This window comes from Pseudoliparis swirei, chromosome 7 (assembly GCF_029220125.1).
Source record: "Pseudoliparis swirei isolate HS2019 ecotype Mariana Trench chromosome 7, NWPU_hadal_v1, whole genome shotgun sequence".
Classification (NCBI taxonomy): domain Eukaryota; kingdom Metazoa; phylum Chordata; class Actinopteri; order Perciformes; family Liparidae; genus Pseudoliparis; species Pseudoliparis swirei.
In genome coordinates, this window is record NC_079394.1 from 18,674,161 (window position 1) to 18,814,915 (window position 140,755).

Sequence of the window (140,755 nt, forward strand, 5' to 3'; positions counted from 1 at the left end):
ACGTTATCCTGCTATGTGTTTGCATCATAGAACACTGTAAATACGAATATATATCACTGGCTTTTATTTTGACTTTTATTTTGACATTTGATTTTCCGTTTCTGGTTTCAAACGGAATACAAAAAAACACGTTATTTCCGTATTCCGTATTTTGAATGAAACGAAAAAACAAACCATCAAAACGTACACGGACCGACCTCACTGGTGTATCACACTATTTAGTATGCCAGAGTATACCCACTGCACACTGCACACTGCAGTACTTGGTAAGGCCGCCTGGGGGCAGTATGCACGAGCCGGTCCGGTGGATCAGCCAGTTTACTCTCCGGAGCAGAGGGGGGCGCTGGAGCCCCCGGAGGACGCACTGACGCGCTGTCTGCGAGCCGCCAGTAGAACAGCAGCAGCAGCTCGTCCGTTCTTATCGAAGGTTATAAAGCACCAGGAAACCATCATTTGCGCGTCCCGTCGCTCTGGGCTCCTTCACAACATGTCGGCATCTGGCTTCATCCTGGTGGTCCTCGCGGTGTCTCTGTGGCCCGGTAAGACGCACCTGACCAGTCCTTATGATGATGTCATCAAGGAGCAGGTTGTTATCGTGGGATTTATGACACCTTACTTCTTCTTTTTTTTAAAGGGTGTAATGTTAGCTTCATACTGGCCAGTGCTAAAGTACTGAAACGTGTTTCTGTTTTAAAGGAGACGCCCGCTTCATCATAGACCCGTTTACACTCGTCAAACAGAAACCGCTGGTAAGCCTTTTATTCTCTAAATTATAAGGCCAACATACCAAGACTAGATTAAATAAAAAAAGAATACACACACAGACACACGAGCAGAGACTGTTCACATTAAACTATGTAAGACCAATTATAATGTCTCGTTCAAAAGCATCTGTGTGTAAAATGTGTATTAATTAAGGCTGATGTTATTTCCACATACGCAGTCACTGGGCTTCAGCAACAAACATGTCTTTAAAAAGGGGGCAGTCTTTGACAATCGCTTTATGTTTAAACGAAATGATGTTGACGAGCATGTCCTAAAGCCCAAATACATCATCTAAAAAGTGTGGCTTCTCCTCTTCAGACTCTAGACATGTGTTCAGAGTGCAGCCAGGTCATCCAGCTGTCCGCCAACATGGTTTCCAGCAGAGACACCAAGGTGAGGATGTTGAGCTGACTCACTGCAGTCACTTTACTTTCACTTCCCTTCCCTGACCACTGGGTCTGGGGAACTGGTTAATGGTGCAACTGGCAGAAACGCCCATCAGCTGGGATCCCTGTTTACAAGTTCAACCTTCAAATGAAGGTTTATAATGAGGTCCTTGCCGAGTAGACGCTCGGTATTCATCGACACGACATAACTACTCTGCCTTTGCAGGAGACTGTATATGAGACCCTGCATGCTCTGTGCCAACGCCTCCCGAGAGAAACGGCCTCACAGTGTGATTCACAGCTGAAAGAGTATTTACCTAAAGTCCTGCAGCAGACACCCGGTCACCTGGTAAGCGTATCATCTTATCATGGACAAAGAATCAACATCAGCCTTCAATAATAACCTATAAAGCAAGATCATGTGCTTTCGTAGAAACCAGGAGAAACCTGTCTGGCTTTTGGACTTTGTGCTGCTCACGAGGAGCAACGGCCGAACGCTCGCCCCCACGCCACCAACACGGACGTGTCCGACTCTGCACTCGCCTCAGCAGCCACAACCCACGTGAGTGCGAGAGCAGAAGTTGGTGTTAAAATGAAAGTTGAATTAAAAGTGTTTTATTTTCATACTTTAAATGTGCCTCTTATCGGCGTGTTCTCTCTCTAGGGGCAGTTCAACCCTGCTTGCACCCTGTGTTTGTATATTATCAACAGACTGGAGACCCTGTTGCCCAAAAATATGACTGAGGTGACGCCTTTTTGAATATCCCTTTGTATTACATCAGGCAAATGTCCCTCGCCATACGTCACATCATGCACATGTCTCCTCTGCCCTGCAGGATGCTTTGATGGAGATCATGGAAGAGGTCTGTGATCTCGTACCACAGAGCTATAAGGACCAATGTGATGATTTTGTCGACAAATACGGAGTTCAGATAGTCGAATTCCTCTTGTCGTCTGTTGCGCCTCACGCAATCTGCAGTCTTTTGCACGTCTGTTTGTTCCAGGAGCAGCCGGTTCCAGGTCAGTCGCATGTTTAGAATGACATTCGGCCGGCGTTTGCTCATCCAGTCGGTTTGACGTGAAACCTCTGCTGATTCCCCAGAGCTGTTCCTCGTCTCGGATTGTGACTTTTGCCGCACGCTGGCTGTGCTGAGCCGCCTCCACCTGGGTCTCAACGCCACCCAATCTCAAACCTCCTCTTTCCTCCAGTCTGTGTGTGTCCATCACCCCAACGCCATCCCCAAGGTCTCCCACTCACTCTAGATATCAAACATCACTATAACTAAAGAATGCATGGCCAGTCCTTGTGTATTCCTTACATTAAATGACTGTCTTTTCAGGTATGTGATTTAGGCGGTTATGAGATAGACTAAGAAAAAAGATCTTTGTGACATCGCATAAAAGTAAGTCGCTCTCGTGCTTTTTTTCAGTGTGAGGCTTTCACCAAAATCTACGGCTCCCGACTGCAGAGGGTTTTGGGGAACCAGATGGACGCCCCACATGCTTGTGAAGTAAGAACAAACACTTACCATGAGCTCTCACTGGAGGGGCAAAGAGGAAACTGTTATATCCACAAGTCTTCACACAGGACTACAGATCCACAAGAGGATGTTTACTCAGTAACTGGTGGAGCAGTCATGGTCAGCCGGTCCACATACCTCCACCGGGGATGACATTAGCTCACTGACTGATGCACATTTGACCAATTTGTATTATTTGCAGTAGCGCAGTGACTTAAGAAATGTCCAGACTTTTGTTGATTGACGAACATCATGGACAACAGTACGATGGGCTCTGGTCCGTGCAACACTAATCAATTCAATTCAGTTTATTTGTATAGCCCATTTTCACAAATTACAAATTTGTCTGAGTGCTTTACAATCTGTACATATGTCTTTATGTACAGATTGTAAAGCACTCTGTGACAAATTTGTAATTTCCCTGTCCCAAAACCTCACATCGGATCAGGAAAAACTCCCAAACAACCCTTCATGGGGAAAAGAAAAGGGAAGAAACATTCAGGATCACTAATCAAACTCGCGAACACACATTCTTTTGGCCCGTCTATCCCGCAGAGAGCTGATCTGTGTGTGGCCGTGAAGAAGTTGGAGCCGCTGGGAAAGAATCGTTGTACTTGGGGGCCGAGCTACTGGTGCCAAAACATTCAGACTGCTCAGACGTGTGGCGTAAGTTCAAATCAAGAAGACAACATAAGTAATGCATGAAAAAGTATCTTGCTATTTGTAGCAGTGGCCAACCAAATCATCCCCGCAGGCTTCTCTCACATACAGGACGTGATCAACTGTTATGAGTCAACTGTATGCTTGTTTTTAAAACGTTATTCCATGATGAATAACTAAGTCACACTGTATTTATAGTAAGCATGTAATACAACTAGTTGTGTCTTAAGAGACGCCATACAAGCACACGTGGTCTCTTTCCACCAGCTGACTGCTTCAAACTGTTTAAAGTACTAATGTGATTTTGTGAATAATTCAATTAGTTTCACATCCTATTTCTGTTTTAATCTGCAGAACCAGGCCTTCTGTAAGAAGTTCGTGTGGAAGCACTGAACCAAACTGCCCGCCTGAGCGCAAATATAACTACTTTCTTTTTACAAATGTATTGCACTGATCCACTTTTTTTTTTGCTTGGGAAAATTCATGCCATATTTATGTGTTTGTTCAATAAGCTTAAGCATTGATCCTGAAATGATTCCATTTGTATAGTGTCACATACACCCAGGCTGGGATTCAGTCTGAAACTTAATAGTTTTGTGAGCAGCATTATTCTAAAGATTGCTAAATGTCAAATGTGGATATTAAAATAACGTTACCTAGGATGACAAGACATACTATTATTCTACTTGAATGCTACACTGTTAGACTATGATCCCTGGTGCTATTAGGCACATACAAATTACAAAACTGCTTCATTAAAATGTAATAGATAGACACGTGTCCTAGAGTTTGTTTATTTGGAAACACCCACATGGTAAAAACATAAAACAGTAAAAAAGGATCATGGGAGTCATTTACATTTATTTGCTTTCCGTGGGAGTAAGCGACCCATCCTGATACTATTTTACCAGTCACTCTATATTCTGCTGTTATCTTGAATCACTTAAATACCCAGTTTATTTCCAAAATGAGGCCTTCAGGAACACGCTGCCTCACTTACTCCCCTGTGTGGTCGTTTGTGTCGTCGCCGTTGGTCTCTTGTCTCTTCCAGATCTAAGAGGGAAAGAAAAAACACTTACTTTCAAAGATAACGTTCTGCTTTATGACTTAAAACTGCAATCTGGTATGAAGAAAGGATTCAACCGATACAGGTTTTTGAAAGCTACAGAGCAGTTATATATGAAAACACAAAACGTTTTCCTAATGAACATAATTATCAGCAAAAATCTCCACAAAAACACCAGATTAAATAGTCTCTTCCACAGCTCTAGGGAGTTAGGGTCCGTTTCTTCTTTTGATAATATTGAAGATATATTTACATGACTCTTATACATGTATATCATTACAAAAAGCCAGTTAAATTCATACATACAAAGAACCAACATTATTTGAAGATTTGATAGAAAATCTGTATGCATGGATGATTGCAAAAGATGATGCCTGTTGAAAAGAATAATATTATCTATTCATTATTGTTTTCATAATCACGACTATTACTGCCCAGGATTACAAGTTAAAGGCACCTCAAATAGTCCATGTGAGTGCCATCAGATGAGCGGGGATACATTTGCTATGTGGCTTCATGCAACGGAGACATTTAGAGCCACCGTCACATTGACGACATGCTCAGAATGAGTGGAGACTTGCCTGGATGTAGGCCTCCGACAGCGTGATCATCTGGGGGAGAATGTCAGTCACCTGCAGATCTTGCATCTCGTACCACTTCCCAGTTCCCTGATGAAGCACAACAAGCACAACAAAACAATCCCACGGTCAGATAGAATTTAATAATAATACATAACATTTCTATAGCGCTTTTCATAATTCTCAAAGACGCTTTACAACACATAAAAAAATTCCTAAAAGCTATGCATTAAAAATTACAATAAAAACAAACGATAAAAGCAAATAAGAACATTCAGAGCACACAATCACACATTAAAAGCAGTTTTGAACAGGTGGGTTTTGATTAGTGATTTAAACGAGAGTTCGGTGCAGTCAGATTATTTTGGGGAGAGAGTTCCAGAGGGAGGGGGCAGAAATGGAGAAGGCTCTGTCACAATTTGATACATTTTTAGTACAAATGCCACCAGAAATAGTTTCATAAATATCCAGCTGCAACCTACATGATGCAGAATGTGTATCCTGTACGCTCCTTCGGTGGGTTTCCCATCATGCACTACGTTGGCCACAAGGTCATACGTTGTGTTTTTCTCTGTAAGTTGAGCTTCTTCTGTCAAGTACTCACGGAGGTCGACATTCCTGTCGAAGCAAATACAAAGTGACAACATAAACCAGTGCATATTCATACTGGGGACCATATACACATGTCCTTGGCCTCTCACATGTTACATTAAACAACAAGAAAAACTAGCAACATGCACTTCATGGTTCTGTTAGGCGCTTTGATCGATGACATTTATTTTGTCTTACAGAATGTAAACAATGCTTACGTGATGGGGAAATTGACGATTGTGGGGTTCTTTTCCACAAAGAAGTTGTTCTTGGTGAATCTTTTGATGCAAAAGATGAGGTACGGAGGCAGTTTGGTCAGCTGGAACCTTTTGAGAAAATTCTCTTTGTAGGTTTTGTACTCCTGGATGTAAATGAGATGGGAGAGCAAGCACAGGTGATCAACACAAACAAACAGAAATGAGAGCAGAGGAAACTGATTTTATGTGGGGCCGATTGGCACACTGTAATTTGATTGTCTTTTTGCAAAACACTTGTAGTTCATTCTGGGTAGTTGTCAGCTGTTTTTTTTTAAGAAGATTGCAACTGTGGACACCATAATGGACGTGAATTATCTTCTACAGCACATGTGTGAAAGTGCATTTTGAAGAAATACTCAAATCAGAGTTGTTCTCCAAGAAAAAGCATAGCGTGTCAGAGAAATGTCTTCTTTTGATTCCTGTGTGTGTGCCGTGATGAGAAGATGGTACCTAGTTTTCAAGATCAAGCATCTTTCTGAGAGGATTATCAAACACGAAACCAAAACAACAACGTGGTATAAATTGGACTTGCTCGGAAGAACACGCTTAGCTCCCTGAACTCGACAGCGAAATGAGCAGTATAACAGCAAACTGCTACCTGAACAGGGATATACCAAGTCAGATTATCACCTGTGCTAAACTGTGTGTGAAACAATGCTTTACATTAATCTGTACTTTTCTGGTCCAACATCTGTTTTGTTCACCTCAAAACACCAACGCCTTCCATTGAGATTACTGCTTTGCAACATTGCTTTGAGTCATTTTTCCTCATTTCCATTATATATTGCACATTGTTTTTAAGAAGATCCGTACCTTCTCTGTGTTGCCATTGAACTTGCCCAGGATGCTGAAGAGAGGGACCTGGGGGATAATGAGCTGCTCCTTCTCATCCTTGTACAGTGGAGCTGTTGGGAGGTCAAGGGTTAGAAACAGGAAGGTGGACTCAGACATCTGCTCCTGGTACTCCACCGTCACAAGCAACGCCTGTTTCTCCTCTGGTGTCTGGAAAATGAAAAAATTATAATTTAAAACATGGATGCTTTCAAAGAACTTCAAATCTTGTTTTAGGGATTCAGCTGACAGTACACACAGTGAACATGTAACTGTCTGATAGCACAATTAGATTTATGGGCATGTGAAAATATTCTTTAGCCTTTTGCTGTGTATATTATTATCACATCCGCATTGTCAGGCTATTTATATTCCTCCTTATTTTTCTTATTATTTGGAATGCGTCAGTTTTTGAGCAAGTATTTAACATTGTTAAACTAAAAGCGTAGCCAAAATAATGTGCCAAAACGTTTGGATTTAACCTATATGTTGAGAAGAAACACCATTCAGAATGAAAAGAGTATCATTATTATATTAGAAAACTTGTCAAATAACTTAAGATTTAGCAAAATCATTCATATTCCAGATGTCAATACATTATTTCATAACACAAGCAGTAAACTTACTAAATCTGGGTGAGGAAGTTTCTTGGAGAAGATCCGCATGGAGCCTTGAAATGCTTTTGCAATGATTGCTTTGAGGGCAGAAAGACAAAAGTGGGCAGAGGATTACTCACATTGTTTTAACAATCAATAATATATTTAACGTTTGACATGCCAAGACTTGCAAAATAAAATTCATCTCGATAGAAATTAAAAAAATATATCACATTTGGTATAAAACTATCATTGTTTTTTCTTCATCTCAGAAACATTCACCATTAACATTCCAAAATATAAATCTAAACATCATCATTAGAGACTTAATTGAGTTTATCATGACCTAACGAACAGAGATGAGGCAATTTTGATTGTCTTCTGACTTACATTTTTTTTTCTTTGTGCCTCCAAGAGCACCGTGCAGAGCATTCAAGAACCACGTCATGAAGTCCACAGCATCTCCTGCAGAACATAAACAGTTGGATCAGCATCACAGTCTAGTTTCCAGAGAGTAGCATGTGTTAAAAGCCTGTCTGAGATCTGCAGTCCGAAGCATCGTACAGTACTGCGTTTTCAGTTTCTGGCAACTGAAGCATCACCTTGCTTGGTAATTTGGAAGTTCTTCTTGCTGCACAGCACGACAGCCTGCAGCATCTCATGTGGAGACACATGAGCTTTGAAGTTTCTTGGATTCCACAGTTTACGCATCAGCTCTCCAAACCTCTGCACCAAGAGGAACATGATGTCCCCCGGTGGCCTGCGGATTCCCCTGTAGTTTTCCTCCTCCAGGAAGTAGTTTCGCAATGGTGGTACATTGGAAAAGGCCTAGGTAGAAGGGGCAAACAGGAAATGGTTGGGGCTGATTAAAACCTTTTTGACAAAAACCAGAGACGGTCCACTGTGGCAGCTATTCATACCTGCAAGACCACATTGGCATAGTCATTGGATTTAATGTTGTTCAGCCCTACAATGCCTGGCAGGTAGGTTGTACCGTCGTAGGCTCGGTATAGTTTACCCTGCTTGTCCAGCCCTGAGATGTGCAGTTGTGTGAAAGTTGGTTTCAGCACATACTGTAAAGAAAAGAGAGGACATGTCAACAGATTAAAAACACAAAAGTACAGTATTTTTGACGCAGCACCTTTAATATTGACAATGTGACACCCTCTGTTGTTTCAAAAGATATATATGTTACGCTGTCAGAGCATGATGTCTCATGCAAAGAAGATATGAATATTGCATAACTTGACCGTGGTGTAATCGTTTAACCCTCCTGTCGCCTTCGGGTCAATTTGACCCGATTCAATATTTAACCCTCCTGTTACCTTTATATTTACTGACATATATTACCCTTGGGGTCAATATGACCCCAGCTATTAAAATCTCCAGAAAATTATTAGAATTAATATTGTTTTCCAAGTTTAAGTGTGAGGTACTTTATGTTTGTTTGTTGACTACCGAAAGAACACCGACATTAAACATTGAATCGGGTCAAATTGACCCGAAGGCAACAGTAGGGTTAGACCAGGATCAGCTCAGCCAATTAATATCCTGATAAAAAATCTCAACACCTGTAAATATACAGTTTTATAACAATATAAATATTATAGTTCTATCGAAAACCACAATAAGGGTGGGAATGTAAAGTGAGGATGCTGAGCATAAAAAAAACAAATTAAATAAGAAGTAGAATAACAAAAATGCTCGTCACACCATGACTTTACTTACTGTGATGTCTTCGAGTGAAGAGTCAATGATCGCATAGTTGTCGGGCAGGCAGTAAAACTTGAGCGTGTGCAGATTGAGGAACACGTGATGGGTGAACTGCACACTGTGAGTGTAGGCATGGGACTTCAAACCTCTTCCTACAAGGACGCACACATGTTTCAATCTCTCAAAGCACAACATCGGTTGATCCCTGGTGGAATGTCAGATCTGCCACCTACCTTGGAAGTATTTCCCACATATTAGGCAGGCATAGACGTTGATGTGGGAAAGCGAGATGGAGCAGAGTTTCTCAAAGTCAAAGTCCAGCACGCTCCTGGTGGATAAACAGACTGGGGATCAGCTGCAGAGCTCGAGTGGCGAACAGGGCGAACGAGCATTTAGCGCCGACATTAGCGATGCACGTTCAACTTCATCTTGCCTGTTGATGGTGTCGAGGTAAGGGCAGTGGCGGCTCCTTCTGTCTTCTAGCACCCGCCCTCGGCCGATGTCGCCTGCAGCTGCATCATCAAGTGAAGCAAAGCGAACAATCATTCAATCATTTCAACTCGAACTAGCTAAACAAGCTAGCTCGCATGGTGGTGGGTTTGAACCGTAAGAGTGATATCAGGACAGTTATGATGTTAGACAGTTCAATATGTACACGGTGCTGGTGCGTGTTGGCCTGTGTGACCGGACAGACCCGCGAATAACATCGGATTAACTTTTATGTGGCTCCTGGTAGCAGTAGCGGGCTACCAGCTAACCATACGCAGCACAGACGTTAACAGTAAATAAACATTACCTATGCCTTCGTCATCGTCATCCTCCACTTCAGCCTCCCTTTCTCGCTTCAGAGAAACCATCATAGTTCTTAGTTTACGAGCTTAATGTCAAAACAACGGAGAAAACACGAGTTTATTTGGAAGAAATGAATGGGTCGAGCACCGCGCGGGTCGAAACTCGCGGTGGACGAGCGAACTACCAAATGGGACAGGTAAAAGTAGCCCGGAGTTTGAGGCTAGACACATCGATCAAAGAGCTGCTAAATAGCGATAGAAACTTGACAACGTGCTGGTTATATTAAAGCATAACCTGATGTTTTTACATTTATCTTCTGTAAATGTTCCGTCTGGGTCTGTCCAAAACATGTTTCCTCAATGAAAACAAGGTGTATTCTTTAATCTGTTATTCATGTATAAACTCCGGGAGTGTTTTATTTGGACAACAACTTACCATTAGCTAGCATGTAACGTTAGCTTTTTGTTAGTGGTGTCTGTGGCTCTGCTTGTTGCAATCATAAGCTCACACATGCTGTCACCGCATTGAGCTGTTACTAAAAATGGATATTTTAGGAGAAGATGAATTGCAAGACCTGAAATGCAAACCCACCGGCCGCTTGGATATGAGCCACGGTTTCCTGCACCACATCCGGAGGAACCAAATTGCTAGGTGATTTCCTCAACTGCAGTTAGCCAGAGCTAGTCGCGTTAGCGGGCACACGAGCCAGGTCGTGTCATCCAGCCTCAATCTTCAGAGTTGCAACTCCTCAATGTTTGTCGAAGTCGATCTGCTAGTGAGGGAAAGGACGGCGGGGGCGCGGGTAACTGATTGGCATACGCTCGAAACACAAACACAAACACAAAGAAATGCCGCATCGGCCCATTGAGTTCTACTTGGTTTCATACACTGGAGGTAATATCACACAACTGTTAGTTGTGTATTACAAAAAGAGGATTACAAATCCAGTTTGTACTCTTGTTGAATCAGTGCTGTGTCATCAGAGGAAAGTTAGCATTCATATATCGAAGAACAGGCGAGTCGGCTGCACATGTTTCTCAGACCTTCTCTTCATGATTGATGCATCAATACAAAAAGTGCAAAGCACCTTTGACCTCACATGCTGGTATTTAACACTTTGCCTGATATTTGTTATCGCTACTGGTTGGTGATAGTACACAACTGATAGGGTAGTATGTAATGCATGACCTTAAATAATATTGTTTAAAGTGTCTTTCATTATTATTATTAGTCACATTACTATTAACGATATCATTACTGCTTTTATTATGATTATGCTTTCTTTATTATTATATATCCACTGTTGCTGTTATGATTAGTAGTTGTACATTTTTCCATCATTATTCTACCTTATTACTTTTCTTTTATGAATAATCGAAGTCATGCATTGAACTTTGTTATGTTGTTCATTCTGCAAACATTACATATTTTGCACTTCGGTCCATCCCGATAGAGGAAGCCTCCTGTGTATTTCTCCCTGAGCTTTCTTCCTTTTTTTCTCCCTGTTAAAAGTATTTTTGGGGAGGTTTTTTTGTTCCGATGTGAGGGTCCTGGGACTGGGGATGTTGTATATGTACAGATTGTAAAGCCCTTAAAGGCACATTTGTGATGTTGGGCTATGCTAAATACATGTAATTGAACTTTGCTGCTAACCATTCACACAGGATAGTTATATGCACAACAAAATGTAACGAGATTGGCCAAAGTTACTAAAGCAAATATATAAAAGAAAACATGAAACATAAAATGTATTTACTTTGATTATACTTTTTTGATGACAAAACAATAGAGTGAAGCAACTTCCTGTATGTACCCTTAAATATTGATATATTGAATAATGTGTTGTTTGTTTCAGGGAGACAGTATTGATACTTATAATCATTATGCAAACTGCAGTGAAGCAATAACATTCCTGTATTTCTGTTTCAGTCACCAGTTTAGAAGTTCAGAGATATGTTAAACTTTTTTCGAAAAGGCAGATGTTAGATTGTACATTTCAAAGCAATAACAACATCTTAATATCTTGGCTTCTCAAGAGATGACTATGATAAAGAGGTGAAGCAAGCCAAAGAGCTTCAGCGGCGGAGGGAAACCATAACCCCAAGACGACCCCGGCGGCCTGATATCCAAGTGTACCATCCTCGATGCGGACGTGAGTTTGATGCACTTTGTTATTATGCGTTTGCCAACAGTACATCCACGAAAGACATACGTATGCTTATTTTCCAGATGGATCAGAGTCAGGGGCCGGTGCTGAGGCTGAAGAGTCTAATGAGAGCGAGTCAAGCACAGAGACAGAGACCCATGGTACAGAACTCTTCTGGCTCGACTATCAGGCGGACTCGGGTACACTTACCTCCTTCCTGGTGCACAAGGTTAATGCAGATCCCTTTGACGGATATTTCTAGCTCTTCATCTAGTTTACGTTGGTCCGAATTACCTCATGCTCTCTCTCTGTTCCTACAGGAGGATAAGCCTGAGACGGTGGTGGGTCGTGTCGCAGAGAAGAACATCCTGGATTCGGCCATGAGGGCCGCTCTAAAGGCTCGAATTCAGAAGGAAATTGACAAAAGACGAGACAAGCGATGAGGGATAATCTCAAACAGTTGACTATGACTATAAAGGAGCAATAGACAGAGGAGCAATACTTCATCTGCAGTCCTGCACTTCGACATAGCGTTCACGCTGTGGACAATGTTGGGGACATAATGAGGACTCTGGAACTATGTACAGTGACTATCGGCAGAGATCCAACTTGATGACCCACAACTAATCTGGCTTTTGGATTGGGAGGAGGAGGAACGGCACTTATCGACGACAGTGTGGTTGGGAGGACTGCCAGGTTCACCTTGCATTGTTACCTCACACTCACATTCATAAGTTTAAGGACACGTTGTACTGCTTCAAGTTGACCGGACCTGGGAAATGACATTGTTGCTTTCTCAGTTCGATTCAAAAAAGCAGTATGTACTTTTCGACAGAGCACGGTTAACCTTCCTCCTCTGTTGAACATGTCCTGTGTTTTTGTGTTTACAAAGATCTAGCTTTTATAAATAAGATGAAATCCTTTTCTTTTTTTTAATGCTGTGAACGGAACGTCAGACTAACAGTGATTCTGTGTTTAGAAATGTTAGACGACAGTTGTGTTTCCAGTGTGGCTGTAGCCATGATAACGTGTTTGTGTGGCAACTGTGTTTCATTGTTTTTAGTATTCTAATTTATTTTGGATTTTTTAAATACTTTTATTTTTGATACTGAATATTTTTCACGGACATGATTCTTTACGTACAAAACAAATGACACATATATATAAAAGCCATTTATTACTGTCCAATTGTGTCTGGATGTGCACTTGTGGAATTGAACAGCCATAAAATGTGAATGCTTTTTCTTAGTGTCTTGATGTGTTGTAAAAACTCTGTGTGGGAGGAAAATACTTTCTATCCAGAAATATACATCTAGTATTGGGGATTCAACAAAATACTGTGTCAAATGCAGTTGACTGATAAAAGTGTTTCACATCCTCAGCAGGTGGCAGTATGAATCAGCATTTCACATCTGCAGGCCTATATTCTGTGTGTCTCAACTTTTGTCTTAATCATTCATCAAGTTATATAAATATATTTTTTTCAATAAGTAGTGACAGTGTATTCTAATTGTTAGGGAAAAAACACCCTCATGTTACTTTTCTACTAACAAGACATGAACAGTTATTGTCAATCATTCTGAAATGCCAGGTTTTTCTGTGTGCAAGGACAGTTGTGGTACTACTTGTTGAACCTTTTATTCAAAAAGGTAGAAAGAAACTGTAGAGCTGAATCTTGGAAATCTATTTAAGTACCAGCCATTATTTGATTGCATTTACAACCCTCCAAACTGGTGGACTAGTTTTTTGTAGTTCACCTGTTTGCACTGCTCGGACAAACCCAGCAAGTTAGAACCGGCCAGGGGTGTAGCCCCCCTCCAGTCAACTCACATTCTCTGAATATGGGAAATGGACAAGCCTGTCAACGTTGATGTAAAAGAGAGGGATGTCTAAGTAGGGATCACAGACACTAACAGACCGGCCCGGGTCACAGAAAGTATGCAGTAATTGGCAGATTCAGTGATGTTAATCTTATTTCAATCAGGTAAGACCTTGAATAGTGTTAATAAAGGATGTTTATTGTTTAACAAGTGATGCGCAATGGTGAAGTCTCAGAGTCTTTGGCGCTTGGACTCTACGGGGAGATTTGTAATTGAGGGCTGACTGCCCTGCTCAGCAACGAGATAGATCCCCCCCCGTGGAGTCCAGACCTGGTGGTGGCTGATGAGCGGATGGAATGATGAGTTGAAGCTGATGGATCCTTGAAGACTGGCTGGAGATGGGGTGGTGGAGGGCTGCATGACAGCAACCTGAATGAACTGAAGGTAGAGAGACGGTCATATTTGAGTGAGACAGCAGCGAGACGATTGGCTCGCCATGTCCTCATTTCCCCGCTTATTGGATAGAGTGGACCAGCTGATCTGCGCTGCTGGAGTCATGATTGACGACGGCGAGTAAGTAATGAGTGGGAAATGATTATCGGACTGAGGGATGAAAGGCTGGTGTGAGGGGTATGGTCTTCCTGTCTGAACTTACGCGAAGCTTCATAAGACAAAAAGCTGACAGAGTCAAACGGGTGAAGGCAGGCACAGCTCACCAAACAAATACATTCACCAACAAATAAAGTAAATGAAGCGGTATGCATACCTGCAAACTTGTCACCTTTCGATGAAATTCACCTTTGTGAACTCAAAATAGGTCATCCACGTGAATCGTGGAGATCCGAAGAGTTTTTGTTTTGGGGGGGGGGGCGGGTCACCTGGCCCGCTGCCGTTGAGATTGCAGTGAGACGCGGAGAAAAGTGTGAAGTGGTGCTCTTCGCAATAAAACATCTTTGATGGGACGTGTCGCGTCTCGGCCAATCAGCGTTCAGATGTCCACAGCGTTTGGGGGTTCAGGTTAGCTTGAATGTTAGCCCGCTACATCTACTCCTGTCACGCTGCACGGTGTAGCGATGCTAACAAAGTACCCGTACGTTAAACACGATGTGATTTAGCATATTTTTTGTATCGATACTTCATTCAGAGAGCGATCAGAGCGCACGCGCTGCTCCGTGTCGAGCTGTCTGCGCACACTGCGCTGCGCAGCTCACAGCGAGAGAAGTGGCGCAGCTTTAGAGACTTCGGCTTAAAAAATTAAAAGATGCCAGAAGTGAAATGTTTCAGTCTGTAAAGTTCTGTAACTCTCCAGCTGCTCATCCTGATGAACTGTGGATCATCTGGTCAGAGACTAACGGCCTCATAGTGTATAATCAATGCTATGATGGAACCATGTAGTTTCATTCATATCTGGCTGTATTAATACTAATATTACTGTCATTTGTTAAGTGTTGAAAAAGTTGGTAAAAAGTGAACCATACAGATGTTTTATTTATTACTATTATAGATAAATATACCAGTCTCGTAATTATGGTACCATATTGTTTGTATGGTGTATTGAATTCTGGTATCGGGTATCATGATATTTATGGCAGGTATGTAATATGTATAGAAGTTATAATATGAGTATCGTGACAAACAGGTAGAGACAGAACAGATTCATGGAGAAGTCCATGAGGACTGTTCAGGCAAAAAAAAGGAAGTTGGTTCATGAATGACTTTAACCATATTATATATAATGACAATGTATATTTGTTATTACTATCATTATAGGGCTGAGTCAGAGCGGAGGAACTTTTGTTCTTAAACTGTTTATTATCATTATTTAGATTTGTGGTCAGAACAATAAAATGACTGTAGTTGTGGTTCTAAAAGCTTTGAGGCTTCAAACAACGTGGATGTGGTGTGGTGACAACAAAACAAAAAAGTCACCTGCACCCCCCCCCCCCCCCCGTTGTCACCTTTTTCACCCCTCATGAGTTTGCAGGTATGGGTATGAATAGTGACTGACGAGACCAGTGCAGGAAAGAAATGTGGGAAAACAAAAAAAGAAAGAAGTCAAATCAAACATGACATGAGGCGTGCACTTCTAATCAAACAGGAGACAGACTAAACAAGACATCAAAAACCACGACAGCTTGTGTATGAACATACAACATATGACAAAAAAGAGTGTTAGAAATCACAACATTTATGTAAAAGAGTGTGATGTCGTGTCAGGGATCACAGACACTGACAGAACAGCCCCGGGTCACAGAAAGAAGAAACAAATAAGTCTTTAATAAGCGCAGCATTCCTCATTAAAATGTAGATATCATCAGTTGTGCACAAGATAAATGAATTTCTGTCTCATCTGACTGAAAAATGACACATTGTTTTAATGAATACGTACAAAATATCAAACTTCATCCTGTGGCCATATGGTGGACCAAGTCCACACAGTTTTGCAAAGCCCAGTCTAAGAGGAATGGCCCCTGCTCTGCTATTGGTGGAACAGAGACACCAATGTCTCTGTTCTAACCCTAACGCTAACCCTTAGGTTAACTCCACCTTTCTCCGGCTCACTTTTCATCTTTCAACCATCATGTGACTGAGGCTCTGAGCCAGGAGAGTATTCCCGTGTCGACAGATTATATCCAGTTTCACCAATCCTCTATTGGCTGAAAATGACCCAATCACAACTCACACCTCCATACCTTCCCTCTCAGTGCAAATACATATTAATAATGTTATAAAATCGCACATCTTGTCATAAACGCCCAGGAAACACGAGAATGTAATTTAACTATCCCTGAACCTTGACTGTGAAAGGCAGACTGACAATTCTTTATGGCAATATGTAAATATAACATAATATCTTATATCGACACACTTACATAAAGCATGTTTCCATTTAAACTAGCACCATGAATCATCTGTTTCTACTTTTATTTAAACAGTCTTATAGTTTGCATTAAAACTATTGTTCCACTTACAGCACATGTTTAAATACATATTTTTTACCCAATACCTAATCCAAACCCTTTCAGGGTCAAAGTCTCTGAGTGGATACTTGTACAGCTTACGTATTACTATGGCTTACGTCACCTTGTTAGCTATTATTCATTTACTAAATTACTGAACATGAATAGTTACGTGAAGCTCCGTTGTGAAACACAAAGTAGACCAAACCTGACGAACCACTCTGTAATTTGGAGTTCTGTTTGATTTGGAGGTTGAATCGTTACATTTACATTCTTTCTGTTTGTTTTCTAAAATGGCGACGCTCCAGGATCAGGGCCTAGTTTTCCTTCATCTACTTGGATTATCCCTTGATTTCTCTTTATTACTTTAGTGCAAATTAAACTAATGTAACAAAACACCCATTTTCTAAAGACGTTGATTTGGACCGTTTTTGTAATTTACTCAGCCAGGTGAAGTAATCTCCAAGAAGTTACACAACATTCGAGAGAGAAAAAATAGTCTGAGCATTAAATGACAAATTGAGTCTAATGCTACTTTAAAAACAATCAGATCCAATTTGGAAACGTCTCCAGAACGACAAAATTGCGTGACTGGAGCTGCAATGACAAAGGTTGATTCAAAGATATAGAAATACATTAAAGACAACAGAGTAGCAACATGTATGTACAATATAAAAACAACAACAGTGACAATGCATTGCGGGTGTTAGTGCAGAAGGTGGTGATAGTACAAGTAGTGCAGATGGATGTGTCTGATTAACTGTTCATCACAGTGATGGCCGGTGGACAGAAGCTGTTCTTGTGTCTGGTGGTTTGGGCGTCCAGTGCTCTGGAGCGCCGACCAGAGGGGAGATGGAACAGCTTGTGTCCAGGGTGTGAAGGTCTGCAGTGGTCTTTCCAGCCCGCTTCCTGACTCTGGAGGTGTACAAGTCCATGATGGAGGGGAGGCTGGAACCAATAGTTCTCTCTGCAGACCTGACTACCCGTTGTAGTCTGTTGTACAGTCTACTTCCTGAGCTGGTGCAACAAGTACAACCTCTGCTGGGCCTTTTTCCAGATGGCGTTAATGTTGGAGGCCCACTTCGGGTCCTGGGAGATTGTGGATCCCAGAAACCTGAAGGTCTCTACCGCAGTATGATGAGGGGGAGTAGTGTTGGGGGGGCTCCTCCTAAAGTCCACCGTCATCTCCAACGTTTTGGGCTTGTTCAGCTCCAGGTTGTTCTGACTCCACCAGAGGACCAGCTGTTCAACCTCCCGTTTGTACGCAGGCTCATCACCGTTCCTGATGAGGCCGAGGACTGTTATTTCATCTGCAAACTTCAGGAGTTTAACAGACGTTGACCCTAAAGCTAGACACTAACCCAAACACGAGACACAAGACACTAACCCTAACCCAGATGCTAGACACTAACCCTAACGCGAGACATTAACCCTAACCCAGACACGAGACACTAACCTTAACCCTGAGGTGCAGTCGTTGGTGCAGAGGGAGAAGAGCAGTGGGGAGAGCACACATCCCTGGGGGACGCCAGTGCTGAGAGTCCAAGTGCTGGATGTGATTTTTCCCAGCCTCACCTGCTGCGTCCTGTCAGGAAGTTAGTGATCCACTGAACAGAAGATTGTTTTAATCATACCGTGTAATTGTTCAACACAGCCAAATCACACAACATATACAGTGTTAAGAATATATCATATCATAAGTAGCCTATATAAGATGTAGAATGGTTACAGTGAATGTTTTATTGGATCTTTGACACTGTTTAAAAGAGTGTAGGCTATGAATGGTGTCAGTATGAATGAAAAAGCTATTGATATAATTAGGGTAAGTTAAAAGGAATTTCATAATCAGGCTATAGAAATAGTAAAATACAGTCAAATCAAATGTATAAACTCTTTATACCCAAAGTCAAAAACACTATTAATTGCTGTACATGTTCCCTCTGATAATGCCTGCTCAACCCATGGCAGTTGGTTTAAGTGCATCAACAATAACAAGGTGAGAAATATGGTTGTAGTAAAAAAAATTATAAAACCTTGAAGAGCGATGTGTGGCTTTGATTTCACTTTCCTGAAAATGTACATGAGAGCTACAGCAAACTTGCACAGATATAGCTGTAGCTGTCACCCAATCCTTACAAGAAACTTCACTGACCCCGACTAGCTGCTGCTCTGCTTCTGCCCTTTACACCGTGACCACTCTGCCCGGCTGCTTCCTGCCTGTTGGCTGTGAGACACATCCCTGTGGGCAGCAATGCTCGGTCTCACTGCCGCACTGTGTCTAGATGTGCGGGTCGTGCCATGTTTGGTCTCAGATGTAAGCAGAGCACAGGTGGTGTCCCCTCAGCTCTTTGTCGTGGGAAGAGTTCCTGCGGGGGAGAAACAGACATAAACTACAGTGCATTTCAGCGGCCCCCCTCAGTGCTGTGACTGGTGCACGAGTGAATGACCCTGCCCATTCAAGGCTGCGGAAGACTAACCCCCCGGGGGGCCACTCAGTTAAATATAGACCTTTGACTGAGCCAATGTGGTCATGAAAAGGCACAGCTGCAGTGGTCCAACTGCAGACAGGAGTTGAGGTCTGAATTTGACGGCGTTACTTGAGTATGAATACATAGCTTGATATACTGTGATGCCCTTTTTTTATTAGTAAGCTGGTCCAGCTTTCCGAGACAAGAAATACTTCTAGAAATTATTCATTAAGCCAGCTTGCATAGATGTATTTAGAGTTTAGAGAAATGTAACTGTCAAAAGCAGAATGCAGTAATTGGCATATTTAGTGATGTTAATCTTATAAGACAAAAAGCTTACAGAGTCAAACGGGTAGCGAGGTACAGCTCACTAAACCAATAAGTTCACCAACAAATAAAGTAAATGAGGCGGTTTGAATAGTGACTGGCGAGATGAATGGAGGAAAGAAATGTGGGGAAACAAAATAAAGAAAGAAGAAGAAGTCAAATCAAACATGACACCTGAGGAGTGAACTTCTAGTCAAACACGAGACAGACAAACAATAAATCCAAGACCACGACAGCTTATGTATGAAAATATAACATATTACAAAAAAGAGTGGTATAAATCACTTCCTTTCATAAGTATTTTCGGAGTTTGGCTTTCCTGAAGAAACGCAACTTTCTTGATTCTTGTTGTTCTGAGTTTGCACTCATTTACTTAATGCACTTATTGTAAGTCACTTTGGATAAAAGAGTCAGCTAAATGACATGTATTGTAATGTAATGTAATGTAATGTAAAAGCGATAAAAAGTAAGCATGTTTCATCCTAAGTCTTTGGTGTTGCCATGGGAGCTAAAAGTACCTGCAGGTGCAGGTCTCCACTTCACTAAACCAATGCTTATGGGACGGCCGCCACATGTGCAGACCCCAACTTTAGCCACTCAGCAATTTACAAAGCTGCAGGATTTATGAGGCGCAGTAACAAAGGTAGTTCTAGGGACAAAGTTCACTGGATTACCAGTTCAGCACTGAAAAGGCGGCAGAGATCCTGCGCTAGGAGAGGCTGGATGCTCAAATCTCTCCTCTTTTATGGAACCAGCTTCCAATTTCAGTCCGGGAGGCAGACACAGTCACCTCGTTTAAGAGTAGACTTAAGACCTTCCTCTTTGACAGAGCTTATGAGACGGCATAGATCCTATCTGCCTGATGGATCATTGAGGTCTGGGTCGTGGAATTCCTGCTCATGACTACGCCACTGTCCTGTTGAGACTCCGCCCACTGTTGAGACTCCCCTCCTCCCCACCGCCATCTGCCTGATGGATCGTGGAGGTCTCCATCGTGGAATATGCCTACTATGAACTATTCATACACTCTGTCATATTCATTGAATGTATTTTAACTCTAAATCTGTCCTTCTGTACACATTACATCTATTGCATCTGTCCATCCTGGAGAGGGATCCTCCTCTGTTGCTCTCCTGAAGGTTTCTTCCCTTTTTTCCCCTGAAGGGTTATTTGGGAGTTTTTCCTGGTCCGATGTGAGGTTTTGGGGCAGGGATGTCTATGTGTACAGATTGTAAAGCACTCCGAGACAAATTTGTAATTTGTGAAATTGGGCTATACAAATAAACTGAATTGAATTGAATTGAATTGAATGGGTTTCAGTCCGGATGAACACTTGTTGGAAACAAACAAATAGAAACATGTCAGGAAGTAAAAAGGTTTTACATCTGGGATCAATCCAGGAGAATTTGTTTAAATATAATGTATTTGTTGGTAAACCAGGAAAACAAACAGATCATAGACTATTCATCGGCATAATAGTTTAGGATTTTAGTCATTTTTACATTTTATTTTCATCTTTTAGAAGGACAGATGTTTAACTCAACACAACAAGGATAAAATAACTTGGCTAAGCCCGAGAGGCACTGACCCGGGAGCAAACACAGAACTGATAACATTCAGTCTGTGGTTTAATGGCCAAAAAACACAATTCAAACATCTATGGTGCGATATAAAGCTCAATGTCCACGTCAGGCCGATTATAGTTTTACAATTTAAGCATGGCCGGTTATGAGAAGGGTAGATGCAAGATGTCCAAACAACTCAGTCTTTAATACACAGAGTATGACATCGCTATCCCTGAAACATGAATAAAGATCTCACGAAAATAAAAACCATTGATGACAGACATTTGAAAGGAGTAGTTGTTTATTACAGAGCATAAGGAAACTACCCGGTCTAGACATGAAGCACAATACAGTATGAGCTTCTTGTACCTCTGGAATTTGAGCGCATGTTGGGAGGGAGAAAAGCAAATGGGGAGCAGAGGAAATAGAAAGAGGCACTCCTACACTTACGGTAGCCATGGGGTCACCTCATGTCATATTTATTCACCGTAAGATTTGTTTTATCTAAAGGTTGTGTATTATTACTAATTAATAAAAATTAGTTGGCCTTACAATATCTAATAAGGTAAATAGCATTAATAAATCACCAGCATCGTCCTGGAGTTGTTGGATGGGTGTTTCCAACAATCTAAATTTGGTTTTAGAATACATTTCATCTTCCTTGTATGAATTGCCTTGTGGACATCTTCTTTAAACTCTGCATGCTCAAACAAACATAGGTAGCTTCAAATCATGTTGGAACAAACTAAACCCATGTTAGCTTTTCTTCATATGTGTAAATATTCGTATATATGTTACTTGTTAAGAGGAAATAAAGATGAAACACAGCAAAAATAGAAGTTTCAGGTTCGCCTAGAAAACAAAGGTCTAACCCCGCCGACAGCAGATCACAATACGTGAACAGTCTCTCTGCAAAGTTTGACTCAGAAAAAATTAAGCAGAACAAAGTCAGAGAGTTTTAGTAAAGATAATTTAGGAGAAGTCTCCAAAATGGGCTTCTGTGCAATAAAAAAATTGTTCATGTACCAAACCATACATTTCACTTGTGTATTACTTATGACGTTCAATACATCTAAGTACAGCAGCCTTTGGCTTTAAATATATATATATATATATATATATATATATAAATATATGCATTTTTCTTCTTCTAATCAACAAAGGTAAGCGGCAATTGCTGTAAAGCGATTCATGTTGCTGAGTTCTTTGGCTCATATCTCTGTGATGCTTTGGTGCAGAAGGATTTTGTAAAGATGTTTAGAATATGTCTTAAATCTTCTTGCTTTTTGCTATCTGGCTTTCTCTGAGAGCACCGAGCTACGCGTTGCTCGTTCTGGAAACATGCAGAGTGGGCTGACTCCTGACAAAATGATGATTATATTTGAGCAATTCTTTTAGTTGATGTTTGAGTGATGTTGAAATGGCTTACTAATTATTGTAGCACAATTTCTGTTGTTTACTTTTATGTACAACATCAATATATCTGCTTATGTTTATTGTAATGTAATGTTTTACAGTTTAACCATAATGTTTAAATTTTACTTCAATAAACTTCAATTAGCAGTATTTTTGAATGATCTGCTGGCCTTTACGTGACTCATTGTGCCCACCAGAAGGCTAAATCGGGTGGTGGGGATATGTGGCAGCTGTCTCCAATTTGGCCTCGGCTGCTGGTGATTGGCAATCTGTCAGCCCACGGGTATAGCGGCGTGAGAGCTGCTACACACTCCTCACACAACACACTCAAACAAACACTCTTAAAGTACGTCCAAGTCACATTTATAAGTAACTAATGCTGTGCACAGGTTAGTGTAAAAACAAAATACGGATTGATGCTTTGCTTTTTTTATAAACTTGGAGAAGATCCTGAACTTTCCAAGCACGCATTCAACAGGAAAAACCTTGGACCCAAAGGCACCTGTCTGTGCTGTTAATCTCTAGAGCTCATATACCTGTCACACTAAAGGCAGCCTGGCCGTTAAAGCAGCTGCTCCGGGTACAAGAAGCCTACCCGACCTGCTTCCAACTATTCCCCTCAGGCGGCAACGGACCGGCTGCTGATTGAAAAACAGCATTCACAAGAACTCATTTTGAGACCCGTCAAGGTTTCCCTCAGAAAACGGCGTGCAGTGCACGTTGGCTTCACTCCACCTTTCAGACTTCAGAAAGAAAAGCTTCTCAAGACCTTGGTGGCTGCAAGGCATTATGGCTCTTATGAAAGTGTTTCATCTTAAATGGAACATTATCTGAAGGCTATGATTAGATGAGATTATGTGTTGACCCAATGACACTTAGTAATGTTGTAAAATAGTTTAGCAACAACTGAAAATTCCATTGTTAAAACACGTTGGTGAATAACAATAAAATGTTTGTGACACTTGAGATGACTTGTGGCTAATGAGGTGCTAAGCCCCTTCAGAGCACGTTGCCAATACATGCACTTATATTTATGTTTTTATTATTATCAATTGCCTCAGAGAAATATAAAACGTCATATTAAAAAAGGAGACTAAACCAAACAGCAGCAGCAGGGTGCTCGGTTAGAGTGGCAAACACAGAGCTGATAACATTCATTCTGTGGTTTAAAGCAAATCTCAAGGACTGCATTCTTTCATCTACGTAATATTTCAAAAATCAGGCACATCTTGTCTCAAAAAGATGCAGAAAAATTGGTTCACGCGTTCGTTACTTCTAGACTGGATTACTGCAACTCCTTATTATCAGGCTGCTCTAATAAGTCTCTTAGGTCCCTCCAGTTAATCCAGAATGCTGCAGCTCGTATTCTCACTAAAACTAAGAAAAGAGATCACATCACTCCTGCACTAGCTGCTCTGCACTGGCTACCCATAAAATCAAGAATCACTTTTAAAATTCTTCTCTTAACCTACAAAGCCTTGATTGGTGACGCTCCATCATATCTGAAGGAGCTTGTAGTACCATATTGCCCCACTAGAGAGCTGTGCTCAATAAATGCGGGACTACTTGTAGTTCCTGGAGTCTTAAAAAGTAGAATGGGAGGCAGAGCCTTTAGTTATCAAGCTCCTCTTTTATGGAACCAGCTTCCACCTTCAGTCCGGGAGGCAGACACAGTCACCTCATGTAGAGTAGACTGAAGACTTTCCTCTTTGACAGAGCTTATAGTTAGGGCTGAATCAGGTTCACCTGGTCCAGCCCCTTGAGATGCTGCTATAGGCTTATAGCTGCCGGGGGACGTTTTAGGATGCACTGAGCACCTCTCCTCTTCTCTCTCTCCTTATGGATGAATTTTCATCTGTCCATTGCACATTACTAACTCTGCTTTCTCCCCGGAGTCCTTTTGACTTCACGTATCATGGGGTCATCGGACCCTGAGACGGCATAGATCCTATCTGCCTGATGGATCATCGAGGTCTGGATCGTGGAATTCCTGCTACCGACGACGCCACTGTCCTGTTGAGACTCCGCCCACTCCTCTTTACCTCCATCTGCCTGATGGATCGTGGAGGTCTCCATCGTGGAATATGCCTACTATGAACTATTCATACACTGTCACATTCATTGAATGTATTTAAACTCTAAATCTGTCCTTCCGTACACATTACATCGATTGCATCTGTCCATCCTGGAGAGGGATCCTCCTCTGTGGCTCTCCTGAAGGTTTCTTCCCTTTTTTCCCCCTGAAGGGTTATTTGGGAGTTTTTCCTGATCCGATGAGGTTTTGGGGCAGGGATGTCTATGTGTACAGATTGTAAAGCACTCCGAGACAAATTTGTAATTTGTGAAATTGGGCTATACAAATAAACTGAATTTAATTAATGGCCAAAAAACCCAATTCAAATATTTATGGTGCGATATAAAGCTCAATGTCCACGTCAGGCCAATTACAGTTTTACAATGTAAGCATGGCCGGTTATGAGAAGGGTAGATGCAATGATGTCCAATCAACTCAGTCTTCAATATATGAACATTATGCCAGGTGTGAGACACACTGGATTCCAAAAGGCACACGTTGTTTCAACAGGACGTGCTAGTAGATCATGTGACACCTGCTCCGGTCTTCCTCAATAGGCATCAGTTGGAACAAAGAGGATGACATCGCTATCCCTGAAACATGAATAAAGATCTCACGAAAATAAAAACCATTGATGACAGACATTTGAAAGGAGTAGTTGTTTATTACAGAGCATAAGGAAACTACCCGGTCTAGACATGAAGCACAATACAGTATGAGCTTCTTGTACCTCTGGAATTTGAGCGCATGTTGGGAGGGAGAAAAGTAGAGGAAATAGAAAAGGCACTCCTACACTCACGGGAGCCATGGGGTCACCTAAGGGTGGTAAAAGTAACAAACCCAAAACTTGAACCCATCCCAAAGATGAGATGGCTGTGTAAACAAGGCTGGTTTCTCTGTACAACACCAACCAAATGTTGCCATTCCATCGAGGATGGGTAAGAGCTAAAGAATTGCACCAGACATTTTAATGGGATTTCAAAACCAACCCACTTAAAATTATGATTTGTAGTCCAAAAAGAAAATTAAAAAATGTTATAAAATAGTCAACAGTAGCCAGTGACATTTTGGAGTTGAGGCGGCGCAGAGTTTTTCTGTACAACACTCTGGAGCCTCAAGGCAAACACTGAAAAGTGATCAAGTCAAAAGGAATTCAAGATTCAATAGCCATGTTTGGGTTTTTTTAAGCTGCCATCTGAAACATTGGCGTCACGATATCCACCCAGTTTCAGAGAACAAATAAATAGTGTTGAGGTTGGACTTAAAGCCAATAAGACCCCATTAAGGACGACGACGGAGACCAGGTTTCTCTGTAGCTACACCTGCCATCAACATACTTAAGGAGTAAAAGGGCCGCTTGTCACTTCAAACCATAAAAAGCGAGTGAAACTACAATCACGAAACAGAACTCATTTTAAAATTGAATTTCAATTCATAATAGTCCATTATTTTCAAGTAGAACAAACACCTCTGCAGACCAGAGCAGTGACATAGCAGCTTCTGACTTTTCTGTATTACGTCAGAAAACAGCAACGGTCTGTAGCAGCATCTGAGAATTTATAATCCTTTTAGCACTTGAATAATTGGGATTTGGTTATTTTTGTGTGTGTGAAAACAGCAAAAACCCTTCAATTTGAATTGTGCCATTCTAGCATCCTCCACAAAGATGGAGGACTGGCTCAGGGAGTTATTGTACCAGATTGCCAGAAGGAGGAATGTGTAGACACTAAACTGTTTGGTGAAGTGCCAGACCAGAGAACCCCCCCCCCCCACCCCTTGACTATCAAATAATGCTTCACAGAGCAGTAGCACCAGTTAATTAAGAGGGCGTATAGCCTAATATGCCATCGGCGCGACACTGAATAAAAGACTTACGATATTGACGAGTGTGGAATGCCGAAAGGAAAACAGCTCAACGCCGCTATTCCGGGTCTATCACAGCCAGAATCAGGGGAACCTCAATAACTGGGACAACACAACGTTTTATGGTGCATGAGTTCATGGAAGCCATCTAATTCTTTAGACAGCAAGTTTTTTTCACCATGCCTGCTACGACCCACTATGATACCGCAAACAGCAGATAACAACAAGAGGAGAGGGAAGTGAGTGAGAAAGGGAGACATGTGTTAAAGGATAACATTACTGAGAAAGAAAGAAAGAGAGAGAGAGAGAGAGAGAGAGAGAGAGAGAGAGAGAGAGGGGGCATTTCACCCCCGTAACCTTGGAGGCTTCTCTGTAGTATACACCAACAGGCCTGGGGGGGAAAAGCTTAACACGTTTAGTATTTGAGTTTTTTGGGCACCTCCCATGGGAAGGAGTCTCGGCCAAAGTGGCCATAGGCTGCGGTCCTCTGATACAAGGGCTTCTTCAGATCCAGCTCCCTGGAATACATAATCAACATACTTAGCAGCAGTCACACCCAGCCACCTCCAATGCACACAATCATGCGCACACAAGCACAATGCGGTTGGAAGTGCTACCCAAAAAAATAAATATAAATAAGAGATTGTTAGACCAGTTGGTTAAGAGGGATTTGTGAAGCTTTGACACTTACCCTGGCAACCAAACTCATCCCTGAGCAGTGTGGTTACTGCAGCAGATATCCAACTATGAGCAATAGGGCTTCATTGTAGAACGTTATCCTACATGTCGCTCTCAATAAATGAGACTCTTGGTCCCTCTAACCCCCCGCACCCTGTGTAACCTCCTCTCATACACCATATAATTCAGTAGAAAGCAATAAGCTGATATCAAAGAAGTCTCAAGACGGTATGGTCGCTGCAGTGTCAATATAAGTCAACTATAAGTAAATCCTGGAAAGGGCCATTCATAAAAAGGCATCAGGACTGGAGATCTGCTGAGTCACTGAGAACAGGTGGCGTCAGAGTGTACACATTACCTGACAATGACTCCAGGACGGAGATCAAAGTTCTTCTTTACAATGTCAAGCAGCTCCCTCTCACTCCTGTGGGAGCTCCCGTAGTGGAAGATAGAAATGGAAAGGGGATGGGCAACTCCAATGGCATAGGCAACCTAAGACAACACACACGCACATGTATTATATCAAGAATAAAAACACGGAATACTTCAGGAAGGAACCTCTTGCAGCCCCTCACAAAAAACAGTCATAAAGAGCAAGTTCAGCCACTCACCTGGACCAACACTCTCCTGCAAAGTTGAGCCTTCACCAGAGACTTGGCCACCCAGCGTGCAGCGTAAGCAGCAGAGCGGTCCACCTTGGTGTAATCCTTCCCAGAGAAGGCACCACCGCCGTGGGCTCCCCAGCCTCCATAAGTGTCAACAATTATTTTACGCCCAGTCAGGCCAGCATCCCCCTTTGGTGAAGAGCAGAGGTCATACAGGTCAATAACCCGCAGGCTAAAAACGTTCTGAGGGCCACACCCTCCTGGCATTTACCTGTGGGCCTCCAATTACAAATCGCCCGCTGGGCTGCAGGTGATAAATTGTGTCATCGTCTAAATAGATGCACGGAACCACAGCTTTGATGATTTTCTCCTTCAAGGCGTCTCTCATCTCATCAAGGCAAATATCCTCATCATGCTGAACAGAGACAACGATTGTGTGCACACGCACTGGAAGCATGGCACCGTGGTCCTGGCGGTACTGGACCGTAACCTGCGGATAAGGTGAACACGTGAACAATAGTCACAACAAGAAAGTGTCATTGATTAGTTATTACTAGCAACTAGGGATGCACCGATCTGATCGGCGCCGATCCATATCGGCCGATATTCCCATTATCGGTTTTGATCGGCATTCTCAAAACGGCCGATTAAAACGGCCGATCAGATGACGTAACATCTGCGAGAATTATCAGACGTTTCAATCGCCGCGCACCGCAACGGAGACGATGCGCCCGGCGAGGGCCGCAGAGTGAGAGGTCCACGAGGGGATCCTCACCACCGAGCGGCGTCCCCGTCCCCCGAGTTGAATCTCTGGGTCAACTCAGCCGACTCTCACATGTCTGCCCCTATAGACTGATGTTCAGGGTAAACGCATTCGATCTGGAGCGCGCGAGGGTTTTGATAAAGTTAGCGGAAGGATTTAAGTGACATCTGGTTTTGAAAAGTTAGCGGAAAGAACCACGTGAAACAACATCCGTTTTTCAAAATAAGACTAACATATACAAGTAAACAATGAACCGATTTTGTATCTTTATAGATCGTTTCTGAGATTTAGCTTAAATTATGCTAACAGTAAAACATTTTTACTGTACCAAGGAAGAGTTTATAAAAATAAGTCAGACTTTTGTATGTTAAAAAAAGTCCTGTAAATAGATTTCCCCAAGAGTTCCAGGAAATGAATAATGCAGATGTGTTCCATACATATCTGAAATCCCCTACAATAGCAATCAAACAATTTTAATTTATCAATTAGGACATTTTTCAAAGTAAAAGTCCTAAATGTTTAAAGAAATCGGTAATTTCTTTAATGTTTGAGTTGCTTTATATATGTATTTCCTCATAGTCCTAGGCAATAATGCTACACAATAAATAGAATGCTTCAATCGACACCGTGATCGGTGATCGGTATTATCGGATCGGCAGATACTGATTTCAGTGATCGGTGATCGGCACCAAAAACCTGATCGGTGCATCTCTACTAGCAACCTCACCACTTTACCTGTGTCTTTGAGTCAGGTCGGAGCCATGGAAGAGTTCCATCGCGACGCAACTCGGCCATCTTCGCATTCAGTTTGTGGGCAAGGACAATTGTGAGGGGCATACACTCCTCAGTCTCATCAGTGGCATATCCAAACATCAAGCCCTGCAGCGCAACATAGTTACTTTTAAAAAAGAATGTCTCATTTAAGGATAATAAAAGACCAGCTATTTTAGTACAGAGCACACATGGCCAACCAAAATAGTGCTCGCCACTACTAACCTGGTCCCCGGCTCCAATGTCCTCCTCGTTACGGTCGATGTGAACCCCCTGAGCAATGTCGGGAGACTGCTGCTCCAAGGCCACCAGAACATTACAGGTCTTATAGTCGAAGCCTGTGCAGGAGACGAGACAGAATCAAGACCCCAGTATCGGATGCCAAACAACTACCAGACAAGTCAAGGAAAAGCACAACTTGGTAATTCTCCACCGTGCCACACCTTTGGAGGAGTCGTCATATCCAATTTGGCGGATGGTGTCTCGAACTACTTTCTGATAGTCCACTACGGCTTTCGATGTCACCTCACCGGCCAACAGAATCATCCCGGTCTTGGCAACAGTCTCTGCACGAGGCAAGAACAATGCAGGTGAACAAGTCAATATATTGACTTGAGAAAACATAAATAGCAAATAAAGAAACAATGGCGCATACCACATGCAACTTTGGCATCAGGATCCTGTTTGAGATGGGCATCCAGAACGGCATCGCTGATCTGGTCACAGATCTTGTCTGTAAACAAAGAACAATACGTGAACTAAACAGCGGCAACAATAACTGCAGCAAAACCGGCACCGATCCATCTCGTGCTCGGTGGGAGTGGCTCTGAGGCTCTGAGGCCAGCAGTCGCCATTTAGCATGCGCACATGTGGTGGAAGGCGCGCTCGTAACATCCTCCAGGGACCGGAACTTTGTCAAGCGGGAGTAAGAACTAAACAGCTAACGCTTACCGACCTCGTCAGCTCTCCGCGCAGCGTTAGAACCCCTCACTCGCGCGAAGGCGAACAGATAACGCGTTCTGAACAGCGCGAGACGTTAACGCCATATGGACGTGTGGCCACGCGTACCAACTAACACATGATATTGTAATAACAGAGTATTTAAGTGACGTTAACGGAGCACGCCGGTACCGGACGGTGCATGTGTGCCGCCCGTGGACCGGACATGCGACAGCGTCGTATTCAGCACCGATTAGCGCGCTAACATTAAAGCTAGCTAGCAGCGCGTGCACAGTGGCTCAGCTAACGTCACGCAGCGCAATAGGCCCTAACGGTACAATGCAATGATGTATATTTCAGTTTATTCTGATTAAAGAGTGTCCATCTAACGTCACGGCGAACACAGAATGATACTTTGAGCTCATTTCGACAAAGTAACTGTTGGGGTCTTACCGGGGTGTCCTTCCCCGACCGACTCTGAGGTGAACAAGAAGCAGTCCTCGTCATTGAGGGAGTTATGAAAACCATTCATCGGTCCGTTCATTGTCGCTAATGGCTGCTGCTGGTGTGTACGAGTGTTACGCCGTTGATTCCAAGCTAACGTGTGTGTCTTTTCTCCGAGCAGCGTCTCGTCGTGTTCGCGCCTCGCCAGAATAACAGTCTTATAAATCGGGACGTAGATCCTTTGAGCTAGAGCCACAAGGCGCAGAGCTCCACTATTTATGCTGTAAAGTCAGCCTCCGTGACGTCACGAGGAGGTGGACCATACCATTGAGCCTATCGAAGGGTTGTGTTCGTGGGGGTGTGTGTGTGTGTGTGTGTGTGTGTGTGTGTGTGTGTGTGTGTGTGCGTGTGTGTGTGTGTGGAGAGGGGGGGGGGATGATGTAATAATAGAGTTAGTTACACCCGGTGTTATAAACCCGAACAGCCTTGAATCACGAAGTTGATAGATTTGAAAACAGCTTGATTAGAATGATAAACTCCTCCACCATGCCCACACACACTCTTACTCTTCTTACATGTCCTCTATCTACAGTTTGATACATGCGACTGTGATGATTCGTGCATAGATATGCGGATGTTGACTGATTGATGCAGCTCAGTTTGACTTTCCTTCCCACTCCATGTCCTGTTGTCTTAACCCTTGTGTTGCCTTAGGGTCATTTTGACCCGAACCAATATTACACCCTCCCCCCGCTTTAGGATTAATTTGACCCCATTCAATGTTTAATGTCGGTGTTCTTTCGGTAGTCAACAAACAAACATAAAGTGCCTCACACTTAAACTTGGAAAACAATATTAATTCTAATAATTTTCTGGAGGTTTTAATTGCTGGTGTCAAATTGAACCCAAAGGGTAAAATATGTTAGTAAATATAAAGGTAACAGGAGGGTGAAACATTGAATCGGGTCAAAATGACCCAAAGGTGGGGGGAGGGTGTAATATTGATTCGGGTCAAAATGACCCTAAGGCAACACAAGGGGCAGGTGAAATTAGCTGTTTGGCTCAATGTGCAGGAACATTCAGTTTAAAAGCTGTACTGCGTATGCCTAATACAAGTATACATGTTAGATAGTGTTTGTCTTTTAAATGGGCATCCAGTGATTTATATTCTTCATGATGTGGAATATAAAACCATATATCAACAAATACATGTTTCCATGAACACATTATTAAAGTTTGCTATAAACCCACACTGGCAATTAATCTGATGAATTCATTTCACAGGAGCACATTGGAACATTTGCTCCTTCAACAGATTAACCTGGAAATAATTTCAACAAAATGAAAAATGGACAGAGGAAAGCGAATAGTGGCTTTGTATATTATATATAAACATAACTTAATTATATTTTACTCAAAAAGCTTCCATCTCCCTCTTAGCCTTCAGGCACTGTTGTTAAATAAAATCAAAAGCTCTGATGGTGAACATGTTGTACCTTTGTGGGCCACAGATGGGTTTAATTAATGTCACTAAAAGGACGGGTTTACCGTGGTTCAAGCTCCAAAGCAAGACCATTTTATTCACTTGAGAAGACGAGCATTACTTGTTTCAGTTCCTGTTTAGTCCAGAAAGGAGGTTGAAATTGGGATATTGTTGTTTCAGAGTTTGTGACAGACCGCTGCTCCACCAAGACAATGTATACGTACATCTTCTGCTTGTCGTTGTGAATATCCTGTATCTATGAATCATCCCAATTTCAAGATATCTTTGAACATGAATACATGGTTTGTCACAGAGGCGACGCGTTTGTATGAAGTTATGGAGCACACAGTGGCGCTACAATCAAGGCCGAGCAGAGAGACCTGAGGTTGTATCTGTCCGAGCTGCTCAATATGAGGGTCAATGTGACAGAGAGATAACATTTATACGTGGCTGTTATAGAAAGTGAGATAAAGCATAAAGGTGGCATCAATTTTCGACAGCACTGATAACGGTTACTCCGAACAAATACACAGTGTGTACGTATCACCAGAAGTTATAAATGGTCCAACATCAAAGTACAGGACAATCATACTGCTCTCGGTATGATACGCAGAAATGTGCATTTTATGGAAAATGAAACCCACAGTAAACCCTTTACACTTATGACATTACAGGGACATTACTATTGTCTGTTTTTACCCTTTGCCAGTTAATTTAATTCTACCGTGTTTATTGTCACTAAACCAAACAACCCAATCTCGGGCCAGTGTTGCATCAGCGGTAAAGTCATTTGTCACCATGAATTTGCAGGGTGGACACTTTCTTTTCAGAGGGCAAAAGCATGATGCAGGGTGTGTTGTTGTGTCCGTTTCCCACATTTTAATAGAAAGACTAAAATAGCAAGCAACATCGGTTGTATTCCAAATCAAAGAGCCAACGGGCTGTCCACAGATGAATAGTAGGAGACTGAAGGGCCACTTTAATGCTGGTAAACATTGAACGAACCTCGATTCGTTTACATAATTGAAGATAATGCATGTGCAGTACTGTAGTTGTACTGAATATATTTACATTCATCATGGAACTTGCACTTCTTCATGCAAAGGTTTTAGCAGAATTGCATTCATATATTTTTAGGCCATCGTCTTCATTTATCGCCACATTGTAAACTCAGTCACTGTTACTTTAGCTGCTCTCCTTTCACACCTTTCAGCAAGACAAAACATTTAGAACTCTTCAGTATGTCACATTTTCACTATTCTGACATATAAAAGTATAAGAAACAATAGATGGATGACCTGCAACTTCCTGATGTTAAACTCTGACAAAACTGAAGTTATTTTACTCGGCCTTGAACACCTCAGAGATCAATTATCTGGGGCCGGTATTTCAAAATGATCCACCAGGATTAATCCTCCTGGATTGTATTAAATCCTGATCAGATCCCAAAAACGGGTATTTCAAAGCAAATCTGATCCTGAAGATTCAGATTCGGATTTGGTAATACAATCCTGCCTTTTATCCGGATTAACCACTGCTGTTGAGTGTTTCAAAACTTTGGTGGGAAATCTGGATCAGTTTGATCCTAAAAATCAGAATTATCCTGATCCCACCTCAGAGGTGGATTTGAGGGAGATTACATGAAAAGGTTGGACCAGCCGAAGTGTAACTGCTCCCAAAGTTCATTGTTTGATACAGATATAGATAGACTGCTGTTTGATCAATGTTTATTTTCTTTGCACGAATTCCTTTCTTTTTCAGAAAACACAGTGAAAAATGTAAGTTAAAAAAATAATACAACGTATTCGTTAAAAATCAGTCAAATGTATTTATTAACATGCATTCAGCACACACACTTAATTTTCATAGCGAAAGCTTAAACGGTTATGGCATTTGGAGCAGCTCTGTGTTAACTGGCTGTCTTCTCTTTCCACAAACATCTATAAATAAAACGCATATTAAGGTTTTATCTCTTTTGTTGACAACTGTTTCCGAAAAATGCAACTTAATTTAGTTTATTTTGTATAGCCCATTATCACAAATTACACATTTGCCTCAGAGGGCTTTACAAACTGCACACATAGACATCCCTGTCCGAGGACCTCACATCGGAGATATGTACAAGTACAACACATTTTAAAATCTACACCCAATGCATTGCGAGTAAATGCATTAAAATGTGGACCGCGACATACAGACACTAGCCTCTTTACTAGCTTGTTAGCTCTTTAACACAGAAGTCAATGGAGCAGCGTTAGCTCGCGTTAGCGCGAACTCGGCTTTATTTGACTTCGCCGTGCTATTCTTTCAATTTTGTGCGGATTTACGTAATTTGTTAGCTCAATATAGTGATTGCCTTTCATCTCGTCTTAGGACGCATCAACACTGACGAATATTATGCTTAGATTTAGAGACAACAGTAGTGCCAGCTTCTCCTTTTTTCCGTAAAATGTTTGCTATGTTTCCTGTTTCCTGTCTGATCCAGGGGGCGGGGACGGATTTGGAAATCCCAATCTGCCGGTATCAGGATCACTCTGATCCAATCCCGCAAAGTGTTGAAATACCGGGATGGATCAGGTTGATCCGTGGCTGAGGAAAGGAGGATTTGGTTATCCGGATCATTCTGATCTGGATTACAAATTTTGAAATACCGGCCCAAGGTGATGTGGTTTCTGTAGATGGCATTGCCCTGGCATCCAACACCACCGTAAAGACTCAGTGTTATCTTTGATCAGGACTTGTCCTTTAACTCCCACGCGAAGAACAAATCAAGGACTGCATTTTTTCATCTACGTAACATTTAAAAGATCAGGCACATCTTGTCCCAAAAAGATGCAAAAAAATTGGTTCACGCGTTTGTTACTTCTAGACTGGATTACTGCAACTCATGATTATCAGGCTGCTCAAATAAATATTGTAGGTCCCTCCAGTTTATCCCAAATGCTGCAGCTCATGTTCTCACTAAAACTAAGAAAAGAGATCACATGACTCCTGCATTAGCTGCTCTGCACTGGCTCTCCATCAAATCAAGAATCACATTTAAAATTATTCTCTTAACCTACAAAGCCTTGATTGGTGACGCACCATCATATTTTAAGGAGCTTGTAGTACCATATTGCCCCACTAGAGAGCTGCGCTCACTAAATGCGGGGCTACTTGTGGATGCACCTCTCTCCTCTTCTCTCTCTACTTATGGGTGCATTTTCATCTCTCCATTGCACATTATTAACTCGACTTTCTCTCCGGAGTCTCTGTGACTTCACGTCTCATAGGGTCCATTGGACCTGGCTGGGTCTGATGCCATGGCCCTGCTGATGCCCCGCCCACTTCTCCTCTCTACCTCCATCTGCCTGATGGATCATCGAGGTCTGGATCGTGGTCCATGCCGACTACTAACTATTCATACACTCTATCATACTCATGGCATGTGTTGTAACTGTCATCTGTCCTTCTGTACACATGACATATACTGCATCTGTCCATCTGGGGAGAGGGATCCTCTTCTGTTGCTCTCCTGAAGAGGTTTCTTCCCTTTTTTCTCTATTTCTTGGGGAGTTTTTCCTGATCGATGTGAGGTTCTGGGACTGCGATGTCGTATGTGTAGAGATTGTAAAGCCCTCTGAGGCAAATTTGTAATGTTAGGCTATATAAAATAAACTGAATTGAATAGATTACACTGTAATTTAAAAAAATTCAGCCAATGACAAGACATATGAAGAGACTCATGAAACACACAGACAGCACCCTTCCAAAGGGAGGATATCTATTTTTTTCTTTGGACAGTGTTTTATTAGTTTTGGAGTTTGAGAACCAAGCAACCAAACCCTAGAAACCCTCCTCACCTCACAGATCAGATGGTTTCACAGAGAGAAACCTCATAAGCCAACAATTAATATCTCACAGTATTACTATATTTTTAAAATACATTTCATTCCCAATTATACAAGTACCTGTTGACTAAACATTCTACACTTCAGACAATTAAAGCGACATTTGATCTGGATTTACTAAAATGGAAACTGACTCTTCATAGTTCCTTATAGAACAATAAAATAATCATAAATATTCTGTAATATCCATTGAAATGATGCTCCCTCACTGGCCAGCAGAATTTAGGTTCATTCAACAATTAAATAAGAAAATAAATACATCATTTAAGTAAATTATCTTTGTTGGATTGATTGTCTCCTATTTTGTGTTTTCTATCAATATTTGTCATTTACATACATATTTCTTCTATTTTAGCCACATAATTACAAAACAAAAACATTCTGGAGACAGCATTTTTTTAAATTTACATTTCACAATAGATAGTCACTGGCCATGACAGCAGAGCTGAGCATACTAATCTAAATTAGTTAAAGTAGTACAAAGTCGTACAATCTTAATCTTTTTTAAACATATTACTCTCAACAAAGGTCCAATAGGTTTTTCATTTTGACAATACAATAAAATACAAGAATGCACTCTGAGATGTTTAACTACTTCATATTTATGCAAGGATAACTGTCCTGCATATTCTTCACATAACACCAACGGTGACATTTTTTATTCTGTTCTTACCAAATTTTTCTACCAATTTTCACATCCACTATTATAACAAAGAGGAGTCAAAAACAGCACTTTATGGCACAAAAATCACAGTACCGGAATGTACAGTAAGTCCAGCAGTAAACCATGACACACACACACACACACACACACACTGAGACTATAGTCAGGGTCAGCTAACCACGAGAATCTGAGGAAGGATCTGAGCAAAAAAAAGAATGTAAAAAGAAAGAAAAAGTCCAATCTATAAAAATACTAATAAAGCATTAGATCGGACCATTTCATGTATTTGAAGTATCAGATTGTCATGTTGATATTTCTCGACAGTGGGGCTTTGTATCATACGATGCAAAGCCCCATAGCAGCTCTACATAGTAGAGCTCCTGCTCACATTTGTCAAAGATATCAAGATTGATTATCAGAGTTTTACTCGTTTGTGTTGAAATCATCAAACACTCAATTTGATTTGAATTCAATACTTATTGAAAATGGAGTAAAGACAAATAAGATGTTCTTATTTTCTGGGTAAATTATTCCAAAAGGTAATTTAATTGCTGGGTTGAGCAAGAGTTAGATAAGGCTCATTAAATCACAGCGAGGTATGCGTGTTCAAGCAATAAACTGTGTATGTTTCCTGGTTCCGATATTGTTGTGGTTGTCACCAAGGAGAGTTAGTGGCCAGCAATGAATCAACTAGCTACGCGGTGCTCGCTAACAGCTAGCCTTCCACAACCACCACTGCACTGATTTGGCCATTTATTGAAAGGCCTTTACACTCACTTTCACTTTCTAGGCGGGCATGTGATGCTGCTGCCGCCACGGGTGGAGGCCGAGCCCCCTGAACCCGTCTCCACCCACTTTGCTTCTGCTCGCTTTTTCCATGCACCCTGGAAGGTCTTTATTCCCATTGGTGGGTCATTTTAAATGCTCCCCACGTGTTATGCACCATGTTGCTGCGTAATGCTTTGTGTGTGAACGCAGCATAAAGCGTTTCCAAAGCAAGTCAAATTTCATGTCGCTCTCCATTTGAAGAAGCTAATTAAATAAGTCATTGTTGACAGAGCGGTTGATGCTGACGTAGAATGTGTTGGAATAAATTGCTTTTTCCCCCCTACTATCTTTCTATGGTCATCTTGGCAGAGCAATACATGTTTCACAACTAAATGATTGGTGTGAAGTATGTCGTACTAGTAAAAGTGTTTCCTGTTGTTGGTTTGTGGCCTGCTCACATGACTGCTACAACAGTCCAGAGTATCAAATCATTGTCGGAATATGGGCAAGATGGTTTCTATAGAGTATTAAGTCACCACTCTTTTACTCTACATAGCATCCTTGAGTATTTCCAAATGCAAGGTGTAAGCTCCCTGTACTGTCCACACCTGAGAGCCGACAAAGGTAGAAGAAACAGAGTGAAAGGTTTACAAATAAAAATATACAACGTGCACAGCTCAATAGGACAACTCGAGGCAAAGTAAGCCTTCTGGAAGAACCAGATGGCGGTTTCCTGAAAAGGATGGCATCAGAAACTGTATATTTTCATCATAGAGAACATACAGTACAATGGATGTATTTGATAAAAGACACACCAGTTGGCTCTGTGACCTGTGGCAGCAGCAGGGCGAGGTGTTGCATCACATCCCTGAACCCGCCGTTTCTTTTTCTTTCTCCTCAGGAGCCGACACCTGGCCGCTGCTGTCCTCGGCTGGACGTCCTGTGGACTCGCTCTCCGCTGTTGTCGTGTTGACGTTGAGCACGTTCCCTTTGGCCTGCACAGGGCTGCCAGAGCGGCTGGAGGTGTGGCTGCGGTGGCTGCGGTGCTTGGCTTTGCATGGACTGGGACTGCGGGACCCCGTCTTCATGAGGACAGCAGTGCCGTCATCCTCTGAGCTGAAGTCAGAGCTGTCAGAAGAACTGGCCTCAAGCCCTGAAGTGGGAAGCTGGATCTGAAGACAGATAAAAAAGACAATAAGAGACCAAAGCTGTCATGTCCCCCTCTTAAAGCAAATGCATCTGATTGTTTTAGCCTCAGCAGAAGAGCGCCAGAGTGCCATGATTACCTGAAATGGCTCCGTTACACCCACAATGGCGCTCATGTTGTTGCTATAGTAACCCAAGATAAAGTCCCCTGAGCCTTTGGGCAATTCCTCCTCGGTAAAGGTTACCTGGAAAACAGTTCGTCAGACATCTATTAAATGTGAAAGTAAACCAACTCTGAGGAGAATTCAGCACGCAGCCAGATTACCTGATGGTCTTGTCGAGTAAATTCAGCTTCCTCCTGCTTGGCCCACACGTACCCCACGTAGTCCTTATGATGCTTGAAACCCACCTTGGGGGGCAAATTGGTAACGCACACAAATATTTATGAGAAACGTTAGTCATGATTTGCTGATGTGGATTCTTCAGCCTCGACACGGCCTGTGGCCAGTAGAGGAACGACGTTTACCTTATACAGCCCAATCCAGTCCCAGGAGCTGCGTGGGTAGTTGGGCACCAGTCGGAATTTTGCGATGGCATCAGCAACGCTGTTCCACTCGTCCTCCACCGTGATTGTGACCAGGGGAACGTCCAACTTGTACGGGAACTAAAAAAAAACTTTTCCATCAACATTTGTACAGTGGAATACTGTAAAGTCTCCAAGATAAACCAAAATGATTAAAAGAGGGTTGACTATCAAATATGTTTCACAGATTTTAAATTTGTACAACAGTTTAAACAACATTAATCATTGTCGTTTGACTAAAAGGTGCTGAAAATAGAATCGTTTTTGGTTTTATTTTAGTATTATATTGGCATCAGTATTGAATTAAAATAGTGCCAGCCTTAAGTCACCTTTACAACATCTCACCTGCAGGGTAAAGATGGAGGAGACTGGTTTGTGGTCACTGACGGTGTACTCCATGTGACTCCGGTAGTAGTGCTGTGCCACTTTGGTCCCGCTGCTCAGCCCCGACATGGAGCCACGCTTCCCAGCACTGAGCGCAGTGGCCCTCAGGCGCCACAGGATCCGGTCGGTCCAAGCTGGTTTACGCTTCTTCCCACTAGGTGGATGGAAATAGAGAAATAGAGCGAGACAAAACAAAAAAACTTTATAATGAGTGCATGGAGAAAGAAAGAGGCCCTTCCATGCTTGTGCTAGTGAGGGCCTTTCAGAAGATGAGTGAGGCTCTTTGATATCTGGTCAGTGGCCTAAAAGGTCAAAACGGCAACCCTGGCGCCACCTACCTTGTGTCATATGTATCTGTTCCCACATCAAACTTGTAGGTGGGAGGAAATTTCAGCGGCCCTTCATGGAAACCCTCCAGCACGGTCTCACTGTCTTTGACCTTATTGAGCTGCAGCAATGAAGAAGAAAGCGTGTTTCTCTATTGCCCTCTAGTGGCACCACATACACAGTGCACAGTCCACCAGACAACATTTCACATTGTACTTCCTGACTTAACCTAATTTCACCTTGTAAAATGTCCTCAGAAGAATTCAGATCTACATTTTATTCTGTGGAAAATGTTGCTACGGGGAAAGTTGCTTTTCAGAAGGACCCATGCAGGAGTTACATGTCACAGAACACTTCATTAGAGAGCCTTTATGTTTTACCTGATCCTTTTCCCACAGCATTGGAAACTTGTTGTTATCGATGGCTGATTTCACCACTTGCATATCCAGGTCATCAATGCGGAAATTGAGATCCCCAAACCAGAACACCACACTGTTGAGAAGTTAGTTCATGAATTCACACAAGTGCAAGTATATATGCACTTTCTTTCAATGCTGATTGTGACACCAATACCATCATAAAACATGAATATGTGGAAAACAAGTCTGGGAACAGGTAAAGCTTGTGCCGTCTTACTCATGGTCAAGGACCCCAGTGGCAGTCTGGCCCTCAAACTGCTGCTGCTGCAGGATGCTCTCGAAGTCCTCCATGCGCTGACCAGAGTTCTCCATGTGAGCCGGCAGGTGGCAGTTGAGGAAGCAGATGGTGTGGCCGAACACCGACATGCGGGCGCTCACACCCCCTTTGTTCCCCTGGGACACCGACAAGCACATGAGAGGTCAAACAATATTCAAGAGAAGGAAAACAACGCACTACTGAAGAAAACTTTTGGCTTCATTTTCTCATCATTTAATTTCTCAAAATTAAAATTACAACAGTCAGTGATGGAGAGGCGTCTAAAGTCACTGAGTGGTCTGTGAGTGTTTTCACTGTATTGAGTGGTGTGTGTGTGTGTGTGTGTGTGTCTGGACCACAGGCACACGTGATGTTTACTCATTAATGACCAGTGAAGTGCACATTGCGGTCTGTGGACTTCCTCCCCATGTTCTCCCAACTGTTCTGACCTGCTAAAACACACAATAGATGTCTCAGTGGAAAATGTTTTCACATCAAACTGAGGGCTCAATCATTTTTCAGTGAACAGGATCTTAGGTCTGTCTAAACTAAATGAATTACCCTGGGTTTTTTTAACCGGTCTTTATTCTCATGAAACTGGTTAGAACAGCATTTTAATATCAAGTCACAAGACAAAAGCAAACCACCTGCATTGTTTAGAAGTGAGTCAACTCTCTAGTGGACAGTGAGTGTCTCTCAGATCTGCATCAGGGATGCAAACCTAAACCTAGTCACTCCCACGGAGATGTCGTGCCATGTGCAGCTACGTTCCTCGTGTGAAATGTCCGTGATGCAGTGCGGATCACAGAATGCTGTCAGTAGCCGTCTCACCCAGTAACCCCCCAGGCCGGTGCGGGTGGTCTCGGTCTGGACTCCGCAGAGGAAGGGCAGATGGAAGTACTTGGCAAAGACCAGCAGCAGCAAGCCCTGCATCCTCTGGGAGGCCACCTGAGGGACAGACGGGGGAGGGGAAGCAGAGCAGACGACAGGTACAGACGGACAGGTAGAACACGATGAGAGAACATGAAGAGACATCAGGAGTTGGCTTCGTCCTGGAACACCGATACAGTCCAGGGTAACAGTACAGAAACCTTTCAAACGTGCACTAAAATTTCAATAAGCAAATAGTCTGAGCTGCATCCGGCTTTGCCGCGTGTCCATTTATGGTGCTGTGCTTCTCTTTCTCTCCCCCTCCTCTCTCTTCCCTCTTGCATTTGCATTTCGCCCCGCAGGAGCCGGTGGTCCAGCTCCCTCTCTACTTCATCTGAAGCGCTGCACACTAAGGAGGCAACGAACCACTTTGTGGAGGGAACGTGACGTTGGTGGTCAGACCTTTCCTTTCTCTAAACCCCTCCGCCTTCCTCTTAACCCTTGTGTTGCCTTAGGGTCATTTTGACCCGAATCAATATTACACCCTCCCCCCGCCTTAGGATTAATTTGACCCCATTCAATGTTTAATGTCGGTGTTCTTTCGGTAGTCAACAAACAAACATAAAGTGCCTCACACTTAAACTTGGAAAACAATATTAATTCTAATAATTTTCTGGAGGTTTTAATTGCTGGCGTCAAATTTAACCCAAAGGGTAAAATATGTTAGTAAATATAAAGGTAACAGGAGGGTGAAACATTGAATCGGGTCAAAATGACCCAAAGGCAACACAAGGGTTAAGAGCACTTGCTTCTCGTTCTGCTACATGCAGATTTTGACATTCATGCCACTGGTTCAGAAAAACAAGTGCACATATTTGTGTACTGTACAAGAAGGGCAGAAATATGATGCATGTGTAATGCAACAAGATAAGCTATCTGCATGCCTTGTCAAGCCCCTCGCCAGACATGGATGTGTATCTCTCCCTCTTCCCAGTGATCCACACATCCCAACCCCCAACTGCAGGCTGAAGAAGCATGATCACACCCTGCCTTCAATGCCCTGTGGGCAGCAGCGGAGGCACACCTCTGCACGTGACTCAAGACCCGCTCGCTTGTAGACTAACCGGTTATGTTAACTACGTTGTTGCGTAACGAATTCTGCTGAACCGTAAAGTGGACCCACTTTATGTGTGGTACGTGTGTGGACACGGGCAATGAGTAGGCGTATCTGTGGGAAAAGTCTGAATGAGGACACCTTTGCCTGAATGCATCGTGGGTGAAAACATTTCTTATCAACACCAGTGAACATTAGGAAGGCTCCTGAAGGCCCCCGTGCTACATTTAGAACAGAGAGAGAGAGAAAGAAAGAAAGAGAGAGAGAGAGAGAAAGAGATCTTCCTCAACTGTTCAATCCACAATCTGCACATTAGACATCAATTGCTGGCTTTTTGAAGATAATGAAAGTTTGATCTATTTTTTGATATATTTGCTGAGCAAATTAGTATTTAAATGACATGGTGAATGTAGGTCCTTGTTATTCCAGTGCCTACAAATTAAAGAAAATGTGATCCAACCTAAACATTAACCATACATGCAATACATCTATTTGCTACAATATCATCCAATATGTCTGCGTTCACAAAGTCGCGCTGCTACATATTCATGAGAAATGCCAGGTTGCAATGAGAGATAAGGGCCAGAACAAAATGTCTTTTCCAATTTAGGCATCTAATTGTAGCTTACTCACACATACATTATGGTGACAATAACGTTGTGGGGAATAGCCAGAAAAAGATGTCTAGCTGGCTGTGTTTCTGCAGTTACAGCTCGAGCCTGACGATGCGTCTTGGTGAGCCGACTATCTCGGAGCAGAAAGGACCGATGGGGTATCTCGTTACAGCGCGTCTGTCCACCCTGTCGTGACTAGACAGATTCCTACTGACACCACCACCACCCTCTACCTCACCTACAAACTAACGCATGCCCTGAACCCCTTCGCAGCATTCATATTCACATGAAGTACACAGAAAGGTCACACGGAAATGATTTTAACGAGGCTCAAGCTAACGTAGCAGACCGTGATACCGCCGGGGGACGGCATCAGTCTCACTGTCAGAGGCCCGTCAACACTCACAACAACGTGGTCCCAAAATAAAACAGCATCCTGGGAGACTTTTGTACAGCTCAACAGCTGATTCACACTCTCTGGCTCACCATGCCAACAGAGGCAAGCAGCATTTCAGATGCATCCAGACAAACACTCAGCTGCGGTATGTGCCAACATACCAAAATAAACATTGTGATGGTCTCTACTTCCTCGCTTTCCCATCTTATCTATGGAACATATATTGGGGAGTATTTTCCACATTCTATTTAATATGACATTTCTGCATTTCTTAGTGTGCCACCTTCCCACAGTGGGTGTAGGCATTTCGAAATGGTAACAAAAAGAAAAAGGGGCGGGTACACAGAAAGACAGCTGACATGAAACGCCTGCTATAAATCATCAGCCCATCCGTTGCTCAGGGAACAAAATGAGCTGAAGCAGCAGCAGCGAAACGGAGCTCTCATCAGCGAGTACGTGCCGCGTGTGAATCTAAGCTGTTTGAGAGTACCTCCATGTGTTGAGAATAAAAGCCTCACTGACCAGCACATAACCAAAGGGGCTGAGTCTCTCCATGCAGACCTCGCTCCACTGGTCTGTGAAGAGGGCATCTTTCAGCCTTTTGTTAATCATAGAGTTCACCTCCTGCAGCCTGGAAGACAAATGACGGATAACAACAAACAGGGGTCAAAAGCCGACAGAGAGGCAAGAGGAGCGGATGAGCGGGAGCGTTGATAATGTAATGGTGGATGGAAAGGAAGTCAAAAGGGATGAAGTGGTTCAGAACTGAGCCCGACTGCTCATTAATAAAAAAGTGTCAACGTGCAGAAATGGACACTTCAGCTCTCATGTGGAGGACACTGGGAGCTCCACAACACACTCACCCGATAATGTACATGTCAGTGTTTCCATCGCCCACGTTCAGCCCCAGCAAGGACGTGATGTCATCAGGCGGCGTGGCCGACCCCACGTTCCAAGTGATGACGTGCAGCCTGTTGGAAACGGGTGTTCGTTTATAAACTCTCATCACCGACAGACCTCAAGCTAGAGACCCGGAGTGAGACAGCGGAACCCGTTAACAACTAGAACAACCACACAGCTGTATGCCTCCGTCAACCAGTCAGCTTGCACTTTACATCCATGTTTGTACAAAAGGCCATCACTGTGCATTGATGTATGGCCAAAAACATGTTCTTTGTGAGCTTAGCCCACCCAAATATAAGTAAAAACAACTTACATTTTAAAACTGAGTACAAAGACAGGGTTGATTTCCATTAAATAAATTAACACAAATTATTAGTTACCAGGCAGTCCTGGTGCCAACTAAAGGTTGTGTAAGACATTGTTTATACACCTCCAATGTTGTTAATTCATGCAATGTGATTTGAAATATTGGGCAGCCAGGAAGCTCAATGGTTAATAATGTCACCTAAAAACAAGAAGTCCTGGCTTTAAATCCACAGATTCTACCAAGCCAACTCATGAAAGCAAGATCAATAAGAACATCTAAATCCCTGCATAAATGTTTATGAGGGTGTTAATGCAGTGTGTTGGCTCTCTGACCGGCCTGTCCAGGGTCCATCTAGCCTCTCATCCAGTTTGTAAACTGGGAGCGGATCCATCCACTACAAGCCTGACGAGGCCAAGCAGTTTAGAAAATAGATCGACTGAAATTCTCTACATCCCAATTCTCCTTCTGTGTATGTTACATGTCTTTAAGAATGGAATGTGTGTAATGTTATTGTATATTTGCAGGAAAGCTATTTACCTTTCCTCAAATTAAACATGTGAGTGATTATGGAGCTTTTTTCTTATTACTAGTCAATGGTAGGGCCACAGGATATCGGACATTGAGGGGCAACGTCACGGCTCCTCCTGAGTACCAAAGACAATTCCAAAAATGTTCTCAAAAAAGCTGCGGTCTCACGATGCGGCAGTGTTATCATTAAACTTCCAGGAGACCCTTCACACAGCCCAGCAGGCTGGAGCGGCTATAACTGCATAATTGTAATGTAGATTTGAAAATGTTCTTGTTCATAAACATTTCATGACATTGAATAATTCATTAATTATCATCTGTAGCTTTGTTTTCTGTGTTACGACACTTCTGTGAAGTCATTATGCAACATAATCCATTCCAGAAATCCAGTTCACTATGTGATTCACTACCTGAAAAGAAATGAGAGCATCCAGTGGGAATGAAGGACAACAACCTTGCCCAGGCCATTGAGGGAATAAATATGTCACTCTTTTGAGGCTATAGACATGTTATGAAATTTAGAAATACACTGAACGCATCCCATCTATCCTGAAAAATAGGATATGAATATTATTAAAAGAAAATTACTTTAATTAGACTATGCTTTGGTTCCTGAATTTGTAACAACAAAATAAATAATAAATGAATTTGAGGTAGTAAAGGTTTACCGACACAGAAATAAAAAAACGGTGTTCAATAATTATGGTTGCAGTAATCAGCCTTGAAGTCTCAAATGTCAGTGCATTTAAATACATTCTGTGAGTGCCATTTTTCTCAACTGTCTTAGATCAAAAGCCGATGTTGAGACATGCAGAGACATGAACGTCAGGAGAGACACAGAGGAGGGAACTTGCCTGAAGTCCTCCACAGCCTGGGCCTGGGTGTCAGCTGGCCCGGCGACAGAGACAGCTCTCTGTGTCTGAGGGTTCAGGTGAGGAGCCACAGGCCGGCTGGCAGGCGGGTGGGGGACTGACGCCGCCCGGATCGGGTGGTGGCCCGGCCCTTTAGGACCGACCTCAGCGCCGGGCCCAGTGCACTCTCCTGAGGGTTTGAATGTTGCATGGCGAGAGGGTTTGAGGCAACTTGCCACAGTGCCATCAGGAGTGCACTCCTCCTGGTTCGCCACTGGAGTGGGCTCAGCTTTGGGCTCAGCTTTGGGCTCAGCTTTGGGCTCAGCTTTGGGCTCAGCGACGTCTACAGAGCCCTCTACCCGGGCACTTATCTGTGGCCGTCGGGGCCTGGCAGAAGCTGCCGGCTGCTTGGCAGTGGAAACGGTGTCTAGAGCCGCTGTATCCGACGCTGCAGCCGGAGTTATTGTTCGAGCTTCGGCTGCCGCCTCTGGCTTGTCTTCTTGTGTCTGGCGTTGGGTCGCAGTATCTTGGTCCATTTCTTAAGATTTGAGACAAAGAAAACAATGGGAATGTTTCCACCTGTAAGATGCACATTATAATACCATTATAGGGACTCATCCAGAACATCAATGTACAACCAACCCTGAAGAAACATTTTTTGTTTAGCATCGGAATCATTTTGAGGGATTTATCTAAAAGGAACAAGAAAAAAGTCTCTGTGACCTTAAAATGATGATGTAATGTAATTCTGAAAGTGAATTATAAAAAGGAACTAAAAAAGGTACAGAGAGAACGTCTACCATTGAAACACTGGACAGCACGACATGTGGCCTAGATGACAAGTAAACCCCTCTGACGAGTGCAGGACTGTCATGAGACCCTGGAGACCCAGCAGGGTTCCCACCAAACGGACTTTTCAACTATCTCATGGCCTCAAAAACGAATACAGCCGCATGAACTAATTGAAGAAGACATCTGGAAGACCAAAGTACATACCACTAGAAAGGATTAGGAAGAGACACAAAGAGACATATTCACCTACTGTCCTAACCTCTTCGAGTTTTAGGTTGGGAGATTTGGAGAAAAGCAAGCCTGGACACAGTTTATCATCCTCTCTACGTGTGCCTAAGCCCCCTGCCAGTCCTTCAGCAGCCAGGGAGGTGCTCAGTCAGTTCATATCAGCTCAGAGCACCGCCCACACACTAACAAGAGGAACAAGAGGAACCCAGAAAACTAAAAAGCGGCATGGAATAAACAATAGGGAGCGGGAGCTGCAGAGAGATCAGACAAACAGAGAGAAATAAAAGGAGGAATGTAAACCCATTTATTCAAGTAACAATGTATACAATTATTGCAAAAATAAATGGCTGCATTGCTTTTCTCTGAATTGAATTTTCATTGAATTCAAGCTTCTGTACACCCAGTCCTACGAAAGCTTTCAAATGTCTGATTTAAATACAAACACGAGATGCACTTTAGATCAGAGGAAACTGCTTCAATTAATTAATGACAAAATTATAAAAAAACGGTGTATTATCATGATATCCAAAATGGCTGAAGACACAAGAGGGTCACTGAAATAATAATAATCTATGTGAAATACATTTTGTTTTAATTTATGAAAAATCTAAAGGAAAAAAGAAATTAGGGAGACTGTAGTCCATACCTTTCCATTTCATCATCATCATAGATGAAGTTGAAAATAAAAGCAAGCAAGGGTTGCTCAGATGTGGATGAGGACATGTCCTAGTGGACATGTCTGATCCTTAGAAGAGCTGATTTGGGCTCAAAACCGTGGCAGCCCGACCCAGATCCCTCCGTCCGTGATAATAGAAGTGAAACACGTGAGGAGGGACCATAACATGTCTCTTCTGAGGGTGAGAGGACATCTAATCTTTCATTACAGCCAAATCGGTGAGAGAGAGAGTGAGAGTGTGCTCACCTGTGTGCGCGGATGTGTCGGCGCGTATCACGGCAGAGCGATGCGCGTTATGGGAGCGGCGGCGCTGGGCTTAGCCCAGAAGAGTGAAGCAGCGAAATGTGTAGACATATAAACACTCTCAGACAGCAGCTTGCTGTTACGTGCGCCTGCTGCCAGTCTTTTTTTGGTTGAAAACATTCGGGGCTAATGAAAAAACATTCGGGGCTTTAGCCCCGGGTTTTTTAGCCTAGGGACGCCACTGCCTCTGGTCCATGTATGGCATTCAGTGGGGGGAGTATGGAGGGTGGGGGCGGGGGGGGGGGGCAGGGCACACGTGGGAGTGGGTGGGTGCAAAACGAGCCGAGGGAGGCGAGAGGCAGAGCGAGACACGGTACACCCCATTCAGTGACGACCGTGTCTCTTTGCAGAACGTCTCCAATTTGATCCTCTCACACTTCCTTCTAGCGCCATCTATTTTTCCAAGCTTTAACACCCCCCCCCCCTTCTCTTATCTTCCCCTTTCTCTAATCCTTTCTCCCTCCCCATCTTCTCCCTCTGTTGTTCTACCTTACCCTTCACGGCGTGGCCTTTGAATCGCTCATCCCACCTATTTGTTTTTCCCCATCCTATAGTTTTCCGGTCATATCAAGCTAAGCGCCGACACTATTCCTGACCTGAAATACTTTCATTCATGTTCTCTTCGACGCCCCCTGTGCTCCGAGGTGACACTTGTGCTCCTCCAGCGATATTCTCTGTTCTCAGTAGCCACGGGACGCCATAACAATGATGTTGATCATAATCAGTGGTAAAATGCTCAGGAACACGGAAAAAATAACTGGAGGCTGAGAACATGTTGAAAATATGTACGTGTAAAAAAACAGCTGGGAATGGGGCGGTCCTAAACTGTGACATGTAAAAACTGATTAATGTGGAAACGGTCCATTCAGAGACACAACAGAAATTACAATGTTTTTAAATGTTCTTCCAAATATCTGGCTTTCCCGGGAACATTGACGACAAACGCCACTTCTTATTCCACTCACGTCCACCGAGGAGTGAGTGGAATAATCTGATAGTAACAAATGTGTCATGGTGTTTACATGCGCCCTCTTGAGGGGGTGAAAGCTGAGAGAACCAGAAAGGATGCAGTGTAACACAAACAGCGTGCTCTAGCCAGACTTCTCGATAGGAATATTTAACAACACAGATAGTTTGGGATGACCACGTCTGTTGCAGGCTCAGACGTCATACGTCATGCCTTTCAATTAAGAGGTTAATGTAAAGAGAGTCATCAAGATCCTTATTCTCTTGAATATGCTCTGCATGGCTGCACTATTGTGATTCCAACCATAAGTGTGTGTTGGTATTACAGCCAGGCAGAGTGTTGGTGTTCATGGCCTCCAGGGCCATACGCCCCTGTGACAGGGACACGAATAATGACCCGGATAGAAATGACTCGGCAGCTGCTGCCACAGCTGTAAATGGCTCCTCTGGGTCCTAGTGCCTCCAGGTATCACACCCCTGTATCCAGGGGGATTCATCTTCCTGATCAGGACACAGCCAAGGCTGTAGCATGTCACAGTGACTCTGCTTTCAGTCTAACATTGAACACATGTGCAAGAGAGTTTAATGTCTGCAAAGCAAATGTATATCATAAATTGCCAATTCAGATGTCGTCAATTATCAATAATAGAAACTGGCCGAATGGAAACATTCACTTAGGCTTCATTCTGCTTAAAAGGCCTTCTGTAGAAGAACATAATCACCATGTTTTATCTGATGCAAAAGCAGCATCTGGTTCACCAAATAATTGCCATGCATACATTGCACAATGTGAAGTAATTGGGGTAAAGATTTCCATTCAGTCCGACATAATCTGTCTGAAGGAATCTGGCTATGCAATCAAATGCACCGACAAAAATGTATTAGGGATGATACAAATATATCCACAGAGCTTGGACTGGCATGTGAAAAAGGCCACGGCTATGTGTAATAACTCATGCATGTGCATGAAATCAGTCAGTTCATTGCCTGCATGTTCCTTCCTGTCCAGTTACTAGTTGTCAAATAACAATAAAGAAATATGTGTACCAGCTTCACAAAGCCGTGGTAGCTGTTCCTGTAACTACCGAGAAAACGTGATAGGTAAGTTTTAACCAATAAATCTGGACTCAAATCTAATTGAGTGTCTTGGAATTAAATGTGGCTCCAGATTCAGATCAATCTCATTACATTACACTGTTGCATGCAACTGCAATCTGAATACCACCAAGCACCGACATAAGTAGAAACATAATGAAAGACTTTTAAAATGAGAGGCATCGGAAACAGCTGCTGACATAAATGTGTAAATATTCCTGACAACCAAGAGAACGTTTTTCGACGGGATGTCATTTGATATAATCTGTTATGTAAACACAACTCAAGTTCTGCATTCTCAGGGAAGCAGACGCTGGTATTTGGCCAATGGTTGGTAGCTATACATATTTACATAATGACACAGACTGGTGTCTCCTCTGAAAGAGTAGCATTCATATAACGTATCTGGCCTCGTTTCACTGCTGCTTCAAGGACAATTTGTTTCTGTCTGAAAAAAAGGATGACGGTCATTTTAATTAAGTGTTTTCCATCAAATACTATCGCAGACACACGGGTTGCTTGTGTGCATGAATTTGTGTGTACATTTACCAAACAAGAGGCAGGAAAATATCAAAGTCTGTGTGTACACTAATGTCTGACTGCCTGATTATGATTCATTAGGATGATCCTAGCATTAAAAATGTGAGATTTGTGATTGGTATATTCATAATTATAATTAAGGGTTTCAATTGCAAACAAAGGCTGTAACATGGATCAATATATTCCTTAGACACATCCACAATATATAGATCTGCTGTCAGGGGTATATTTACAGGTGACGTCAGGATGAAACAATAGTAAACAACAACATTTCCTTTGGGTGTTTCTGCTGTCATCCCCACTGGTGATGAAGAGGAGCACGTCGCGCGCGCGCGCACACACACACACACACACACACACACACACACACACACACACACACACACACACACACACACACACACACACACACACACACACACACACACACACACACACACACACACACACACACACACACACACACACACACACACACACACACAATGCTTGAGCTGATTAATCATCACCTGTGCCTGCCTGGGTTCGGTTGAGGAGGTGGGTGTTCCAGCTGATGGATGTGGAGTAAACCGTCTCTACAGATGTAGCGGTCGGCCCGTCTCGGCACAGCCTCGGTGGGGGTCGTGAGTTTACAGGAATCACGAGACGAAGTGAACCATTAACCAAAAACCGGCTGAACGTCCCCTTCCAGTGGCCCCCCAGATCAAACCATCGGCATCCCAGCGCATGTGGGCTTGAAGCGATGCGGGCTACATCTCAGAAAACGCAAATGCCCCTCGTGCGTTTAAAGACACGGGCTACCACGGCACGCGCAGAGTCCTGTCCCTTCCCCGCGCCCTTCAAATTAAAGAAATCTTCCGGGACCGCACGAGAGAGCGCGCGCGCTTCCGCAAACGAGCAGCTCCTGCCTGCCAACGGTGCTCGGTTGATGATTACCGCGAGCGTCCGGCTGTGAGGCTCACAGAGCTGAAGCAGGTGGAGGGGGGTATGGCGGCAATTACGCGAACATGACTTCCACTGAGCCGAGCGGGGGTTCTTCTCTCCGTGACACGCTCGTGCACCGACTCCACACTAGTTTACGTAACCCCGGCAGGCCGTCAGCCGCACGTATGGGCGCATGGCAAATTGATTTCGTTGTAACTGTACGGTGTGGATATGCATTGCCGTTCTATGTCGTGAAAGTCTACGATGAAGCCCGCTACTGTCGCCTAGTGGTTGGTATGGAGAAGTGCGGATTCATGCAGAGCAGTAGCTTCTAATTAATTAAATAGAAGCACTTGCTTCTTGGCTTTATCTTTAAAGTGTCCCTTTGTAGTGGCACATTATAACCCCCCCCAGCTGAGAGTATTTTTTATTGGTGGACCTAATATTTGATGCAGCGCCCCCTCCCCTCCTTTAGATCTGAGAGCCAGACCATAATGTTGGGTAAAGGATAAATAGAGATAAGGTATAAGATGTATTTTATTCATCCCCAGGGGGACCATTTTTGAAGCAGCAAAATTTCTACATATAAACGATAAAATAAAATCGCAGGGCAGGATATATTACTTTTAAGAATTTAAATAATAAAGGAAATGAAAATGTAAAATAGAATAATAAGCAGTGGGCTGCTTCACTCCTTAATAACTGCAATTTCCCCAATATGGGACTAATAAAGGAATATCTAATCTAAACTAAGATTTGGTTAAATACAGAGAAGATATCCCCATTGTGCAATTAACAAAAGTGTACATTACTATTAGTATTATTATGATCAAAGGAGCTTCAATGCTTCCTTAATTAACATTTAGCATAAGAAACACTCGATCTTTCTTCACAAAAGGAAAGGAAATAATTCTGCCCGACAATTCTTTGCAACTGTGCATGCTCAAGTGACTTAACCACAGCAACAATGTTGATGAACTGTAGGAGCTATTTTGTTTATTAGTATTTAGTTAGTTTATTCACAAGTAATATTGTTTAATTATTCTAGATGGTTGATTATTTAGGTTATAGTTTGTTGTCTGTTAGGATAGCTTTTTCTTCTGATGTTTTTTAGTTTAGTTACCTTCGCATTTGAGAATGTGGAAGGTTATGTTTTGATCGCTGTGTATTTATTTATTTGTATGTGTGTGTGTGTGTTATTCACATAACTCAAAAAGTATTAAACCGAATCGCATGAAATTTGGTGGGATGATTGGTTATTATCCGGGGACCATTTGACTAGATTATGGGATCGATCGGGTCAAAGGTCAATGTCAAGGTCATGCAAAGGTCAACATCTTCTTTTGACCATAGCGCGGCCAATTTTTATCCAATTGGCATGCAACTAATGCCAAAATGTTCACATGACATCAAGCTCCCCACACTCTCATGCCAAGTACCAAAAAAGTGGCTGCGGCGAAGGTATGCGCTCTACCGAGTGCCCGTTCTAGTTTAATTATGTTGTTGTTGTTTGTTGTTTTTCTAGATATACAGTCTTTTTGTTGTTTATGTCTTTGTTAATTGGGTAATGCTGTGGGCACCTGTGGTTATATGAAACAAAATCCTGCACAATGTATTCTTTTGGCTGCTTAATTTATTTATTTATTGGACAAATGGCCACTACAGAACTGACCAAAACGTGTGTTTGATTTTCAGTTTTCGTCGTTAAAGTCTATCTGTTGAGCTCCTTTCCGGTTTGGTTATGACGGACCATAACTTTGTAAAGTATCCAGTTTGACTTGGATGCTCAGGAGGTGGTATTTAGTTTGTTTATGTCGAGGTGGGTATCATACATAGACTGTATATGGTGGTTCAACTGAGCATATTCAAACTATGGGCACGTGCTGGGTAAACCGACGTAGGAACCAGGAACTTTAGAATTGTATGTAGAGACGCTGACGGAAGACATTTGTAGACGCACACACTTCCGTAAACTAGAGCCGCTTTCTACTCGCCGTGTGTATTTCTGTTCGCTGTGTTGTCTCGGTGATGGATCGCAGCAGATCACATGATGGAGTTGGAAGAGAGAAAACACACGAGAAGAAGAAGAAACGAAGGCGATCATCCTCTTCATCTTCTTCATCGTCGTCTTCCTCATCCAGCAGCAGGAGTCGAAGCAGATCGTCAAAGAAAACATCGCACAAAAGTCAAGGTTGGGAACTTGGGACCATAAAGAAAGTAGGACGCTTTGACGTAATCTTTTAGAACTTGTTGAACTTCCTTTTTTCTGTTTCCCTCAGATGTGAAAACACAAAGAAAGAAGCGAAGAAGAAGCTCCTCTTCTTCATCGTCCACCTCTTCTTCCTCGTCGTCTTCTTCGTCAAGTGACGAAAAGACAAAGAAGAAGAAGAAAAGTAAAGCCAAGAAGAAGAAGAGTAAAGCCAAGAAAAAGAAAGCGAAGCTGAAGAAACTGAAGAAAATGGAGAAAGAGAAGCTGATGGAGAAGAAGAAAGCAGAGGTGGTGGTGTTGCTGCCCAGCCCTCCTGTGGAGATGCCTCCATCTTACCTGTGGCAGAGAGACGAGGAGGCCGTGGAGCTCGGACCTGGTGGGACATAATGACGTCACACTGTGTTTATCTGGTTGAGATAACAGAGACGACCAGCGGCTCGTTTAACCCTTTGAGTTTCAGACTGATGCTCGGAGCAGTTGTGACATTTGAATTTGTTTCCTTAGGTTTTAAGACATTGTGACGAGTAGTTTAAAATGTTCTGTCAATTTATAGTCCAAAAGATTCTGGTCAACATCTCAGACGGCTGATAAATGGATGTATTTATCGTAATATGACCTAATACACGTCACACTGAGGGTATAATATTGGGTTTCCTCTGCAGTGATGACCGATGAGCAGAAGGCCCGACTCTCCACCAAGAGGCCCATCACCAAAGAGGAGTACGAGGCCAGGCAGAGTGTGATCCGCAGGGTGGTGGACCCAGAAACCGGACTCACCAGGTGAGCCGGCGAGCAAACGGAAACAACTGTTCTTGTAATAAATTCTACAGCTGAAGATTTTTCTTCTTCTTCCAGATTGGTGAGAGGAGAAGGAGAGATCATCGAGGAGATGGTCAGCCGAGAAAAACACAAAGAAAGCAGCAAGGTATAATAAGAGTTTAGATTCCAGCTTTGTGAAATAAACACAGACGTCCTTATCTCTAACGGTGAACTTCCATTCATCCCGTAGAAATCCACGAAGCGAGACGGGAAGGACTTCAAGAAGAAACTGGGAGTGAACCGGTAGAACATGCTGGGATCTACTTTAGGAGCCTCAATAATGTTGCATCATAATCTCAGTTTCCTGTGATTTCACTGCACAGTAGTGATTTAACATGTATTCTGAATGTACAGTTTATTCCTGGTTAAGTATCTCAGACTATGCTGGAATTGGTGATGTCCCAACTAGTGATCACTTGCCATGATAAATGTATTTCTATTGTTTTTTTAAGTATTTCAGTGAGTATATAAAGGCTCATCCTGAACAGGTGACCTGTACCTGCTGACTGATCACTGACATGTTGTTTTTATTTGAAATAAACTGGTGGTGTTGTTCGTTACCAAGCTGGTCTAAGCGTCGACTCTTTTGGCTTCTTACTCTGCCGCCACTTCACTTCAGTTTGTCAACCCCAGTGAATTATTCTGTCTTTTAATAATCCATGCTCTCTCTTTTAATATAGAGATGATCACATTTTTTTTCATGACAATTTTCCGATTTGCGTGTGGAAAAAAAGGCCAAAACAACTTTGTTGTTCTTTATATGTTCTTTATACACTACATATAAACACAAGGGAATGAATTAGGGCTGTGAAACGATTACAATTTTTAATCAGGTTAATCACAGGTTTCTGTGGATTAATCATGATTAATCCCATATATACATTCAGGGTTTTTCCTGGGTCAAAATGGGTCTTCGGTGCTCCCAAATTTTTTTGGGGCGCGTTGCGCGCGCACCATCTGTTCGTTAAGTGAGTGATCAGCAGCTGGCCGCTCGGTCCATTCGCGCACCTCACAGTTGCGTATTGATCAGACAAGAAGACACGCTTATCAACTCCAGTGTCTCCCCTACTATTATAACAGGTGGAAATCTCCACCCGTCACCCTGTAATTTTCGTCTAATATATATATATAATTAGTGTATTGTAGCGACCCTGTGAAGTAGCTGTCAATCAGTGTGGCACCGTGCGTGCTGGTCGAGGTGGCGGGCCTGTGATTGGCGGAGTAGAGGGGAGGCGGGGTTCACCTGTTGGAAAAAGGGAAGTTAAGGTTGGTTGACGGAAACTGTGGTTGTTGACGTTGGAGCTGCTGAGCTGAGAGAAGCACGCTGTCGGTGGATGCTCAATAAAGAAGGAGTCATAACGTCGTCCCGTCTCCGTGTCATCAGTCCATAACGTCCGAGACGTTACAGTATTTTTGTAGACACTTACTTACAAAATGCAATAAGATAGTGCTGTACGTTACTGCTGTACTATATTTAATATTGTTTTGCTACTACTGCGTTTCACTTCGTAATCCATTACACTTATATACCATGATATTGTAACGTCTCGGACGTTATGGCACTGATGACACGGAGACGGGACGGTGCCACACTGTGATTGACAGCCACTTCACAGGGTCGCTACAATATGTATAATGTACCCGCCTTTCTTTAATAATAATTTTTTTTATTTTTATATATCTATCTATATATAGATATATATATATATATAATTTATTGTTTTACCATGTCATACTGTTATACCGCCATGAAATTCATCTGCTGGCAACTACATTCATCTGCTGGCAACTACTGGCAAGTGCCACTGAGTGCCAGCGTCGTTAGGGGGATCTCGCCCCTACTGCACTAGTGCGCACGCCGGCATCCGAGCTCTGCGGCGCGCGAGACGGAGATCGGAGTCGTGTTAACGCGACACGTAGAGACAGAATGACATGCTGCTGGAGAGATGACCAACAACAGACGGATTGGAAGCTCATTCTGCGCATGCGTTAAAAAAACAAAACTAGTTAAACCTGTAATTGAATTAACTGAGTTAACGCGTTATTTTTCACAGCACTAGAATGAATACAAAGAAGTTATCCAAAACCTACAAGATACACACGCGTGTGTGTGTAATATATATATACAGGACTGTCTCAGAAAATTAGAATATTGTGATGAAGTTCTTTATTTTCTGTAATGCAATTAAAAAAACAAAAATGTCATGCATTCTGGATTCATTACAAATCAACTGAAATATTGCAAGCCTTTTATTCTTTTAATATTGCTGATTATGGCTTACAGCTTAAGAAAACTCAAATATCCTATCTCTAAATATTAGAATATCATGAAAAAGTATACTAGTAGGGTATTAAACAAATCACTTGAATTGTCTAATTAACTCGAAACACCTGCAAGGGTTTCCTGAGCCTTGACAAACACTCAGCTGTTATAAATCTTATTTTTTACTTGGTCTGAGGAAATATTAAAATTTTATGAGCTAGGATTTTAGAGTTTTCTTAAGCTGTAAGCCATAATCAGCAATATTAAAAGAATAAAAGGCTTGCAATATTTCAGTTGATTTGTAATGAATCCAGAATGCATGACATTTTTGTTTTTTTAATTGCATTACAGAAAATAAAGAACTTTATCACAATATTCTAATTTTCTGAGACAGTCCTGTATGTATGTATCAGTGGCGGGCCGTGCATTTTCTACCTAGGCCTTCAATGCCGTCTTACTACAGCTGAACAACCTAATGTAAGATTAGTTCACCATGTATTTATGTATGTACATGTGTATATTTGAGCCACCAACGTGTGTGGCTGCGTGCGCGGCAACATTTTGGTCACCCCCGACAAAATCTCACTCCAAGGTTTTTTGAAAAGTTGGCAGCTCTGTGTTTAGGCCAGCAGAGAAGGCCTTGCTGGCCCTGACGGCCCACCACTGGTATGTATACAGGCACGTGTCATGCTATCCTTGTGCCACATTGTTTGATGTGGTATGTTTCTCTTTGTTTTGTCTGTTCCAGTTTTACCAAGATCGATCTTGTATGAGCATTGCAGAGGGTGAAACGAGTAAATGAGGAGGGGAAGAGTAGACTAACCAAGAGTGAGGTCATGCCCGGAAATATCAGACTGAGGCTTTATACGTTTTTACAGAGGTTTAATATTTCCCAGCATTTTCCCGCATTTCCCAAGCGGTCGAGGTTAGTAAAGTTCCTTATTATATGGCATTTTTCGCTCCTATTATTTTGTAAAGAAAAACAAATTGTAATGTTAATAGAAAAAATGTCATTGAGTTCAGCTCTCATGTCTTCTCACAACACAATGTGTTTCAGGTGTTGCTATAGCAACCAATTACTTAACTTCAAGTTACAGTGATCAATAGAAAAATCATTTTGCCGATGGGTGCCCTTTTTTTTGGTTTGAGCACCTGCCCACAAAATGTCGTCCTATAATACACACTATTATTGAAACTGTTGAAGATTGAGTTGTTGCATTACACAGAAATGTTGACATTGGAATTCAGTGTTCAACCGCTGTTTATGTATCTGACATGATATAGATTTAAATCTGATCATGTATGCCTGAGCAATGTTCATCAATGGCATCATTAACACACACACACACACACACACACACACACACACACACACACACACACACACACACACACACACACACACACACACACACACACACACACACACACACACACACACACACTCAGGCCCTCTTCGTTTCAGGGCAAACTAATATGTGGAATTGATCTGCTCCCATACAACGCACACACAGCATATTTTATTTTTCCAATTGCAAAGGGTTCGGCTAATGCACGGATGAAGCTTGCAGGGTTCAGTACCTCCCGTAAGGTTAAGAACCACTGCTCTAGACTGTCTCATACTCTCATTAATCAATTTGCCATATTCACCCCGACATGTAGAGGCTATTTATTATAACACTTCAATAGTTATCATCATTGCGAATTCTTTTTAGGTGCTTCCTTATATTTGCGAGGATCCCATATACTGCAGATCAAACTAATGGGACTAACTGTATCTTGGTGGGGATCTCGCAGATAACCAATGAGCGCCCTCTCCCTCCCTCTCTCTCTCTCTCTCTCCGCTCTCTCTCTCTCCTCTCTCTGCTCTCTCTCTCCCCCTCCTCTCTCTCTCTCTCTCTCTCTCTCTCTCGACGTGGCAAGAGGTCTGGACGTGACATAGCAGTGCACACCGTCTCTCCTCCTCCTCCTCCTCCTCCTCCTCCTCCTCCTCCTCCTCCTCCTCCTCCTCCTCCTCGCGTTCCCGACCTGACCCAGCAGCAACCATGTGGCTGGTGGTGCTGGCCAGCCTTCTTCACTGCGCCTCGGGTTCCGACGTGGATCTGAAGAAACTGGACGGGCTGGCGAAAGCGAGAGTGGAGGTACAGTAACCCGGCGGCTCCACGCGAGGGGAGGGTCGTGTTTACTACAGTGGCCGAGGCTGGGAGTTCGTCTTCGATTTGGTGAAATGTGTGAATAGATGCGTTACGGTCCTGAAATGCCCGTGACGAGCGCATGCGTGAGTGATTCTTCCGGGAGGATATGACCCGCGCAGCCGTGTGAGGCTACAGCTCCATTACGCGCAGGCTGGAGACACATGTATTCATTTAATCACGATTCTTCATGTGGTAGCAGTGACGTAGGGTCGCTGTAAGCGAGCCTAGAGTGGACTGAGGGCGTGTACGCTGGAGGTCCGATTCCTGCACAAAAGTTTGTGAAACTCGACACCTCTAATTGTGGGAAAGCATGCACCGCTCCCCCAGGGGGGGTCATCAAATCCGCAGCCTGCCAGCATCCCCAAAGAAAAAAACATGTTGTTATCCGTTGCTATTGTTGGGTTAGTTACACACACCTGCTGCTCTGATACCTGCAGAGCAGATTCTATTTACCAAAATGGGTGATGAAGCCATCTAAATCTGGGCCCTCGAAGCTACGCTGCAATGCTACCAGAACCTCAGAGAGGCTTTCACAAGGAAACTAACTCCAACATTTCTTCCACCTCCAAAAGGAACATATGCATTCAGATACATTTCAGTGAAGTCAGGTGATGTCCCAGGTCCAAAGTATTGGGAGCTGCTTGTCACCGTGTCCTGTATCTGATGTTCTGTCTCCTTCCAGACGTGTGGTGGATGACAGCTGAACAGGCTCAGGGAGGTAAGTTACCTGTCATGTGATCAACACGTAAGACAACACACAGACTGAGGCCTCGTCCCTGCTTTAGAGAGACACATTGTGTGCATCACATATTGAGTTTCACCTAATCTGACCACGGATCTGTCACCGAAACCATCTCTGAGTGAAAAACATGAATCCCCACCTCTGTCCCCAGGTCAAGGCCTTTGTGGTCCAGGACATTCCTCTTTAGTATCCTTTGACTCAAGTTCACTGCCGTCACTCGTTCGTATGTCTGTTTGTGAATTGAACACTGTGATAACTTCAGGACGCCAGCCTTGACTCCCTCAGCCACAACCTGGTGATGAAGCACATGCCTGGGGCCGACCCTGAGCTTGTCCTCCTGAACCACTATTATGAAGAGCTGGATGTAAGTCTTTGTTCTGCGACATATTTATATTTGCACTGTACTTATTTGACAATCTATTAAAGTCTCTATATGTACACTTTAAATGTGATTATAGCATCTATAATACAATATGTGACAATTATAAACGTTTTACAGAGGTTTAATATTTCCCAGCATTTTCCCGCATTTCCCAAGCGGTCGAGGTTAGTAAAGTTCCTTATTATATGGCATTTTTCGCCTCCTATTATTTTGTAAAGAAAAACAAATTGTAATTAATAGAAAAATGTCATTGAGTTCAGCTCTCATGTCTTCTCACAACACAATGTGTTTCAGTTGCTATAGCAACCAATTACTTAACTTCAAGTTACAGTGATCAATAGAAAATCATTTTGCCGATGGGTGCCCTTTTTGGTTTGAGCACCTGCCCACAAAATGTCGTCCTATAATACACACTATTATTGAAACTGTTGAAGATTGAGTTGTTGCATTACACAGAAATGTTGACATTGAATTCAGTGTTCAACCGCTGTTTATGTATCTGACATGATATAGATTTAAATCTGATCATGTATGCCTGAGCAATGTTCATCAATGGCATCGTACACACACACACACACACACACACACACACACACACACACACACACACACACACACACACACACACACACACACACACACACACACACACACACACACTCAGGCCCTCTTCGTTTCAGGGCAAACTAATATGTGGAATTGATCTGCTCCCATACAACGCACACACAGCATATTTTATTTTTCCAATTGCAAAGGGTTCGGCTAATGCACGGATGAAGCTTGCAGGGTTCAGTACCTCCCGTAAGGTTAAGAACCACTGCTCTAGACTGTCTCATACTCTCATTAATCAATTTGCCATATTCACCCCGACATGTAGAGGCTATTTATTATAACACTTCAATAGTTATCATCATTGCGAATTCTTTTTAGGTGCTTCCTTATATTTGCGAGGATCCCATATACTGCAGATCAAACTAATGGGACTAACTGTATCTTGGTGGGGATCTCGCAGATAACCAATGAGCGCCCTCTCCCTCCCTCTCTCTCTCTCTCCCTCTCTCTCCCCCTCTCTCTCTCTCTCCCTCTCTCTGTGTGTCTCCCTCTCTCTCTCTCCCTCCCTCCTCTCTCTCTCTCTCTCTCTCTCTCTCGACGTGGCAAGAGGTCTGGACGTGACATAGCAGTGCACACCGTCTCTCCTCCTCCTCCTCCTCCTCCTCCTCCTCCTCCTCCTCCTCCTCCTCCTCCTCCTCCTCCTCCTCGCGTTCCCGACCTGACCCAGCAGCAACCATGTGGCTGGTGGTGCTGGCCAGCCTTCTTCACTGCGCCTCGGGTTCCGACGTGGATCTGAAGAAACTGGACGGGCTGGCGAAAGCGAGAGTGGAGGTACAGTAACCCGGCGGCTCCACGCGAGGGGAGGGTCGTGTTTACTACAGTGGCCGAGGCTGGGAGTTCGTCTTCGATTTGGTGAAATGTGTGAATAGATGCGTTACGGTCCTGAAATGCCCGTGACGAGCGCATGCGTGAGTGATTCTTCCGGGAGGATATGACCCGCGCAGCCGTGTGAGGCTACAGCTCCATTACGCGCAGGCTGGAGACACATGTATTCATTTAATCACGATTCTTCATGGTAGCAGTGACGTAGGGTCGCTGTAAGCGAGCCTAGAGTGGACTGAGGGCGTGTACGCTGGAGGTCCGATTCCTGCACAAAAGTTTGTGAAACTCGACACCTCTAATTGTGGGAAAGCATGCACCGCTCCCCCAGGGGGGGTCATCAAATCCGCAGCCTGCCAGCATCCCCAAAGAAAAAAACATGTTGTTATCCGTTGCTATTGTTGGGTTAGTTACACACACCTGCTGCTCTGATACCTGCAGAGCAGATTCTATTTACCAAAATGGGTGATGAAGCCATCTAAATCTGGGCCCTCGAAGCTACGCTGCAATGCTACCAGAACCTCAGAGAGGCTTTCACAAGGAAACTAACTCCAACATTTCTTCCACCTCCAAAAGGAACATATGCATTCAGATACATTTCAGTGAAGTCAGGTGATGTCCCAGGTCCAAAGTATTGGGAGCTGCTTGTCACCGTGTCCTGTATCTGATGTTCTGTCTCCTTCCAGACGTGTGGTGGATGACAGCTGAACAGGCTCAGGGAGGTAAGTTACCTGTCATGTGATCAACACGTAAGACAACACACAGACTGAGGCCTCGTCCCTGCTTTAGAGAGACACATTGTGTGCATCACATATTGAGTTTCACCTAATCTGACCACGGATCTGTCACCGAAACCATCTCTGAGTGAAAAACATGAATCCCCACCTCTGTCCCCAGGTCAAGGCCTTTGTGGTCCAGGACATTCCTCTTTAGTATCCTTTGACTCAAGTTCACTGCCGTCACTCGTTCGTATGTCTGTTTGTGAATTGAACACTGTGATAACTTCAGGACGCCAGCCTTGACTCCCTCAGCCACAACCTGGTGATGAAGCACATGCCTGGGGCCGACCCTGAGCTTGTCCTCCTGAACCACTATTATGAAGAGCTGGATGTAAGTCTTTGTTCTGCGACATATTTATATTTGCACTGTACTTATTTGACAATCTATTAAAGTCTCTATATGTACACTTTAAATGTGATTATAGCATCTATAATACAATATGTGACAATTATGTCAATCTGTTTGTTTCAGCCCATTCATTCCCCTCAGAATTGTGTGTGTGTGTGGGGGGGGGGTCTTTCTGCACCAATTGTTGTAGTACATTCTAAATTCCTACACAGGAGCATTAAGCACATTTTAAACTGATATTATTCCCCATAAATGTTGCACTTGTGAAATTAAGACAAAGGTATACTTTATAGCCACGTTGTTGGTTTATTTTTGGACACTTGGGGGTAGAATTGACACCAGCCGTAAACCCACAACTGACCTCACCTCTTAAAGCTGTTGCGTGTCGGTACCTGCTGTCCAGTAACAGGTCACTGACGGAAAAGTACATGCGTGTCTTCGCTCCACAGCGGATCGACCTGTCTGACATGAGTCGCTCTGAGATCAACGCGCTGCTCGGCGAGCTCGGCTTCTACAAGAAGACTGAACCCGAGGACGAGGTGCCGGAGGAGTTTCGCTTCTCTCCGGCCAAAGACAGCCCGTTTAAAGACGAGCCGCCCCACAAGTCCTCCGTTGCCCCGGACAACGGCTCCTCAGAGCCCAACGCGGGAGACGAGCACACTGACCTTTAACCCGTCGGAGTGGAAAGAAAGAATCTCACAGCACCACTAAGCCCGATAGCTGCACCACGACCAGCGGGTTCATGTAGATGTAGAAATGCTTGTCATAAAAATAACAATAAGACCAACATATCTGTGGGCCTTTGGGCAAGGCACTAGCACAGCATCGTCAAAAAGCCTTTACAAAGGACCAGTCTTTTGTACATATTGTTCTTGCCGTTTATTCTTAATTTAGCAGCGATAAAAACCCAACGAGCTGCTATGCGAGTGCTTTTCTACTCTCTACACAAAGACTGGAAGTGTGTATGTTTTATTTAGTTTGTTGGTCCCTCATTTGTCAAATGTCTTCAGAATCTTTGCCTCACTTGAGTTCCCCTTGCGTGTGTGATTGGTTCCTACCTACTGTGAACCCCAATGACGCTTCAGGCTGAAAACTGTCCGTCTGGCCTGAGGCTGATGCTCCATGTTCTGGTGGGTTTAACTGACGCACACAAGAGGATTGAAGTGGAGGAAAATAATAAAATATTTAAAAGAATAAAATCTAATCTCCTGTCTTTGCTGCGTTCAATGTCGTCTGTTCCCTTTAAAGTGGAGATACAGATTTGTAGGTTCCGTATCGTATGAATGAAAGCATGTTCAACAGTCGGACAATTAAAAACAACCAAAACAAACATTCATTTCTCCAATTGGTTTATTTTCAATTCACATTTAACTGTGTGGCACAGAAACATGACATTATAATGTGTTTGCACTCTTATTTACACCACTCACTGCTCTGTGGAAGGTATTGCTTTTTTTTCAATTGGCAGTGTTGGAATAATACTAAAATAATTTCTCTAACTCTACTTAAAAAGAGCTTTCAGAAATAACTTTCATCAAGCTTATTCAGCTCTAAAAATCATCAGAATTTCAACATCTTCTCAGAGGAATCTTACATTTTACAAGAGGAATAGAAATCTTAATTAAAAAATATTTCATTAGCTTCATGTTGTAAAATATACAATTGGCGTTTATGTTGACTCATGATTCCTCACGTCTAAATAGAGAGCCGGCGTTCATCAACTTGTCCAAAGCGTGACCAAAATTAGTTTCACACGACAAGGTGCCATCTTGAGCTGATCGACACACTTTAAACAAAACCTTTAAAAGCACAATATACACACCAACAAAATAAAAAATGATATTTCCAAAAAGAATCTACTCTCATAAATAAAGAGCCCTCTAACAGAGCGGTGTGTGAGTGGGTTTGGCGAGGCATGTCAGCGAGGCGGCAGCACTGATGGACACTTCTCTTTTGTACATATGCCGTCAGTCAGGCTGTCCGACGTCAGGCTCCCCTCCTCGTTTCCTCTCTGCCCGAGTGAAGAATCTTCCCTGTTAGGATAGTGTGGCGGTGCAGTGGTGCCGTGACACAGGGGGCAGAAACATGCTCTCAGTAGCACAGAGTTCAGAAAGGTGAGATTATTCACAACAACTGAACAATGAAGAAAGAACATCTCGATGATAATGTATTAAATAGTGATATGAAAATTGTTTACATCAACATGAGAATAGTAATAACTTAGCTCAAATCATTCAAGCAGCCAAAATGTTGTAAAAGTTCCAAAGTACCGAAATGAAGACCAAACCCAGCGTCACGTGGTTGTTCCTCTTCTGTGGAGGTACCAACGAGGACGGCTAATTGCAAAGGTCGAGCGAGGGAGATGCAGGTATAAATAAGTGTAAAAAGGGAAATACTATAAAAGATATTTCTCTTTTCTGTCTTGAAGGTTTTTTAGTACACAAGTGTAGCGACACGGCGACCACATGTTAAATACGACCTTGTACAAAACTAGACACAAAAACAAGATGTGACAAAAAGGTAGTCTTAGAAAAACTTTGGCGCTTTCGTGCTGGAAGTGGACTTAGCGTTAATGAAATATCGAATACACATCACCACTGTCAACAAAGATAATAAGCAAAATGACACACACACGCACACACACACACACACAATCCCCATCTTGTCCATCAGAGATGAGCGACTCTGTGACGCAGCCGGTCACAGTGGACGTGGTCGTCAGGTAAGGATGGAGCTTGGGGGGGGGGTCAGGGCCTGTGAAGGGGAGGGGTTTGGGGATGGCGCCGCGTCTGGGCTGCACACTCACTGAGCACAGGTCGGAGGACAGAGGTCACACGGCCGACCCATGGACATCTCGTATCTGCGCAGGTGGTTGACCAGAGACTGCACGTAGGTGAAGACGCATTTGGAGTCGGGTTTCTTCCCCATGATCATCATGTCCTCCACTTCCAGTAAAGGCATGCAGTTGGCGTAGGTCCTGAGGAACAGCATACAAGAGACGGCATGTGTGAGCCAGAGGATGGACAGAGAGGAGGACGTTAATGATTACTCATATCAAGGCTCGGGTGCTTTCTCAAGATCATTAACCAAACTCACACTTCAGCACCGACACACTCAGGCCATTCTTTATTCTTTGCTATCCTCTTTTGTCTCTGTTTTCTTTCACACACTGTGGAGAAATCCCTTCATAAGCTCTTTATAAATAAACTTTAGTAATGCAGGTTGTTTCCATCGACCCTCGGAGGAACAAAGCGCTCCCCTGTGAGCAATGCAGGGATCGGCCACAGGGCGGCAGCCTATCTACACGCAGCGTGACCTCGCTGAGCCGCCACACACAAACAGAGGAGCAACAGCAGGAAGGTAAATCTCTTGGATGAGAAAATAAATGTCAACACCATAAATTTGGTTTAGTTATTTAAGGAACTGTAGACACGGGATCATCCTGCTCTTTACGATCACCAAAGACATTTAAAGGCTTTACAAGCACAAACACTAATAAATTAACGCTTGATAAAACATCAGCGGGCAACCCGGCCTTCCCGGCCTTCCCGTTCTCAACTTCCCTGTTTGAAACATGGAGATACAGCCGTTCCTTTTAAAGTGTGGCGCTGCAGATGGTCCTGGCTCTCTGCCTGGGCCATAGTCTGACTGTGCAGAAATGCACACATGGACACACACAAACACACACACCATGTTTGGTACTTTGGACCTCGGTAGCTTCATTAACACGAAGGATCAAATATCCAAAGTGGCCAATAAAGGAGTTTTCTGAACCATCATGTTGGATGTAAATCCTAACAGCTGCTTACATCTCACACACACACACACACACACACCTCCCAGAGCCAAAGTGCGGTTCCTTCATAGGTGTGCCCCCTCTCTCACCATGGGTTCAGTTTTAGTCGGGGTGCGACTCTAGGAGGAGTGTTTGGTCTTAACCAGGCCCTTCGTCACCAGACCCCTGTAGAACTCCTGCAGGTATGTATACACACACTTCCAATCCGGCTCGCGCATCTTCACCATGTCGTCCACATCCAACAGCTGGGGACAGTCCACTAGTTTCCTGTACCCGGACCCAGCAGGTGGGGGGGGGGGAAGGGAAGGCAGACCCAAAAAGACAGAAACAAAAAAGAAGAGAGAGAGAGAGAACAGGACAGAGGACAAAGTGTGGGAAAGAGAGGACGGAGGGTGGAAAAAAAACAGATAAAGCCGTGAGCAGCCAAACCAAAAAGATTCAGGGTGAAAAGACAGAGGGAGAGAACAATAACATTACATTCTGTGTGTTCACAAATATATCCATGAGTTGACATGCTTCATGAACGTCATGATACGTACAGTATGTGGCACACACACACACACACACACAAGACAAAACAAAAAGTCAAATGAGCGCACGGTGATGCTCATTTAGCCTTTTTGTTTGTTGTGGGTTTTTTCGGTGCAACTTTTGACCATTTCAATACAACAGAGTCCAGAAACATAAAACACAATGAAAAACACAAAGATTCTGCAAACAACAACACAAACGACACAACCTAATGGTGAATCTAAAAACACACCGGTGCACAGGAGTGTGTGTGACAGTGTGTGTGTGTGTTGGGATTCCAGATAACAGCAAACTGCTGGAGGTGCCCGGGGGAGTGAGAGGAGTGCAACACAGAGGTGAACAGACGGGGCTGTGGGTGGCTGACAGCCCAGTGTTGAGAGCATCAATAACATCAGCATCAGCATGGACATGATCCTACTGGGAGCATGTGAGCACACACACATACATACATGTGGGTGAGGGGGCGGGGGGGCATCACAAGTGAGAACGGTGTAACACAAGAGAGAGGGAGGGAGATTAGAAGTAAAAGAGAGCTCTCCGATTGTTTAACCTGGCGTCTGTTTGGGGACGCTTTGCTCATGGGCCTCTGGCTCAGAGCAGATGGAGGGTGTCACAGCGGTTACTCATCGCAGAGGACAAACGGAGAGTGGAGGTTTAGAGGTGGAGGAATGAAAGTGGAAGCCTCGAGGTGGTTCGCTACACCTGGGAGAGACGGGGGACGTTAGCACCGGGACATCAGGAGAGCAGCTGCCAGGTGTTGTCGGCACAGAGCAACACGGAACACAAACTAGAGGTGGACGTTGACAGAGAAACGAGAGGATGTGAAGTATCGGTTTGATGCACCGAATGGGACGCGTGTTGCTTCGATTGTTCGACGTCTACGTCTCTGAGCTCCAGAGGGACGGTCAGCCTGAAGGAGCTTCTTCTGTTGATTTCTCTAACAAGCGTCACACAAACAACAACGTTTCACTGCAGTCGATGTGGCTTCTCCAACAGAGTCGGTTGCCGCTCTCACGTTGCAGCCGAAACGTACCGACAAGAAGCGCCCCGGTGCGGTGAGTGGACTTGTTACTGGGACCAGCGGGTTGTTCCGTGCGTACTCACTCTGCATTGCTGAAGGCCACCTCAAAGTTCTGCCTGCGGTTGCCGGGGCTCAGGGAGTCGTAGTCAAAGGATTCAGGGAAGAAATTGTGCACCAGGGCACAAAACGCCATGCCGTTACTCCAGCTGGACGAGAAATTCTGAATATCCACGTGCTGCGGGAGAAGACACACAGAGTAGCCACGGAAGCATCGACAGAGACGTCATGGAAACGTTATCGTCTCGTACCTCAACGGGTTCGAACACCAGCGATGAGCACCAAACGCGGGGCTGCTCGGCTCACCTCGTACGAGCGGGTCTTGGCGCGGCACCAGTCCAGCAGCATCTGCTTGATGGAGCTGGCGTTGGGCACCCCGAAGCTGGTGGAACGCTGGACCTTGGTTACCGCCTGATTTCCAGGGCTGAAAGAAAAATCCGGCTGGTCTTAATATTTACTTCCTTCAACCGGCTCCTTTTCTGTCTTTGGTCGCAATGCCTCCCCGTTCATCCTTACCCGCCTCCCTCCTTCTCCAGCTTCTCAATCATGGCTTTGCGGGCCTGCAGGGACGAGGTCTTCGGCATCGTCTGAGCCCTCATCAGCTCCTTGCGCCTCTCCGCCTGCCTTCGCTCCATGGCGGCCAAAGCGCCGCCGCCGCCGCCGGACGATGTGTCGTCCTCGCGGTCAAACACGCTGAGGCCGGGACACGCACAGCGAGTTAATGTGGGAACGTGCGGTCGTATTATACTGAGTGTATTAACTCCACTCGCGTCTGGGGACCCACCTGCCCACTTTCTTGCTCGTGTTGGAGGAGGACGATGACGTGGAAGAGCTGTAGCTGTACGATTTGGACTGGACAGTCCCTCCTGAGAAATCATTAAAAAAAACACGCAGACATAAGAATGACATTCCTGAAATGACTAATAACGATACAGCATTGTAAGATCTCCAGAGAGCAAAACAACGAAGTCGTGACTCACTGTCGGTTTTCTGCACATAACTGGCCTCGACGACGGTGCTGCGTGTTGATTTGCTCCCATCGTCTGAAACCACAAACACACTTTACATCCCAAACATATTGCACATATCCATGCCATGACTTTCAGTTTACTTTCCCCTCACTGTTATTTACTTTTACCTCCCAAGATGCATTATTTGCCTCGCAAAGGAAAATAAGAATCACTTCTTTGTTGACTTGAGAGGGTGGAAAGTTTCAGACTCAAAAGTAAGTTTCAAAGTAAGGTTCTGAAATGCACAGGAAATATAAGGAGAAAAGACCAAAGTACCAGAGGAAGCGAAGCGGTCCGTCTTGGTGACTTGGCTGAGGCTGGAGCCGTCCGCCGACTTCTCCACCTTCCGCATCACCACCTCTCCCGCTCCGACCCCAGCGTGGCCTTTCTGCGCTCGCTCGTCTCTCTGCTGCCGGAGCTCCTGCAGACGGGTCTCGCGCTCCTTTTCTCTCTGGTCTGGGTTGGCGGAGAACACAGGGGAGAAGAGAGAGGAGACGGAGAGGTGGAGAGATGATGTCAGTGGAAAGAAAGGAGGAGGAGGACAAAAGGTCCTGAACACACTGACAGCACCTCATGTGGCTGCCAGGAAGACGGATTAAAAAACAGCGCTTCCAAATTTGAGGTGATCTTTCCACAGCGCCGTAAAAATTCCCCTGAACAGACAAACACCCACAGGTGGGAGGCGGTAGCCGAGCCAAAGCTGTCAGGGAATATGCACCGCATGACCATCACAGAACAAAGAGAGCAAACGCAACCTGATGGGCTCCTGTGGCCGGCGGCGCCAGGCACAACAATGTCCAGAGTATTGGTTCCACCTGCAGTGCTTCAGCTTCTACACAAGGTGTTGGCTCTGCCTTCTGTAGAAGCAATGCCACTAATCAAGAAACGGTTCGCCGTCAGCTCGCTGCGGCAGGACGCCTGGTGACAACCGCGTGGCGAGTGCTCACTGCAAACAGAGAATACTCTAAATGTGGGCGACGTTTCAGCAACAACGATGCGGCACACTGACGTGAGCGAGAAACCACGATTCATGCACGTTAATAAAACGTCATCATCATCATCATCATCCACCTCAAACATCAGAGACCAGCTGCTGGCTGACTGGATGGTGCACACAGAGAGACACACGCAGGCAAGATCAATGCACACGGCACACCAACCCGCCTACCTATTTCCTCCTGAGTACATCCCAGCATCGTCTCTGAGTGCAGAATGGATAGAAATCATACAGAAATTGTAGGTAAATAAAAAATAAATCAGGCTTTTTTTATAATGAGGCAAACGTTGATTTGAAAGAACGCAGCGGTCATGACAGAATAATTAGAGCAGGAACCTTCATGTGGTTGAAGCAACAGATCACATTGCTCTGTTATTACCTCTCTTTCTCTTACGAAGGTCTCTCATGGCGGCACGGATCATCTTCCTCTCCTCAAAGTCTTTTGATTCATCGAGCTGTGAAACAAAGCAAGAAAACACAAACGTAAACAATGAGGTCATTGCTCACACACACACACACACACACACACACACACACACACACACACACACACACACACACACACACACACACACACACACACACACACACACACACACACACACACACACACACACACACACACACACACACACACACACACACACACACACACACACACACACACACACACAGGGGTGCTAAGTACCATTTTGTCGAGGAGCTCTTCGTCCTCGATAGCGGCCAGCTGTTCGGCGGTCAGTTTTCCGGAGCGCTCGTCAGGTTTGGCCTGAGCGGCGGCCGGGATGCGACACGCCACCTGCGCAGACGGTCCGACTGAAAACAGCGACTTGGAGGCCACTGAGGACTCCGTCTCAATCTGCACAGGACACATAACGCAGATGAGCAACAGCACAGACAGACAGACACAATGATGGTTACATGAACCTATTGTCCACAGAAGTATTTCTGTGACCTTATTTGGATATGCGTTACGGCCTCCGAGAGCTCCCGCAGAAAGAACGCCCGAACCTGGAGCTCAGGCTTTTAATTACGTTGTACACTTGTAAAACCAAGATGAAACCAGGATGAAGCTGCCAACGTTAAACACACCGCAGCATGATCGGCCTGGGAGTGTAAAGTAGGCTCCTTCTAATAATCTCTTGTAACAAGACCACCACATCCTCATTTCTTCCATCCCCGCCGCACCAGAGAGAGTGACAGTCAGCGCAGGAGAGCGAGCGCAGCCCTGCCAAGTGAACGTAGCTCATGGAGTGTGACCGACACACATAGTGTCCAGAAGATACCGAGCTGCTGCGCAGCAAAGAGTTTATGAGACAGGTACAGGCTGGAGGATTCAAACAATGCATCAGCAGATATAAACTCTGAAGAAATGGTATGTACACTGCAGAAGGAGAGAGGGAGCACCAAGAGAACAGTCATAACATGACAGGTTCTTGACGTAAACCTGGAGTATCGACCAGAAGTCCGACAGAAAGCCCCTCTTACATTTCCCTCCCATGAGGCTTCAATGAGTCCAGGTCCAGATATAGCTCCGACAGCTGGCCCCGTCCCCCCTGCCCTCCTCCCTGGGGGGCACCAGCTCTCACCAGAGAGGGACAATGCCCAGTGCAGCCACAGCGCTGTGGGATCACGGGTGGACACTGTTCTTTTAGGACCTTTCTGGACATGGAACAGACTGGACTGAGAGGCCCGTTGACCGCCCAGGAATTTTCTGCGACACGAGACATCCCAAACAAGGGTTCTGTTTCAGGCAATGAGGGCATGTGAGTGGGGTGAGAAGAGTTCCGATAACCTTAGTACTCTAGTTTAATTCAGCTCCAGGATACTTTCAGCGTCTGAGTCACGCTGACATATAAATGATCTTTTTGTTTTTCCATAATAAAATGGCTAAACTCTTTCAGGATAAAACGACTCTTTTCCCACTGCAGCCCACGGCTCCTTAATAACTACAGACGGGTCAAATGCGGAGAAGAATTTCCCCACGGGCATCAATAAAATTGTGAATTTCTGGCCCGTAAACTCACTCGTGGCCGACTGATCCACACATATCGTCAACATTGGAACTAAAGACATTCTCATTCTTCACGCGGCTCATCTGAAGTAAAAAGGTTCGCATGCTGGGAACCATTTACGGAGCGCAGTACCGTGCCGTTGGTGCAAGACATGTGAGCCATCATAGCCGGGGCGGAGAGGGAGCGGTGGGCTGCAGCGGTGGGGTGGTGGGGGACAGCTGAAGGCTCGGCATTGGGAGCAGATACGGAGTCGGAGTCCGGGGGGCACGACAAAGACTCCTGTCGCTCGTTTGACGGCGTGTCCAGAAGAGGACCAGCTGGAGTGTCCTGAGGCGCTGATGGAGAACCTTGGGGACTGTCGGGTGAAGTCCTGGCTGGAGGATCACTGCATGACGCGGTCTGGTTTGCACATGGAGTTGTAGGTGCGCTTTCTTGGCAAGGCAGTAAGGGATGCGGTCGCCCCGTGACCAGGCACAGGGCCTCCACTTGCCTCATCAGCCTTTCCTGCTGAATCCTCAGCCTCAGGTTCTCCTCCTGCAGCCTGGCGACAGCCTCGGCCAGAGGAGCCACCTGGACTCCGGCCTCCTCCAGACGGGCATCCACTCGCTTCCCGAAGGCCTGCAGGTCACAATGGATCTCCCCCACTGCACGTCGTAACGTTAATTCAAATCTCTTCTTGCAAAACGGCTCCTCTTCATCCTCTTCATCCTCGTGAGCGAGCAGATCCGCGATCACCTCCTGCAGGCCAGACTCGGCACAAACACCATCTGGACTGCCCAGCGCCTCTGGAGGCCGTGAGGCTGGGAGGAAGTCCAGGTTCACTCCAGGCATGGCCAGCTGCACTTAGTGTCACGAGTCAAAGTCCTCTTAGCTTAAATCTTCTTGTGGACACAACGTATGTTTGGGTGTAAAACCAGAGACTTCACACGGTTGTGGGCACAGGTGTGAGGGTAGAAGGCATCCAGTCGGTCCCTCTGGCTACAGAGACCTTTCAAAACAATGCACGTTGTTTATAGCCCGAGCAAATCTCCCCTCTTCACCGACCAACACCCTGACAGCCAATGAGCATGAAAGGAATCCCGTTTCCCAGGCAGCGGAAGCCCCACCCCTTAATGTCAGGTGCCGTGGACATGTCTACTGATCTCCAGCCAGTGAGTCCTGGGGCACTGGGGGAGGCGAGAGGCGGAACGCTCCCCCCTCCCTCTCAACGCCTCTCTTATTTAGAGCCGTTGTCCTTCACACCTCGATAGTCAGGTGAAGAGGCTGCAGGAGGGCTCTTGGCCCGGGTCGAGTGGAGTCACACGTTGGTGCTTCCCTCCTTATAAAATGTGTCGTGACTAATCAGTTGCTTGCCTGTGATCCGAGGCAGACCTCTAGTGGGAATAACAGTCCATGAAAGACGACGTCTCGTGCAGAGCCGTGACACCGCAGACCGGTTCTCCGCGCCTCCGGGCAGGGAGGATGCTGGGAAGGACATTATCGCCCTTCCAAGATTTGGAATCAGTCGTAATGACAGAGCACCAGGGTCCCAGCTGCTGCTCATGTGGATGCTTTAAGTGCTTCAGTGATAAATTAAGAGCTTCCCAAGAGCGCTGAAACAAGTCTGTGTGTTTACATTGTTTATAGTGGAAGATGCTAAAGTACATCTTTGAAATGCCTCCAGGTGATTTATTGGTATACTGCTGATCATGCAGAGAAATCCACTGGGACTGTAGCGCTGCAGGCAGTCTGATGAAACATGCAATACACCTGTAATTATTGAGAACATGCCAATGTCATCAGCATGAAACGGATTTTAAAATGTGCCACGTGGAGAAGAATCTGTCAAAAGAGCAGCAGCGGTCTCTCCTGGGATTTAGAGGTAAGCAAAACAGTTCCCAGGAAGAATCGTGTTTCGAGGGTGAGTGAAGAGAAATGTGGGAAAACGGGTCAAAATCCAAGGAGGACATGGCTCTAGTCTCACGGTGCATCGAAGCGCCAACACGCAAAGCAGAGGAGAAAGACAACGGAGCATGATCGTGTTCACGACTTGGAATATATACATACATGCATGTATATAGATCTGCGTTTATGATTGTTATGACAGAAACTGATGTCGTAGAAATGTATCATCTTCTCACTGTTAAGTTGCGACTGGCTATTGTGAACCCTGTTGACAAAGATAATTTAGTGCAGCTTCCAACAGAGCTAAGGAACTAAGCAATGCGGATATTTAAATGTTATAAAAATGAACCAACATAGTACTGACAGAAAGAAAAAGAAACATCTCAGCTGGCTATAAAACATCATACACATTCCAGACACGGAATTCTCTCACAACTCCCCAGTTTCAGCCGAGATCTGCGACGAAGGCGTAACATCTGTGACGCGTGTGAAGTGGTCGTGCATCCATGCGTCAGAGATCAGCAGCACGATGACAATGGGGTTCATCTCCCTCCGACAGTGAGACAATCCTTCATTGATCTTGGACCGGTGCGTCCGTGATCCCGCAGCAGCACCTGACCAGTGTGACTGGCCCGTCATCGGCCCGGTAATAAAGCAAAGGCGTTATTTATATTTGCTTTCAAGGCCGGGCGCGGTGGTCGGGACAGCTGCGTTAACGTCAAGCTGCTGTCTGAAGTAAACTCATCACTGCATCTGGACTTTTCTATTAACTTTATGCTTTAATAAATACCACGGAGCAGCTCTGTCCCTTTTACTCACACTCGTCCTTCACTGTTTTACAGCGTTTCCACAGCTCAAATGTTTCTCTCCACTAACTCTCAGATGGATTGAAATTTAAAAAAGGCAAGAACTTTATGTTTTATTGGAATTTAAAAAGAGCATACCACTAAAGAAATAGGAGAGGTTGTGAGTGCTGAAGATGGACCACAGAGGAAAAGCCCAGACCACCCAAACGGATCAGACAAGAACCACTGCGGTCAATAAACAACAACCAGCAACACTAAACGGGAACAACTTGTAAAAGTCACGTTGCTCTGCCTTGATATATGCAAACTCTTCTTCGAATGAACATATACACAAATTGAATGAAACGGATACTTTGATGTGAACTCTGCCCTCACACAACCTTCCTCTCAACCAGGGAGAGTCAGAGAACAGCTGGTCTCTGGATCGATCCCCCGAGCAGCCTTCTCCCTGGTCGATGCTGACCTGATGATGTTTCTACAATCTCGTGAGCTGAGTCGCTCCGTGTCTGGGAGAGCAGGTGAAAGCAGGTGAAATATCAGCTAAATGTAGACAAGAGAGAAAGACTTCCTCATCGTCCTTCCCGTGGTTCATCATGATGAGGATGAGGATGATACATTTGTTTGAATTACCATGTATGCAAATGTTAGTGGTGCTAGCATGCCATCAGCAGGATAGTAACAATAAAAGATTAAACTAATGATTGGTGATCGTCTATAATCGATTCCGTGCTGGTGGGTTGCTTCTGGAAACAATGAGAGGTCCCGGGAGATATTAAATAAACTATTTGAAATGAAAAAAAAGGAAATTCTTCAATTGCATACAATCCTTTTCGCATCATTTTAAATAAATCATGTTGAGTAAGCACACATGCACAGACATTACCTGCATGGCGTTAGCTTGAGGTTGCATCAGACGAGTATAAACCTCGTCTCCCGCAGAATCCTTGGCCCGTTAACGCTAAATCTCCTCTCTACAAGGAAGACGGTGCTGTGCCGTCTCAGTGTGTGCCTGCCCCTGTGTTTGTGCGTCTCAACAAGGGTCTAACTGATGGCGATGGTCTCATTCTAACACCTTAAATTCACCCTGCAGCCCTGTGGAGCGTCCTCCCAACCCTAATGACCCAGCCCCTTGATCCCATAACCATGTTACAGCTGCGCTCGACACAGGGGGTGGGACACACAGCCATGAAAGAGTCAACAGGACATCACTTCTCCTCAAGCCCTCAATCCCCTGAACTCCATTCATGAGCACGCTTCCCTTCTCGGAGGAGCGATTGGTGAGACTCTGACCCCTCGCAGCCTATTAAGTTGAATCTTTAGCTTTTGGCCCCAGAAGAAAAGACGCGCTGCAGAACTTGTGTCAACATGTGTTTCGATGCAACTGGTCAGCAATCAGTGTGCATGAAGACAGACAGGTGTGATTTAGGAAACATTTCCCAGATGGATCTCAGCGGGCACGGCCAGGCCGAGAGAAAAACAAGGAATGCCCGGAGCACCTCCCTCTCCCTCTCTCTCTCTCTCCTTCACATACCCTACAAGGACAGATGTGACTGGCTACCCACTCTGTGTTTGATAAACATGGTTCTTCCCTCTCCTCCCTCCTTTTCTCACACTCTGTCCGTCTTTCACTGTCCCGGCTCACTTGCTTTTCAGGCCTTAATGGGTGATTGCTGTGACATGGACGCCGCAAGAACACGGTGGAATTCAACCGAGTCAGTTGGGAATGAAATAGTAGACGAAAACAAAGCGTTAATCTTTAATTGGAAAGAAATTGTGAATGTGGCCTTGATGTTGTCTGACCGGTTCCGTCTCCACAGAGCCTCAACGTTGTGATCTTTTCCCAGAAAAGGATTTGCAAAGGCGGACTGTACCTTAAAAGAAGATCCGGAGGAGAGGCTGGATGAGGGGATCTTGAATGGTGTCGCTCTGAGGCCAAGAGTCAACTCTGAAACAGACAATGAAGACTCAAATTAACTTGGGTTTTAGGTACTAAACCTCTTCATGCGAGTAGATATATAGTTGATAGCTATAGGTTGAGCAGGAACGGCCGCAGAGAAAGGTCCCGGTGCCCATATGCATGTGTAGGGTGGAGATGTGTGCTTGGTCTCCTGTGTTGGTGGTATCCATTCATCAGTTACATAAGCTGCCATGGTGTCATAAACAATACCGTCACGTCTCATGAGAGACAAGCGAGGAAACGTAGCTGACGCCACTTTTAATATAAACAACCCTCTATACTTGATACAGAGACAGAGACAGAGACAGAGAGAGAGAGAGAGAGAGAGACAGGTAGAGAAACCAGAGGCACAATCACAGCCTGTATTTGGAGACGGGCAGGTTTCCTAAAAAAGAAGCCAAAAACCATTAAAGCAAACCGAGCTGAAAAACCAAACTGTGTGACCCTCTTGAAGGAGCGAAGTCGGGCTGCCAGAATGTGTTGGTTGTAAGAGGTGTAATTGCACAGGTCCAGCTTGAGTCTTAAATAAACTGTTTGGGTTGGAGGTCCCGGTTGCTGCGAAGAACTGAAACTCAAGCCGTCTGGTTTGGACAGAGCGACCTCGCGGCTGTGGCAGCTCTGCTTCTGAAACGGGCTGAGATTCAAGCTATTGCCTTTCTGTTTCATGCAATTAATGAATCCCCGCTGTTACCGTCTGCACTGTCCGTGTACCGAGTGCTCAGTACGTGTACAGGAACAATGCGTTTTTACGAGACGGTCCAGCTGCTTAATATACAGGACATATTCTCTATAATCGACAATGTAGAAACTCATCCGTCTCAGCATGCCTTGTCGAACTCTTGCCGTCGTTCCGCAACACTTAGAAATGCTACACACTAATTCAAAAGTAGATTTTCAGCGTGACGTGAGGATTCACTCATTTAGATAAGCAGACACGGTTTAAAAACAGATACGTTTATGCATTATTTTCTTTTGATCCATTTCCGGGGAGCGACCATGTTTCGATCGGCTGCACAGTGACGTTCACAGATCTTCGTCTGCCATCGGCCACCGTGAGGAGAGCATGAGGAGCTGAACATGAACTGCACCATCCCTGGTTGGCTTCAGCCTCGGGACATACATTTCATTTATTTTCCCGTCTCTCTTCCAACACCTTTTCCTAGATAGCTGACAGAGAGACAGCAAACAAAAGGCGATGACGTACGACAACGGTCTCCAGCCTCATTCAGACGGAGGATCTCGCGGCGTCTATAATTGATGGTTAACTGATGACTTCGGAGTTAGTCGTGAAGTTAAGTGTAATTTTAGATTAGCGGACAGACACGATCTACAGCATGGGGGGGGGGGGGACAGAACACTGTGCTTACTCCATTGTATCGTAACAGTATTACTATTCAGCCTGAGACAGACAAGTGTTGTTTCCTTTGTCTGAACGTGCTTCTGTTGCCCGCTGACCTCACCCCTACACACTGCAGCAACTTGCTCTTTAACAATTACCCTTCAGTACAATCACGCCGTTTCATATTCAGCACGAACATCTATGCCCACTCTTCCACGCGTTCTGCTTGTCTTCATCCCACTGGTGACCGATTCCTCGGTGCCAGTCACCTCCCACACCGACTGGGATTCCACTGTGTTCTCAGGGTGGATTTTAGGAAAGACGAAGAGCTGCTAAATTAAGATTCATGCTGCCTGAAACGCAGCGGGCTGCAGATCTGTAAGCTCTACCAACTCCATAGAAAGCATTACAAAAAGGGAAATACAATAACATTTCCCCTATAAACCATTACGCCGTGAAACCAACATAGATGGGGTTCCAATCCTGAATTTACACTTTTTGTGTTGGCAGTGACTGAGCGAGAGTTAAGATGCTCCTACCTGCTCTCTGTCCCAGAGCATTCGTGGTGATGCGTGGGGCCATGTTGGTGATGGGCACGATGTTGCTCCTAGAGGAGGACGGAGAGGAGGGGGTGGTGCGCCCATCCTTGATCTCGATGGTGAGGAAGGTCTTCATGTCCGGGTCTGCCTCTCCCTGGGTGACCTGCTGTCCAGCTGCTCTCCCTGGGGTCCTGTCTTCCTTTGGGTTGCTGGAGGCATGCACATCTTCTTCAGCTGGATGCCTCGTCCCACCCATGGAGTTCTCCCATTGGTTCACTGAAGACAGAGCCTTGTTGGCCACACCCCTTGGCTGAGGTATGGCCTGACTCTGAGACGCAGCCGAGGTGTGAGATGAGGAGTCCACACGTGGCCCAGCTGGCCTGTCTCCAGATGTGCCGAGGGATGCTGCTGTATGTGTAAACAGCTCGGTGGCTCTGGAGGGATTCGTCTGGCCGCTGCTGCTGGAGGTCGTCCCGTTCCTCAGAGGAGCCTTCTTCAAAGCCGGGACATTTGGGCTCTGGCTGGGCTCTGCAAACTTGCGCATTCGATCACGTACAGAGTTGGTGCGGTTGAAATGTTCCACAACATTTTTCTTCTCAGGCGCTGTAAAGACATAACGCAGGAGGGGAGGTACATTCATAGAAAAGGATTAAATTAGACACAGAGCCTCGACCTCTTCCACCATTCCGGGTGAATTTAACACACTCTCATCATCTCCTCCTCAAAAGCCCTCCATAAATCCCATTCCGCTTCTCCTGCTCTCTCAAGGTTTCGTTCCAGTCTCTTTATTTTGCTCGACTTCACCTCCCCCGTTTCAGTTTCTATTTTTTGGATGTTACTTCCACTCATGGATATTTTTCTCATTCTCTGATCCTTAATGCTCACAGACAATGTGAAAAAAAGCTCAGGATTTGGCACAGACTCTCCAATGGAAAAAACATTCATGATTAAAGGAGACGATATTAACTGAGGTCATCCTCACAAAGAAAGATATGTTGCTCAGGTTGTAAACCACCGTTTATAGTCCGGTGGACAAAGCAAAGAGCACTGTCTGGTATAAAGAGAGAGAGAATAAGTATCTTATAACATGCCCTCTTCCCAGCACTCTCTTGTGAGTGGCTCTAAGCCGTAACACTAATGGTTGTCATTGTCTCCATACTGGAGTCCTACAAGCTATGAACCATCTGCTGTGATGTTATTACACAATATAAAATGCAATGTCCAGAAACTAAACCAAATACATTTGGGCATATAGTGATAAGAGCACATGCGTATTGCTGTAAATCATCATCATGAAAGTCATTTTCAATTCATTCACAAGTTTAAAACATTCATTTAGTCTATAACAATTAAACAGTTAGAGCCAATATTTAGAAAATATGTCTTTCTGATCAACAGTACTGACACCAACATTATTAAATAAACAATGATTCAAAAGAGAATGATGTAGTAAAGCCTCACATTTCAGAAGCTAGAAATGATGAATGTTTGGATTACTTTCTGATAAATATCTCAAAGATTATCAAAATTGACATGTGGATTGATGTTCTATTGCTTGTCACAGTTCAGGATGACGAGTAGGAGATCTAAGAGGACTCTTTTATTACCACAATCTGTTGCTTTGCCATGGATGAGGTGCAGATTGCCGTTTGTCATCTAAAAAGGGAAAACAACAAAGAAGCATGACATAACAACCAGGAGAGGAGATTAAGGGTTTACATGCACTGTGCTACTGCGATACTGAGTGGCTCCATGTTTAACAGGACAGCGACGCACATTCATGAGGGACGAGTCTCGAGGTGGCTGTGAGGAAAACCACACACCCACACAGACCTACACAAACCTAAATACAGAATCAACCGGTGGTGTTTTCATTATGTAACATTTGTGTTTGGAGTGAAGCAGTTGGCCTCTGTTCTTTTTTTGGCAGCGGGGCCATGATGGGCCCCAGAGTGTTTACATTACTCTCAGGAGATTGAGCATCAGCGTATATTGCAGCGAACAATAAAAGAAGTCCGGGGCCAGCCTCGGGTGAACACATTGAGAGGAGCGACACAATGGCGTCAGGGTGACCCGTGTGCATTTATGTGCGCTCTGCTCTGTGGGCTGAGGAGAGACAGAACCTCCGCTCCGTAACGCTGCCTGTTGCTCTCTGACAGCAGGTGAGGATGACCCGCGGCTGAGGCGAAGCAGAGACACTCAGGTGTTTGTTTATGTCGCCAAGTAACGAAAGCTAAACAGCACAGCTCAGCCTGCTGTGTTTATGGATGCCGATGGGACCTGGATGTCACTGAAGAATGGGGTGTCGGGGTTTCTCGTCGGGGATGATGAAAGAGAAAGAAAGGGGAGAGCTTGGCCGGCTTGTGCACGTGGCTTCGTGGCTCAACACCTCACTCTAGTGGTGCAGTTACGACACAGTTACAATGACCCTTACCAGAGACACGTCTCAGTTCCGACTGAAGGGATGAACCCCACTCTGACAAGATGTAGAGGATCCCCTCGTGTGGCGTTTTGACAACAGTGGTGGAGAAAGCCGTCTTACAGATGTGTTCAGCGTCTCTTTGTCCAACTGAAGTAAGTGTAGCCTCCATGTCACGGGCACACATGTATGCTGTTTAATTTAAATTTCAGTTGGACTTTAAAGGTGTTTTGTTTGGTTGAGACACCGTCGCTGTGAAATCGTGATCATTTTCAGGTTCATCAAACCAGTCAAATGACCCCTCCTTCCCTGTAGCTGCATTTTCTGCTCCCTTTAAATCAGTTATATGTATATATATATATATATATTTCAGGACTCAACGACAACAGCCATTCACGGTGCAAAGACTTTGCCCTCTACCTGTTGTTTCTGCAAGTCGTCTTTTCCCTTGGCGCTGCCGTTCAGGAGGCCATATGCAGGACCTCTCCTGGATAACACAGCCCCATCAGGCTGCTCCTGGTCAATGATGTGGTCCTGGTTGGACTGACCGTTGGTGGCTGGACCTGATCTTCTGCTGTCAGTTTCCGAATCTGTGCTGGAAGTCGAACCACTTGTGGCTACCTCCACCTCCTCCACTGGACCCCTTTCCTCAGAGGACATACTTACACTCTGGTCAGATGTGCCCGAGTCAGTCCGTTTCCGTGGCAAAAGACCAATGCTGTCTGAAGCCCCAGAGCCCAAACGGGGTCTAGCCCCGGAGTCTGAGACATCTGAGCCCAGTCTCTGTCTGACGCTTTGCTCTGATGCCCCAGAGTCTAGGCGACCACGCTGCAAGGGACTCTGGCTCCTGTCTGAAGCTCCAGAGTCCAGCCGAGCTCTGTAGGCCGAGCCCAGACTCTTCTCTGAGGCCACAGAATCCAGATTGGACCTAGAAAGCACAGATGTCCCACTGCGGTCTGAAGCCCAGGAGTCGGACCTTTGGCGATGAGACGGATCCATGTCAGGCTCTGTGGTCACAGCCTCTCTCTGAGGCTGGATCAGCAGAGGTCCAGGGCTATCGTCCTTCACCATGTCATCAAGAACCAACACCATGCCTGAGTTGGAACCTGCAACAAAAAAAAAAAAAAGAGAAATATAAGGGATGAATGCCTTTCTGTGTCGTGGCTTTCCTGATTTTGGAACATCCTGATTCTCATATTACTTTTATTCATTCTCAGATCGGTCGTAAACCAGAGTGAAGAGGGTGTTACTGTATGTGAGAAAAGGACGGAGTAGGTGGTGAAGTTTGAGATTAAAGTGATAGAAATGAAATACTTCTGCGGGCATGGGGGCCCCCTATGAGAGGCCCGGCTAGGAAACATCACTTGGGATCAGAAGAGGCACGTGGAGACAGGCGGCCTCGGTGTGTTGGTGCGCGATGTTTTTTGTTGTTTTCGTTTTAAATACTGTTTTCTGCTGTGATTCCCAGAGCTCTTTCACCAGAGAAGAGCTCATGAACATCAGGGGAACAACTCCAGCGGATTTATTTCCAACGTTTTTAACTTCTGTGGAGTTACTGGACATTTTTGTAAAAGGTGTGCTCACCTTCGCCCACGCGGTGAAACGCCGGCGGAGAGGGAAACGCTCAGGGCGCTTGTACGGCTACGGAAACGGGGATCTCGTACAGCGCTGCCGGGCATATTTCTCTCCAACGTCCGCTCACTGTGCAACAAACTGGACGAACTCCAGCTGCTGGTGGGGAGAGACAGAGACTTCTCCTCATCCTCCGCCCTGTGTTTCACGGAATCATGGCTTAGTGGATCGATACCAGATTCTGCGCTCCAGCTCGCTGGCTTCCAGCTGTTCCGAGCGGACCGGGTCACAGAGCTCTCCGGAAAAGCAAAGGGTGGAGGAATCTGCTTTTACCTCAACAACGGCTGGTGCAACGACGTAACGGTGATCCTACAGCACTGTTCGCGGACCTGGAATCTTTATCATTCACTGCAAACCCTTCTACTCCCCACGTGAGTTCGCTTCATTCATCCTGGCGGAGTTTACATGCCGCAGGGAAACGTGCACGAGGCACAGCGGACCCTCGCCGAACAGATACGGTGTGTGGAGCGGACCTTCCCGGACTCTTTAGTTATTGTACTCGGGGATTTTAACAAAGGAAACCTCAGCCACGAACTCCCTAAATATAGACAGTTAATAAAATGCCCTACTAGAGAGAAGAGCATTCTGGACCACTGCTACACAACAATCAGCAGGGCCTATCACGCCGTCCCTCGAGCTGCACTGGGAAACTCTGACCACGTCATGGTTCATCTGATTCCCTCATACAGGCAGAGACTAAAGCTCTGCAAACCTGTGGTGAGGAAGTTCAAGAAGTGGACCAGTGAGGCTCTGGAGGATCTACGGGCGTGCTTGGACTGTACTGACTGGGATGTCTTCAGGACTGCTACCAACAGCCTGGATGAGTACACAGAGGCTGTAACTTCCTACATCAGCTTCTGTGAGGACAGCTGTATTCCATCCAGCTCCAGGGTGAGTTATAACAACGACAAACCCTGGTTCACAGCGGAGCTCAGGAAGCTAAGACTGCAGAAGGACCAGGCATTCAGGAGTGGGGACAAGGACCTGTACACAGAGTCCAAATACAGGTTTAGCAAGGCGGTGAGAGATGCTAAACGTCTGTACTCTGAGAAACTGCAACAGCAGCTCTCAGCAAACGACTCTGCTTCTGTCTGGAGAGGGCTCAGGCAGATCACCAACTACAAGCCCAAATCACCCCACTCCATGAACAATGTGCTTCTGGCAGGCGAGGTAAATGAGTTCTACTGCCGCTTTGAAAGACAATGGAGCAGTCCTGAGACCATCCCCCACAGCCCCATCAACAAGCCACAGACCATCAGCCCACCCTCCCCAGCCCATCAGGGGCTCACACCTCTGGAGCACCCTCCATCAACTCAGCGACGCCTCGTCATCCTGGAGAGACGTCAATAGGCTGTTCAAAAAGCAGAACCCCGCAGCAGCGGGCCCGGACTCCGTCTCCCCTCCACCCTGAAGCACTGTGCTGACCAGCTGTCTCCGTGTTCACCGACATCTTCAACACCTCCCTGGAGACATGCCACGTTCCAGCCTGCTTCAAGGCCTCCACCATCATCCCGTCCCCAAAAACCCAAGATCACAGGACTCAATGACTACAGGCCCATCGCCTGACCTCTGTGGTCATGAAGTCCTTTGAACGCTTGGTCCTGTCACACCTCAAGACCATCACCGACCCACTCCTGGACCCCTGCAGTTCGCCACAGAGCCAACAGGTCTGTAGACGATGCAGTCAACATGGCCCTTCACTACATCCTCCAGCATCTGGACTCCCAGGAACCTACGCCAGGATCCTGTTTGTGGACTTCAGCTCTGCTTTCAATACAATCATCCCGTCCCTGCTGCAGGACAAGCTCTCCCAGCTGCACATGCCCGACTCCACCTGCAGGTGGATCACAGACTTCCTGACCGACAGGAAGCAGCACGTGAGGCTGGGGAAACACGTCTCAGGCTCCCGGACCACCAGGTTCCCCCCAAGGCTGTGTTCTCTCCCTCTGCTGTTCTCCCTGTACACCAACAGCTGCACCTCCAGTCACCAGTCCGTCAAGCTCCTAAAGTTCGGATGACACCACCCTCATTGGGCTCATCTCTGGTGGGGCGAGACCGCCTACAGGTGGGAGACTGACCACCTGGTGACCTGGTGCAGCCAGAACAACCTGGAGCTCAACGCTCTAAAGACAGTGGAGATGGTTGTGGATTTCAGGAGGAATGCAGCCCCACCCGCCCTCTCATCCTGTGTGACTCCCGACGCTGTGGAGTCCTACCGCTTCCTGGGCTCCATCATCACCCAGGACCTCAAGTGGGAGCTGAACATCGGCTCCATCACCAAGAAGGCCCAGCAGAGGATGTTCTTCCTGAGGCAGCTGAGGAAATTCAACCTGCCAGGGAGAATGATGGTACAATTCTACACGGCCATCGTTGAGTCCATCATCTGCTCCTCCATCACCGTCTGGCACCCTGCAGCCACAGCCAAAGACAAGCGCAGGCTGCAGAGCATCATCCGCTCGGCCGAGAGGGTTATCGGTTGCAATCTGCCTTCCTCCAGGTCCTGTTCACTTCCAGGTCACTGAAGCGGGCCAGAAAGATTGTCGCTGACCCTCCCACCCTGGACACTCCTGTTCGAGTCCCTCCCTCGGGAGGAGGCTGCGTCCATCAGGACAAAGACCACCCGCCACACCAAAGTTTTTCCGTCGGCAGTCGGGCTCATCAATGGAACCCGGACTGACTGACTGTCACCCCCAGGACTACCACCTCTTCTTCCTCCTTCTTCCCGCTCCTTCCTCTTCCTCCTCCTCCCTCCTCCTTCTTCTTCCCTCCTCCACACACGTCACTTTAACATGCACTTTAACTAAAACACACCACTTGAAGCACACACCCAAACACTTCACATTATTTGTTGTCTTTCTGTCGTGTTGATTGTTGTTTGTTTGTCATGTCCAAATGTTGCACCTTCCACCAAAAAAAAATTCCTCGTTTGTTTGTGAAAACATTCCTGGCAATAAAACTGTTTCTGATTCTGATTCTGAGGGGATGGAGGCATTTCCTCCAGATTGGCCTCAGTTCCTGAGCAAGATTTTTGAGATAGTCTTGGTGGATGTGCGTAAAAGAAAAGGAGGGGTTACAACTCAAGAGAGGGAGCATGTGGCTTAACCATAGGCAGTAAGCAAGTACAAGGAGTCAAAGAGGAAGTACCACAGATAAGGAAAACAGAGAAAACCAACAGTGTGTTAGAATCCCACATCCCATGTACACACCGAGGCTTGAACACATGTTGTGTGACCTGTGTTTGTCCCGACTCTGCAACCAAATTGGGTTCAGCAAGTAAGCATGCCTGTCATTTGCAAACCAAATCAAAGAGTCGAAACCAGCAGCTGCGGTAATCTCTTTCCACTCACCGACAAGACGGGGTCGAGGCTTCATTTAAATCTTTATTGCGTAACACATCCCCCAAAAAAAGATCCTCCCTCAATTGTGCACAAACAATCTATAGCTGAAGAACAAGTTGCTGATTAAACGGACCAGATGATTATGTAATAAGGTCTGCATAGAAGACGTGATTATGAGACACAATTGGGAAAATAAACGGCTGCCATTCTCAAATATGACCCTCTGAATGGTCGACTAAACCTCAGTGTGTTTATCTAATGATAATTACTGTTCTACTGAAGTGAAAGCCAAAGCTCACTGCTTCTTCTACAAACTCTCACGTTACTGGTCCATGTTTTTGCCATCGCGAAGCTGCCATGTTCATTGTGTAGTGATTTCTGGGGAAATCCCGCCGCTGATACTGCTGCTGCTGGGTAATGAGAGGCTCGCGTTTGGCTCTCAAATAGCTACAAAAGCAGCCCGTGCTGGAGCACTCAGCTCGTCGATACATAGAGCACAAAGGACCAACTACGGCTTTCCTTTGTCCTTCCTGTTTGTCATTTGTGAACGAGTCAACAGTAACACAGGTTATTTGACTCCGACTCGCCTGCCGATGACCTGGGTTGAACCTCATCCCACCTCTGCTTTGACGCAACATGTAGAAAAGGTTTCTTTAGTAAATATACCGTGACTACATTAAATAATTGACTCAGATTCTATTTGACCAACATATTTTGAGGTCATATGCCAGTAATACCCAACTCCTTTAGGCTTGTGACCCTTTTCAGTGAAGCAACGCCTACTCTTGACCATTTATTACAAGTTGCAAACGTCTGCATACGAGCTGTGAGCAGTTCAAGGACCGTTATGTTTGCGGATCACACTGCTTCATTTGATTCACTTGTTACAGCCTCAAAGTAAAATTCTCCAGGTTTTTCAATGAAAAATTAAAATCTTTGAGAAATTGCAAGTGTAGTCTTCTTTTTTCTATTCCTTTGACCACCTTGGTGGCTCCTGACTGGGAACGTCGGGATACTCTTCTGTGGTTTAGCAGCGACTGGTGAGGTGCCACAGTTGCAGATCAAGTTCTTGTATGAAAACACATGCACACTAGTGGCTGGTGTTGCCACATATTCAGAACTTCAAGTTCTTCACAGCCTTTTTGTGTTAAACTTAAAGTCGACACACAACACATTCCACTGAGCTTCTCTGCCAACATTTAATTTCCTTAATCAGTCTTACAAGTTTCAGTCTGCACTCGAATGCAGTACGGCTGGACACATGGGAATTGAGAAAAGGTGTGTAAATAGAAGCTTTTTTTCTGAGAGGTAGAGGCATTTGTGCTGCGTTCAAAGACCAAAAAGAACCCACCACTGACTTTCCAAGCTAATCTTTTATTTTCCGCCACATTCCCACTGCTGAAAAGACAACCGCCTCTTCAAGAACCACCGTCCCACCCTGGCTACACCGTCCTTTCCCGACCATAAACGTCAGTGTCTTTGTTGATGGGTGTCCACGCCTTCCTCCTTTGCTTCTCGATGGTGGTCTTTATTTTGTTCACCCTAACTTCACCCTGGTTTAAATTGAGAGGTAGGGATAAATCGTGAACAGTAGGGAGTTTCTCCGCCAAGTGAACTCGGCCATAGTTCTGTTCTGGTATCAGCTTTATTTAGCAGAGGTGTGGCTGTTGGGCTTCCCTCTGTTGCTTCCCATAACCTCACCACCACCACTTGGACTATGAGAGGGACACTGGGAGCTAAGTTCAGGCCACACAGAACGACATTATTATAGCTATCCGCCAAAGAGCCAAGTTTAGGTTAGCCAGGCCTCAAAAACACTTTCATCTCCAGCAAATGATGATCAGTGTCCAATTTGGTTTTCTGTATGAAGGGCATTGTCCAACTAATAGTTAGTCCTGATGCATTTATACTGGGTAAGCTCTGGGTAGGTTTATAACAACATTTATGACTTGTATGACCAGTAATGCCTTTTCATCGTTTTACAAGTCATTCATCGTCAGCTCTGTGCCTGCAAAGTTTCAAGGGTTCAAGTGAACGGAGCACTTTCATCCCCTCCTGAAGGCTTGCATTCATACTACTTTATTAATGCTTGGACTAACAGAGTGGTTAATGAAACTGAGACTTCACACTTAAGAGCCATTGTCATGAAGCCTCTGGCTGGGAGTGACTCTAAAAGGTTAATAAAGTCAGATGAAGGAGCCTGAACTAATATGACCTCCTGACCGCCACCTCAGGAGAAAGGCTCCTTCAGTCGGCTATTTTAACAGGCAGTGAAGAGGAAATTGCATCAAGGCGGATGTGTGCAGCCACGTAAACGCTACAGAGGTGGTCAGAGTTGGCTTCCAGTTATAAGTTCTTACTTAAACTTGACCTTTGGTTCAAAGTTTACAGCACATAAAACATGTTTTGCTCCACGATTTCACAACGTGTGGCATGGCTAAACGGGACCCAGCTGTGTATCGGCGTGCAGACGACACGCAGTGTGTTCCTGAGCGAGTGTTCCTCACCTATTCTCTGCGCCTCTCTGCTTTGTTGCGTCTGCTGGCCGCACGACTCCCGGATCGGAGACCTGATACGCTCACCGTGACTCTCCCGCTCTGTATCCTGTAAAAGAAAAGAAAAAACACATGCTATGAGCATTTCAATAAAGCTCCAGACGTGCGCGCTCTTTCATGTCGTCAGGCTTTTATTGGGGAGAAACCGCCAACCCATTCCTCTGATCAAAACCAGTGTAAACATCATCGCTAGGATCATCTGTTTTGAGGTCAGCTGGTGAGCACAGCAGTATTTGGTTGGAGGTTGAGGTTAAATGCGACAGCCACGAAGAGCAACATGCTTAGCCAGCTGGAAAAGTAAAGATCCGTTTTGTTTTCCATTGTATACGTCTGAGAGAGAGAGACGCCCCGAGAGCCTAAAGAGCCAACATATACAGCCAATGTATATTTCTGCTTTACAGCCCGACTCGACAAGCTCTCATTCCTTCAAGATGACCTGCAACCGGACTGCAGCACAACATCAACTCTTTCACAACGCGCTGGCCCCAACCTCCACTGGTAGAGGAAAGTCACAGCAGGGGGGAGAAGCAGGAGTATTTTGGCATATGGAGAAGAAACCAGGGGTGTGGACGGAACGGGGGGGCGTTGGGCCTCTAGTGCCTGACTTTGAACTACTCCACAGGAGAATCAGCTGCACAAATAACACACACACACACACACACACACACACACACACACACACACACACACACACACACACACACACACACACACACACACACACACACACACACACACACACACACACACACACACACACACACACACACACACACACACACACACACACACTTTTAAAAAGGGGGGCTCTTGCCTGCGGTGCTTCAGGTGGTATGCGTCATTCTGTAGCTCATTTGAAATGATGCAATATATTACGGCACATCTCCTTAAAGGTGTTGGACAAGCGGCATCTGGTTTAGGAACGGTCTTACAACAGCTTGGGTGGATCCTAAAAAAACATGCAGGATGTGACCGTACATACTGAAAATATAATTTCAGATTTACAGCCTACAATTACTTCAAAAAGCTTCTGAAAACACACTCGCAAGCTCTCAAGCAAAGCAAAGGAAGGCCACACAATCGCTAGCCAGAATCAGTTGTCCATGTGTAATCCGGGTTATTCTGCACGAGAGAAAAAAAACCTGTTAATCAATGCAGTGTGTGATCACAGAGAGACCGAACACAAAGAGTCTCAAACACAAGCGAGAGGCAGAGGTGAGAAAGGACTCCAGGCGTCGACCGTGACCTTCCTCACCAGGAGAAGATTACAGGGCGGAGCGGCCTTCGCCGAAGAGGTCATGCAATGAGACGCAGCACAGATGCAATTTGTGAAGTTATGTAGACTAAATTGTTCAGGAGAGCATTTGAGAGAGAAAAGGCCAGAACATTTAAAGACTACATGTGACATCACAGCAGTGTAAACCTCCGTCATTTTTTTTCCCACGCCGTCCACTTTTTCCATATGGAGCAAAACAAAAAAAGGCTGCACAAATTCTGGGCCAATAAATGTTGCTCACAGACGGAGAATTTAGAGGAAAGCTTATTTAATGAGTCCTTACAGTGTCTGATGAGTTTGAAAGACAAAAAAAAACACAAGACGTGGAGGCACTCCAGCGTAATAATGCCAGAGGTCACTCACAAAGGGCACTCTCCTTCTGAGTGGAGTCACAGGGGCAGAGACTGGTTTTTGAGCCATAAACACAATTAGAGGACACGTCTGTCCTCACCAGCCCCTCCTCTTCCTCTCCTGCTTCTACCAGCAGTCAGACAGACAGCCATCATTTCACAGCTCCTACTAAACCACAGGGAACATATTTCTCACAGACAGTGAGGCAGAGGGGAAAAAAAGAAGGGAGGACGATAAAGTGGAACTGGAGACGCAGACCTGCTGCCAGCCACCGTGCTGTCGTCAGCGGCTTTCCTCCAACAGCGAAGACCTGACGGAGCGGAACCAACAACATGCCTCTCCGAACCGCTCATCCCATGTGGCCTCGGGAGCCTGCTTGCTCTGGACAATATTTGCGAAAGCTCAAAGTCGTAAACACACAATCAACTGGCCCCTACTGTGAACCCCTGAGCCGCACAGAAGAGAAGAACAACGGGGCCGAGCTGAGGCGCACGCCTCGGTCACCGACTCGGAGCCAGAAGATCAGCTACAGGTTACCGGGCTGCGGTTCAATGCTCCACTTCCACATGGAAGTTAAATCCATCAGCACACGGGCGAGGGTCGGCCTTCAGAGGGTCTTCCACGGCTCCACATGGACGACAGGAGAAGCCCGGCGGCTCTTTTCCATGACCGCAGCCTGAGGAGCCACACACTCGGCTTCCCTCCAGCTACTGAAATACAGGAGCTGGAGGGAAGTAGCAATCATCTCAGTGACACACACACACACACACACACACACACATCTCAGTAGCACACACACACACACATCTCAGTAGCACACACACACACACATGCACACAAACCTGAGAAACACACACATCTCACACACACATCTCAAAAACACACACATCTCGCACACACACACACATCTCAGTAGCACACACACACGCACACACACCTCAGAAACACACACATCTCACACACACACATCTCAAAAACACACACATCTCACGTACACACACACACACACACTGCAGTGAAGGGAAACCACACACAAAAACCTGTGCCCTCAGCCTCATTCCTTCCTGCACATCATCACAATCACATGCCAATCCAAACTTACTTTTTAATCTTTTCAAAATGGATTTACTTTTTCCTCTGAAGCACAACTCATCTCCAAAGTCTGCCAACCCCTCTCTAATGCAAACATTATAGGCCCGCTTTAAGACCGTTACAAACTACTGTTTCCTCAGGTATTCTCTTGCAACATGTTTATGATGAGATCAGAAAGCAAACACAACTCTGTCTGGAGCTGCGGCCCCGCCCCCCCGACGGCCGACCTGAGCTCCCAACACACCTCGGCAGCATGCAAAGCTGAAGATATCCAACAGGATCAACTGACTAAAACACATTTAAATTGTTTATACACTACCGTTCAAAAGTTTGGGGTCACCCAGACAATTTTGTGTCTTCCATGAAAACTCACACATTTATTTATCAAATGAATTGAACATTTCATTGAACATATAGTCAAGACATTGACAAGGTTAGAAATAATGATTAATATTTGAAGTATTAATTTTGTTCTCCAAACTTCAAGCTCAAAGGAAGGCCAGTTGTATAGCTATTTCACCAGCATAACTGTTTTCAGCTGTGCTAACATAATTGCACAAGGGTTTTCTAATCAGACATTATTCTTCGAAGGCGATTAGCAAACACAACGTACCATTAGAACACTGGAGTGATAGTTGATGGAAATGGGCCTCTATACACCTATGGAGATATTTCATTAGAAACCAGACACTTCCACCTAGAATAGTCATTTACCACATTAACAATGTATAATGTGTATTTTTGATTAATTTAATGTTATCTTTATTGAAAAAACAGTGCTTTTCTTTGAAAAATAAAGACATTTCTAAGTGACCCCAAACTTTTGAACGGTAGTGTATATATATATATATATATATTCAAGATTTGTCGTGAAACTTAAATTTGTATCAAGTTATGTTGCTGTGTTAATTTAACAATCCTGTCAATGACCCAGTGTCATCTCATTTTTAAATCAGAGTTAAAGTTTCAACTTCCGTGAACAAAAACAATCTAACTCAGGAATTAAGCATGACACAAACCTGAAAGGTAAACAGAGGCAAGTACGTCCCATTCTTCAGTCACACAGAAACAAGCACAGATTGAAGAGGAAATAAAGTTTGAATGGGATTTAGAGCATAAAAAAAGATAAAGAGCCAGAGAGGAGCATCGGATCTGTGACAGCGGGAAAATAATCTGAAAGACTTGTACCTTCTCTTCCCCGACCGCCTGCCTCTCCCTCTCAGCAGTAAACCTCTTTGAGTCAGGACGTGCGCTATTCTGTCGCTCAACTCACTCAGCCACATCGTGTACACACACACCACCACCACCAACACTACCACACACACACACATAAGACTAACAAGCCACTCCCATGACTTCCTCTCCCTCCCATTCTGTCGCCAAAGGGATCTGACCCCCCCCCCCCACACACACACACACATCTCAGTCACACCGACACACACACACTAAAGTGTTACTTGGTTGACCCACACATTCACTTTTTAAAAGTTGTGACCAATAATTCTTCCGACTGTTGCAATAGGAGAGGAGATAGTTTACCTCATTTAAATGATTCAATATTTTGCAGTGTTTCATTCTGGACATTTTTTTAGGGGCTACATTTATATATATATATATATATTATTATACACGTTAGGTTGTTTTTATAAGCTGTTGCAGTGTGGTTTCTCATAAAAAGGAAACGTGTCCTTGCGTGGCATTAAAACACATGATCATATAATACAGTCATTACCTTCTAGTGGTACATTGATCCACTAATTAGGCATAAACACCATATATTTTCCCTCACAAGATGCTGTTACTCTGAGCTGGTGTTTGTTTCAAGCTGCTGGCAGTGTACACGTATTTTGCATATTGTGTGTGTGTGTTTGGCTGCGGCCTATCTATGACGTCCAGCTGCCGCGGGACAATCGCACGCAGCTCAAAGAGATCCGCTGCTATGATGTGAGTGGAAGGAGCCCTGCTGCTGCTGGTTCATGTTGTTTTTGGCCACATCCCCATTCCAGCGTACACTGGGCTGCTGAGGCACAGCTGGTGGGCCGCCTGTCTGTCCGGAACCAGCCCCGCCCTCTCTCTTCGTCATCCAGCCCAACCCACACACCCCCCTCGATCCATTAGACCAACTAGAGCTCACAACTACGCGGCCATACAGCTCCGCTATCTTACAGGAAGTGAGGTAAAAAGACCAGAATGTTAGAGCATCCTGTGACGCCAGCATGCTGCCATTCACACACACACACACACACACACACACACACACACACACACACTTATTGATTGCATCAGGTGTTCGTCCACCAATCAAAACGCTTGAGTTACAGCAACAAATAACTTTCCTCTGCAGAAATCCTCCCCTGGAAACGGAGCATTCATCAAAGAACTGTGATCAAACACAGCGGATGAGATAACATCTGGCTCCTCGCAGACTCGAGCGGTTAAGCCTCATGTCTTCTCGTCATGTTGGCTTCAGCAACCATCACCTTGATAACATTGATGACAAAGATAACTGTTGAGTTCAACTCTGAGGAAACAATCCCTTATCGTCCACTAGAGGGCTGAGAGAGACGTCTGAGTTTTAGAAAGTAATTCAGAAACATGACATGTTGGGCCTCAAATGTAATAAAACCATTACACGATTGGATTACTTTTTGTCTCCCTCACTCGAAAATTTGAATTTCAGTATGTTATCGTCTAACAGAGTTAAACGCTGTGAAGATAGATGTGTGCCAGATGACAGAGTCTGGGAAACGGTCCATGTCAAAAACGATCCAGTGCCGTCTCTAAACACCAGGCTCAACGTAAATTCTGTCTTTCTCCTCATACTTAGCAAAATCTGACTGAGGATGTAAAAAACAAAAGCACATTCTTTGCTCCATGGCAGCCAAAGCATTTGTTTCTGTGTTTGTGTGTGTGTGTGCGCCTGTGTACGTGTGTGTGTGCGTGCAGCCACATTCATGACAGTGTGTGACTCCAGCCACAATTCCTGTTGTTTGTTGCGTTTGCTGCATTCTTCATTGTGGCAGCAGAGAACCCTCAGCGGTCGCCGTTGTCATGCAAACAAGCTCAGCGACCACAAATGAGTCTGAGCTCGGTTCATTTTTGCAAATGGAAGCTGACAGGAGTGAGTATTTGATTAGAGACAGCTACCCATCAGCTGTTATGTTCAGACTCTTATCAGGATCAGAAACATGGCTCCATTAACTCTTCTGGACTCACCTCAGTTCCCATGCTGCTTTGGGGCTCCACACTCTCGGGCTCAAGGCAGCAACCCGGAGCTTTACCTCGCTCCACAGTCCCTAAAAACACAGTACAATCAAGAGAATAAAGTAGATGACTCATTGTCCCATCTGATGTCAACTCTAAGCATTTCCAAAAAAGTAGGAGAAGAGAAAACACAGATCAGTCACAAGCGGAGGTGTGCTGACACGGCCTCGTCGTGTTTTAGGGACAAGGGCCTCGCGGAACCCAGACAGCGCTAAGGAATGACAGGAATCCACCATCTGATCGAGCATCATAGGTAGATCGGCCACAGTAACTATGGCGACCACAGACGGCCCGCTATCTCTCGCACTGTACTCATGCATTTACATTCCAGAAGCAGACTACGACATCACGAGTACCCCTTAAGGACTGATAGATGTGCGTTTCTGACTACCAGCACACGATTGTGGACCTTTAAATTCTTTCCAGCACCTTCTTCAGTCTCGTCAGTGAACACAGCAACCACATGCATCCCCCGGAAATGTGTGGCTACAATCACACAGCTTGTTTCATCGACTCAGGGACAAGACTAGAGCTGCAACTAACAATTATTTTAATGAACGATTAATTTGTTGATAATTTTTTCCATAAATCGGATTAAAAAAAGGAAAGGATTATTTTTAACTTCAAACCCTTAATTCAAAAAAAGAACTGACAACGCTTTACTCGCCCGACTATTTGTGGTTTATTCGCGTCGTTTGCTTTGGGGAGGGGGCGTGGCTTATCTCTGTTGCTTTGCTCAGTGCAAACGGTTATCTTTTCCGCCATCCACCACGGAAGAATTAACCACTATTTCTGCTTTATAGTTGTTGAGGACATCCCATAAACGTCGGAACATCTAACGCCCTCCTGTTTGGGTTCATAACATCACCCGTAGGCTCACACAGCTCGCTGAAGTTCACCGACTACGTCTGAATAACTGCCGCTTCCAGCGCTACTAGAGCAGCAGCAGCCAGTTAATGATGACGAGCGGAGCGTCTCAACAGTGATTGGCTTTCACAACGCAGCATTATGGTCTTTGCTCTACCTACGCTGTTTTTTGTTGTTGCTCCGCGCTCAACTTTTCTTTTTTTTAGACTCAAATATCTCCGCGACTTATTGAGTGGCGTAATAATGGCGTGACACAACGAATCGATAATGAAATTGGTTGCCAACTATTTTAATAATAAATTTTTATCAATTCATTGTTGCAGCCCTAGAAGAGAAGCATGTTCCCGAGTTCCGAGTGGTATTATATTTACGAGACGTGCAGCCACAGCGTGATCTTACCAAACAACTGGACTCACCTTGCTGCGGTTCGTCTCGGACTTGTCGGATGGCTGCTCTGATCATCTTCCTCTCCTCGTACTCGCTGGCGGCCCGGAGCTTCACACAAACACACTACGTCTCAGCACGAACAGGAGAGGCATGCAGAGCCACCATCTTTTATGTTTTTATTTATTTTGCCCGTTAATACTCACCATTTTCATGAGCTCATCGATGTCCTGGATGGATTGCAATTCTCGTGACAGGACATCCAGGTTGTCGTTGTATTCAGACCTGAGAGCGATCGGGAAATGTTTATAATGGTGGTCATGATGATGACCATTAACTCGTGCAGCTAGCCAACAAACTGGGAAGTCAGAGATTATTCAAATGGCTTTTTGTGGGCTTCACTGGCTCCATTCTGAGGCCGCTCAGTAGACAACTCCATGATAACACCTTTCTTGGCCGGGAGAAAACTCAGAGGAAACGCTCCCAAGTCAAGTGTGGAAACAGTGATACTCTGCCATAACAAATCAGACATCAGCATCCTCCCCTCATTTCAGCTGCATACTTCTCCATTTCATGGCTCACTGTTATGCTGGTTTCTATTACTCATAGCCTATATAGTTCTCCCATTATCTGCTCACACTTTCCTCCAGTTGTTGGCATTAAAGAATGTGTGGAATATTTCACATTCCACCACTCAGAGGGGCAGGTGTGCATCTAAAAATGTGCATGCATTTGCTACAGTAGCTCATACTTTCGCTAGCAACTACAGTGAAGCTTTATTATTATTATCCTTCTAAGAGCAGAGGTGAATTGAAATGATGAGGGCCGGTCACCGGTCTGAAGAGGATTCAGAGAACGGCAGCAGAAGCATCCTCCTCATATTCAATAGTGTTAAATCTCTGCTGTGCTAAAGTTCAGGCATCACCAGTCATTGATTAACACCCGTTACAAGACTTCGTGCATCCTGACCTGCGGAGGTCATCGCATCCACACGGAGAAACAGGTTCAGACCGTTACAGCTTCAAATTCTAAGATTATTAGATTTGTGATCACCGATAAAATATGCAAATATCTTTAACTTGTTCAATAAAATTGAGGTTTGATGAAGACTTATAGTCCACTAAGCCTCTTTAAAGTAAAGCTACCCACAATGTTTACAGTAAAACCAAGATGGTCTTCTTCTATAATCAAGCCTCTTTGTTCCGCAATCAAAAAGAGTATTTATTGACCAAATGGCAATGTTGTCTTTAGAACTGAGTTTTCACTTTATCCACATTCCTCAGCTGAATGACACAAGCTGCGAATGGTGTGTTACTAAAGTGGAAAAGCACTTGGAAGGCCCTCCGTAAACCAATAAGGACAAACAAATGAGCTGAGGAGAACACTCAAACTGACTCGTATGCGAGGCAATGTGACAGAAGGAAGTGAATGTATTTACTGTGAAATGTGCAAACACAATGGAAAACGTACGGTGGTTGTAGTTTTCTGTCCCCTATGATTTCCTCAATTGACTTTCCCAGACATTTCTCTTTTCCTACTGGAGTTCAGGAACGCTCCATCTGGGTTTTGTGAGTGCTTTCTCAGCGTCCCCGGTTCACCTGGACTGGTGCAGTTTGTCATTAGGACAGGTCTCCGTGTGTGTGTACGTGTGTGTGTGTGCGTGTGTGTGCACACACTTACCTATGCTGGTTCTCCTTGTCCTCCTGCTGTTTGAGGCGTGTGGGCCGAAATCTCTTGCTGGCCAGAGCGGCCTCCATGTCCTCGATCTCTCTCGTCCTCAACTCCCGGATGGCTGAACGGATGAGGCGCCTCTCGTCCAGATCCACGGTTCCATCCAGCTGCATGTGCAACATGAGAAGACAAACAAAAAGAGGGCGTGAAGACAAATGCGCGTGTCGAAGGTGTGCCAACGCAGCAGGATGCCAAACATGTGGGTTGCAATGATTAGACACGTGTCGCTCTTACATTGCATCTCTGAATGCGAGTAGCCTGACACCACAGAAGCATGGCCAGGACACGGCCACATCGTTTTTACAAGGATCCACTGCTTCAGCAGCACAGGCTTGTTATCTGCGCAAGTACAGGGCAGTGAGTCGGCAGATCTGTCGGGCTCATAGCGTAAAGTCGTAGCTCTAACTTCTGACAGTCACCGTCTCCGGCGCTCTGTAATTAACGCTGTCAAACAAGGACAATAATGCATTTGTTTACAAGAGGGAGCCGCCTGTGAGCCACTGTGGCCGAACACACAGATGTCCGGCCAGAGGATCCGAAAAAAAGTTGTGCGATTTTCAGCTGCGGTAGCAGCTCGTCTCTAAGGATAGAACTGTTGGTCTGGTAGTCGACTGAAATGTAACGGCGACTGGACGGATTGCCACGAAATTGGGAGACCGCTCGTGTGCCGATGTGAGTTTAAAGTCACATTGGTGTGCCCGGGTGCACACTATTAGTCGTGCTATTGGCGGCAGTGTCGTATGTGACGGATAACAAACATGCAGCAAGGGTCATTCAGGTGTGTGGCATCCCGACAGCATTATGATAAAACGACCCTGGCTGAGGTAGAAATGTGAGCTCAGCAGGAAAGAGTCAGGCACGGCCACAGCTGGAGCTCGACGATGAGAAAGAAGTGTGTTCAGCTCATCAACCAGGTGTTTTCTTCCCAGGCTGTAATTCATCTGGGTTGAACAGGAGCCCGGCTGCAGGAGGCCCCAGAGACTCGGGTGTGGAAGCGGCTCACTTAAAACACTCACTGAGCCATTCCATCGCTCTGAGCGGCGATTAGTCGAAGGGTTTATTTTCTCAAGCCAAAGAGGAGTAATTAGGTGGTAAGACACGCCTGCAGACAGAGACACCCGTCAGGGCGCTGGATGCTTTTATCTTAGCGACAGCCGAGAGCAACCTGAGGGTAGAGGGAGCCCTCTCCTGTCATACGAGAGGCGGCTCTCGATAGCGGGAGCCTGTCATCACATGCAGAGACGAGCAGCTCCTGCTCCTCTGGTCGGCGTCACTGAGACACTTCACGCACAAACACACACTTCGGGCTTCCACAAACCCTTGCATGCCAACTGGTTACGACACGCGGGGACTGGATGTGGTTGTTCAGCTAAGCTTTGCACCCCAGTGGGTTGAGCAGGAGGTGGAGAAGGAGTCTGGAGAAGGAAGAGGGCCAGGGAGGGGGGAGGAGGGGGGACTTACAAGAGATGAAGAGGGTCAGTGGTTTTGAGGTCTCGCTGTGGTTTGACAAATATGCATCCAGAGCAGCACTAGCTCAGAGGGGCTCTCCCCATGGACTGTAATCTGCGAGCATGTAAAGTGCTGTGCTGACTGAAAATGATGAGTAAGAGAGGAGAAAGTGATGAGGAAGGAGGTGGAGAATGAGAGGGGGAAGTACAGCTGTGAATAGGGAGAAAGGACGACAAAGTGAAAAAGAGCAACGCTGGAGTCGGGTCTGGCTAAACATGGGCAGACGAGTGCTGGGTGGGAAACTGCCTTGTTCAGGTCATTCCTCACATTCCTGCTCAGTGCTGACTCACCAGGAAAGGGATGGCGGCGAAATGTGACGCTCAGGAACCGGGATTGGGTCCGACCCAGCCGTGAGATGAGACAACAACCAGCGGCGTCAGAGGAAATGAGAACGCACTTGCTGATTTCTGTCATTGCACACACACACGAAAATGTAGCCAACGCCACTTTTAATATAAACAACCTTCTATATTTGCCTGCAGGAGAACGCAGATGCATGTCCTACACACACACGTACACAATTAATTCACTGTTGAGATATAACAGAACAGGCTCATGTCGGGGCCTCTACTCTAAAACAACAACATCTGCTTAACATTTCAAGATAGGCTTCATTTTCAACAGACAAAGACTCTAAACTCAGAGCGTGTGATGGACTGCAGAACCTAATCTTTTAAAATACAAGCACCAGGAGTGGGAGTTAGAATCATGATGTGAAAAACAAAACCATACATGTGCAAGACAGCACTTTGACTTTTCCAACACGAGAAGTTTTAAATGGACCAATCAGTGCAGAGACGGTTGCATGATGAGTCAGTTTGGACTGGTTGAAACATTTGTATTATTCTACTGGCACAAATCCAGCGGCCAGGACGGACTTTTCCCTCATGCGTTTGAAAAGGTGACCAATGACTTCCCCGCACAGGAAGGTGATGAGTGGGCGTAACCCAAGAAAATAAAACACACCGTAAAAACTTGGGAGTCTTCCAAGGAAAACAGAGTGACCGTTAAAGTAGCAGAGACGGAAACACACACACACACACACACACACTCGTGTGGCAACAGAGTCCCTTTGACAAGACCTCCACATGACAGAGGTCTTTACTCAGTGAACTGTGTCGGCTCCCCGGTGACAGCGCCTCACACCACTGACCAGCCCAAAGGCTGTTTCAAAACAAGCCACAAACCAACTGTCAATGTGGCTCAAAAGCACAACAACACGTTCTTCAGGCCCAGAGTGCTAACACACGTACAGAAACTAGAACGGGCACTCGTTAGAGCGCATACCTTCGCATATCACAAGATTGGGCATTGAATTATGAACATTTTGACATTAGTTGCATGCCAATTGGATAAAAAAATGATCGTGCTATGGTAAAAAGAAGATTTTGATCTTTCCATGACCTTGACCCGATTGATCCCAAAATCTAATCAAAAGGTCCCCGGATAATAACCAATCATCCCACCAAATTTCATGAGATTCAAGAAGATGTTGACCTTTTCATGACCTTGACCTTTGACCCGATCGATCCCAAAATCTAATCAAATGGTCCCCGGATAATAACCAATCATCCCACCAAATTTCATGCGATTCGGTTTCAAACTTTTTTTGTTATGCGAATAACACGCATACAAATAAATAAATACACGGCGATCAAAACATAACCTTCCGCATTTTCAATGCAAAGGTAATAAGGCACCGCAAACAGGTCACACCCACAAATATGTTTTAATGAAAGCGATGCCGCCATCGAGACGTCACGGAGGTGTCTGCACCTTTAACGACGGTGGGGTGTGTGTGTGTGTGTGTGTGTGTGTGTGTCCTGTTCCAGTCTGGTCTGCTGTACAAACCCGAGGACCCGTCACTGGGTGGGAGGAAGCTGCAGTCTCAGCACCAGGAGGGAGGAGGTGGTTGTGAGGAGAGAGGAGACAATCCTGGAGAACCTCTTCAAAGAAATGCTTACGTGCATCTTCCCAGCTCTTTTTTTTTTTTTTTTTTAACTCACCGATATAAACCAGAAAAGGATTACCTTATTTGGTAGGAATCGTACCGCGGTGCGGAGCATAGCACAACACAATGTTTCAATGTTTTACAAGCAGGCTTGTGCTGCACTGTTGGTCACTTTGATTCACTTCCTGCCAAACTTTCTCTGGAGTCAAAACCTCAAACTTATATCCAAAGACATTTGACTGACGCAGCTCAATCAATCACATCAAATTACAGAGTGTGCGGTTCAGCCGTAATCCCGACCAGCTGGTGACACACTCCTGAGGACAAACACATCTCTGAACTCATGAACCAATCAGATTCAAGGAGGATTTTGAAGTTTTCGTGGCCAGTTTAATTCATTGTGCCACACATGGAAACGGCCTCAGAAGTGGGACAATATGGCAAGAAGTCAAGGTTCCACAGGTCGTTAAAATATACTGTGCAACAATTAATGGCTTTGAACTATATGCACATGTTGTAGCAACGACCTGTGGGTGCAGCACTGAGACGGGATTACCTTAAACCTGCGGAAGTGAAACGACCACACTAAAAGAAACAGAAAGCGTTGTACAAGTTCAGATTTGTCTTAATAACACCCCTTTTCATTTATTACAATATGTATCCAGAGCAACTTAACCATGGGCTGTCTCAGTACACAGGGCTGAATGGAAGCACGTGTTAGTTTAAGTACTATTTAGGGATGGGTATACTTGTGACAAAGTTGGTATTGAGAGCCTGGTCAGATTACCTGTTTATTTACGACACATATTTTGGGATCACAATTTCCCCTGTATTGCTATAATGTCCGACTATTTCTTCTGCAGCGAAATGCATTTTGTTGAAGAAAAAAAACAACATCTACCTTCACCCCCCCCCACACACACACACAACCGGCCCTGTCTGGGAGCACAACGTCCCCTCAGGCCGAGACCCGAACTTTTGACTCCCAGAGGGTGAGCAATGACTCTCAAATGACGTTTTGTGCTCAACACTTTCTAGTTTGTGAACCGTGACGTCTCGAACAAATTCCCCTGACACAAAGGGGTAAGTATACCATCGCCGTGAGTGAGAGGTACGGGTTACTGTGTGTTTGTGCATGAAATGAGAGCTCCAGTAATAATTTCCAGAGCAGCCAGAAGGTTAGAGTGCAGCCAGCCGATCGGATCAGTGCTTTAAACTCACTTGTCAAGCCCTCAAGTGAGTTTGCCCTTATAAGGACACACAGGACACTCCTGGTAGCAGAGCTGAAGTGGATTACCAGCTGCCAGAGGAAGCCAGGCTGGTACACGCATGTAGACACAAATAAACAAATCGAGAAAAGAGCAGCAGGGTGAGAAAGTTCAAAGATATTTGTATCACCCTGGAATGCCTTGCTTTGGGTGAAAAACTCCAATCTCAATCAGGTGAAAGCCTATAAACCATTTGTCACTGCATGCATACGAAGGCCGATACACCACTCCCACAAAAATGGGAAATATAACGAGGACACATGAGAGCCCTGCAGGGTACGGGACTCCAGGATTCCTCAGAAGCGGGAGTTTCAGTCACCTCTATGCTGAAAAATAGACAAAGAAACAAATCCGATTCAAGGTCAAAACTCACGTGCGTCAGTGCACACTGAGCCTTCATTGTCTCGGAAAGAAAGAGGGAGTACCTGTGAAATATACAAGCCAGGGAGAAAGAGAGATTACTGCACGCGTTGCTCTTTGTGTGTGCAGCTACACGTGTGGGTGGCGAGGCGTAACCTTGATTCATAACTGGACGGTAGAACAGACGTCCAGAAGCAGACCTGGAAAACTGTGTCCCCTTTACACACGAGGGAGCAGGCACAACGACCATGTGGGCCAGAGGGGGGTACGGGCATCAGCCGTGTTCTGAACGACTGGAACGAGGCACCGATCTGAACTCACACGTGTCCGGCATGTCACAGACTCATGCTCAGAGTAGAGTCTTACATTAGTGCAGTCGACCCCACGTGCTTATGGATTAATAAGCACACACTTGATTGTGCACAACTGCAAAATATTGACCTTTCAAGTTCTGAGGACTTTCCAAACGTGTAGCATTCATATCCAACTATGCTGTATTGTAATCATCCACAGGAGCAAATATTTAAACGGGCTCGATCTCTGTGTTGACTCACGTCAGCCAGTCTGACTGACACACCCCGAACACACACACACACGTCTTGCCTCAGCGCTGCAGGTCCGGTCACAGAGCGGGGAGCGGGTCAGTTACAGACTCTTGGGAGCTGAAAAAGGTTTTCATATCGGGTCTCATTATTCTGCATTATTAAAACCTACAGCATCTGTTCACTTTCACAACAGTCACCGTTTGTGGGCATTTCACTCCCATCGTGGGTCAAATGTTGAGTTTGTTAGACAATGTAATGTCGTCTGCGTCTCAGTGGTAGAGCTCGGCCTTCCTTCAATCAAAGGTTCGATCTCCGGCTCATGTCGACGGGTCCTTGGGAGAGACACGTAAACACTGATTTACCCCCGCAGGCCTTTCCCTGCGCTGTGTGGATGAGTGTGACTGGTTCCTGAAGGGCAGGCAGCACCCGGCATGGTAGCCCCTCCTCCTCAGTGTACGCATGGGCGTGAACGGGTGAATGATGACATGTCGAGCTAAAGCTTTGATTGGTCGGAAGACTAGAAAAGAACTATACAAGTTCAGTCCTTTTTTTTTTTCTTCTTCCTTTTTGGTTCCGGTACCAATTTCCCCCCCGAAGCAGGATCTGGGCTTCACACCTTCTTTGTTCAACATACTCATCATACCTTAGGAAACCCACAGAGACAGGGCGGTGTCCACAGTTTGTTGTTAGTACCTTGCGGTCATACGCAGAAGATCTGATACAGTTCAACAGATTTCAGCAGGAAGGAACGTTCACAAATAAAGAGAGACGACATTCGATCCAGCACTTCCGCGAGTCTCGTCCTGCGAGCAGACGCAGGCCGCAGCAGGAAGCGGAGCGTGATGAATGTTCTATAAATGTGAGACATCACCGGCCGAACCAAGCAATGTGTCACTATCTCTTTTGGTGAATGGGGAAGGAGTGAGGAGGAGAGAGGGATGTGCCACAAGAAGGAACAGAAACAAAACCAAACCACAGTTAACAGATCAGCTGATATTATCTCAAGTATACTCACAACATTTACAACAGTGGTCTGGAAAGCAAAACATCAACATCCGCTGGAGGATTTCTTGTAGATCTCGGGAAATGGTTTCCTCCTGCGGGAATCAATTTGGAAAACACAAACCAAAGTGTTGCTACACTTCTCTCCCTTTTCCATTTCATCCGTTTGATGTTAAAAGTACCATTTACTCCTAAACGTGTGAACTACTTTAATTCTGTATGCGACTTGGCAAAAAAACCAACACATTTTGGATCCTGCAGCGTGCCGCGTGCAGTTTCCTGTCTGCATGCTTCTTTTTTCCTCTTAATAAAAACAGAGCGACCAACGACTGCTGAAACGTCACCGAAGCCCCGCTACGGCATCGTAAAAGTGAGTCTGTGTGTTCGGGCAAAGGAAATGGTGACCGAGCATTAAAAGGAGTTTACTAGCATCTTTGTAAATAAGTCACAATGTCCTCTTCACCGGAGAGAAAAACGCCCTCATTTCATTTAAAGTGGACATAAAGCGTAGATGAAGCATGGAGACCACTGGAACAGCAGCCACAAAGTAGATTGTACACATCTGGAAAGTGTTTCTTCAGAGTCAAACACACCTGGGAAACAGTCGAAACAGCAACTTGTGTGAATGTTTATCACAACAACAACAACAAAACTCCTTAAGCAGTCCAACTCGAGCTGGGACGTCGCTAGCCAGAGACGCCTGGTGGTAGTGAAGGAGACCCCTTCAAGCCCTTATCCAGACCTTTTCCATTTGGCAGAGTGATGATCCCGACAGATGGAGGAGAAACTCTCTGCTGGATCACTTAGTTCCCACAGAGACAAAAACCCCAGCAGAGGAGCTCATCGCGGTCTCCAATCGGATGCTTACAATAAATGGTCCAACCCTCCATTTGTCAAGCTGTGCCTGGGACCTCCGTCAGGAACCACACGTTGCTTCTGCCGCTTTCCCTCCACCGGGCTCATCACTGACTGCACCGATTTCACTAAAAAGGTGCTCTGTTGAAGTCGTGACCACAGGTTGCGCCATGGAGCAATGTTTTTACCAGTGGATCCTCTTTTGGTTCGTACCGGTTCACCCATAGACCAGGAGCAGCAGCAGCACCGTGAAACAGAGACACACACCGTTAACTCACCTACTGTAAGAATGTACCGACAGAATCCACATCAACCACTGAGAGGTTTGTTACACTGCTCTGTGTGTGTGTGTGTGTGTGTGAAACTGCTACATTATTCTTTTGTAAAAAAGACAAAACGGTGCCTGTTGATTAACGAGCTTATGTTTCGACTCAAAAATGCCAACGCAATGCCAAGTATCTTCTTCAATATAATGACTGTAAACGTGGAGTAACGTCTGAACGTGGGCGCCACTCACACAGAAGTATTGTTCCAGAGCAACACACCACTTAAAGGCCAGAGGCCAAGAATAGACTTTCACATGCGCATCCTCAGAAAGTTCCCTGCTTTTCTTTCTCATCCCTTCAGAGCCAAAGTGGCTGGCTATGTTTAGCAGTGTCCAGGAACAGAAGTTTCCTGCTTCCTCAAACAAGTGACTCCGTATCTCTCTGCTGCCTGCCCGTGGATTTGGATATTGACCGTCAGAGACTGAAGTCTGCAACTGAGCATGGACTCTAGATAATGTTAGGTTGAAATAGTTTATTTTGATAACATCTGCAGAGGTCTTATGTTTTAAATTAATACATATAGAAAGATATTATAATAGAAAATATTAGTGAGAATATTGATATTGTTCTTAATGTATTATGAAGCATAGGGGTAATGTTTACTCGATGCAAATGTAAATGGCAATGCATGAGAGTGACTGTATGTTAGTATTATAGATTGACGAGGCCGGTTGAATTCCGTCAAGTGACTTACAATAACAAGACGGGACTCTTATTGTGAAAATACTTGTTTAGCGACTTGACCGGAAGTGACGTTTTGACCGGGGCCAGTGATTTGGAGTCTAAAACTCCGTGGATTAGAGAAATCGGGTCTCTTCTACAGGTATCCTCGAGGCCGCAAGGCTGAGGGGGCGGAGGCGCCGGGAGCCGAGGAAGAGCGCCTTTAACGTTTGTTTTACCCTTCCTGCCATGAAATGTTGATAACTTAATTCACACGCTTCCGGAAGCCTGTTTTCCATCATCTACGAAGTGCCCAGTTTCAGAACTACTTTACAATAACGAGGACGGTGTCGGCTCAGAAGGACAAACTGCCCCGAGTGGGCGAGTGTTCGCGGCTCGAGTCTTCATCGCCTCCTCGCTGACACCTTTGAAACCAGACGGAAAATGCTTTGTGGAAATATGAATGGCGTAAATAGCTGTGAGAACGGTGACAGGCGCAGCAGAAGAAGTAGAACAACAACAACAAACAAACGGGTTTGCACTGTGACGTTTTTTCAGGGGAGAGAAACACTTCTTTTTGAAACTCCCGGTAAGGCAGTTCACCAACTGGCACCTTGAACCCGTAGGCAGCAGGTGTCACCAACGGTCAGGAGCAGAACACGCTCTGGTTTGGTGAGGAGAAAAGAGCGGGTGATCGTTGCCGAATCACGCTTCTACAATTATTTATTTTAAAGAAGATCATCATAATAGTTGCCAGGTAAAAAGTTGAAGACAGAAGACATTGTTGAACAAATACAGCCCCCGATAACATCTGCTTGAGGTCTAAGTGACAATATTAAAATAACTGCAAGTATATCGGAATGTGTCCCAGGCAACAGTTATATGACGGACCATCATTTTTACGATTTATACCCTGATGATGTGTCTGACATTTTGGACCGTGACCCCGGGGGAGAAGAGAACCTGAGAGTCCACAAAACAAATCCACTCTCCCTCTCCGACTGTAACCGCTGAGCCCTCGTCAATGCACAAAAGGTCCAGAGAGCCATGAAACGAAGGCCCGGGGGTCCAATACATCACAGAGGCCGGACCACAGAGGGAAACTGCCCTTTTTAAACATGTGTGAAAGCCTCTCGCTCACCAGGGAAAAGGACGGTCACAGAGCTGGCAGGACCAGTTGCAAATAATGTGCGAGACATCCAGCCTGTGAGGTCTGCCCTGCAGGCGCCACCGACGGAAATTTCTCCTGCGGTCACGTCAATTAAAATTGAAAAGGCAGACTTGTGCATTAGAATGATCAAAAACTGAACGACAAAACGACGTCACGCACGTACGATGACTTCTGAGAGCTTTCTGGACCCGTCGGTGCAGTTAGAGGAGTTTCAGACATGATTGGAAGGGACATCGTGGCGGGGCCGACGGGCGCTTTAAGGTAAACGGTCTTCTTAACTCAGTGTGCAGGTGTACAAAGTCACAACAGACACCTGCAGGTATATCACATGCACACAGCAGGGTTCTTACACATTTTGACCAATGGATTTCCAGGACTTTTCCATGACTTTAAACCAAATTTCCATGACCAAACTGAAATCTCGGTATAAACATGAACAATTTAGAAAATGTTGCGTATCGAGAGCGTACGCCGGCTTATATTTTGAGCGTCTTTCTTTAAAGAACATATTTATTATTTCAAACTCGGCATAAATGAACATGTGATTATAACAAATGTCCATGACTTTTCCCAAAACTTTTATGATTTACGTTTTTTCCCATGACTTTTCCAGGCCTGGAAATAGGGCTGCAACTAACGATTATTTTGATAATCGATTAATCGGTTGATTATTTTATCGATTAATCGGATAAAAAAAACTTTAATTTTCAACCGTTTATTCAAAACAGGGTCCGTACGGTCATGGAAAACCTGGAAAAGTCATGGAATTTTATAATCATTTCCAGGCTGGAAATGACCATTTAAAAATTCCAGGACTTTTCCAGGTTTTCCATGACCGTACGGACCCTGACACAGGAAACTATGGCCACGCACATTCAGGGCTGCAGCACCTGAACTATCAGGTGTAATCACCTCCCGAGCTGGGAATCAGCCCAATCTACTTTAAGTGGCAGTGGTTGGAGTGGTTTGGTTGGAAAGAGCTGTTCTGCAACCGGCTTCAGCAGCTTTTGTCTTTCTGTATCCACAGATCTGAAGTTCCCTTCACGCAGATGGTCGGCACCAGACATCCTCTCCCAAAGAAACTGGGACACCAACTGATTATTTCTGGTGATATTCAAATAATTGTGGCGGCCGAGAGAAAAGACAAATGGTTTTCCTGGTTGCCATGGAGGGGATTAAATGAGCAATAAAAAAAGGCAGCCGGGTTTTGAATATACGTGTAGAGAAGGGATTACTGGAGTTGGAGAGGCCGCCATATGACCTTCTGACGGTTTAGCTCATTAAGTTTGTGTTCGTTATCCAACTGCTGTTGCGTAGAAGCTCCTCCGCCTGGCTTCACTACAAGTTGAATTAAGTCTGGGCATCTCAGAGTGTCCGTCATCTTTTACTGGCGACCTAAAAAAACTATTAACATAAAAGCAATTCCTGAATATGAAAACACCACAGAATGAGGTTTTATATTTAACACCAAAAAAAACGTAACACAAAAGGCTCCATTGATGGAGCCCAATCTAAACTCCTTCACATCCCCCGATGAACTTCTCCTCCGAGTAGCAACTTTAATCACAGTTTGCTTCCTCCGAGTTCACTGTGGAAAACTCTGACACTCGAGTCCCGGCGACCGTCATCAGTGAGCATGTGGGATCTCCGTGACCTTGGAACTGGTTGTCGGTCCCGTGTGACGGAGGGAAGGCTCCATGAAACCAGTGGCGAGGGGAGATCTGGCTCGGGGGGGGGGGGGGGGGGTTATTCTGCAACTTCCCGAGGCGACGCCTGCATTCTCACAGCGAGCTCCCGCGGCATGCGCAAGAAGATTCAAACAAGGATACATTTTATTCTGATTATTTCATGCAAAATAAAATGTTTCTGGAGATTTTTAAAAAACCACTCGTGGAAACCATCCATCACACACACACCTGCACATCTGAAGCTCTCGCTTGATTAAAATAAAAAATGACGACAACAAACACAGTAATACAAAACTAAAAAGAGGTTTTGTAATACTTGAGAGGTCCTCATTCTTTTTACTTCCAAAATATGGAGTGAATATTGTGAGTCCTTTATAATCATTTCCACTCCCTCTTTCCTGCTTTGCTCCTCGATGAATACACTCAGAAATGTATGATCAAAACAACAGATATTCTAGATACAAGTAAATCATTTTGCTGTAGGAAAATATTATTTCCTTCATATACTCCTGTTCTCCCACTATTATAAAAAGGTCACTTAAAAGTCTGGACTTTAAGTGATTTATGAGAAGAAAGCTCCTGAGTTTGGCGGGGGAATAATGATTGAATAAAACAAAACATAACGTTTCTCCCCAGCCTTGATCCAAAGTCAACAGCCTTTTCTTGACAGGTTTACTGATCTACAAGAAGACCAAATGGATAATGGATTTATGAGGAGGCCGGTTATTACCATACACATGCACTTGGGAAAACTACTTGTAAAGATTGAGTTAAAATCAGATAGTGTAATTTAATCCAACAACAACTAAATCCACACTGAAGGAGAGAATCGAGTGTAGCGTGTGTGTAGCGTGTGTGTAGCGTGTGTGTGTAGCTGTGACCCAGACGAACCCTGTGTAACTATGTGTGAACAGGAACTGTCTGACTCATTAATGTGTCTGCGTTACAGCTGTCCTGAGACAGACAGACTGATGTCTCACCTTCCTCTGCCTCAGGACATGATGAAGACATTATGACATGATGACGAATGCGACTGGGAACCAGGAAGTCGGTCTCTTTTATATTTTCTCTTGACTTTATCACGACTGCTTTGTTGCTCACACTTACCATCTAGAGTCGAGACTAATGATCAAGAGGTAGTTTATTATTGTGACTCACCTCCAAGTGACATAAACACGACTTTATTACACCATCAGGTGTCTATTGTAATGGAGGCTTGTCTGATATGCGGCATCGTAAATCATCTTTACTAGATAGCACTATTGTTTTCTTCATGGATCAATTTGGAAATGTATTATTTGTATTATTTCATAATCCAGAAACTAGAGATTTTGAATTTCAAATGATATAATTTGAGAATGACTTAAACCGTTGATCATCATAATGTTGGTGAATCAAGTTATGGCTTTGCATCAAGTTGTAGTCTCCAAAACGCACCACTCAACTGACAACTGTATTCATTCATCTGCTTATTATTTTCGAAATATATTAATCATTTATTCTATGAAGTGTCACGTATAATGGTGACAAAATGCCTATTAGAATATCCTAAACCCAAGGTAAGTTTTCCCCTGTCCAATCAACAGCCATGATGTCTGTGAAGGAAATTAACTCACACTCCTGGTAACAGCAACAGAACTATAATGATAATAAAACATAAATTGTCCTTAAGTAGGAAGTATAAAGGTCGATAATCCTCAGCTGAGTCAGTTAGTGGAGTTCCAGCTCTCTGGACCTGAGCCCCGGCTTACCCCGGGCGGGCAGGTAGCTGGACCCCCCCCAGAGCTCACCTTACAGGGGCAGCGAGCATCTCGTTACTCACCAGCGCCCGGAGAGACGACTCGTCCAGCGCAGAGTAACTGTCCACGGACATCTTGGACTCCCTCGTCGAGCTCAGGTCTGGATAGCGAGTCTCGGTGTTACCGGTCAACGTGGGTCTGCCACCTGCACGACTTGTTGCTGTTTCTATGTCTTCAATTTGTCCCAAACGTCGAAGTCGATAAAATCAGAAATGTCCTTTAAAGAACGTAAACCCGCGTCCCGCTAACGGAGGGCATTATTCGTTTGTTTTCTCGTCTCTATCAAGTCGTCGTGAAAGCAGAAAGTGGCCCACACAACCTCACCAGGAGACGTTGGCAGCTTTTTGAACCGAGGATTCCCACTGAAAGGTGTAAGCCCCGCCCCTCTGCGGCGCCGGCTTCTCCCGGCGCACATTCAAAGCGCTCCAAGGGGAGAAACAACGTCCTGTATGAGGGGCGATTAAAGCCGCTGTGGGCATTAGCATTAGTAATATTTCTAGAAAAGTAGACACTGTTTGACTTTTTTCACCAATAGCCAGTGTATATTTAGATTGCGTAGTTACCTCTGTATATATAGTATTCATTGTTAGTGGATATGTTTTTGTAATACAGCATTTCATTTTGTAAATTCCTTTGGAAATGAACAATTGCTTATAAAATCAACAACTAAGTAACAGTCTGAAAATATCTCTAATTTCCCTATAATTAATACCAGATTTCTGGGAAACGTCCTAGAAAACTATTAGGAAATGATGAACCTGGTAAACAATGCAACAGCACTTCATTTCCATAAATGTCTCAATGCTGTTTTAAATCCGTGAGGCCAGGAATAAACTTCTGGTGGAGAACTACTGAATACTGTTATTAGTATTACAAATGACTCCTGAAGATGTACTCATTTGAAAGAACAGCATTGAAGATGTTGGTTTTACATGAGGTTGTGTGCTACTTCAGATGACCACCACTTTAAAAGGAATTGATGTTAATTGCATTTCCATCGTCCCCTTTCAGGCAACAACTAGACTGGCCACAAAAAAATGCCTATATAACAATAAATAAGTTATTTTTGTTATTTTTCACACACCAACAGAGCTTAACAATTTCTTCCAATCTTCTTGAAATTCGGTCATTCTAAGATGCAATAATAACACATCAAACATACGCTTGATCCTAAGTGACTGACAAAAAGTCCCCATTTTAGCCTCACATACGTAAAAGACAGCAGCATTGTTGTAAAAGCTCCTTCTAGTGTTCTGTGCCCCCCCCATCAGGTGCACCATATGAAAGGAATAATAAAAACACGTCAGCCTTACTTCTATGACAGAGATTTGGTAGAAGGAGTGGTGAACTGAGGTGAACAGACAGAATACAAGCTGAAGCCACAAATCTCCTCATTACACATTTAATAGCCATACAAGACAAAGAGCATCAAGACAGTTTTCTTAAAAAGGAATAGTCAGCCATGTGGCGTGAGAACCTCGTCAAACCTAACACCATAGCAGGAGATTGCACTGATTACTTGCTCCTCAACAGTTGAGGTTGATTATCAGACGTTAATCAGGAAAACTCTCTGGATCTGTCTTTAGTCACAAGGTCTCAACCACCTGTGGCACAAGGTTGCCCATCCTGTATGTATTGCTGAAGTGGACCCTATGTTACACACAAAATAAATCTTAATCTTAAATCCTATGCAGAGGTGCTGCACACAATATTTGTCATTCTACTTCAAAGAAGATTGGACAGGAGCCACAGCTTCAGGAACCACCTCATTGTAACACCACATATATAGTTCTACAGTTATGATTTAAAAAAAATCAAAATATTACTGAAGAGTATTAAAGACAAATGTTTAACAGTATAAAAAAGACAAATGATCAATAATACAGGGTTCTTTTTTTTCATGTTCAAAGATGCATACACTTATGAAATCTGTTCCTTAAGCCCTTTTTAACAAAATAATCTATCAAAGTGCTTTAGGTTACATACAGATTAAGAACCCAACAGGAACACTGAAGGACCCTGAAAGAACTGGCAAACAGGGGTGAAAACAAAATGTCCTTGGCTGACATAACAAGGTGAGATTAAGTGAGACAAATGCACACCGACAAGTCATGTGTCTGATGTTCTCAACGTTCCCTAAGGAGCAAGGACACGACTTATACAGTACAAGAGGATTTAAAAACCAAATCAAACTCAGCGCAAATAAAATTAATTTGAGAATTTATCTTTTAAGGCTGGATGTTAGACATACAAACATTTGAAAAGTAAAGCAGAATATGTGTTATTAAACCAAATTACCTAGACTTTTAAAGTAAAAATCATTAAAATATAAATTGCAAGATAACTAATACTCACACAGGCACTTATCAGATAGGTATACGTTTTGTTTTCATACGTGTGCAAGAGGATAAATGAAAGCCGAGCAGATTTGGGTTTTGTTTTTCTCCACCTGCTCTCACTCTTCCTGCTGCTCTTCATTCTGCTTCTTGGGCAACTGCAAGTGGAAAGAAATACAATGGAAACATGTGTTGCGTGGCCGTAAAAAGGAAAATCCACAATTAAGCAGACTTTACACTGAGAATTATAACTTTCTCCATGACAAGCCCTTAAATGACCCGGCAGCAGCACGACCATTTACTTTACAGTAACAGTTCCATTTCTCATTGAAATGTATAAATCCAGTTTATATACCCACATTCATTAATCTTCTTCTGATACATTTGAATGGGGGTCAGTGGGTAGCAGGTCCGTCTTTCAATCAGGGGGTCGGAGGTTCGATCCTCGCCCTAGTCGATGTGTCCTTGAGCAAAACACTTAACCCTGAATGTCTCCCTGTAGCTGAGTCTACGGTGTATGAATGTAACAGGATTGTAAGTCGCTTTGGATAAAAGCGTCAGCTAAATGACGTGTAATAATTTCAGTGTTAAAACGTTTCTCACCCACAACATGAAACTAGCGTTACAAAGTGCTTTACAAAATAAAGCCAGCAGGAGTCTGGCTGCATAATGTAGTGAAGGTACCGTCACTCCCAAGAGACAAACCACTTATGACAAATCAATCAACTCCACAGAATCTAGTTTTTGTTTTTAACCCTTGTGTTGCCTTCGGGTCATTTTGACCCGAATCAATATTACACCCTCCCCCCGCCTATGGGTCATTTTGACCCGATTCAATGTTTCACCCTCCTGTTACCTTTATATTTACTAACATATTTTACCCTTTGGGTTCAATTTGACGCCAGCAATTAAAACCTCCAGAAAATTATTAGAATTAATATTGTTTTCCAAGTTTAAGTGTGAGGCACTTTATGTTTGTTTGTTGACTACCGAAAGAACACCGACATTAAACATTGAATGGGGTCAAATTAATCCGAAGGCGGGGGGAGGGTGTAATATTGAGTCGGGTCAAAATGACCCGAAGGCAACACAAGGGTTAAGGAAACTAGAGGTCTACCTTTGTCAAAGAATTTCTTCTGTTCCCTCTGCCTTCTTTATTTTCTGGTAGATGTACTCTGGTGGACAAACGCATTAAAATCAGAATATTAATTAATAACATTCGGCACGATAATACGAACAAAAAAAGGCACAAATCACAGTCGAGCTAGTGATTCAAATGATATTACAGAACGAGTCTCCATCAACTTGACGACTGCTTTTACCCCTTTAGAGCTGGAGCGCCGGACGTCTCGGCGTCACAGACAGAAGAATGAGCTCCCTCTGCTTCCATGCCCGGCTGAGGTCGGTTCTTTACAGAAGCGTCGCTGTTGGACGTCTTCCGTTGACTCGGTAGTCCAATGTAACCTCTCTGCCAGTCCATTGGGTTGAGTCCTGGTGTCTCTCTGTCGCATCCAAAGTTCACATCCGAGAAGTCGGCTATATGTGGAACAGGACAAACACAATGTGTGTAATTAAAAACACGCATGAACCGTGGACACACTAACAAAACCTCCGAAGACTTTAGACACACAAACTAGCTCTGCACATGTCTCATTTGTTAATAAGGGGACATTGTAAAAACCTATTTATTTTGTCGTGCTTGTGTACCTACATTTGTGTATATGGAGTGCCTACCAACACACAAACTAAAATAAGACAACACATTAATCACAAAACATGTGATTCAACAAGCCATTCAGGTTTGGCTCCCCTTCTTCCGTCACGTGCTCATTAGAATCCATGAGCACTGAATCGCTCAGCCAGGGATTGAACTACCTTTGGAAAGGTGCATCATACTTTTCCTCACAAGCCAATCAGAGCTTCGGGAGGAGTGTTTCAGACAGACGTTGAATACAGGTATATTCACACACACACACACACACAATGCAAGAAAAGGAATGTTATGTCATTATAATGGGTTTTTAAACATTAAAGCATGCAAATATGTTTTAGTAGAAACCCAAAATATATACGCGGGAACCTGAAAATGAGCGTGAGAGATGTTGACTGTTGTATGTTCATGTCATCGATCGTGGTTCAAATTGAATGCTAAATACCGTTTCTCTTATCAAATTTGGAATATTCTAATAGAATTCCATACAATACCTTGGGGATTCATTCTCCTTTGAAAATCGGAAGACATCTGACCAAAGGCATCGTTGGTCGGGCTCAGTGGTTTTTTGACCGATGCTTTTGTGAGATTATTCAGAGGGTGAGCCGCCTGAGGACGCATATCACATTTGTCCTGGATATAAAGAACACAGAATAAATTGGCCATTAGGCAATTACAAATCAGTGGATTTCTTTTTTCCCACACATTCAGAAGGGATCTCTACAGATTGTTGTTCAGGTCATGATGTGGAAATCTCTATTGAAGACATACTTCAATTATGTTTAAATTAAATAAGACTGCCACATGTTTAAGCATTCCAACAACAGGCCAACATACTTTACTTTCCTCAAGGCAACACAATAAAGTACTTCACCCTGACTTGTGACATTTCAATAGTTTTAGACTGGCTAGTTAACTTGATTCCCGTCATACCTGGTGGTGGAAGACGACAGCCTCCTCCAGAGCAACGCCACAGAATTCACATGGAATGACCACATCGCCCTCTAGAGGACTGGCTGGAGGACTGTAGGAGGCCGGGGACACTGACCGAGGGAAAGTGGGGATATTTGAAGCGAGCGTGTCAGGGACGTTGTGCATCAGCCCTGGAGCATTCCTGCTCATCCGGTCCTCTTTGGGTGGAGACAAGGGCTGCTTGCTGTAAGATGCAAAGGCGGAGGCGGGGCTGCATCCAGTCTGAAACCCAGAGATGAAAGATCAGCTGCTAAAGTCTGAGAAACTCATCACGCCCTCAACTAGATGGAGATGAAAGCCTCCTGTTCAAACCCGTAAAGGCTGTAACTGCACTGTGGACCCTGAGAAACAAAAGATACAGCAGGGTATGCAATAGTTTGCATGCCATGTGATTTCCGACTGGATCTGATACTTTTATACCGACTAGATTTGTGCATACACAGATTTATTTCTCAATTCTAATTGGAAGTGAGACAGCCCATGGACAGGTTTCAGAAGAAAAACCTAATGCACCACGACAAAGTATGTCACAGCAAGTGTGTCCTACAGTAAGGTAACTTCTAACTGAAAGTTGGACTGGAAGCACATTAAGCATTTCCTGCAGCGAGCCGGGTCTGTTGCACTGGTTCTATCTGGCAGGTCTGTCGGGTTCCGGTTGTACTTCTACGCTTTTGTCGTGTCATCATGCAGATATGATGCACTGACCTGCAATTACAAAACAGTCTGCCTCATTTGGTCCAGTGATGCGTTGCAGGTTTTGCTTCTAATGTTATACGTGTGTTTTACTTGAATGTGGACATGAATTCTCAAAGGAGAACTAGCGTTAGATAACGATGTTCATGCATTTTTGATAACAGGATCTTTAGTCCTTCGGCATATATTGAAAGTACTTTTTCATGCGAAAATGCTTCTCAAATATTTATGAGGAGATTTCCTACTTTGCATTTTAATAACTGAACATATTGTTTTTTTAACTGACAGAACATTACCTTGGATTTACTGACAATTTATGGACAAAACTATGAATGAGTTACTTTTAAAAAGATTCATCATCCTTATCAATAACAAAAATATTTTTTAGTTTAAGCCCCGTTTCAGAGCTGCCCTCACTCACTACGCGAAAACCTTGTTTTCAGACAGCTGTCAGCACAACAGTCTTTAGGAACTTGGAAATTTAAAATAAGCCAATATCGGGATGAGCAGACACAAACAGAAAATCTGTCATCATATGCACTACTTTAACTAAAAGGATAAAATCACTAACCTGATGCAAAATTAGGTCCTCTTCGGGAAACAGTTCTTCGCAAAACTCACAAGGAAGCATGGTATCTGTAAAAAATAATTTAAATCAATAACAAACAAACAAAAACTAAAAAACTAAAAGTATTCCAATCTTCTGCAATTTACCTGCTTGGTCATGTTCCTGGACGGCACTCGTGCTTGTACTCGTGCTTGTACTCGTGCTTGTACTCGTGCTTGTACTCGTGCTTGTACTCGTGCTTGTGGTGAAGTTTGGGTAGTTGTTGTTGGGCGGAGAGAGTGAAGAGTTTACAGAAGAGTTAGAAGTCTTCCCAATCTTGTGGTCCCAGATTCCACTCCACAGGTTTCCCTCTACGCCTCCAGCCCTCGATGCTACATCACTCTGGAGGCTGAGAGCCAACATGTAGTCCAGGCCTGATGAATCCTCATTCAGTCTGAGCTCACTCTGTGGCCACACACTGCTGCTGCTGCTGCTGCCAGTCCGGAAATCACTCTGCCCCATCACTAGAACAAGAAAACAAATGATTGTTATTCCAGATAACAGTTTTAACTTTAGCTACAAGTACGGAAATAGGAGCAAACAATATTTCAATGTTTTTGTTCCGTTTAAGAAAACTGTAATGTTAAACCTCTCATTTTCTCAATCAAACCTCAAAATATGAATACACACAACAAAAACACATAACGTGTTCTTTTGGCCCAAAATTAGCAAAAACCTCTTTAAATAGATATGGAGAGATCATTTCCAGGGGCATCTCTTCTGCCTACAACATATATTTAATACAGATGACATACATAGATAAAAAGTTCACAGTAACATTTTCAGTGGGATATTTCTGTGCGATACAGACAGAGTGATTTTTGTAAAGATGATGTCACATTTGGCAACGCTATAGAATAATTCAAAGTTTAAAAAGGTACGCTTTATGTTTTAACATGCGCGTGGCAGTAACACAGGGTGCCCCCAAAGTCAGTAGAGAGAACGGCTAGCGGAAGTGGGATGTAAACAATGCACACTTTAAAATATATATCAAAATCTGTTATGAAATGTTTTATGGGGGAGGACAGGCATTCACTGCGTCTGTTAGACCTTAGGCATACATATAATGGCTTGTGATATCTGGAAATAATAAATAATTTGTTTGTTTACAATACAACCCCAGTGGACCTATATATTGCCTAAAAGCTACATTGGTACGCATTTGGCCAATATATGATTATTTAGACACATAAAAACAATTAAGCCGTGACAACGTTCTTACCCACAGAAAATGTAATAATCTATAGGTCACTGGGCCACCAAAAGCTCAGGGCAGTGCTCTGGTCCCTGTCCCTTTCAGTCTGGGTCCCTAGAACCTTGATGTAATATTCCGGAAAGGCCTGGAAAGGCCTGTTCTGCTGTTTGTCTTGATGTTGGATCTCTATTCTCTTTGCTCTCTTGTGCTCTGAGGAGGTTTCGGATGGAGTGAGCTTAAAAACCACGGTTGTCTGGGACGCGGCGTACCTTACTACTGCTGTTCCGACTCCTGTGTTGTAAGGCTGGGCGGTGTAAAAGACCGAGGCACAGAGCCGCGTGCACAGCTTGTTCCATTTGCATTTGCATGCATGGAGGGCTGCATGGACTCAATAATGTGCATATTAATCTTCTTGACTGAAAACAATCTCTAGTTCACAGAATCTATTTCACATGGGACCAGCTGGAGAAACATTAGATTCTTAGAAGAAACAACAATCGTGAATAAACCCATTTAATGATTTAATGAAACTGAAACTGGCTGTCAGTCATCATCAACAGGAAGTGTTTTTTCAAAATACAGAAATTAAATAATAGCTTGATTCTTCAAAACAACCTTCACATGTAATCTTGATCATCATAGTGTATCAAATCAGTTGCATCAGTATATCAGTGTGACGCTGCTTTTTGTAACAGGATCATTGAATGAGGCTTGGAGTTGTTTGAGAGATTTGCTAGCTTGCAGTTCACTGTAAAATATTTGACATTGAGTGAGCTTTATAGTTTGCATGACAACAGCATTGGTGTAAACAGCATCTGTAAATGTGTAACTTTTTTTGCCACAACAATTGCTCCACACATCAATTTGTGCCCCCTGTTCAATTTGTGCCTGGATACTTATTCAAAACAAACAAATACAAATCAAATGTGTTTTCATAATCAGCTGTTTTCCAGTGTCAGATAACACACACTATCAAGATTTCCAGGTATCCACACACTCACTAAGAGGTTACATTTGAATTTATTTTTAAAACAAAGTATTTTTATTTTGTTTCTGTTTACTGTTACTGCTCCTGTGTTCGCCCCTCTGCCAGCCAGCTCTGACCGCTCTGCAGCTCCTGGCACACATCACACAATGCAATGTTTCTTCGGGAGGATCCTCGGGTAGTAAAAAAATTAGCCTCTGTCATGTTTTGTTAAAAACGGGAAAAAAAAAATATATTAAAAAGTTTTTTTCTCCATATCAAATCGATCCATCCCTTGGACCTTATTCATACATACCAATTGCCACAGAACTGTGTATTTTCATCTGCCATGACTCAACCGAGGCCTGTGGAAAAAGGTGTAACGTTATTTAAACAGCTTGACTTACATGAAAGGAGAAAGTGTTTTATTTGAGCAGGATGTTTGATCATTTAATGTTGTCGTTGAAAGTTATTAGCTATGCCCATTTAGATCATTATTACAAAGTTCAACAAGTTGCATTAAGTTGCATTCTAAATAGTTTTTATTTATACTCACCATTTGTTTTCATTCTGTTTTTGTTTCATATTAAACTAAGGTGAAATGTAATTTACAGCCTAGAGCTCCACTGTCGCTGACACTAACGGTTGACAGCTCACCCAGTGTTTCCAGGAAGGTAGCTAACGTTAGCGAACAACGATCGCCTGGATATCGCCTGGATGTCTTAGTCAAGATTCATCTCAACCACAAAGCATCTCCACCACCCGACAGCAACAAGCGTTTGCGTTGAGGCCGTACGTTACGGCGAGCTTAGTAACGTTAACACGTAGCATTAACTTTAGCGTAGCATTACGTTACTAAATGACTTCATGATGACGTTCTACGTACCACAAACACAAGCAACAAAAAGTCCAAGAGCAAAACGAACGCAAACGCTCACATGTTATTGTGATGTTATTAATCTGTCAATTAATCAATGTAACCAAAATAAACCCCAAAAAATAAACAGAAAGACGAACGCTAACACGAAAACGGTGTCTCGAAAAAGCTCGTCCCTTACCTGTATAGTGCTGCTGCTGCCCTGAGTGTTGCCTGCCAGGCGTTGCCTCTCATGCACACACCGTACACGTCTATTCCACCTTCATTAACAACAAACCAAAAACAAATAAGAACAGAAATAGTGATCATGCATGCATGATGCAAATGAGAATATATGCTGCTGGTTGGTCCTATGAGCTCATAGGTTGTTATTGAAAGCATAGGGTGAAACACATGAAAGCCAGGTGAAAGGCATGAAAACTCCCGAACTCTCTTTGCTTTTACTTGATTACTTGTGCGCTTGCGTGACGTCTTTGCGTAATGCTTAATTTGTACACAGGTTTCCATCTTACCAGTTTTATTAATGATATGATACATTCTGTTAAATCTATAAATGAATTTTGAAATAGTGATAAAGATTAATGCAATAAAGTGTTCCGACCCCCGTTAAGCAACAGTTTCAAACTCTTGTCTTTGAGTTTGAACCTGATGTTCATCGGAAGTGGGATAGGACTGCTGGGGACAGCTGCTGCCTGTGATTCTTTTTTGTTATTCACCCATATACATATTATAATAAGGGCTGAAAGAAGATCGTAGACTTGAATCGTAGACTCTGAAGAAGTAAGTATGACGATTAAAAGTACACATCCTCTGCAGCTCATGACGCATTTAACTGTTTAAGGAGCCGGATCCACCGGTATTTGTGTGACTATACTTTTATCATGTGTGTGGTTGATGGATGTACTTACAAAGTAGTGCTGGCAAAACGCCATACTTGGAAAAACAAAAACAGTGGAAAAAAAAAACACAAATTAAAAAAAAAAAAATGGCAAAAATATTAAAAAAAATACATATCTAGTAAAATATTAAATTGAGAGAACAGTCTCACAGATTTAATAGCCTGTGTGTTTATTAAGTTAAAGGTTGCCAAATATATTGTGGTATTATTTTTGAAAACATTAAAGTTGATGAAATTGAGTAGAATGAGTAGTAGATTGTATACTCTAGAATATGGTCTAATGCATAATAAAAGTAAAAATGCAGTCAGTAACACAATTATCAAAGTTTCATTTATGTGTCAGTTTTCAATATGTTTGAATTTGCGTTTTCTTTGAAGAATAAATAAATTGTGCAACGCAAATATGAAAAAAAACATAAAAACATGTAGACAAAAACAACATAAAGTGCAAAAACATATAAAACATAAAAAAGTACATAAAAGTAAACATAGACAAGAACATAAATAGTGTTAGAAGAGGACATCTGAAAGAGTTCGAAGGGAGGAGGAGTGGGGAGTGAAAGGAGACAAGAAGAGGATGGAGATGGTTGATGAAGAGAGCTCACAGCCTGGAGGTTCTCCCCAGAGGGGCGGGAGCCTCCTGAGAAGAGACACGGGCTGAAGAGGTCAGGATCTCCAGAGGTCACTCTGAGTGTGTGTGGGTGTTATGGGTGAGGCGTGGGAGGGGTGGGGGTGTGCAGGCATGATGGGTCTTCTGAGGCACCCTGCAGCCTTCCAGGGGGAGTGACTAACTGCTGCACCCCACACTGCTGTGCAGTGTGGCCTGATGCTCTCGATGGTGCATGTGCTACAGTGATGCACTTGATGGTGATGCAGTAGAAGGTAACATGATGGCGGTGGCTCCCTGCTTTCTTCAGTTTCCGGAGGAAGTAGAGGCGCCTCTGTGCTTTTGCCAGCGATGTAGTGTTGGCTGTCCACGAGAGGTCCTCACTGATTTCCACCCCAGGAATTTGGTGCTGCTGACCTGCTCAATGTCCGCACCGTTGATGGTCAGTGGTGGGTGATGGGTGTGGCCTTTCCGAAGTCAACAACGATCTCTTTGGTCTTGCTGTTGTTGAGCAGGAGGTTGTTGGCTCCGCACCACGTGGTCAGAAGGTTGATCTCCCTCTGTAGAGGGTCTCGTCATCCTTGGTGATGAGACCTATCAATGTTAGTCATCTGCAAACTTGACCATGTGATTGGTGCTGTAGCTGGTTTTGCAGTCGTGAGTCAGCAAGGTGAAGAGCAGAGGACTGAGCACACAGCCCTGAGGGGCCCCTGTGCTGAGTGTGATGCTGCTCGAGGTGTTGTTGCCGACACGTACTGCTTGTGGCCTCTCACTCAGGAAGTCCAGCAGCCAGTTACACAGCGAGGTGTTGAGCCCCAGCTGGTCAAGTTTGCAGATTAGTTGTTGTGGGATGATTGTGTTGAATGCTGAGCTAAAGTCTATGAACAGCATTCTTACATAGGAGTCTTTTTTGTCCAGGTGGGTGAGGGCTGGGTGGAGAGCAGAGCAGATTGCATCCTCCGTGGACCGTTTGGCCCGGTATGCAAACTGGAAAGGGTCCAGAGTGGGGGGGAGAATGGATTTGATATGCGACATGACTAGTCGTTCAAAGCACTTCATGATTATGGGGGTCAGTGCCACTGGACGATAGTCGTTGAAGCAGGACAGAGTGGATTTCTTTGGCACAGGTATGATGGTGGTTACCTTGAAGCATGATGGAACAACAGCTTGTCTCAGAAGTATTAAAGACATCTGTGAAGACGTCCTTAAGCTCCTCTGCGCAGTCCTTCAGCACACGACCAGGGATGTTGTCTGGACCTGTTGCCTTGTGGGTGTTGATTGACGAGAGAGTCCTCTTCACGCTGGCAGCAGACAGGCACAGAACCTGATCATGGGGAGGGGGCGGAGTCTTGTGTGGACGAGTGCTGTTCTGTGCTTCAAACCGGGCAAAGAAGCTGTTGAGGTTGTTTATAGTCCAGGCAAACTAACTTTTTCAATGGAAAAAATTGCAACAGAATTTATTTTTGCACAAAGGTCTTCTATGAAGTGTCCTGAATAACATACTAAAAGTCCTAAGAAATTAATGTTGCGGAAATAGGTTAAATATGCAAAAATCCAAGATGGCCGCCATAAATCTATAATGTCTCATATCTTCGCTATCACAAGAGATATTTTAATTATTTAAAATACTATTATACAGTTTTTGGACATAAGGAATCATTTAGAATAGGTTACGAGTTGATTGGAGGCAATCGTCATGGAAAAAATCTGATATGACCACCAATTGGTCAGTGGCGTGCTGCAACGCAACACCAAAGAAGAACAGAAGCATATTCCTAAAGCAAATGTGACCGCTGCAGACATTGCTGCTGTTGGTCGCATCAACATTCGATACTTCAAGATCACTCCAGCACTACCATCTCTTACATATCTACTAGAGATGCACCGATCACTGAAATCAGTACCTGCCGATCACCGATAAAACCGATCACCGATCACTGAAATCAGTATCTGCCGATCCGATAATACCGATCACCGATCACGGTGTCGATTGAAGCATTCTATTTATTGTGTAGCATTATTGCCTCGGACTATGAGGAAATACATATATAAAGCAACTAAAACATTAAAGAAATTACACATTTCTTTAAACATTTAGGACTTTTACTTTGAAAAATGTCCTAATTGATACATTAAAATTGTTTGATTGCTATTATAGGGGATTTCAGATATGTATGGAACACATCTGCATCATTCATTTCCTGGATCTCTTGGGGAAATCTATTTCCAGGACTTTTTTTAAAATACAAAAGTCTGACTTATTTTTATAAACTCTTCCTTGGTACAGTAAAAATGTTTTAATGTTCGCATAATTTAAGCTAAATCTCAGAAACGATCTATAAAGATACAAAAACAGTTCATCGTTTACTTTTATATGCTAGTGTATGATTTGTCGACATCTTATTTTGAAAAACGGATGTTGTTTCACGTGGTTCTTTCCGCTAACTTTGCAAACCCGGATGTTGTCACATTCAATTCAATTCAGTTTATTTGTATAGCCCAATTTCACAAATTACAAATTTGTCTCGGAGTGCTTTACAATCTGTACACATAGACATCCCTGCCCCAAAACCTCACATCGGACCAGGAAAAACTCCCAAATAACCCTTCAGGGGAAAAAGGAAGAAACCTGGAGGAGAGCAACAGAGGAGGATCCCTCTCCAGGATGGACAGATGCAATAGATGTAATGTGTACAGAAGGACAGATTTAGAGTTAAAATACATTCAATGAATATGACAGAGTGTATGAATAGTTCATAGTAGGCATATTCCACGATGGAGACCTCCACGATCCATCAGGCAGATGGCGGTGGGGAGGAGGAGTGGGAGTCTCAACAGTGGGCGGAGTCTCAACAGGACAGTGGCGTAGTCATGAGCAGGAATTCCACCCAGACGATCCATCAGGCAGATAGGATCTATGCCATGAGACATAGGGTCCGCCCATGAGACGTGAAGTCAAAAGGACTCCGGGAGAAAGCAGAGTTAGTAAGGTGTGATTGAGAGATGAAAATTCATCCTTAAGGAGAGAAAAAGAGAGATAGGTACTCAGTGCATCCTAAAATGTCCCCGGCAGCTATAAGCCTATAGCAGCATATCAAAGGGGCTGGACCAGGACCAAACCTGATTCAGCCCTAACTATAAGCTCTGTCAAAGAGGAAGGTCTTAAGTCTACTCTTAAACGAGGTGACTGTGTCTGCCTCCCGGACTGAAATTGGAAGCTGGTTCCATAAAAGAGGAGCTTGATAACTCAAAGGCTCTGGCTCCCATTCTACTTTTAAGACTCTAGGAACTACAAGTAGTCCCGCATTTAGTGAGCGTAGCTCTCTAGTGGGGCAATATGGTACTACAAGCTCCTTAAGATATGATGGAGCATCACCAATCAAGACTTTGTAGGTTAAGAGAAGAATTTTAAAAGTGATTCTTGATTTTACTGGGAGCCAGTGCAGAGCAGCTAGTGCAGGAGTGATGTGATCTCTTTTCTTAGTTTTAGTGAGAACACGAGCTGCAGCATTCTGGATCAACTGGAGGGACCTAAGAGATTTATTAGAGCAGCCTGATAATAAGGAGTTGCAGTAATCCAGTCTCAAGTAACGAACGCTGAACCAATTTTTCTGCATCTTTTTGAGACAAGATGTGCCTGATTTTTGAAATATTACGTAGATGAAAGAATGCAGTCCTTGAGATTTGCTTTACGTGGGAGTTAAAGGACAAGTCCCGATCAAAGATAACGCCAAGATTCTTTACAGTGGTGTTGGATGCCAGGGCAATGCCATCTACAGAATCCACATCACCAGATAATTGATCTCTGAGGTGCTCAGGGCCGATTAAAATTACTTCGGTTTTGTCTGAGTTTAACATCAAGAAGTTGCAGGTCATCCATGTTTTTATGTCTTTAAGACATAAATCCTTCCGCTAACGTAATCAAAACCCTCTTAGCTCCTGATGGAATGTGTTTACCGTGAGCATCAGTCTATAGGGGCAGACATGTGAGAGTCGGCTGAGTCGACCCAGAGATTCAACTCGGGACGGGACGCCGCCGGTGGTGAGGATCCCCTCTGACCTCTCACTCTGCGTTTTCGCCGGGCGCATCGCTCCATTATGGCGCGCCGATTGAAACGCCTGATAGTTCTCGCAGATGTTACGCCTCGGATCGGCCGTTTTGGGAACGCCGCTCAAAACCGATAATGGGAATATCGGCCGATATGGATCGGCGCCGATATGGATCGGTGCATCCCTAATATCTACCCCTTGTATTGTTTGAGGCAGAAGATCCAACAGCACAGCTAGATGTCTTATGGAAGAGCTCTATTCTTCATTCTCCAAGACAAGCATGGGCTGGTATGATGCAGATGTTGCATCATTGTCAACACCCAGGAAAGGCCACAACGATGTTCTTGCCAATGATTTCAATTCAGTATATTTTAAATAGCCCAACATCACAAATTTGCCCCAGAGAACTTTACAATCTGTACACATAGACATTTCTGAGGCGCCAGAAGACGCACGGAGGCCTGACACGAGGAAAAGCATGACGAAACTCAACACCTACTGTGGGTCATGTCCATACCAGCAGTCAACATCGCCAATGGCATGACGGCCCAAGAAGGAGTCAACGCTGACCCGATCAAGAGAAATTGGGAAGATATTCTAGACTCCTTGGTCGGGGTATCTGTAGAAAATTATGTCTTCAGGAAAGCTGACCAGGCCACGACACCTGGATCAAGATCAACAGTGGAGGTCAAATGACAACCTGTAACGGTGGATCCACAGTTGATAATTCAGAGGTTAATAACTATCGGACAGAAGATGTTTTATCCTTATTCAAGTATGAGCTCTGCACTGTTTGAATTAGCTGCACTCCCCCTGCAGGCAAATAAGGCAACACTGGCCGATGTGCTCAGCAGTTTATGAAGGGAGAGCAACGAGAACCCAATGCAAATGTCCAGTATGTACTAGATGGTGGTGTTCTACTTCATTGCATGCCATGACCAAGCTGATCTACATCTGACAGTGTGTGTCAAATGTACGTTATGCACACACACACACGTATGGAGCTGCTGTTGTCTTTATGGGTCCAAAGATGAGTCCGCAACTAAAGATGCTACATAACTGAGAAGAACAGGGGCTTGTGCTGGTGTGACAAGACACTTCGGTGGTGACATAATGATTCAATCAAAGAAAGAAGATTTCCTGAACACCAAAGCAAACAAGCAGCGATGCATCCATAAGCGACAAGCTGGATGGAACTGGCTGTAGCATAGACCAGGCAACGCACGACGGTATGCTAATTGTTCAAACAGCAGTTGCTTCTGCCCAAACAAAAGACACTGAACTGATCAGGGAGGACACAGACTTGCTGATTCTCCTACTGCACCATGTCAAAATGGACGCACACATGTTGTTCATGGCACCGGAGCCGAAACAATCCACCAAGTAGAAGAGAGTTTGTTGCATAAAACAATCCAGGAGTTGCTCGGTCGTAAACTTTGTGATCACCCGCTTTGTCCACGCAATTTCAGGCTGTAATACTACCTGTCGCCTGTTTGGTCTCGAAGGCGTGGCACTCAAGATGATCGAGAATGACCTTGTCTTTTACAATCAGGCCAAAGTGTTCAGTCAATCTCATTCAGCAATGGAGGCGATCATTGCAGCAGGAGAGAAGGCATTGGTGTCAATGTATGGTGGTGCCGAAGACGAAGGAATAGACGGCTTCTTATACCGGTGGTTCTGTGACAAGGTTTTAAAAGTCACCGCCGCCATGGAATCCCAGTCTACCACCAACCTCTGGCTCCTCTTAGTATCACAGCCTTTGTGTATACTGTTAGGTTATGGAATAGGAAGATGCCTGCATCGATATGAGCCCAGAGGACTATGGATGGAACGTTGTTGATGGGCGATACCAGCCAATACAGATCGACCAACCAGCCGCTTCATCAGAACTGCTGGCCGTCAACTGTCATAGCTGTAAAAAGGACTGAACCATCCGAAAGGTGCACATGCCGAAAATATGGCCTGCCTTGCACAAATGTGTGCAGAGAATGCCGGTGTAAGCTGTACCAACTCAGTTACCAGATTTGTCAAATGCATATGATGACGACGGTTGAGTTGGACCCATTCCAACAGTGTAACATCTACAATGATCAATCACTGTATTGACAATAGTAGCATGTTGTGTCACCTTTCTGCTATACTCTTCATGTGATGTGTAGAATTTATGTTGATAAGTATGTTACTAAAGTTCAATGTAGTTAATAAACTACAAAATACTTACCTGCCTTGATTATATTAGTATACAATTTAATTAAATGTCATATCAGTGCACATATATATATAATAAGAAATGGATTTTGGTGGCCATATTGGATTTTTCATGACCATTACATCCAATCAAGTCAAAACATACTTTAAATGATTTCTCATGTCCAAAAAATGTGTAATCGTATTTTAAATCATTCAAATGTCTCTTATAAAAGTGGAGATATGAAACATTATGTAATTATGGCGGCCATCTTGGATTTTTGCATATTTAACCTTTTTCCGCAACAGTAATTTCTTAGGACTTTTAGTATGTTATTCAGGACACTTCATAGAAGACCTCTGTGCAAAAATAAATTCTGTTGCATTTATTTTCATTTTTAATGGTAAAATTGGCTAGATTGCCTGGACTATTAGCAGAGAGATGTTGCTGTCGCAGTTCTGTGGCGTGGGTTTATAGTCTGTGATGGTCTGAATGCCCCGCCACAGGCTGCGTGTGTCTCTGCTGTCTTTAAAGTGCCGGGTTATCTTTTTTGTGTAGGAATTTTTTGCTTTCCTGATGCCGTGGGACAGGTTGGCTCTCGCTGTTTTCAGGTCCGTTTCGTCCCCAGCTCTGAAGACCCTATTTCTAGTCCTCAGCAGCCGATGGACTTCCCCTGTTAGCCACGGCTTCTGGTTAGCCCGAGTGGTGATGGTCTTTACATGGGTCACATCATCAATGCACTTGCTAATGTAAGAAGTAACAGTGTCTGTGTACTCCCCACATGCGGAATACAACTACACCAAAACATTATTACAGGTTAAACAGAAACAATATTATAATGAAATAGAGCATGGCACTTACATCAAGATGGGTTGGAGCACATTTTTCCCAATTTGTGAATCAGCAACATCAGTCGAAGGAACGTCAAGAACAGAACCTGAGGAACCACCCTTAAAATAAACATGCCATAGAATAGGCATGAAAGACTGGAAAAGTGTTTAGGATTTAAATGTATCTGATATTGTTGAAGAAATTACTGATAACTAAATAAAACACCATGAATGTCACTTGTTACGTTTGTTTACTTTTCTAACAAATGTTTGAAACTTGGTAATGAAGGTGAAAAGTCCTAAAAACATAAACCCAGACCAGGCAACACAAATTATTGTCAAACTTTTGTCAAAAGTTCTTGAATATACCTAATATACGATTAGAGAAGAGCAACCAGCTTAACAAAAACAATATATTTGGATGGAAGATCAACATTTTGATAAGTAACTGTAATTAAATTACATATATTTTCTCAGTATCTAACATTGTAATTGAATTACACAATTCTTTCAGCTGTAACTCGCTTCTCTCCAACATGGACTATTAAATACAGTTCAGTTTATCTATGACAGGCTTATTAATGTGTAACAAGCCAACTGTCAATAACATGACATCATTTATATATAGTTGTCTCTATTGCACACATCTCCACAGCCTCCCAGGCATTCAGTATACACATACAATTAAAATCAACACAACATTGTCCTTTCAGTGTTTATTAAGGTTTTGATCTACCAATACTGTCATATCAGAAATGTTCCTTTTTGTAAGGCACAGTTTTGTTCAGATAAAACACTGATGTTATTTACAGCACATGTTCAGATGCAGTACACACATCCTCCCAGTCAAAATGACATGCCAACATTGGACCATTAATGTAAATATATAAAACTTTAAAATTAATTTCAAAGCCCGTACTCCTTTTAAAAAAAGGTACATTTACAATGTAATATGAAATGTAACCCCATGCCAACAGCTGAAAACAACTGTAAGGAAAAAGCAATACATGAAAAAAAGATGTGGCTGCATTGAAAGAAAGGACTAGTTATATTTTCAAATACAATCGATGAAATAACGCCGCCTTTTAAAATATATTGATACGCCTATCGGTGATTAACTTAATGGTTGCTGGCTGGATTTCCCCCAAGCCGCTCGAGGACCAAGAGTGGATAAGTCCCGGCTAAACTGAAATTTGTTGTCGTTTTTTTCACATTGAACTTTCCACTGCACCCTCCCACTGGTTTTATTACGTTATCTAACGTTTCTTAATTGGTTACACGATTGTCTGATTTACATTTTTGTCCAATTTAAAAAAGGTTCTGGAACAATTCATTTGTTTGAGGTTTGTCAAATCAAACATCAGGAATATTAGCTGCATTCGTTTGCAGAAGGACGGCAGTACGAACAGCCCTGCTGTCGTAGCCAGAGGAAGCCGAAAGGACTGAAAGCAAGCCCCAAGACGAATAAAGACATCTGTGTAAAACTCCATATACCTCTGGTCACTCATCCTTATCATGCACAGGTGCAATAGTTATTGCTCTATTTTACAATTCAGAAGGGAAATATTTAGATAAAAAGAAGGAAAAGTTAAACAGTACCAGCATTGAAATTCAAATCTGTGGCGTTCCACAAATAAATCAGCGCCACAAAATGAACTGAAATGACCAAAAAAATACACATTCGACAGTTTTTGCTGTCGACAGGATAATTTATACTATACAACTCCTTTATGGGGCCATAATTACAAAAGCTTCAAGTACAAGCTTTAAAAATAACTATCAAGCAGTTTAAAGGTATCACTGTAAGCACCATATCTTGCGTCATACTATCTTAATATAGGAAATAGCCAGAAAATGTGCAAAACACAATATTGCATGACCAAATTGGAAATAGCCATGATGCAGTTAATGGTGGTGTTTTTGTGGGGCAAGAACATATGTAGGCATCTCACAATCGTCTCTCACTGCAGCTCTTAACATGTAACTGTGTCAGAGCGTGTCAATAGACAGCATGTGGACATCTGTAGAAGAGCAGATCCTCAAGCAGCTTGTGACGGAGAGCGATATGCTCGTCTTCCTCTTTGATTTAAAATACTTTCCACACTTGTAATGTCATGCAAGTGTCATGTCACTACTTTTCCTGCCATCTTTACTCTCCACTGAACACTAAATAACATCTAAAAAAATATTTGATATTATAGTTACTGTAATTACACAAGCTAAAACTTAAAATTAATTTGCCTATCGATAACAAAAAAAAAGAAAAAAAAGAGTGTTCGGACAATCAAAACACTGTACACCAACTTCTGAAGGAAACAAGCTGGTTTTCACTTTAACTTCCAAATGTCCTTGGTCCAAGATATAATTCAGTAGGTTGCTCTCAGATTTATTTATCAAAGTCCTGTGAAAAAATATTCGTTCTACACTACACTATTTTATATGATTTAAAGTGGCAAAATGGAAGAAAGGGCTCAAAGACAGCATACAAGACAAGTGAAGGAATAAAAGGAAAAGTAAAGGACAAACATTCATGAAATGAAAAGAAGAAGAAGGCACAGATTTTAAGAGTTGAGACTAGAAGTCGTAGAGGTAGCAGACGTCACAGAGCGGGACAAAGGAGAGAAATAAACTGGTAAAAAGGGGGAGAGGTGTGATGAAATGTCTATCTGTCCTTGGATCCAAGCTTCTCGATCAAGTCCTGCAGGGGAGCGAGCTCTCGCCTGTCGATGAGGTTGAACTCCTTCAAGAGAAGACAGTTAAACATTTATTAATATGCTCATACACATACACACTCTGATAAGAGGTTGTGGTCCTGTATCAAACACATGGATGTAGTAGCCGTGACACATTTAGGGATCTAATGCAACGCTTCGCCCTCAATGTACTTGGACAATATGATAGTGTAACTAAGCAGCTCTTGGATCAAATCATGTATCAGAGCACACATGCAGAAGCCCCCCTGCTATGCCAACTCTTCATGAGCCCATTTTAGACTTTAGGGGAAACTGCTGAGTCTGTTTGTTCACATCCTGGTTTTTTTACATAAAGCTGTTGTTGTTATTATCTTGTTGATGCTTTTATCTGTAAATGCTTGTACTCCCACCTGAGCTACATATATGACATAAATATGACTAGTTCCTCTGCAAAAAATACACAGGACCTTTCAGCCACATGTTATATGTACAATTGGCAGAGCATATATGGATTACAGTGCATTTCTGAACGGGGCACTAGATACACAGCAGCGATTCAATCCGACATCGTAGGAGAATAATCTCACCTGAACAAAGAAAATGAAGTGCTTGAAGGAGGTGTTGAGGTGGGCCTCCTCCTGCAGCTGCATCACAGAGTCAAAGTGTTGGTGGTAAATGTGAGCGTAAACCCGGAACAGTCGCTTCAGGATGGTTTTGGCCACAGACATGAAGTTCTTGGGAAAGGGAACTCCTGCAGGACAGAGGGTGGTGGAATATGCTGATGTCAAATGAAGGTCATGTGCTGTTTCCTATCAAAATGTAAGCATGAGGACGGAGGAGCAGAATAATCTCTGCATGCAGTTACATCGGAATGTGACACGGCCTGCAGCGAGGGGATCCAGCGCAGTTAGACAGTATTAAACAGTGACATACGTGTGTCCTCTGTACTCGCAAACATAGGGTTTTAAATACACCATTTACTATTAGATACAAAGCACTGACTTTCAGACATTAACACAATAACTACTCTGTCCATTTTATTCAACTGGAGTCTTTTTACACAATGTTTTTCTATTTCAGGGGAATAAATGAAACTTTCTTAACATTTTGCCATTTTTAATAGCCCCGTCATGCCTAATTTCTGTTGATCATGAGCCGGAAATAATTGTTGTGATTTCAGGAAAATGTTATTCCATTAATATAATTATAGTATAATAATATAATAGCATACTCTTTATAGCAGTACAATTATAATCCTTAAAAGATATTTATATTTTGGAATAGGAAAAAAATATAGAAATATCTTTAATAAATGAAAAACATACCACCAAAGTAACACATAAAATGCACTCTCTGGCTCCTTCAATTAACATCAAATATCTACAGAAGTCTTATAATGGTGGAGAAACCCTGCTGTTTATTCTAGCATCATGTTGATGACTTCCTGATGTAAATAAAACAGGCAACTATTGAGGTTATATCCATACATCGTATATTAAGTTGATATAGTAGTTAAATGGGACAAGCCTATTTTGTAGCAGGTATTTTGTCGCTAACCTCTGTTTGAATTCTATAACACAGAGGGTACAGATGTCTTCACTTCTTGTTTGTGTTCTTTGGGGTGTGGGGACTTCAGTCTGCACGTGAGGCCCATGATCAGCTGGCCTGAAGTCAGGTGACCCACATTGTACCGTTTTACTCTTGGTTGCCTTGTCTGTATGTTTAGGATCATTGTCCTGCTGCATTAAACTATGTTTACAAAGGACTGTGAGACCTACACTCTCTGGGATGTGAACCCTTTAAAATATCTGAAATCAGCTCATTAAATACAAATCCAATACAGCAAAGAAAAAACACAATCATGATCCTTATAACCCCTGGTGTCCCTGTATAGTAGGTGCTAAAACGTGTGGCGATAGGTTTGTCGTCCGCTCTTTTATATCAACGAGCCAAACACAGATTTGACAAAAAATACTCGAGGAAAATAAACTGGATATGTTTACCATGAAATATATCAAATGCCAAAGTCATGACCGTCTAGACTGCTGTTGGGCAGGACAAAAGGACTACTGAGGACGTAAAGAAGGCAGACAATGTAAAGTGAAGTTAAAGTATGCGGAAGAAAAATTGTTATGACAGCATGATTGTTGTTAATTGTATTGTACCGACAGAAGAAGTGAGTGAATCTGGGTGATTGGCGGATTCAGAGATGCGTAACAAAATTTAACAAAAAGATGAAGCTGATTTCTAAATCATTAAGAAAAAAGGTTTTGCTGAAAGTTTTTTTACGACATGCTGAAAATGACAATTACTTCTAATCGAAACTCACCAATCTTTGAGGGGAAAAGGGTCTCATCATCCAGTTGATCCTGCACCCAGGTCATCAGGTAGTCAATGTACTTGGGCGCGGAGCACTTGATGGGCTTCTTAATATTGGTGCCATCAGCCCAGTGATACTCATATCTAGAGAGAAACAACAACAAAAACATTCTTAAAGCGTTGTATTATTTACTTCCATATCAGACATGAACATGAAAGCGCTCCCGATAAAACACAATCATTCTGCTTTTCGGTCAGGACATCACATATTTAGTAGTAGATAAGAAGCAGGAGGGGAAAATGCAAAAGTATCTACAATCCTATTCTTGATGGCGGCTATGTCAACAGGAAATGACCGCAGTCTCTTCCTCCTGATTATAGACTGAACCCAGCGACGGTATTGGCCAGTGAGAGAAAGAGGAAGTGCTAAGTCTAAATTTGAACTAAGAGGCCCGACGTGGACCACATGCAGAGTATCATTCCTGTTTCCTCATGTGACATTCAGATGATCCTTTTCAGGTGAAGTCACGTGAAGTAGCAACAAATAGTTCCCATGTCTGTAACACTGAAACAGGAAGAGTTTGTCTTAAAACATGCAATCCCTCCTTCTGGTTGAATCCTGGTTCTCTTCTGTTGTAAAGTATTGCTTAACTGGCTTTAGCAATGTGGCAATGTGTTGTTCATAGCTAACGTTTGAGAACATCTGAATACTGTCAGTGTATTATTATTAAGCTCTGTATCACTGTGCTGTAGAGCCACCTATCTCTCATTATTGATTTGCATTGTTATTCATGTTTTGTAATATTTGTAAACATCCTGTGTCACGGCGAACTCATGTTAGGTTTCATAATTTCCATGTTAAAATCAGCCACAATGTTTTCCTTGTCTCAATGGAATTTGCCAAGTCACATTTAGCCTTCTTTGAGCCGTTTAATCCCTTAATAACATCGCAATAAGGAAAGTTAGCGCAAAGAGTATGTTACATATTAAATGTCATACATATGTTGGGGATCACTGTCTTGCTAAAAATGAATATAAATAAAAGTCTTTCCTTTAATCCTCCATCTTGACCTTTTGATTTATCTTCATGGTGTGTTTTCAGTCAGAAAACTGACAAAGCAATCGTCGGACCACCCAGATTAAACCATCCAGAAGATTAAAATACATTGTCCGAATCTGGTTACACTGAAGAGTTGTACCCCACACCTTATATTAAAATGTCTCAAAAAGCCATAATAGTGAGCCAGCATGCACAATACCAGGACCCATAAAACATATGAGCTCAATGGAAATCAGCCATTGTTCATTTACTTATTTACACTTGTGCTTTTACTACTGGGACATGACAAAATGTCTACCTATGAGAAGTGCTGTACACAAAGAGAAGCTGCATGCATTCAGAGGACACCGTTGGCCATTACCTTGGTCCAGCAGACATCACAGAGCAGCTGGTCTCTGTGCAGAACTCGGTGATGGTGCCGTAGAGCATATTGATCTGGTTGAAGAAATCCACCGCTGAAAGAAAAGGGTTCATTATATTTCTGTTCCGGGTATGATCATGCTCATTACAATAACAAACAAACTAGTGTCACATATCCATATTTTAATGAAGACAGCTTGTGACCTGCATTTTTAGAATACATTATCTTCAACCATAGGGAGACTAGTTTGTATTAACATATGCATCAACCTCTCTACAAAGGCCATTCATGTTTAGAAGTGGTAGTTTGTGGACTGAGTGCTGCGGTCAAATGCATCCATCAACTCACTGTTGACAGCAATCCACTCATTGAGATCCTCTCCCTCCGGCAGCATGACAGCCTGCCTCAGGTTCCCACTGCCCAGTGTTGCCTCAGCGTGCTTCAGCAGTTCATACTGGTGGGAGCCCTCTGGGATGTTCTTCTTCGGCTTGAAGGTCTTGGATGACCGACTGCCACTGCAGAGAAACAAACGTGGAGCTCAGCAACTTTCTGCAAGCTGGCAGGACAGTGACATGTTTAAAAGGCTCGTGCAGGAGTAGACGCTCCTCTTAGGCCTTCTTCACATGTGGGGCTCCTTCCTGTCGAGTGTGTGCAAACAACATCTATTGAACTATTACTGAAACGATACTCGTGATAATCGCTACCATAAGTTGACATAAGTTTAAACGTGCGTCCAACCTGTTTGACTCATTTTTGTTGTGTGCCAGAAGTGTGCGACTGTACAATGTGTGCCATGTAAATTAAGTTATGAATGTGAGTGTAAACATCAGTTAATTATAATGCTTGGTGTTTAGCGGTCTCCCAACGAGGCCAAACGGCGTGAATGGTGAATAAGTATGAATTATCCTAATGATATAATGAGTATAATTAATTGTAAAAGTGACGATATCAGCTACGTAGGCTAACCAGCCGTCAGCTAGCGTTAACCAGCAAGCTAGTTAGCCAAGTTAGAGCGAAGCTAACTAACGTTAGTTAAAGAAGTACCGTGATACCTGGCGGATGCACCTATAAATATACACAGCTCACATATAATGTTACGACAAAGAATGATAAGCCTGCGTAGAGAAAAAGACGTTGCACCCTAAACTACTTCGGCTGACCTGGGATCTGTGTCTGACTTTGACGCCAGTTACTTCCCCTGATGGGACGTCGTCAGCTAACCGTCTGTAACCGAGCGAGACACCGTGTTTACTTTACTCACAACAGGAAGCTCATCTTGGAGAAGCAGTCGTCGGAGAGCCTCGATTACAGCTCGTAACTCTAGTCGGATGAACAGAATTTAGTGTTCCAGTTGGAGCGAAGGAACCACTTGTCAGCGGTGTCTGCTAACAGTAACGTTGACGTTCTCTCAGCTAACGTGAACTGCACCCAAAGGGGCTCTTCCTCTATCGGCTCTGTGCGAAAGTCCGACAGGCAGACTGTCGCCCCCTGCCGGCTGCACGTGGCTACTACCACTCTCCACATGGACTGGCAATAGACGTGGAACTTTCTGTCTCCTAATATATTTAAAGCAGTATTTAGACACTTGCTTCGTGGTAGCCTAAAACTAATATACATTCAGACCCAGAAGCACACCTGCGTTCAGTCTGAAACCACTTGTATCTCATGTCTAACTTTTTGGGAACCAATAAGGTATTATGTATTTATTCTTGAAACAAAAATAACGTTTTGTAAGTGCACCTGAGTCAAAATGTGAGTCTTTTCATAAACTGGGAGCAACTCCTTACATGAATGTACAGATAGAAAAATTAGCAATGGTAGATTGGTTGGATTGGGAAAGTGGGTTGGGCCCCAGTCAACCAGGGGCTACAAAAAAAACAGATTAAATGTACCATTTAGTTTGAGCGAATTTGATTAAACTCCTATTTGTTGTGGACTTTTCTCATGTAGGCTACATCAACGAATGTAGCGTATGCACCTACTTTTTAAGAATATATGGTTATCACATAGCATAGATTCCTAAATAATGTATTTCTCAATCAAATTACCAGAAACTAGCTGACAAATATTAAACCTGGGTTGTGGATATAGTCTGCTGTGAGCACTGCACATGATTGACAGGATACAAACACAATTAGGGCTGGAGGCCCAACAGCTATTTTTGTCCTGGGGATTATCAACAGGTCAACCCATCCATGGTGGAAAGTAACAGTAACACAAATACATTTACTCAATTGCTCAGTTGAAGTACAGTTCTGAGGTGAATGTACTTTACTTAGTTGAGCATTTAATGTATACCATCAACTCATACTAGTATATTTATTTGACAGATTGTTATACTTACTTTGTAAATGAGTGGGTTTTTTTTAACTTGTGGAGAGCATAATTAATCCAAAGTATTGTAAAGTACATCATAATACACAGTAGCATATATAAAGTAGTTAGAATTAGCCCCACCTCAACCAGTAAATGCTGCTTAAATGTATATCATTAATAATATTCCAATTATATATAATAATATAAAACTGATAAAACCTTAAACTTTCAAGTATTAAAGAATGAGTATGGAGTGCTTCTACTTTTGATGTTTCACCGATATTTTGCTGACAATATTCCACTACATTTACTTTTTAATACAATACCTCATGGAGTATTTTTTACAATATATTATGATAGATAGATAGATAGATATTTACTTTATTAATCCCCAAGGGGAAATTTGTCGTCACAGTAGCAGCACCAATAAACTAAGCACACAAGAATAAAAAATAAAATATAAAAAACAGGGATGAAAGATATAGGAGTATACAAAGTAAAATATAAAATAAAATATGTATGTATATGTATAACATATATGCATACACAATACACAGTACTAATGACAAATTAAATTAAATATAAAAATATTAAATATAGACAGTGTGCAAAAAGCAAAGTGTGTGTATGTGTGTAGTGTAAATAAATGAAATGTGTGTAGTTATTGCACTATGATCTGGCAAGAGGTGATCTGTTGTAGAGCCTCATAGCCGTCGGCAGGTATGTTCTCCTGTATATGTCCTTGTGGCAGCGGAGCGCGAGGAGACGTTTGGAGAAAGTACTCCTCTGTCCCTGTAGGAGGTGGTGGAGAGGGTCTTCAACGTCCTCCTCTCCACCACCTGTTCCACTGTTATTACTACTTGTGTTAAAGTGCATGTGTATGTGAATACTTCTTTGTAAAGTGCTTACATAAATGCACTTAAGAAAGTACAATTCTGAGTTACTTGCACTTCACTTGACTATTTCATTTAAATCTACCGAATACTTTCACTCCACTGCAGCTGCCTTTCAGTTTGAAATATTACACTTCTGGCTCCAATCCCAATGCCCCTCCCTGCAGCTGAAGGGCGGTTCATGCTCCTGGAAATGTACAGTGTCATCTGTGCATTGGAGGTGTGGCATCAGACAACAGAGACGCATGCGCCGGCCGCGTAGGGGGAAGGGCTATAAAACCCTCCTGCCCCGTGTGTTCTTTCTCCACAGACGTCGCTCTGTCAGCCCGGCCGGCGGTGTGTCACGTAACCGGTCCGCGGTGTCTCTGCTCCTCTCAGCCCGTCAGAATGGCAGCCATCAGGACTCTCAGGAAACTGTGCCTGCACTCACAGCAGCAAGTCTGTAAACTGCACACGACCGCCTCGAGGTGAGTGAGACCGCCTGCTCTGAACGCTGATTTAATCTGGGTAAATAAAGGCGCCGGCCGTCCTTTCTCACATGAGGCGATTTGTGTGTTTATCGTACCTGTGAAGCCGCGTTCAAACTGATCACACGATTTGTGCTTTTTAATACGCGGGGCTTGCTTTGTTTTATTGTACTAAATGTCCACGGTTGGTCACTTTTTGGGGCGCCCCTAGCGGTATGCCGGTAACATTGCAGTGGCTGGCTGGCTGATGAAATCGGTCTCGGGTCTTGCAGCCGTAGCTTGAGGACCCAGGTTGCGGCTGGAGCCCGAGGTGTTGTGCGGCACACAAGGAACACACGTACACATGCATATGGTTGTGCATGACCTGCGGCCTTTAGAAATTAACAGAAAATCCACTTTAGACATGTTACAACCCAACGTTGCCAGTTCTGCATGACTGAGACAAATGTAATGAGATAATGTTGCACACACGCTTTAAAAACAAACTCCGTGAGGCCCCTGCACATGATCTGCAGCTCCAAAGGCACAAGGTATATCATGTAAGACCGGTGACTAGGTCATGCTTGAGTTATTACCAAGTAATTCAACATGCATGCAAATTTGAAGCATTGGTGCACTTTAATTACACACCAACTAAACAGACTTTGCAAAGAATCTATCTAGACCATCTCTAAAGGGCAGTTTGCAGCTGTGTAATTTCATCACATTTCCTCTGGCACCTGCTACACATTGGCCCCATGGCCTCACCCATTTCGCGCAAAGATGTGATGTTTCCTGTGAGATGTTGTTAGTTTGGGCAGAATAAAAGGGTGGTTACGGAACCGTTTTGGCTCATTACTCTGTAGTTATTTAGCTACTGCTTTCTTGTGGGTTGTTATGTAACCATTTTGTCCAAACAACGGTACAGGTCAAGCCAGTTTGTACTCTCTCACTACGCTATCGTTTTTCACCACCCTTGACTTTTCTGGCTGGAACATATGTTCCTGTAACTCAACAGTGCAAGTGTTCGGGAAGCACATGACTCTGCCAGGTGGAGACGGGCTGTGTCTAACTTTAGTGACTAATGTGTGCTTTCCCTGGCCGGGTGGTTGAGATTGATTACAGGTTTCTGGTCTCTGTTTCATGGAAATTAACTAGATAAGTCCAGTAGATAAATTTGTCTCAGAGTAAAGATTAAAGTTTAAATAATTTGCGTCTTTAGTTCTAGTTTAATTAATTCTAACATCATATTAAGTAAATAAAACATTTTTCTCAGTAAAGTGTACTAAACAAGGAAGCACATTGAACAAATAATTGCAGGTGAATATAAGAGCTAATAATTAGAATGAGCAGGACAAAAGTAATACTTATTTCTGTGCCCGACTAGGAGCAGAAACACAAGATAAGTGGCCAACTGTTTGTCCTGACGCCACTTTTGTTTCTGCCCAACTCTCAGACAGGAGGCGGTGGTCATCTCAGGGAGGAAACTGGCACGACAGGTTCGAGAGGAGGCCCGGGCCGACGTGGATAAATGGGTCTCAGCCGGCCACAGGAGACCCCACCTGAGTGTGGTTCTGGTGGGAGAAAACCCAGCCAGTCACTCCTACGTCCTGAATAAGACACGAGCTGCAGCTGATGTCGGTAAGAATAAAACCCACAGTCCTCATACGCATGTGTAATCTCCACCTTTCTACCATATAAGAACAAATGGCTGTATTCTGAGTCGCTTTCTCACGTCAACCTCCCACAGGAATCTCTAGTGAGACGATTCTCAAGCATTCAGACATCAGTGAGGAGGAGTTGTTGGACCTGATCTACAAACTCAACACAGACCATCGTGTGGACGGCCTGCTGGTCCAGCTGCCTCTGCCAGGTACAGAGAAAGGGGGGGCAGAGAGATGAACAATGAGTTTTGTGAATCGTGCGTCTGTTGCGGTATATGGGTTGTTGTTG

The 140,755-nt window shown here is 44.0% G+C and overlaps 11 protein-coding genes and 3 long non-coding RNA genes across 24 annotated transcripts in view; 6 read left to right on the plus strand and 8 right to left on the minus strand.

Moving 5' to 3' along the window:
- The first annotated feature begins 384 nt into the window (after nt 1–384).
- On the plus strand, nt 385–4,105 carry sftpbb (surfactant protein Bb). The gene is made up of 11 exons (XM_056418582.1): nt 385–539; nt 697–749; nt 1,084–1,158; nt 1,378–1,500; nt 1,585–1,713; nt 1,816–1,896; nt 1,988–2,171; nt 2,254–2,396; nt 2,582–2,662; nt 3,227–3,337; nt 3,686–4,105. Exons 1-11 carry the CDS (start codon nt 488–490, stop codon nt 3,722–3,724), a joined length of 1,071 nt encoding a protein of 356 aa, XP_056274557.1. The 5' UTR covers nt 385–487; the 3' UTR covers nt 3,725–4,105.
- A 4-nt stretch (nt 4,106–4,109) lies between these two features.
- Nucleotides 4,110–9,925, minus strand: usp39 (ubiquitin specific peptidase 39). Its single transcript, XM_056418581.1, has 13 exons — nt 9,760–9,925; nt 9,397–9,475; nt 9,197–9,291; nt 8,979–9,115; nt 8,171–8,323; nt 7,853–8,078; nt 7,641–7,715; nt 7,281–7,348; nt 6,637–6,825; nt 5,785–5,927; nt 5,458–5,593; nt 4,979–5,065; nt 4,110–4,384 (listed from the first exon to the last, which is right to left on the minus strand). The coding sequence occupies exons 1-13, from the start codon at nt 9,821–9,823 to the stop codon at nt 4,328–4,330; spliced, it is 1,509 nt and encodes a 502-aa protein (XP_056274556.1). The 5' UTR covers nt 9,824–9,925; the 3' UTR covers nt 4,110–4,327.
- Nucleotides 9,926–10,060: 135 nt separating this feature from the next.
- c7h2orf68 (chromosome 7 C2orf68 homolog) lies at nt 10,061–13,282 on the plus strand. 3 transcript variants are annotated; one of them, XM_056418585.1, is made up of 4 exons: nt 10,061–10,406; nt 11,792–11,907; nt 11,994–12,130; nt 12,222–13,282. In XM_056418585.1, exons 1-4 carry the CDS (start codon nt 10,297–10,299, stop codon nt 12,342–12,344), a joined length of 486 nt encoding a protein of 161 aa, XP_056274560.1. In that variant the 5' UTR covers nt 10,061–10,296; the 3' UTR covers nt 12,345–13,282. The 3 variants fall into 3 exon arrangements, with proteins under 3 accessions (XP_056274560.1, XP_056274558.1, XP_056274559.1); XM_056418584.1 differs by having other exon boundaries at nt 10,079–10,406; nt 11,985–12,130; XM_056418583.1 differs by having other exon boundaries at nt 11,792–12,101.
- A 616-nt stretch (nt 13,283–13,898) lies between these two features.
- LOC130196437 (uncharacterized) lies at nt 13,899–15,640 on the minus strand. The gene is made up of 2 exons (XR_008832253.1): nt 14,488–15,640; nt 13,899–14,159 (listed from the first exon to the last, which is right to left on the minus strand). It is a non-coding gene; the product is annotated as an uncharacterized LOC130196437 (long non-coding RNA).
- A 153-nt stretch (nt 15,641–15,793) lies between these two features.
- LOC130196436 (uncharacterized) lies at nt 15,794–19,612 on the minus strand. Of its 2 annotated transcripts, none has more exons than XR_008832251.1 (2): nt 18,834–19,612; nt 15,794–18,288 (listed from the first exon to the last, which is right to left on the minus strand). It is a non-coding gene; the product is annotated as an uncharacterized LOC130196436 (long non-coding RNA). The 2 variants fall into 2 exon arrangements; XR_008832252.1 differs by having other exon boundaries at nt 18,715–19,612.
- A 5,563-nt stretch (nt 19,613–25,175) lies between these two features.
- mat2ab (methionine adenosyltransferase II, alpha b) lies at nt 25,176–30,828 on the minus strand. The gene is made up of 9 exons (XM_056419738.1): nt 30,604–30,828; nt 29,867–29,944; nt 29,655–29,777; nt 29,437–29,549; nt 29,176–29,319; nt 27,949–28,167; nt 27,684–27,866; nt 27,431–27,564; nt 25,176–26,912 (listed from the first exon to the last, which is right to left on the minus strand). The coding sequence occupies exons 1-9, from the start codon at nt 30,692–30,694 to the stop codon at nt 26,810–26,812; spliced, it is 1,188 nt and encodes a 395-aa protein (XP_056275713.1). The 5' UTR covers nt 30,695–30,828; the 3' UTR covers nt 25,176–26,809.
- Nucleotides 30,829–35,841: 5,013 nt separating this feature from the next.
- On the minus strand, nt 35,842–51,782 carry inpp5jb (inositol polyphosphate-5-phosphatase Jb). Of its 4 annotated transcripts, XM_056419622.1 has the most exons (14): nt 51,208–51,782; nt 46,102–46,636; nt 44,373–44,480; nt 44,032–44,140; nt 41,346–41,462; nt 40,476–40,651; nt 40,220–40,331; nt 39,851–39,960; nt 39,474–39,666; nt 39,072–39,209; nt 38,871–38,954; nt 38,686–38,790; nt 38,215–38,571; nt 35,842–38,132 (listed from the first exon to the last, which is right to left on the minus strand). In XM_056419622.1, the coding sequence occupies exons 2-13, from the start codon at nt 46,632–46,634 to the stop codon at nt 38,260–38,262; spliced, it is 2,097 nt and encodes a 698-aa protein (XP_056275597.1). In that variant the 5' UTR covers nt 46,635–46,636; nt 51,208–51,782; the 3' UTR covers nt 35,842–38,132; nt 38,215–38,259. The 4 variants fall into 4 exon arrangements, with proteins under 4 accessions (XP_056275597.1, XP_056275594.1, XP_056275596.1 ...); XM_056419619.1 differs by having other exon boundaries at nt 35,842–38,571; XM_056419621.1 differs by lacking the exon at nt 51,208–51,782 and adding an exon at nt 47,150–47,234 and having other exon boundaries at nt 35,842–38,571.
- Nucleotides 51,783–53,582: 1,800 nt separating this feature from the next.
- LOC130196926 (ADP-ribosylation factor-like protein 6-interacting protein 4) lies at nt 53,583–55,214 on the plus strand. Its single transcript, XM_056419356.1, has 5 exons — nt 53,583–53,813; nt 53,902–54,207; nt 54,494–54,611; nt 54,687–54,756; nt 54,841–55,214. Exons 1-5 carry the CDS (start codon nt 53,651–53,653, stop codon nt 54,895–54,897), a joined length of 714 nt encoding a protein of 237 aa, XP_056275331.1. The 5' UTR covers nt 53,583–53,650; the 3' UTR covers nt 54,898–55,214.
- A 3,658-nt stretch (nt 55,215–58,872) lies between these two features.
- On the plus strand, nt 58,873–60,322 carry LOC130197027 (uncharacterized). The gene is made up of 4 exons (XR_008832359.1): nt 58,873–59,054; nt 59,791–59,826; nt 60,002–60,036; nt 60,136–60,322. It is a non-coding gene; the product is annotated as an uncharacterized LOC130197027 (long non-coding RNA).
- Nucleotides 60,323–61,433: 1,111 nt separating this feature from the next.
- Nucleotides 61,434–64,004, plus strand: selenom (selenoprotein M). Its single transcript, XM_056418162.1, has 5 exons — nt 61,434–61,615; nt 62,350–62,385; nt 62,561–62,595; nt 62,695–62,773; nt 63,241–64,004. Exons 1-5 carry the CDS (start codon nt 61,520–61,522, stop codon nt 63,460–63,462), a joined length of 468 nt encoding a protein of 155 aa, XP_056274137.1. The 5' UTR covers nt 61,434–61,519; the 3' UTR covers nt 63,463–64,004.
- A 119-nt stretch (nt 64,005–64,123) lies between these two features.
- On the minus strand, nt 64,124–111,090 carry smtnb (smoothelin b). Of its 5 annotated transcripts, XM_056418159.1 has the most exons (21): nt 110,810–111,090; nt 97,602–97,759; nt 96,128–96,206; nt 95,954–96,032; nt 94,623–94,702; nt 88,640–88,736; nt 81,583–82,268; nt 80,351–80,399; nt 78,744–79,346; nt 76,780–76,853; nt 70,892–71,062; nt 70,583–70,658; nt 70,375–70,407; nt 69,483–69,662; nt 69,177–69,239; nt 68,981–69,062; nt 68,713–68,889; nt 68,503–68,620; nt 68,223–68,374; nt 66,677–66,854; nt 65,679–65,768 (listed from the first exon to the last, which is right to left on the minus strand). In XM_056418159.1, exons 1-20 carry the CDS (start codon nt 110,858–110,860, stop codon nt 66,707–66,709), a joined length of 3,156 nt encoding a protein of 1,051 aa, XP_056274134.1. In that variant the 5' UTR covers nt 110,861–111,090; the 3' UTR covers nt 65,679–65,768; nt 66,677–66,706. The 5 variants fall into 5 exon arrangements, with proteins under 5 accessions (XP_056274132.1, XP_056274133.1, XP_056274135.1 ...); XM_056418157.1 differs by lacking the exon at nt 66,677–66,854 and having other exon boundaries at nt 64,124–65,768; XM_056418158.1 differs by lacking the exons at nt 66,677–66,854; nt 110,810–111,090 and adding an exon at nt 97,887–97,964 and having other exon boundaries at nt 64,124–65,768.
- A 1,082-nt stretch (nt 111,091–112,172) lies between these two features.
- Nucleotides 112,173–117,583, minus strand: trafd1 (TRAF-type zinc finger domain containing 1). Its single transcript, XM_056418673.1, has 7 exons — nt 117,213–117,583; nt 117,070–117,134; nt 115,767–116,027; nt 115,328–115,466; nt 114,445–114,658; nt 114,240–114,297; nt 112,173–113,280 (listed from the first exon to the last, which is right to left on the minus strand). Exons 1-7 carry the CDS (start codon nt 117,565–117,567, stop codon nt 113,242–113,244), a joined length of 1,131 nt encoding a protein of 376 aa, XP_056274648.1. The 5' UTR covers nt 117,568–117,583; the 3' UTR covers nt 112,173–113,241.
- Nucleotides 117,584–129,415: 11,832 nt separating this feature from the next.
- Nucleotides 129,416–136,569, minus strand: mob1a (MOB kinase activator 1A). Its single transcript, XM_056419794.1, has 6 exons — nt 136,409–136,569; nt 135,496–135,662; nt 135,148–135,241; nt 133,737–133,870; nt 131,995–132,158; nt 129,416–131,454 (listed from the first exon to the last, which is right to left on the minus strand). Exons 1-6 carry the CDS (start codon nt 136,420–136,422, stop codon nt 131,377–131,379), a joined length of 651 nt encoding a protein of 216 aa, XP_056275769.1. The 5' UTR covers nt 136,423–136,569; the 3' UTR covers nt 129,416–131,376.
- Nucleotides 136,570–138,637: 2,068 nt separating this feature from the next.
- Nucleotides 138,638–140,755, plus strand: part of mthfd2 (methylenetetrahydrofolate dehydrogenase (NADP+ dependent) 2, methenyltetrahydrofolate cyclohydrolase) — a 3,856-nt gene continuing 1,738 nt past the window's right edge. Inside the window, exons 1-3 of the mRNA XM_056418782.1 lie at nt 138,638–138,823; nt 140,259–140,443; nt 140,553–140,675. Coding sequence (XP_056274757.1) covers nt 138,744–138,823; nt 140,259–140,443; nt 140,553–140,675 — 388 coding nt within the window. The 5' untranslated portion in view covers nt 138,638–138,743. The remainder of the gene's footprint in view (nt 138,824–140,258; nt 140,444–140,552; nt 140,676–140,755) is intronic.

Excerpts from the sequence above, each read along its gene's own strand:
- sftpbb (XM_056418582.1), top strand. The coding sequence starts at position 488 with ATGTCGGCATCTGGCTTCATCCTGGTGGTCCTCGCGGTGTCTCTGTGG. Across the intron at positions 750-1,083 it reads TCGTCAAACAGAAACCGCTG|ACTCTAGACATGTGTTCAGA; the intron begins GTAAGCCTTTTA and ends TCTCCTCTTCAG. Across the intron at positions 1,714-1,815 it reads CCTCAGCAGCCACAACCCAC|GGGCAGTTCAACCCTGCTTG; the intron begins GTGAGTGCGAGA and ends TTCTCTCTCTAG.
- trafd1 (XM_056418673.1), bottom strand. The coding sequence starts at position 117,567 with ATGGGGCAGAGTGATTTCCGGACTGGCAGCAGCAGCAGCAGCAGTGTG. Across the intron at positions 116,028-117,069 it reads AGGACCTAATTTTGCATCAG|ACTGGATGCAGCCCCGCCTC; the intron begins GTTAGTGATTTT and ends TCTGGGTTTCAG. Across the intron at positions 115,467-115,766 it reads CTGTCGTCTTCCACCACCAG|GACAAATGTGATATGCGTCC; the intron begins GTATGACGGGAA and ends CTTTATATCCAG.
- mat2ab (XM_056419738.1), bottom strand. The coding sequence starts at position 30,694 with ATGAACGGACCGATGAATGGTTTTCATAACTCCCTCAATGACGAGGAC. Across the intron at positions 29,778-29,866 it reads TGATGCCAAAGTTGCATGTG|AGACTGTTGCCAAGACCGGG; the intron begins GTATGCGCCATT and ends TGCCTCGTGCAG. Across the intron at positions 26,913-27,430 it reads CGTCCTGGAGTCATTGTCAG|GGAGCTGGATCTGAAGAAGC; the intron begins GTAATGTGTACA and ends TATGTATTCCAG.
- c7h2orf68 (XM_056418583.1), top strand. The coding sequence starts at position 10,297 with ATGGATATTTTAGGAGAAGATGAATTGCAAGACCTGAAATGCAAACCC. Across the intron at positions 10,407-11,791 it reads CGGAGGAACCAAATTGCTAG|AGATGACTATGATAAAGAGG; the intron begins GTGATTTCCTCA and ends TGGCTTCTCAAG. Across the intron at positions 12,102-12,221 it reads CGACTATCAGGCGGACTCGG|GAGGATAAGCCTGAGACGGT; the intron begins GTACACTTACCT and ends CTGTTCCTACAG.
- mob1a (XM_056419794.1), bottom strand. Across the intron at positions 132,159-133,736 it reads CCTTTTCCCCTCAAAGATTG|GAGTTCCCTTTCCCAAGAAC; the intron begins GTGAGTTTCGAT and ends TCTGTCCTGCAG. Across the intron at positions 131,455-131,994 it reads ACTTCATTTTCTTTGTTCAG|GAGTTCAACCTCATCGACAG; the intron begins GTGAGATTATTC and ends CTTCTCTTGAAG.
- LOC130196926 (XM_056419356.1), top strand. The coding sequence starts at position 53,651 with ATGGATCGCAGCAGATCACATGATGGAGTTGGAAGAGAGAAAACACAC. Across the intron at positions 53,814-53,901 it reads AACATCGCACAAAAGTCAAG|ATGTGAAAACACAAAGAAAG; the intron begins GTTGGGAACTTG and ends TGTTTCCCTCAG. Across the intron at positions 54,208-54,493 it reads GGCCGTGGAGCTCGGACCTG|TGATGACCGATGAGCAGAAG; the intron begins GTGGGACATAAT and ends TTTCCTCTGCAG.
- inpp5jb (XM_056419622.1), bottom strand. The coding sequence starts at position 46,634 with ATGGACCAAGATACTGCGACCCAACGCCAGACACAAGAAGACAAGCCA. Across the intron at positions 44,141-44,372 it reads ACTGACATGTACATTATCGG|GCTGCAGGAGGTGAACTCTA; the intron begins GTGAGTGTGTTG and ends TTTGTCTTCCAG. Across the intron at positions 39,961-40,219 it reads TGCTGTGGGAAAAGGATCAG|CTCAATAAGGTCAAAGACAG; the intron begins GTAAAACATAAA and ends TCATTGCTGCAG.
- smtnb (XM_056418157.1), bottom strand. The coding sequence starts at position 110,860 with ATGTCCGTGGACAGTTACTCTGCGCTGGACGAGTCGTCTCTCCGGGCG. Across the intron at positions 76,854-78,743 it reads TGCTCTGGGACAGAGAGCAG|AGTTGACTCTTGGCCTCAGA; the intron begins GTAGGAGCATCT and ends TGTCTGTTTCAG. Across the intron at positions 69,240-69,482 it reads GGACCGCTTCGCTTCCTCTG|ACGATGGGAGCAAATCAACA; the intron begins GTACTTTGGTCT and ends TTGTGGTTTCAG.
- usp39 (XM_056418581.1), bottom strand. The coding sequence starts at position 9,823 with ATGATGGTTTCTCTGAAGCGAGAAAGGGAGGCTGAAGTGGAGGATGAC. Across the intron at positions 9,116-9,196 it reads ATGTGGGAAATACTTCCAAG|GAAGAGGTTTGAAGTCCCAT; the intron begins GTAGGTGGCAGA and ends GCGTCCTTGTAG. Across the intron at positions 8,079-8,170 it reads ATGCCAATGTGGTCTTGCAG|GCCTTTTCCAATGTACCACC; the intron begins GTATGAATAGCT and ends CCTTCTACCTAG.